The sequence below is a fragment of the Caretta caretta genome, chromosome 14 (assembly GCF_965140235.1).
Source record: "Caretta caretta isolate rCarCar2 chromosome 14, rCarCar1.hap1, whole genome shotgun sequence".
In the NCBI taxonomy this organism is placed as follows: Eukaryota; Metazoa; Chordata; order Testudines; family Cheloniidae; genus Caretta; species Caretta caretta.
The window spans coordinates 46,223,670-46,341,106 of record NC_134219.1 but is presented as its reverse complement, the minus strand read 5'-3'; the positions used below and the strand labels follow the sequence as shown (position 1 = coordinate 46,341,106).

General features: G+C 47.8%; 4 protein-coding genes and 5 long non-coding RNA genes across 11 annotated transcripts; 4 read left to right on the top strand and 5 right to left on the bottom strand.

The window, feature by feature from the left end:
- Positions 1-1,402: 1,402 nt before the first annotated feature.
- Positions 1,403-6,247, bottom strand: LOC142069144 (uncharacterized). Its single transcript, XR_012664983.1, has 3 exons — positions 6,025-6,247; positions 1,830-1,911; positions 1,403-1,712 (listed from the first exon to the last, which is right to left on the bottom strand). It is a non-coding gene; the product is annotated as an uncharacterized LOC142069144 (long non-coding RNA).
- Positions 6,248-14,113: 7,866 nt separating this feature from the next.
- Positions 14,114-19,670, top strand: LOC142069143 (uncharacterized). Its single transcript, XR_012664982.1, has 2 exons — positions 14,114-14,528; positions 16,609-19,670. It is a non-coding gene; the product is annotated as an uncharacterized LOC142069143 (long non-coding RNA).
- Positions 19,671-22,721: 3,051 nt separating this feature from the next.
- On the top strand, positions 22,722-33,107 carry LOC125621494 (killer cell lectin-like receptor subfamily B member 1B allele B). The gene is made up of 6 exons (XM_075119109.1): positions 22,722-23,031; positions 24,603-24,701; positions 25,075-25,188; positions 28,178-28,332; positions 28,664-28,773; positions 29,593-33,107. Exons 1-6 carry the CDS (start codon positions 22,722-22,724, stop codon positions 29,711-29,713), a joined length of 909 nt encoding a protein of 302 aa, XP_074975210.1. The 3' UTR covers positions 29,714-33,107.
- Positions 33,108-33,466: 359 nt separating this feature from the next.
- LOC142069142 (C-type lectin domain family 2 member E-like) lies at positions 33,467-54,622 on the bottom strand. The gene is made up of 7 exons (XM_075119552.1): positions 54,484-54,622; positions 43,448-43,858; positions 42,773-42,845; positions 40,263-40,397; positions 37,902-38,089; positions 35,766-35,869; positions 33,467-34,813 (listed from the first exon to the last, which is right to left on the bottom strand). Exons 2-7 carry the CDS (start codon positions 43,571-43,573, stop codon positions 34,654-34,656), a joined length of 786 nt encoding a protein of 261 aa, XP_074975653.1. The 5' UTR covers positions 43,574-43,858; positions 54,484-54,622; the 3' UTR covers positions 33,467-34,653.
- A 4,101-nt stretch (positions 54,623-58,723) lies between these two features.
- LOC142069140 (uncharacterized) lies at positions 58,724-63,937 on the bottom strand. Of its 2 annotated transcripts, XR_012664980.1 has the most exons (5): positions 61,737-63,937; positions 60,989-61,077; positions 60,407-60,515; positions 59,304-59,393; positions 58,724-58,928 (listed from the first exon to the last, which is right to left on the bottom strand). It is a non-coding gene; the product is annotated as an uncharacterized LOC142069140 (long non-coding RNA). The 2 variants fall into 2 exon arrangements; XR_012664979.1 differs by having other exon boundaries at positions 60,989-63,937.
- Positions 63,938-64,159: 222 nt separating this feature from the next.
- Positions 64,160-77,770, top strand: LOC142069139 (C-type lectin domain family 2 member B-like). Of its 2 annotated transcripts, none has more exons than XM_075119551.1 (6): positions 64,160-64,720; positions 69,366-69,482; positions 70,823-70,924; positions 73,671-73,861; positions 76,115-76,218; positions 76,433-77,770. In XM_075119551.1, the coding sequence occupies exons 2-6, from the start codon at positions 69,386-69,388 to the stop codon at positions 76,539-76,541; spliced, it is 603 nt and encodes a 200-aa protein (XP_074975652.1). In that variant the 5' UTR covers positions 64,160-64,720; positions 69,366-69,385; the 3' UTR covers positions 76,542-77,770. The 2 variants fall into 2 exon arrangements, with proteins under 2 accessions (XP_074975652.1, XP_074975651.1); XM_075119550.1 differs by having other exon boundaries at positions 64,163-64,720; positions 69,304-69,482.
- On the bottom strand, positions 64,369-66,753 carry LOC142069141 (uncharacterized). Its single transcript, XR_012664981.1, has 2 exons — positions 66,536-66,753; positions 64,369-64,832 (listed from the first exon to the last, which is right to left on the bottom strand). It is a non-coding gene; the product is annotated as an uncharacterized LOC142069141 (long non-coding RNA).
- Positions 77,771-81,856: 4,086 nt separating the features above from the next.
- On the top strand, positions 81,857-88,254 carry LOC142069138 (uncharacterized). Its single transcript, XR_012664978.1, has 2 exons — positions 81,857-84,396; positions 87,701-88,254. It is a non-coding gene; the product is annotated as an uncharacterized LOC142069138 (long non-coding RNA).
- A 6,195-nt stretch (positions 88,255-94,449) lies between these two features.
- Positions 94,450-110,338, bottom strand: LOC142068944 (killer cell lectin-like receptor subfamily B member 1B allele B). The gene is made up of 8 exons (XM_075119059.1): positions 110,149-110,338; positions 109,214-109,384; positions 106,878-107,314; positions 100,754-100,852; positions 100,264-100,377; positions 95,975-96,129; positions 95,534-95,643; positions 94,450-94,685 (listed from the first exon to the last, which is right to left on the bottom strand). Exons 3-8 carry the CDS (start codon positions 106,960-106,962, stop codon positions 94,565-94,567), a joined length of 684 nt encoding a protein of 227 aa, XP_074975160.1. The 5' UTR covers positions 106,963-107,314; positions 109,214-109,384; positions 110,149-110,338; the 3' UTR covers positions 94,450-94,564.
- Positions 110,339-117,437: the final 7,099 nt, after the last annotated feature.

The following is a 117,437-nucleotide window of genomic DNA, read 5'->3' as shown; positions in this document are numbered from 1 at the left end:
ACTGGACAGCACTCAGATACCATGGGGAAGGTGTGGTATAAACCTGAACAACCACATATGAAATCAGAGCTTCATGCTACAAATAGCTTTAGGTAACAAAAATCACCACCACCACCTTCCAAAGCAGCATAAACCTGTGCGTCAAAAACTCCAAACAGCCACAAGTTACCAAAGAATGGGTTCTGTAAGAGGCTCTTACCTGGCCTGGCATCCAGTCGGTCTGTTCCTCAGTTTACCTCTGGCCATGCCTCAGTTTCCCCTCAGCAGTTGGGTAGAAACTTCAATGTAGCTCTCCACAGTCACCATGCCAACAAGTGTCCTCCCTCCTCCAGAGTAAGTGAGGATCCAAACAAAATAACACAAGCCCTTCCTCGCCCACAGTCCTCTTTCCAGCATCTCCCCTTACCTGCAGCGTTCACAGAAGTCCACAATTCCCACTCCAGCATCTCCACACCACCTTCTTCCCAAGATGCAAGGGAGCGAAGGGGGCAAGGAGATGGTGCGGGACTGGTGTCTTTACTTGGGTGGGGGCAGGGGAACTGGGCCCACTGCATTCTTCTCCTCCTGCCAAATGCAGAGTCCTTTACTGGAATGGTCTTGATGGTTTTGGGGTTAGCACTCCATTGAGATGCATGGAGCAGCTCCTCCCAATTCAGAGAATGGTCTCAGGCTCTCTGCAGACTCACGCAGATGTTTCTGTGTTGCTTACAGTCAAGTCACAGTTCCGGTCTTTTCTTCCTAAGGACACAAAACTTTTCAAACAAACAACAACAACAAAACAGTCTGAGGTAATCACATGACTCCAGGTAGGAGCCAGGGCCCTGGTCAGGGTCAATAATGTTTATGCCTTAATCTGGCTCTGATCAATCCCACTCACAAATAGACTCACTCCTGGTCTCAGTACTTGGACAGATTCATAGTTATAACCATGACAGGTCTACAACTTTTTCCATACCAGGGCCCCCAATCCTCGAGACCTGCCATCTAGCTGGGACCCCAGTCTCAATTGGGGAGGTACAAATGCAGCTGTTTGACACCCATTCACAACCCTCCTCGCCTGAAAACACTTGAACCGTAAAACCAGCTGTAGCTTCACATCATGCTCTCAGCTACTCATGAAGAGAGGAGCCCACAGCCAAAGAACCTCTTTACAACTGGAGGGCCCCACTCCATCTACTAGGCAGGCACACTGCTTGGATCAAACTAAAACAGTCCTCCAGATTTTGGATTAGGCACCTAAATACCTTTTGAGGATCTAGGCCTTGCTCCCTCCCGGCTCTGGGAAATCAACAAACTTAGGAGCATCTGAGAACAGGGGAGCTATAAAGTAAACTGGTTTGCAACCTTCACCAGAGCAGCCAGGCCTGAATCCCCTGCGGTCATTCAGAAGGGAAGCCACTCACCTGATTCATGCCTGTTTCTGAGATTCCTGACCCCTTCATAGCTATTAGAAATCCCAGCCAATGATGGGCAGCCTAATCCTCCCCAGTAGTCAAATAAACTGATTGTCATTTACTGGGAGAAATGATGAGCTGGTTTCTGAGCCGAACCTGAGGGGAGAGATCAGAAAGATCCTCTAAGAATCAGTTGTATTCTACAGAGAACCAAGAGTGGGATTAGAGTTTCTTTGAGCAATTGGAGAGTGATTGGATAATACTTATCTGATCAGTCAGTGCTCAGTGAGAGTCTGTCCATAGGCCCCAGGAACGTTCCTGCAAAGGAAGTAACAGAAAGTTGTTAAGCAAAGCTCAGACTTCAAGGCCAAAAGGGACCATCATGATCCTCTAGTCTGACCTTCTGCACATCGCAGGCCACAAAACCTTACCCACCCACTCCTGTGATAGACGCATCTTCTGAGGATCACGTCAAATAATCCATTGGAAGGAGTTCTGCAGTGTTTTTGGATGCAACCTGGAACAAAAAGGTTGTTTTAAGGTGTTGAGCATGAAGTAATTTTATCCCCCAAATTACTAATAATTTGGAGAAGCACGGACTGGTAGGCTGAACCTTACCATTGCTGTTATTAATGCTAACTCAGGAGAGTTAGCACCGCTCCTTACACACTATTTTAGTCATAATGTATCCTTGCTGGAGCTAAGTATGATCCAGAGTAGGCCTTGGCAGAATACAAACACAATAAGTGTCAGCTAACCAAGTAAGCATGTTCCTGACCTGAGCGGGTGATGCAGAGACAAGCTGTCATAAATATAAAGGGTAAACACCTTTAAATCCCTCCTGGCCAGAGGAAAAACCCTTTCACCTGTAAAGGGTTAAGAAGCTAAGATAACCTCGCTGGCACCTGACCAAAATGACCAATGAGGAGAAAAGATACTTTCAAAGCTAGAGAGGGGTGAGGGGGACAAAGGGTTCTCTCTGTCTGAGTGATGCTTTTGTTGGGACCAGGGCAGGAATGTAGGTCAGAACTCCTGTAAAGGGTTAATAAGCAATCTAGTTAGATATGCGTTAGATTCTGTTTTGTTTAAATGGCTGATAAAATAAGCTGTGCTGAATGGAATGTATATTCCTGTTTGTGTTTTTTTGTAACTTAAGGTTTTGCCTAGAGGGATTCTCTGTGTTTTGAATCTGATTACCCTGCAAGGTATTTACCATCCTGATTTTGCAGAGGTGATTCTTTTACTTTTTCTTTAATTAAATTTCTCTTTTAAGAACCTGATTGCTTTTTCATTGTTCTTAAGATCCAAGGGTTTGGGTCTGTGTTCACCTATGCAAATTGGTGAGGATTTTTATCAAGCCTTCCCCAGAAAAGGGGGTGTAGGGGGTGTTGGGGGGATTTTGGGGGGAAAGACGTTTCCTTCCTCAGCGGAGGTCATGAGGTGATTACATGGGGGGGCGGGGGAGGTTCTGAGCTGTCAGCCTGAACTCCAAGCCCCGCTTTGCATCCAGCATTTATAATGGTGTTAAATATATAAAAAAGTGTTTTTAATTTATGAGGGGGGGGTCGCACTCAGAGGCTTGCTATGTGAAAGGGGTCACCAGTACAAAGTTTTGAGAACCGCTGGTATACGTTTTAAACAACCAATTTAATACTGTGCACAGCAGTGATGAGTGTGAAGCTTGGTTGAGGGGGTGAAGTCAGAGGGGAAGGGGGTGGGATATTTCCCAGGGGATGCCTTACTGCTAAGTGATGAACCAGCACTCGGCTGAGCCCTCAAGGGTTAACACATTGTTAATGTAGCCTCACACTCTACAAGGTTGCACAAATGGAGGGAGGAGGCACAGCATGGCAGAGAGAGACAGAGACACACACCGTGTGTGTGAATGTGTGTGTGAGAGAGAGAGACGTGCATTGCCCCTTAAAGTACGTTGACCCCACTCTAAGTACATTGCCTTTTTAAGTAGATCAGCAAGTTGAGACTGCAGCTGCTACCTGCAAGCTCCCTCCGTCCTGAGGCCTGTTGTGTCTTCCCTCCCTCCCCCACTCTGTGGAGATGGGGGGCAGGAGCCAGGGGAGGGGGACACCCTGACATTTGCACCCCTCTTCCCTCCCCCCTGCACAGCAAGCAGGAGGCTCCTGGGAGCAGCTCCAAGGCAGAGGGCAGGAGCAGCCCAGGGCAGTGGGGGGAGGGACAGCTGAACTATCCAGCAATTGACAGCCTGCTGGAAGGCTGCCCCACAGGGAACGTAGGGGAGCCAATGGGGGGCTGCCGGCCCACCCTGGTTCCAAGCCCCCACCAGCTTGCTCCAACGGGCTGCTCTTCCTGCAAGCAGCGGACAAAGCAGGCGGCTGCCGTACAATGTTATAAGGGAGTATTACACAACTTGAAACGAGCATGTTCCCTAACTGATCAGCAACAAAATAACATGAACCGTTAAGTGAGGAGTTACTGAAACAGAAAATGTGGAACTGGAAGCAGTGCTTAATAACTTCTTTGTTTCAGTTTTCACCAAGAAGGTTGGTGGTGATTGGATGTCTAACATAGTGAATGCCAGTGAAAATGAGGTAGGATTAGAGGCAAAAATAGGAAAAGAACAAGTTAAAAATGACTAGACAAATTAGATGTCTTCAAGTCACCAGGGTCTGATGAAATGCGTCCTAGAATACTCCAGGAGGTGACTGAGGACATATCTGAGCCATTAGCAATTATCTTTGAAAAGTCATGGAAGATGGGAGAGATTCCAGAAGACTGGAAAAGGGCAATTATAGTGCCCATCTATAAAAAAGGGAAATAAGGACAACCCAGGGAATTACAGAGCAGTCAGCTTAACTTGGGTACCCGGAAAGATAATAGAGAAAATAATTAAGCAATCAGTTTGCAAACATCTACAAGAAAATAAGATGATAAGTAACACTCAGCATGGATTTGTCAAGAACAAATCTGTGTCAATCCAACCTGATAGCTTTCTTTGACAGGGTAACAAGCCTCGTGGATGGGGGGAAGTGGTCGACATGGTATTCTGAATTTTGTAAAGTTTTTGATACTGTGTCGCACTGACCTTCTCATAAACAAACTAGGGAAATGCAACCTAGATGGAGCTACAATAAGGTGGGTGCAAAGCTAACTGGAAAACTGTTCCCAGAGAGTAGTTATCAGTGGTTCACAGTATGTGGGAAGGGCATAATGAGTGGGGTCCTGCAGGGATCAGTTTTGGATACGTTTCTGTTCAGTATCTTCATCAATGCTTTAGATAATGGCATAGAGAGTACACTTATAATTTTTGCGACTGATACCACGCTGGGAGGGGTTGTAAGTGCTTTGGAGGATGGGATGAAAATTCAAAATGATCTGGACAAACTGGAGAAATGTTCTGAAGTAAATAGGATGAAATTCAATAAGGACAAGTGCAAAGTACTCCACTTAGGAAGGAACAATCAGTTGCATGTATACAAAATTGGAAATGACTTTCTAGGAAGGAGTACTGCGGAAAGGGATCTGGGGGTAATAATGGATCAGAAGCTAAATATGAGTCTACAGCGTAACACTGCTGAAAAAAAAAAGGGAACATAATTCTGGGATGTATTAGCAGGAGTGCTGTAAGCAAGTCAAGAGAAGTAATTCTTCCGCTCTATTCCACGCTGATTAGGCCTCACCTGGAGTATTGTGTTCAGTTCTGGGTGCCACATTTCAGGAAAGATGTGGACAAATTGGAGAAAGTCCAGAGAAGAGCAACAAAAATGATTAAAGATCTAGAAAACATGACCTATGAGGGAAGACTGAAACATGATAACCCTTTTCAAGTACATAAAAGGTTGTTACAAGGAGGAGGGAGAAGAATTGTTCTCCTTAACCTCTGAGGATAGGACAAGAACCAATGAGCTTAAATTGCAGCAAGGGAGGTTTAGGTTGGACATTAGGAAAAACTTCCTAACTGTCAGGGTGGTTAAGCACTGGAATAAATTGCCTAGGGAGGTTGTGGAATCTCCATCAGTGGAGATTTTTAAGAGCGGGCTGGACAAACACGTGTCAGGAATGGTCTAGATAATACTTTGTCCTACTATGAGTGCAGGGGACAACAAAGGAGTGCAGGGGAAAAAGTGCTACCCGCAGGCATTTGCTACATCAGACAGCAGTTTCTTACAATCCATTACATATCAGTAACTGCTCCAGGTAGCACATTCCTATGGGGAGCAGTTTCCAACACTACACTGGCCAGCGAGTGTCTGATTTCTGGGGCTAGTGAGGAGAGGGGAGAGACCCAGCCCCATAGACCGGCCTGGGGAAGGGAGATACTGAGGGGAGGGGATGGGGGAAGATGGGTGGGGTGGGGACTTAGAGACCCATCTTGGGGTGCAGGGGAAATGGGGTGGGGAGGAGGGAGCTGGGGGAGAGAAGGGACGCGGGGTGAGGGGGTGACACGCTGCGAGGGGAGGGCTGCATCACCCCCAGTACCCGCTGTGGTGGTGGGTGGGGTTCCAGGGTAACTTCCGGCTGTGTTTGCTTCTAGCGAGTAGTAGGATAGAACTGGGGGGCTGCGTGCACGCGCTGGGGGCGGGGGACGAGGGCACAGCCCATGGGCTGTCTGTGGGTTGCCAGCTGGGGGAGCTGATCAGTTCAGGGTGCTCACCTGTCCCAAAATGGCGTCTCCCTTCAGCCGGTTGCAGCTCGGGGCCAGCCTGGCTCTCCTGTGGCCTGGGCGGGGGACAGCTCTGTACGGACTCAGAGAACTAACAGAGCCCTTGGGTGAGCTAGGGCTTGCCGACATTGAAATGCTGCAGGGCCACAGGAGAACCATTTCGTTGCCCTTTCGCGGACAATCAGTATCTCCTCTGCTCATCGGGCTGCTGCAGACACTCCCTGCCCCCTGCTGCAATGCGGAGCATGTAATGCTGACACAACGGGGTTTCACAACATTGCAGCAGAACGGTGACGCCTGATGCAATACGGACACTTGTTGCGTTACACTCGCAACTTTAGCTTTTCTTGATGGCTGTCTGGAGAGGCAATAATGCACAAGGCTCCAATACGGCTGGTGGGCTGTGCGGGCCGGCTATAGGCCCTGGGAGTGGAGCTAGGGCTGCCGATGCCTTGCAGAGCTCCAGCTGTCCTTCAGGCAAGTCCCTGCTCCCAGTGTAACTGTTGGCTCGGTATTGCCCATGAGCTCGTCCTACGGACTAACCAATGGAGTTAGCAGGAAAGGCATGAGAAGGAGAGTACGGGCCGCAGAGTGGGGTGGCAGCAGCCGCAGAATTCTGAACTTTACAGTCTCCATTTGGGGACTTCAGTGTAAAAGGGGGAAATGTTCCATACTGTCCTTCACCAGATCTCCACAGAATCCATACTTAGCACATACAGCGTTCTTCAGTGCAGGCCCCACAATCCCCAGCAAGGGCCTAGCAACACGCCTCAGAACTAGGCCCCTGGGCGATTGCTTCCACCCCCCTAGCAGTGGGACTCCTCTGTTTTCAAGTCTCAAAGAAGCCTCTGACCCTCTGGGCAGCTTCTCTCAATGGATATCAAAAGGCATTAAAGCTGTCATAGATGTTAAGGCCACTAGGCACCCTTGTGTTAGTCTTGTTTGACCTCGTGCATAACGCAGACCTGAGAATTTCACCCAGTGACGTAAGCATCCAGTCTTGATTTAAAGTGATGGAAAATCTACTGCATCCCTTTGTCGTCTGTTGTGTGTGTGTTTGTGTTTGTTGTGGTGTGCTTGCTGCTGGACTGAAATATACAGAAAGTTGCCAAGTCTCACGAGATAAATATGTGACTCTGCCTTTCAAAAACAAGCCCAAGCCGCCTGAAAACAAGCAGCTCAGTAAGAGGTGACTTGAGCTCCCCACCCCCTCGGCCAGCCACCCTGAGCTCCTGGTTCCACTTCCCCTTTCCCGCTGCCTCTTCTCATCTCTGCTCTGTCCCTCCCTCCAGTTTCCCAACCACGATCGCGCCTCTCCAGCCCCTCCCCCCAGGCTCCCAACCAAGGGCTCGCACCTCTCTCTGCTCCCCCCTACCCCCCACACCACTCTAGGAGCGCTAAGTAAACACATGGCCTGCAGGTAAAGCACTATGCTTTTAATTTAAAAGGAGGGCGGGGTGTGAGGGGGGGAGAAGTAAACTGGCCCCTTCTAGTTGGATTTAGAAACCGGCCAAAGGAACTAAGCACAGTTTCCCACAGATTAGGTTCCTTTGAAACTAATGGTTATGAAAGGACTAAACCGCCGGTAGTACAGCAGAAAGGGAACTCTGAGCCTTCCTCTGCAACCTCCCCTCTCAGATGTTAAAACATGCATGTTAAAGATAGGCATGGAGGAGAGAGTGGGTACATGGCAGCTTTGTGCTTTGAGAGGGGGATTATCCAAAGTGCATGGAGTAAGTGTCGGTTCTCCCACTCCCGGGCTCTTGGTTCCCTGAATCTCTTCCCTCTTTGGCCTGTAGTGCCCTGTCAGTCGGGCTGACCTGGAGCATTGGCCTCTCCCCATTGGTCCTGGGGACTCTCAGTCTCCTCCAGATCCTTTCTTTTGGTTAGAGGGATTGTGCAACCAGGAGCTCTCCAGAGGGAAATTCAAAAAAAAGCAGCAGCCACTCCTTTGGAAGCTCAAAACAAGCAACAATCAATGAGCCACTTCAAGCAGGAAGCCCAGAACAAGAAGCAACAAGCCCCTTAAAGAGCCGGAAAAGCCCCAAAACAAGCAACTCAAAGAAATTACAAGCCAAGTCCACTTAAAAACAAGTGGAAATTGGTGACTGCGGGAGTAAGTGCTCTTTAAAGAACATTAATGGCTTTGTTAAGTCAACACATAGACCAAACCCTGGAATCATTAAAGTGTTTCACAAAGTATGGACTAAGTTTTTGGCTGGGGCCAAAGCATGCCTCAATAATTTCGCCTTAAAAAGAATTCAATGTAAACACAGCTCGTACCAATCTTGGGAGATCCTTGAGGTGTATCCAGGAGCTCTAATTTCGCCCTTCCACACCAGTCTCACATTGGGGGTGTGACGCATGTCTAGAAAGGGTTAAACATCCTGCAAAATAAATAACCCACCGAAGACATGTGGGAGATCATGTCTGTGTTTTTGTGTATTTACATATGTATGAGTAGAGTGGACAATGTAATCAACAGTCCCTGTCTATACTGTATTCTGATATGACCTTGAGCGGATCTCTGCAGACTACATGGCTCTGGGAAAAAGGATAAAGGAGTTTGAGGTACAAGTGGTATTCTCGTCCATCCTCCCCATGGAAGGAAAAGGCTTGGGTAGAGACCATGGAAGTCAACGAATGGCTACGCAGGTGGTGTCGGAGAGAAGGCTTTGGATTCTTTGACCATGGGATGGTGTTCCAAGAAGGAGGAGTGCTAGGCAGAGATGGGCTCCATCTAACAAAGAGAGGGAAGAGCATCTTTGCAAGCAGGCTGGCTAACCTAGTGAGGAGGGCTTTAAACTAGGTTCACCGGGGGAAGGAGACCAAAGCCCTGAGGTAAGTGGGAAAGTGGGATACCGAGAGGAAGCACGAGCAGGAGCGCGCAAGAGGGGAGGGCTCCTGCCTCATACTGAGAAAGAGGGACGATCAGCGACTTATCTCAAGTGCCTATACACAAATGCAAGAAGCCTGGGAAACAAGCAGGGAGAACTGGAAGTCCTGGCACAGTCAAGGAATTATGATGTGATTGGAATAACAGAGACTTGGTGGGATAACTCACATGACTGGAGTACTGTCATGGATGGATATAAACTGTTCAGGAAGGACAGGCAGGGCAGAAAAGGTCGGGGAGTTGCATTGTATGTAAGGGAGCAGTATGACTGCTCAGAGCTCAAGTATGAAACTGCAGAAAAACCTGAGAGTCTCTGGATTAAATTTAGAAGTGTGAGCAACAAGGGTGATATCGTAGTGGGAGTCTGCTATAGACCACCAGACCAGGGGGATGAGATGGACGAGGCTTTCTTCTGGCAACTCACGGAAGTTACTAAATCGCAGGCCCTGGTTCTCATGGGAGACTTCAATCACCCTGATATCTGCTGGGAGAGCAATACAGCGGTGCACAGACAATCCAGGAGGTTTTTGGAAAGTGTAGGGGACAATTTCCTGGTGCAAGTGCTGGAGGAACCAACTAGGGGCAGACCTCTTCTTGACCTGCTGCTCACAAACCGGGAAGAATTAGTAGGGGAAGCAAAAGTGGATGGGAACCTGGGAGGCAGTGACCACGAGATGGTCAAGTTCAGGATCCTGACACAGGGAAGAAAGGAGAGCAGCAGAATACAGACCCTGGACTTCAGAAAAGCAGACTTTGACTCCCTCCGGGAACTGATGGGCAGGATCATGTAGTGATGTAGGCATCCAGTCTTGATTTAAAGTGATGGAAAATCTGCTGCATCCCTTTGTTGTGTGTGTGTGTGTGTTTGTTGTGGTGTGCTTGCTGCTGGACTGAAATATACAGAAAGTTGCCAAGTCTCATGAGATAAATGTGCGACCCTGCCTTTCAAAAACAAGCCCAAGCCGCACCAAAACAAGCAGCTCAGTAAGGCCTGGTGGTCTATTACTGAGGGGGGAGCCCCAACTCCCCATTTCACGCACATCATGTCTTCCCCCCTTGCTGGTGCAAGGGGAAGCACACGAGGTAGCCAGCCAACCAGAAAGGGACTGCACTGCAACAATACACCAGGGGCGTGGCCATACACTTTATTAGCATACTGCTCCTGGATTGGACAAAAAGAACAAGGAGGCCAGTGGCCCCTCACAGTGTGGCCACCAACTCTTCTGGTGGCTGCTCTCACGCTTTTTCCTAAAATACTTAATTAGCTTTAAGAAAAACATAAATATGCACACATTAACAAACATAAATGTATCACTTCTTACAACAGACTTACTCAGCCCCGGCAAGCCTGGAGACAAATTAAGCCCAGGATGGGGGGAGGTCAGGGTAGGCAGTAGGGGCCAGGGGCGATAGAGATGGGGGGGGCAGGACAGATAGTTGGCGGGCTGGAGTCTGAAGCCCCATAGCCAGAGCCCAAAGCCCTATGGCCAGGGGACAGGGATGGAGCCTGAAGCCAGGCAGCCGGAGCCTGCTGCCCCCCCTGCATCACTCTAGGGGTGAAGCTCAAAGCCTGAGCCCCACCACCCCTGGGAAGGTGGGGAACTCACCAGCTGCCTGCTCCTCCAGCATTGTGCCCCCGCTGTCTCCAAAGGGGGGCAGGGCCCAACCCCTGTTTGCAGCCCCAGCAGCCAACACCAAGGTGGTGCATCCAGGAGCAACAGGGAGGGGGAGGGGCTTCTGCTTTGGCCCCCATCCCCCCTATCACAGCCCAGGAGGCTGTGGCCACAAGAAAAGCCCCTGGTATTTGAGAAACGCTGCCTTAGCTTACCCCTCCCATGTGTGCAGGGAACAGACAGGATGGGCCAGTGCAGTGTGTAGCAACCTCCCAATGCAGGAAAGGACCCAGGGGATCAAACCTCAAACCAGTGTCTAGCCCCATCCTGGGCAGAACTAACCTACCACTGAGAGGGCTGCGTCTCTGTTACATTGCACTGAGCTGCACTGTGCCTTGGTTTAACCAGCCCCCTTATAGAAAATCTCTTTACTAAGAGCCAATGGTAGTGTGAGCAGGGCAGAGGAGAACTTCCAGTTCTATCTAGCTGGAAATCTCAGGACACTGCAGGAAGTTGGGGTGTAGCATGTCAGCGAAATGCCCTTTCTTTCTCCCACATTTTTTATTTTGACCTCTGAACCTCTTGACCTGCAGAAGAGCTCTGTTGTATCTCCAAAGCTTGTCCCTTCCACCAACAGAGGTTGGTCCAATACAAGATATTACCTCACTGACCGCATCTCTGTTTTCAAATTCTTTCTTTGGATTTGACACTGAGGGCTTGTCTACAGTGGTAATTTGCAACACTACAACTTTCTCGCTCAGGGGTGTGAAAAAACATTTAAGCATTGCCAGTGTAGACTAGCCCTGACTCAGTGTGACATTCTGTACCTTGTGGGACCACTCTACACCCCCATGTTCATCTTTATAAAGTGATTGTGTGGTATGCAATGCAAAGTTTGTTGGGTGTCTTTGGAAGGCTCATAATGCACTGAGCACTGTTGTTATAGTGATGTTATAGTAATTGTTGTTACCGCAGCGTTATAGTAATGTTATAGGTTATAATTTCATGTATGTAGTTATGAGGCTGAAAATGTTTCTTCATGGCTTAAAATAAGCCCAGGAAAAAACTCTCCAAGAGCAGAGAGGCAGTTCACACCTCATCAGGGCATGTATGGGACAAACCCAGCCCAGCCTCACAGGAACAAAGGACGCTGGCCTAGGCAGCAACAAAAGGATCTGTTGGACTCTCCAGTGAGTCACCCCCCCTTCTGTTGGTCAGTTTGGGACTGTGATGAGGTAATGCTCACCTGACTCTGAAGGGGGCGGGCAAAGCCAAGAGGGAAGAAAGAACATGATAAAAGGGAGGGACATTTGCCATGCTCTCTCTGTTCCACCTACATCTACAGACACCACCACCAAGTGACTGAAGCGCTGATCAAAGTGGAGAACCTGGCTGAAAAGCAACCAGCCAGCCTGTGGTGAGAAGCATCTAAGTTTGTAAGGGCACTGAAAGTGTTAAGATCAGCTTAAAATGCGTTTTGCTTTTATTTCATTTGACCAAATCTGACTTGTTATGCTTTGACTTATAATCACTTAAAATCTATCTTTATACCTAATAAATCTGTTTATTTATTCTACCTGAAGCAGTGCATTTGATTTGAAGCGTGTCAGAGACTCCCCTGGAAATAACAAGCCTGGTGCATATCAATTTCTTTGTTAAACTGACAAACTCATATAAGCTTGCAGCATCCAGTGGGCATAACTGGACACTGCAAGACGGTTCCTAGGGTTGTGTCTTGGACCGGAGATTTTGGCTAGTGTAATTTGGTTGCACAATCCAAGGAGCAGCTTACATGCCAGAGGCTATGTGTGAACAGCCCAGGAGTGGGGGTTCTCACAGCAGATCAGGGTAAGGCTGGCTCCCAGAGTCAAGGACTGGAGTGATCTAGCAGATCACTGGTCCAGATAACACCAGGGGAACGTCACACTCAGATCATGGAGATTTTTAGCTGACGTCCCAGTCAGGAGTTTTCTCCCTCACTCCCATAAAATGTTGGATTCTGAGGATGGAGGGAGAAAATAGCTCCTTATTCTTATTTTATTTTATTTTATTTTATTTTGCATCCCTACTAGGGTGTTTCCCTGATTTAACTAAGCTGATTTTGAAATTGATTTAGTTAAACCGGTCCCAAGTCCGTCTGGGGACCAGAACTGAAAGTGTCTGATTGTCCTCCCAGTCACACTGGTGTTACAGCAGTGTAAACTACTGACATCAGTAGGACTACACCCTATGGAAGTGTGAGTCAGAGCAGGTTGTTAACAAAACTAGCAGTTGCTAGAGCTTTTCTAACTGATTAGATTTCAAATTGACGGTGTCCTTTAAAATACCAGTCTCTCCCCAAAATTTGCACATATTCTGCCATCAGTGATAAAAGTGAAGCAACCAATGGGCAATATAGTGGAGTCTCTCTCCTGCCATTGGTGGGAAGTTTTAGCCACTCCAGGAACGATGCTGTAGCCATTCTTTTTAGGTGACAAATCTGAGGAACTGTCCCAGACTGAGGTGTCAATAGTGGAGGTTTTGGAATTTGCCCAAGAGTTCTGAAGGAACTCAAACGTGAAATTGCAGAACTACTGGTATATAACCTATTGTTTAAATCAGCTTCTGTACCAGATGACTGGAGGATAACTAATGTGATGCCAACTTTAAAAAAGGGCTCCAGAGGCCATCCTGGCAATTACAGGCTGGTAAGCCTGACTTCAGTACCAGGCAAATTGGTTGAAACGACAGTAAAGAACAGAATTATCAGACACATAGATTAACATGATTTGTCAGGGAAGAGTCAACATGTTTTTTGTAAAGGGAAATCATGCCTCACCAATCCACTAGAATTCTTTGAGGGGGTCAACAAGCATGTGGACAAGGATGATCCAGTGGATATAGTGTACTTAGATTTTCAGAAAGCCTTTGACAAGGTCTCTCACCAAAGGATCTTAAGCAAAGTAAGCTGTCATGGGATAAGAGGGAAGGTCCTCTCATGGACCAATACCTGCTTAAAAGATAGGAAACTAAGGGTAGGAATAAATGGTCAGTTTTAGGGATGGAGAGAGGTAAATAGTGGTGTCCTCCAGTGGTCTGTACTGTGACCAGTGCTGTTCAACATATACAAAAAATGATCTGGAAAAAGGGTTAAAGAGTGAGGCAGCAAAATTTGCAGAGGATACAAAACTACTCAAGATAGTTATGTCCAAAGCTAACTGTGAAGGAATTACAAAGGAATCTCACAAAACTGGGTGACTGCTGGGCAACAAAATGGCAGCTGAAATTAAATGTTGATAAATGCAAAGTAATTAGCACATTGGAAAATATAATCCCAACTATACATATAAAATGGTGGCATCTAAATTAGCTGTTATCACTAGAGAGAGATCTTGGAGTCATTGTGGATAGTTCTCTGAAAACATCCACTCAATGTGCAGCGGCAGTCAAAAAAGCAAACAGAATGTTGGGATTCATTAGGAAAGGGATAGATAATAAGACAGAAAATATCATATTGCCTCTATAGAAATTCATGGTACTGAAGGGTTAATGTCTAGCTATTCCACCTGGAAGCAGGCAGGGCACACCCTGACTGTTTCCTAGAAGCAATGCACACATTGCTCTATCCAAGGACAAGGGCTAGATATGAACCCTGAGAACTTGATTGTTTGGACAGCAACTGTGGGAGGTTTCTTTAGCCTGGGCTCAAGGCCTGAGAACCAGGATTGTAGTAGATAGAGGATGGTAACTAAGCATATGAATCAACGTCATACATTCCTTTGTGTAGCAGTGTGTAATGCTTAGGGGGAGAAATATAATAAAAGGAGAAGGTGGAAGGCGGGGGGGCAGAACAGCCCATCTCCGCTGACCAGCCTGTTTGCTTGCATAAAGCTGTGTTCTGTCTCATCACTGAACCGCAACAACTGGCGCCCAAACGTGGGGCCCTCAGCACTCACCTCGCCCGGCAAGGGTTTCAGACGCGTCACTCATCCACTTCGTGGATCCTGGTGAGTATTTTTCATTGTGGTAAGTATGGGAAGCTCCCTCTCTGCTTTGCAAGTGCAACACCGTAATGAGCTGCAGTATTTGCTGCGTAAGGCTCAGCATGACTGCCCGGCTCGAGAACTCACTCTCCTGCTACAGGAGGTGCGTGCCAAGTGCCCGTGGTATCCTGAAGCTGGAAGCCTTAAGCTAGCGGACTGGGAGCGATTGGGCCAGACATTGCACAAAGAGCCTCGGGCACCCGTGCAGGCTTTACATGCCTGGCACCTCTGCCGCGACGTGGTACAGCGTGTCGCCTCGGACAGACCCTCCCTCGCGAGGCTGGTGCTCTCGCCGCCCCCGTCCGCCCCTGCAGCCATCCCCACTCCTGGCGATGCGACACAGCGTGTCGCCTCGGAAAGGCCCTCTCCAGCCCCAACAGAGGAGCTGCCGATCCTGCCACCCCCGTCCGCTCCTGCAGCCATCCCTCCCCCTGCTTCGCCCCCAGTGCCTCTATTACCACCGCCTCCCTGGCCTTCCCCACCGGAGCCGGTGTGTGATCACCCTCCCCCCATGGGGCCCCCCGGAGAGTCATCTGCATCTGCTCAGAAGCTTTCGCTGGTGCAACAAATGGTTCACGCAGCGAAAGCTCGATCAGATCTTACAGCAGAGGAGCTGGCTGATCTGGTCTCCGTTTGCCCGGTGACCTGGCAGAATGATGACCAGGGCAACCCCGTGGGCACCTGGACCACTCTGCCATACTCGGTGGTTAGAGAGGTAAAGAAAGCAATTCGTGAATTTGGCCTGACTAGCACCTTTGTGCGTGGTCTCATTGAAGGGATGGGTACTGGGTACTCCCTAATCCCTGAGGATTGGAAAACGCTGCTGCGCATGATGTTGTCACCCAGTCAGTATGTTATTTGGCTTAGTGAGTATCGGCAGATGGCAGAACGCCAAGCCCAGGTATATAGAGAGCAAGGTATCATTTATGAGCATTTGGCAGGGGAGGGCCAGTTTGCTACTATTGGGATGCAGTCTCAACTCCCTCAGGCCGTCTTCCCCATTATCTCCACCTGTGCCCAGCATGCTTTCAAGAAGGTCCCGGATTCAGGCAAGCCTACCAAAAGCTTTGTCAGTATCCGTCAGGGTGCCTTAGAGTCCTTTTTGGATTTTACCAACAGATTGCAGGAGGCTATCCTCCGACAGGTGGATAACACTGAGGCAGCTCACGAGCTCCTGTTAAAATTGGCAGTTGAAAATGCAAATGAGGATTGCCGCCGTGCTCTCCAGGCAGCACAAGTCTCTGGTATTTTAGAGCTCTCAGACATGCTGCGGGCGTGCCAGAACATTGGCACACAAGCCCACAAGGCTGGAGTTCTGGCTGCCGCCCTCAGAAAAACTGGGAAGGAGGGGAAGTGCTGTTACCGCTGTGGAAAGGAGGGTCATTTTCAGCGGGAGTGCCGCTCATCTAAGGCACCAGCCCGACCCTCAAAGAAGTGCCCCAAGTGTGGGAAAGGTTATCACTGGGCTAATCAGTGTCGTGGCGGGTCGGGAAACCGCGCGACGGGTCCCCCCCGAACCCAGGGCCAAACAGGGGTGTTTCCTACTCAGGCAATCGCTCCTCTGCCTTGGAATCCGTAGACTCTATGAGGGCAGCAACTGCTGGAAGTGCAGGGCTTGATTTGATCATGCAGGAGGACACTGACTTTCAACTGCCAGGGGAGGTCTGTGCCATACCTACACAGGTGACGGGACCTCTCCCTGCCGGCTTTGTGGGTCTTGTTCTCCCTCGCTCACATGCTGGGAAACAGGGCTTTTTTGTCATTCCAGGGGTCATTGATGCTGATTACACTGGCATTATTAAGGTTCAGGTGTGGACTCATCTTCCACAGTCGCTCCCGCGTGGACGGTCAATTGCACAATTGATTTTAGTCCCCTATCAGGTGCCAGCTGCCGAGGATCGAACTCGGGGTGGAGGAGGCTTTGGATCGACGTTGTCTCACTCGCCGTCTCACAGCGCGTCTTCTCCACTTGTTGCTCTGACAATGTCAGTCTGCCCCTCGAAACCTCAGTTAACACTTCTCTTAAATGATGTTCCTTTTACAGGGCTGGTGGACACTGGAGCTGACGTTACAGTGATTCGTGATCTGGAGTGGCCGCTTAGTTGGCCTACGGTTCCTTCTAAAGAGTTGTGGGGGATTGGGGGTAGCAAACCCGGGCGCCAAAGTTTGTCTTGGGTCACGGTCTCTAAACCAGGAGGCCGTGCCCTTGCTACAATCCGCCCTTTTGTGCTCCCTGTCCACCTCAATATTTGGGGCCGTGATTTACTTACAAAGTTAGACACCACCCTCGATATTAACATCTGATGGCCCAAAACCCTCCCTCACCCACCGTGCCCTCCGCCTTACCCTTGGTATGGCAATCCTTAGAGCCCGTATGGATTGACCAGTGGCCCCTCCCTCTAGAAAAGTTAAAAGCACTTCATTCACTTGTGCAGCAGCATTTGCAAGCACAGCGATTGGAGAGCTCCACCAGTCCCTGGAACACCCCGGTGTTCGTTATTAAGAAAAAATCAGGTGCTTGGCGGCTGTTACATGATTTAAGGGAAATAAATAAACGCATCCAACCTATGGGCCCCTTGCAATTTGGCTTGCCAAATCCAAATTTAATTCCTCAAACCGATCAACTTTGTGTGTTAGATTTAAAAGATTGTTTTTTTACCATCTCCCTTTGCCCTCAGAATTAGCTGCTGTTATTTTGGCCTTTCAACTTTTTGCTGATTGTCCCTTTAATTTAATTGTGGATACCCATTATGTTTATCAGGTAATTGATCATTTACCCCTTGCCCTCATTACCCCTCAGGTTGATGCAGACCTCCTTCACCTGTTTTTGTCTTTACAGCACCTTCTTGCCACTCGTCATTTCCCTTACTTTGTTGCTCATATTCGCAGTCATACCCCTCTGCCTGGGCCACTCACTGAGGGCAATGCACGCGCCGATCGCGCATTGCGTGGTCAGGTAAATTCCCTTTTTTCTGACCCCATTGAAAGCCATGCCTTTTTTCATCAGTCTGCCTCTGTTTTGGCCCGGCAGTTTCACATTCCTGCTGATCATGCACGTTCCATTGTTCGTTCCTGCCCCCACTGTGCTGCTGCTGCTCCTACTTTTTCTTATGCCGTTAACCCCCGAGGTACCGCAGCAAATCAGCTGTGGCAAATGGATGTTACTCATGTACCACAATTCCGCCCCTATTCATTTTTACATGTTTCCGTTGATACTTATTCAGGCTTCCTTTGGGCAACCCCACAACGTGGGGAAGCCACTAACAAAGTTATTTACCATTTGCTGGCCTGCTTTTCTGTTATGGGTCGCCCTTGCCAAATTAAAACAGATAATGCCCCAGCCTACTGCTCTGCAGCCCTCTCCACCTTTTGTGCCCGCTGGGACGTCCGTCTTAAACACGGAATCCCTTATAATTCCACGGGCCAAGCCATTGTTGAACGTGCCAATCGCACACTCAAAACCTTGCTAGATAAACAATTAAAACAAGGGGAGCTGCGTCTCCGAACCTTAGGAGACATTCAACAACAGATGTATATCCTCTTGTTTACTTTAAATAATTTAATACTGAATGCAGATCAGCAGACCCCTGCGGATCGGCATTTTCACAAATCTGAGGTACTGGAAAGACCGCGTGTCTTTTACCGTCAGCTGCCCGATCCACAGTGGCTGGGCCCAGCACCTCTAATCACTTGGGGTCGGGGATATGCTGCTGTGTCTCTCCCTGCAGGACCGTTGTGGGTTCCAGCCCGGTGCGTGCGACCAGCACTTAAACAACATGGCATGGCACCAGGGGCTGTCGAATCCCATACCAGAGTTTCAGCTGACCTTGGAGGAGACCGCGTTGCCCCCCGAGTCGACAACGGCGGGACGGAAACGGAGGAGGCGTAACGTCCCAAGCCAGCCCGTGACATGGGGAGCAGTAAAAGCATTGGTCGCCACGGCTCAACGAAAACTGGCAGCAGATCAGCAGCCAGAAACTCCTAAGACTTTGTTTGTGGCGATTCTCGCCCAAATCACTGCTAATTCTGTGATGATTGTGCCTTTTGTGCCTGCTATTTCCTGTAGGGGTTGGCTCGGAAGCGCCTCCCCCGTTACAAGCCCGAAGGAGAATAAGATACTGCTCTTTGCTTATGCTAATCTTTTCTCCCAGTACGTTAGCATGGCTAATTGGGGCCCGGCCAACTATACTCTGCCTCGCACGGCTATATCCCTTCACACACCGCACCCGGCCGGGGCTCACAATGTCACCTGTGCGCGTGTAGTTAACTGCACTAGTACAAAGGTGCCATTGGGCTGTCAAAAAATTTCTCAATCCCTTTTAAATTGTTCCCATGCTGTTAATGTTTCATATAATTATGGCCATATCATCCTACCATCAGGATGGGTTTTTACTTGTGGTTCATGCACCTTTAATTATATTCCTGCAAATTTAAGTGATGGCACCCTTTGCTGTCTTAGTAGAATGATACTTATATTGCCTTTTGCTGGTTACAATTGTAGTAAAAGAAGTGTACCCCTTTTAGATGATTATATTGCAGATGTTAAGCTTTTGGTTATTTTGTGTTTGTAATCATTGGGCTTATTTTTGTTGTTGCTGTGTACAATGTATTCCTTCCTTGTTAAGACTTTGTAAAATTTTGCCCTGGAAAGCTCCCCAGGTTATGTCCTTGTCTGTCTGGGAGTTAAATAGCATGACAAAACAAATTGGCGGCTACCATGAGATGGCCAACTTCAATAAACAAAAAAGGGGAGATGAAGGGTTAATGTCTGGCTATTCCACCTGGAAGCAGGCGGGGCACACCCTGACTGTTTCCTAGGAGCAATGCACACATTGCTCTATCCAAGGACAAGGGCTAGATATGAACCCTGAGAACTTGATTGTTTGGACAGCAACTGTGGGAGGTTTCTTTAGCCTGGGCTCAAGGCCTGAGAACCAGGATTGTAGTAGATAGAGGATGGTAACTAAGCATATGAATCAACGTCATACATTCCTTTGTGTAGCAGTGTGTAATGCTTAGGGGGAGAAATATAATAAAAGGAGAAGGTGGAAGGCAGGGGGGGCAGAACAGCCCATCTCCGCTGACCAGCCTGCTTGCTTGCAAAAAGCTGTGTTCTGTCTCATCACTGAACCGCAACAATGGACTTTTATGAATAATGGGCTACAGTTTTTAAAGTTACTTGAAGTTAAGTTCTTTGACATTGAAAGCACTGAAGTCTTCTGTCATGATTACAGACTTGGTGGAGCCTAGAAACTGTTACTCTTTTTATTTTAAATGATGTTTCTAAGTCTCTAGCCCTTTTCCTCTTTGAAGACAGCCTTGAAAATGTAAACCGATTTCATGGTGGCTTTTCTAATTTTGTTACAGTAGGAAAATATCAGAGCCATTTTAAAAGCACCAAACATTAGAATGTCAAGAAGTGGACAGTTCAGGGAGTGAGTGTGTTCCCTCTGCCACGGTCTACTGACGATTTTCTAAATCCTTCTCTCACAGCCTTTTTGCACCATCCAACCAATCATCACTTTCTTCCCCAAAATTTGAAAACTATGTGCAAATGTCAACATAGCAAGTGACTAGGAGACTAGTTTCCCATTCAAGGGATTTACTGCTCAAGGGAACTCCATCAGCCACTGCCTGCTCCAATTCTGCTGCCTCCTCCATCAGCACTGGCATTGGCTGAGCCGGCACCGGCCTAGCCTACTGTCCCTCCACACTGGTGTCTAAGACGATGACATATGGGACAGTGATGCTTCCAGGACATGGAAGAATCCCCATTTGGGGACACTACTATGCCATTGTCCTGCATGAGAACATAATCTTTCTGTAGTGTCACCTCCTGATGACTAGACAGTTTCAAGAGCATCTCGGGAAGAGGGCCAATACACTGGAGCTCAAGGCAGGTACCTCTGCAGTGGAGCTGTTCGGTATTCTGCAGGTCCAGGTGAAAGACAAGGTTATTCCCACCAGTCGGGCTGACAAATCCTACAAAGGACATTTGGTTGACTGTTGTGCCTTTTCCCCTGGTCTCTAAGAGAACAGATGGGGTGTATCCTGTCCCATCAGAAAGGTGTCAGTTCCTTCAGCAACACCTTACCCCCAACTCTGTGATGGTGTCAGTGGCCTAGGACAGACCCAGTGCCTAGCCTTCTGCTCTCACAAACAGGGAAAGGAAAAGATTTGTCCCCTTTTTCTACAGGATATTTCCCTCATGCTCTCTAGGACTGTGAGTCTTGAGTTACCAAGGAGTAATGGCCAGGTAGAGCTGTGCTCTCTGGGATACCCTGAACCCCCTCTTGGAGTCTCTTCCAAAGGAACAGAAGCAGGCAGCTAGGGCATTGCTAATGGAGGGGCTGTACAATGGGTAAACATCCTCTTAACACAGCCTTGGATATTGTGATAGGCCTGTGTAGATATTCCTGTCTCCACCCCGAGGCCTGATTACAGCAGCCCAGTGGAGGATAGAAGATCTGCCTTTTAAAGGCAAGGTCCTCTTCAGTGAGAAGATCTGAAGAAGATCAGATCTACCAGGGCCACAGCTAGAAGCATATGCCCTACCCAGCTTGGGAATGATCTGAACCTTGACAGGTTTTCAAAGGGTGGGCTCAGCAACTTCTCAGGCCTGCTCCTCACTTTATGTCACATAAAGAGGTTCCAACCTCTCTCCACCGTGGCCACGGGGAGAGACCTCAAAAGCACAAGAACAAACACTTCCAGCGTTCTTCATCACAGTCCTCCTCCTCTGCCTACAAGCTGCCAGTTTAATGGGACACTCGGGAGCCACATAAGTTTCTGGCACCTTCCCCTCTGACATTCTCTGTCCCCTCCCTTCAGTCTTTGTCTATTCTTCTACAGCAACCGATGCACAGTAACTTCTGATTGCTGGGCTTTGGAGACTGTCACAAGGCAGGGCTTCTGCCCCGCTTGCCAAGGATTCACTGCCACACCCACAGTTGTCTTTAAGTAGGTTTATTGTCAAACTTAAACAAACAATCAGTTCCTCAGATCACCCTTTAGATGTTAGACTCTTGCTGCCTCCTCTCCCGGTGGACTCTGGCAGTCCTGCTTCCTGCGGCTTCCTAAATTTCTCTCAGTCAGCTTCCTTCTCACAGCTGGTCCTCACTCACTGGAACTTTCCCTAACCCTTTATTCCCCAGGTGCAGTTCCCTGCCCTCTTGGCTGGCCCAGCTGGGAGCACCTGCTATGGCACAGGACACTGGACCTGCTTCAAGTGACAGGAGCCAGCCACCCTGTGACAGAGACCATTCCATCCAGTTCTGCACCAGGTCCCGTCCCCACTCTCCTGCCTCCTTCCTTCCTCAGGGGGACACCCCTCTCACAAGAAAGTCTTCCTGGAAGAAGGGGACTCACTCCTCTTGAGAGTAGCTATAGAAGTTCCTCTGTGTAACCAAGGGAAGGTACTCTACGCCCACTACTTCCTCATCCCCAAGAAGGAAGGTCTATAACCTATTCTGGGCCTCGAAGACCTGAACAAATATGTCAGGCTTTGGATCCTTCCCTCACTCTTCAGGAGGCTCGTACTTCCCTCTCGACGTGAAAGATGGATACTTCCACCTGGCTATCAGGAAGAACCATTGCAAATACCTGAGATTCTGCATGGGAGTCAGGTACTTCCAATTCACAGTTCTTCCCATCACCTTGTCAACAGCCCCAGGGGTATTTACCAAGTGTCTGCTGATGGGGCTGGCACACAGCAGACCTTGAGGGATACGTTTACTTGCATGGATGGATGGATGGAAAAAGCCAAGTCAGAGGAAGCCGCTTGCAGCCTGTTTTTGCTATGCCGTCATATGGTGAAATATCTCCCCTTTACCAACAATATGGAGCAAACTCTCTGCTGACATTGATTTCCCTGGAGTCACTGTCACAGTTCTACAGGATTGGCGCTGCGCTCCAGCTTTTGAACAGTCTCTTGGAGGAACCCCATCAATGTGCCAGATCCCCAGTGGGTCTCACGCATCCTTCAGGGTAGGCCAAATGGCCTCACCTCCTCCTAGACTGAGCTCCTGGGCTCCAGCACTCCTGTTCCACACTGTGAGCTCTGCTCAGTGAGCCCAACTGAGCTAGACTCCTGGCAGAGACTCACACAGCCTACAGCCATTACTGGACCCCAGCCAGTATTTACAGTGACACCCAGAGATGCAAGTAGGCCGGTGCGCCCTGGTGCGGCACACTGGTAAGAGAGTGGCCAGCTGGGGATGGGGCTCCACCCCTCCCAGTGGCCCCTGGCCCCAGCGCCGATGGCTGGGGGACGAGGCCCCTGTCCTGGTGGGCCCGAGCCAGCACCCACAGCCCCTGGGCGGCGTGGCCACAGCGCCCCCAGGCTCCAGCCCCAGTGCTCAGGTGGCCAGGCAGCGCGGTCACCATGCCCTGGGGATCCGCCAGCCAAGCAGCGCCGTGGTCCCTGTCGCCCCGGCCAGCCCCAGGAATCAGGCAGCTGGGCAGCTCGGTGGCTGCACTCCCAGCCCTGAGCTCCCCCCAGCTCCCCAGTCCTCTGCCCTGAGCCCCCCACACCCTCCAACCCCCTGCCCTGAGCTCCCCCACACCAACACACACTCCAACCCCCTGCACTGACTCCTGCACCCCCACCCCCTGCCCTGAGTCCCCCCCCCACATCCCAACCCCCTGCACTGACTCCTGCACCCCCTGCCCTGAGCTCCCACATCCCCCAACCCCCTGCCCTGAGCCCCCCCTCACACACCTCCAAACCCCTGCCCTGAGCCCCCCGCACTCCATCCCACACCTACATTTCTTACAGGTACTGTCGTATTGCAACCCCCCAACCCTCTGCCCTGAGCCCCCCAAGGGGGGGTTGCAATACAACGGTACCTGTAAGAAATTTAAGAATGGTAGCCATGTTAGTCTGTATCAGCAAAAAGAACGAGGAGTCCTTGTGGCACTTTAGAGACTAACAAATTTTATTTTATTTTAACAAAGCTTATGACCAAATAAATGTGTTAGTCTCTAAGGTGCCACAAGGACTCCTCGTTCTTTTTGTGAGAAATTTAAGTTACTTTCGCCCCAGTGACACCTCAAAAAGTGTCTTCAGCACAGAGTAGGATTTATTAGTCACCTGGAACACAGCACGGGAAGTCCTTAGGTTAGCAGAGAGACATAAAGGTTAAAACACAGGCCATTCTTGTCTGGCCACAATTCACCAAGCAAGCATTAATGAACTCCATTTTCAGACGTTTTCTCTCTCTTTGACTTCCTTCCTTAGTCAGTTCCCAGGTGAGAGAGACCCCAAGCTTTTTCCAGACCCCACACTTATTACCCTCACCTCTCCCAGTCCTTTGTCCTGAAGCTGGGGTCTCTGCTCTGCTTCTCTGCTGAGAGGTGGGCAAATCCTCCCCACTCTGGATCATGGGTTGCTAGGCGTCAGTGCCCTGGTGGCTGGGCTTTTCACTGTCTTCTCAGAATTTCCACTGATATGGGTCAGCCTTGGCCAGTCCTGTTAATGACCCATTCGGTCAGCTCAGACAGCTAGGTGATACACACACATCTCTCTCAGGCTAGGCCTACTCTACACAGCTTTTAGCGACACAGCTGTGTTGCTACAGCTGTGCCGCTAAAAGGCACGCAGCGTAGCCACTGTTTGTCAGCTCTCCTGCCGACAAAAAACTTCCACCTCAAACGAGCGTTAGCTTTGTCGGCAGGACAAAGCACTGTTCACACCTGGTGCTTTGGGTTTTTTCAATACCTCCTGAAAGACAAGTTTTGTCATTCAGTTGCTAGTGTAGACACAGCCTTAGTCTATCCTGAAAGCAAATTTAATCTTTTTCTCTTTGGTATTTTCTTCAGCTTCCCGCTACTTCCATCGAGTTAGACAATTAATGTTGCCCTTGTGAGGGTGATGTGGCCTCAGAGTTTTAAACTCCGTGCATGATCATTTCCCTCCTCATATTCCATGAGCCTGAACTTTATCCTTATCTGCATATGAAGTAAGTTGCGCAGCCTCCAAAGGAGAGCAAGTTTCCATGTTTTCTTTTAAATCTTTACCCAAGGTTTTGGTTCTTGCAGATAGCGCTCTGTGCCCGCGCTGGCATAGGATTGCTCTCTGCCTCGGATGGGCCGGGAACATCATCCTGGCGGTAGCTGTGATTGTGTTTGGTGTTTGGGGTGAGTAGCTCAGTGCCACAGATTCTTTGGCTCAATGAATTCTCCTCTTCCTCCGCAATTCCATTTAGATTCTATATTTTGGCCTCCAAAACATTTCTGAATAAATTACCAGGCATTTCATCATTGCCATAGACATCAAGCGTGTTATATAAAGAAAGTAGAGTTGAGAGCTTGATACATGAAACATACATTATTTGGCTGTAACAGATGTGTAAGATGTTCATTCCACATTTTTGCACCTTACGGTGGATAATGAGTGAGATTCCATCTCACACTACTTCTCTGTCCCCATCCTAACTTGATAGATATCCCATAGTATTTGGTGACTTGATACTTTTTAACCTTCTCTCTTTTGTTGCATGTCCTTGTGAAGGACAGACCAGAGGACAGAGAACAACAAATGGAACTGAATGTAATTCCAGCCTGAAGGATTCCCAGTCCTGCTCGAAACAAAGTTTGTATCCAAAGCCAGACAACAACTTAACAGGTAACTGTATATGCTATTCTTTGTGCTCTTTGCAACCTTGTGCCCACCTGGAAGAACTCTCACTCCAAACTCGCTGATTGAAAATTCAGCTACTGTGTTACAATAACTTATACATAGCTGAGACGTGCCATACCTTCATCTTCCCATCTTTATTTTTCTGGTCATTTGTTCTGTTTGATGGTTGCAAGATAAATACTACAACTGGCTGAAACATTTTCTGATTTTTAATCAGAAAAGAGGGTTTTGTCAAAAAAAAATGTTCATGGCAAAATTTATTTTTAAATTTTCTGAAATTTTTCCAAAGGGGAAATTTTCAGAGAAAAACTAAAAATTTTGTTTCAAAACCTTTTCCCCTCTTTCCTGTATATTTTATCTTACCCCATATTTTCTCCAGTGAGAAAAAAAGGTAGAAAATAAAAAAGGGGAAAACCCTCTGAAAATTTCTGTCTGGGAAAGTCTCACTTTTCAAGCAGCTCTAATAAATAGGTTTCAGAGTAGCAGCCATGCTAGTCTGTATTCACAAAAAGAAAAGGAGGACTTGTGGCACCTTAGAGACTAACCAATTTATTTGAGCATAAGCTTTCGTGAGCTGTAGCTCACTTCATCGGATGCATAAAGTGCATCCGTTTTCAGCTGTTTGTGCAAAGTAGTAGGAGTGACATCTAGTGGTCATTCAAACTACTTTCAATGTGTATGAAACAGACACATTTTATAGTGTAATAACAATTCTATTATATAAAAAAAACTACATTAAAAGAATGTTTTGGCTGCAAAGTCAAGAATTCAGAAGTTAGGGAATGACAGATTTATAGTTGTCTATAAAACCTTAACTCTGCCCTTTTGTATTAGACTCTTGCTGAACATCACATAGGAAATCTGTGGCAGAGTCCGGTCCAGTGCTTTCAACACGAGAGCATCTTTCCTCTTCTTAAAGCCATCTGACTCATCCACTGTCCATCCTATGCACTGAATGAGGCAGGGTCTCATGGAAAAAACAGAATGTGATCATGTCATTAAAGACCATATCAATGTTTTACAGAGGGGCCGATTAAAGGTTGTCTGGGCAATCTTATTTCTTACACTTCCTAGCTTTCAGCTGTTCACCTTTGCAGCCCAAATAACATTATTTTAACATATATGCAAATGTAACTTAATACTTCCCACTAGGAGAGCCTGTTTTCAGTTGCTTTTATTTTTGCTGAAGATTAAATGTTCACGCTGAACCTTTCCATGCCAGGGGTCTGCCTCAGCCTGATTTTTATTTTTATTTTTTACATTTCAGCCAAAACTGTCCAGCTGTTCATGAGGACCAGGCTAGTGAAAATATATTGTTTTCCTCATGTTAAAAAAATTCTGGAGACTTTGTCTTTCAGAAGCTTTAGTGCTGTCCCCATGCTTTGGAATAGGGACTTGACGTTTGGCAAGGGGGTGGCTTACGAATCAGGGATCTGTCTGGCTTTAGCTGCACCTGTGAATATCTGCCCAAATTTGGCCAAGTTTTAAACCTTTGAAAATTCATGATTCTATCAGCAGTGAGCGTGCTCCAGCCCAGAGCTACAGAGGGCTGACTAGTAGGACTTTCCATGCAATTGCAGCCCTGAGCTGCTGCGGGCAAAGTTTTGGGTCCTGACAGGGGCACTGAGCATGGGGATCCTGTCTCTCCTGTGATTTCTGAGCCCCACTGAGCCCTAGCAGCATGGAGGAGGAAGTTGCCTAAATTGCATGCAGAAGGGACAAGAGCCAGAAGGCGGGGGAGAGAGTACATTGGGGCTGGTGGTGGGGGAGAGTTATTTAAACCAATCCTTTCACAAGTGATCACTAACTGTGTTCCTCATTCATTGGGTGCCTGAACTGAGACCCTGGGATCTGATTTGTAGAAGTGTTGAGCAACTGTAACTGAAATCAATGGAAGCTGGGCACTGAACTTATGAAGTACTATAGAACGCTAAGAACTTTGAAAAGTCAAGGCATTTAGATGCCTAAATCCTGCCTAAATACCTTGTGAGGAGCTGAGTTTAGGTGTCTCAAGTTGGATACCCGGTGTTAGTGGATACTTTTGACCTCAAACTCTCTGTGCCAAAGTTCCCCATCTGTAAAATGGAAATATTGCAATCCCCTGATCTCACAGGGGTGCTGTGAAAATTCATTACTGTTTTGTGAAGCACTCAGCTACTATAGAAAGGAGTGCCAGAGGAAAGCCCATGAGGAAATTAATAGTTCTGTCTTCAGAGCCGGCTTTGAATAGTGTGCAGTATTACTGGGGCTACACATTGAATGAGAAGAAAATAAAATATTGAACAGCTGCTCGGTAAGTCAGCAGCACCGTCTGTCATGTGCCCAGAATGAAGCAGGGGTCTGGTGGAGAAAACTGGTAGGTGATCATGTAATTACGGACTGGATCATAATGCATATGCACCAGGGGGTCCAATAAAGATTGCACAGGCAACCTCAATTCTGACACTTCCTAACTTTTGAGTGCTTGACTTTGCAACTGTAATACTGTTCTTGTAAGGTGGTTTTGTGTGTGTGTGTGTGTTTGATCTGAACAGAGCCCTCATTTCTTTGGGAGTACTTGGGGAAGCCAGAACTTCCTCTGAGAATCCCTTGCCTCCCTCCTTCTACTTCTAAAGTGCTTCAGAAGTGGCTCAGCAGGGAAGGAGACAGTTTTGTTGTGTCTTTCATTTCAGAGGTTCGGTGCTACTTGGGGGGAAATGCATTGTGTGATACTGAGCCCGTAAAATGTGAATTGTGTGCCCAATCTTATGAATTCATATTCACATTACAGCTCTGCCAGAGCACCTCTCTCCTGACCCGCACCTCCATCTGCTATTTGAATAATGGGCCTTTCCTCAAACAAACAATGAATAAAGAGAAATGTCTTGGCTGAGAATGTTTATAGTTTGAAAGCCCCTTGTGAACATAGGGAAGCTCAGCACTGTTCAGAACCTTCCGGCCCATTTAATGTTGCCTTTTCCATGTCTGTTTCTAGAGGGCTGTGAGTGCAAACTGTGCCCCGCTGACTGGCTGCAGCACAAGAACAAGTGCTATTGGGTCTCTAAAGAAAGTAAAACATGGAATGAGAGTCGTGTGGACTGCTCAGCGAAGAGCTCTCAAATGCTCGTGATCCAAGACAAGGAGGAGATGGTACAGTAAATAAAAATGGCTTAACCCGCCCCTTGAGAGATGAGTGTCACTAGTTATAATGTAATACAATGAGCTTGCAGCAAAACAACAATGCCCCAGCTGTATGACTTTTGGCTTAAGAAAAATCTTTTACAGAGCACGTTAAAATATCACTGTTATGTGGAGGGGAAGGAGGGTGTGAGACCAGGAAAGGGAAACATCAGAAATTGGGTTTATATCTATTGCACAGTTGTGTAGCAGGTTCTCTTCCTTCATTTGCTGAGAGAGCAAAGAAGCCAGAGAATTCTAGCAGGTTATATTCACCCAGACTCCTCCGTCCTGTCACTTACAGGCGTATATACTGAGTATTCCACAATTGAACCTGGTTTGGCTTGGACTCAGTGTTACATCCCCAGAGAGGAAATGGACCTGGTTGGACGGCTCCACGTTCGATGAAACACTGTGAGTGTTCATGGTTCCTACTTTGGCTTTGAAACTGAGTGTGTCTTGCATGGTGCACAAGTGGGAACACAAGTTTAGTGCCCTCTAGTGCTAGCAGGAGCAGAGGCTGTCTGTGAGCACAAGTAAAGTTAAGCACCAGACAGAGTCCTCCCCATGGAGGGATGGTCAGTCTCAAGCCCCCTATGTGCTTGCAAAGCCACAAGATAAAGGGGGGTCAGGGTCTGTTTGGAGAATGGGCATGTCTGGGAAGACTCTTGCTGAAGAGGCACTTGCTGAAGAGTTCACGCCTATGTTAGCTCTCAGCTGTGCTGTTCTACCTGAGTAAGGTGGCCCTTGTCCAGCAATGCGCTCGTTAATGCAGGGTCAGGGTCCCGTCTCCTGCTGAGCAGTACAGTTCACCTCCACCAGGGTTGCAATGGGGGTGGGGGAAGAGGTGATACTTTCCCAAGCCCCGCCCACCAACTAAGCTCCACCCACTTCAGACACCACTCAGTGCACATGGCACAGTGGTACAAAATAGGACCACACAGGTGCTGCTGGGCTCCTCGGCTTAGCTCCCCAGCAGTGGGGTTTGAATACACCCACGGGCAGTATTGGTCAATCATCGCAGTGGATTTTGCGATGTTTTCCAGCACTGAAATGAGCCTGCCCAGCTCCTTTCCCACTCTGTGAGGCATATTACTAACTAGGGCTCTGTAGAAAAGTATGGATGAAGGAAGTTAGTATGGAGACAGACCACCCCTCCGAATGAGGGATAGCTGCTAAAGATCTTGCTCAGTAAAGCTAAACACCCAGTGACTCCTGCTCTTTGTTCCCCAGGTTCCAGCTAAGAGGAGCTGCTGAAAGGGAGAGCTGTGTGATGATCAAAGGGAACCGTGCTCTTTCGGAAACCTGCACGGCTGTAGCTAAATGGATTTGTGAGAAAGTTGCCCTGAAATAAGCAGTCACACCAATAAGCTGCACTTACCTAACTAAAATAGCAAGTACCCTTGTTTCTTTCCTAAGAGAAAAACAGATTTGCTAATTAAAGAATTCTAAAGTCTCAGACAAACCCATTTTCCAAGGTATCATAGAATCATAGAAGATACGGGGTTGGAAGAGACCTCAGGAGGTCATCTAGTCCAACCCCCTGCTCAAAGCAGGACCAATCCTCAACTAAATCATCCCAGCCAGGGCTTTGTCAAGCCAGGCCTTAAAAACCTCTAAGGATGGAGATTCTATCACCTCTCTAGGTAACCCATTCCAGTGCTTCACCACCCTCCTAGTGAAATAGTGTTTCCTAATATCCAACCTAGACCTCCCCCACTGCAACTTGAGACCATTGCTCCTTGTTATGTCAGATCCATTCACTGTGCTTCTTGTTCTGTCAGATCCATTCACTTGTTTCTCAGGAACTGGGTCTGATTCTTGAGGAGCTGGCTGCCTCCTGCGCATCGTGTGTGAACAGGCACTCTTGGCTCTCAGGAACAGTTTGAAGATTAAAAGTTGTAAAGCCCCAATGTCACTTTTGGAGACCTACGTGTCATTTGGTCACCTCTCAAAGGCAGAGTTTTGAACATTCTTCTACCTGGCCCCACTTTCAGCCATAGCCTCTAATTCTGTGGGAGATTTAGGTGAAGAAGCACCGGTTTGTATTCCCACATCTGGTAGTTGCTTACCATTTATGCACTCAAATCTGAGCACACAATAGTTCTTGTCACAGATCCACAGGGTCTGATCTATGCCCAGCCTGTAACCAGGCCCTTGGACGTGTCCCCTTTAGTGGGCTGGTCCTGGCCCATGGCCTCCAAGACTCCAAAACTGGGCCTTCGGCACCAACGATCCCTGTCTCTCTCTGTGGCTCCCTGCAGTGAATTTAGACTCCTACAGGAGGCTTGTGTACAGTGTACCCCTGTAGCACACACTGGGCAGCCTTTTCAATACAAGGTAACAATGTATTAGTCACCTGCCTACAGAATCTGAAAGCCCTTAGGGCAGCAATGAGAGGCAAAGGTTAAGACCTGGTCCCCAGTGGCCAAGCCAGTGCAATCAGCCAGCCAAGCTGATATGGGATCCATCTTTTCTCCATCTTCTTATGAGTCCCAAGTGCAAACTTCTGTCTCTTCAGAGTCCAGCCCTTCTCCGAGTCATCACTCTTTGCTCTCCGCTTCTCTTCCAAGAGGTGGCAGGGGACATCGCCTTTGTTTGAACATCATGGCCACTGGGGTTCCCATTGCCTTTCCAGATTCTCCATTGATCTGGGTTGGTTTCTACCAGTCCTTTAATGACCCCTTCATACCTCCCCGGACAGCTGTGTGACACAAACACCTCCTGTCTCTTAATCTTCCTCCAAGAGCAGGTTTAACCCTTTGCACCCCCTGGGTAGTAATGTATACAGAAACTGAGGCACACATATCAAAAATATTACAGAAAATGCCCACTTTGTCTGGCATTCCCTCCCCCCTCACCCCAAATATCCTTGAATGTACATTTATGATTGTGCTATGAGACCTCCCCTTGGAAAAATCTGATCCTAAAATCTTTGCAGACACTGCTCTGGGAATCCACAGGATTCAGCGACTGCACTTGCTAGCCACTAAGAGTCACTCTCTGTCCATAAACTGCTCAGTCAGCCCCAGTTTTTCAGCTTTTCTGGTGGTGGGGGCAGGGCAGGGCTATGTCACTGACTCACAGGGTCTGTGCTATGCCTGAATCGTCCATCAGTCTCCTGCTAGTAACTACTTCAGTGTCCTGGACCCCAAGGATCCCCACTGTTCTGCAACAGCCGGCCTGTAGCCTCAACGACCCTGAGACAGGGGCCAGAGCAACCCATTTGGCAAGCTGAACTGAGGTAGGGTCTGTTCAGACTTTCCTCTTCAGGGTGCAGTGCTCTCAGTAATTATCTGCAGCAACCCCAGGCAGCCTTTTCAACATAAGGTACCAATTCATCAGTCACCTGCCATACAGAAGCTGAAAGGCTGTAGGCTAGCATCAAAGAGGTAGTCATAGGCCAGAGAGCCAATGGGGAAGGTTCCCATGGGTTCACCATGCCCTGCTTCCCTGGGTTCCATCTTTGTTCTCTCCTTGTCCTGCTCTGACTCCAGCAGCAACCTCACCCCTTTGCTCTCCAGCCACAGCCAGGGTCAGCTGCCTCAGCTTCCCCTTCGGTAGGTGTCATGCCCAGGCATTGAGGTTTACTTGTTCTGTAGGGTCTCCCATTCAGCCATGTGGACTGGAAGCTAGACAGCCTTAGTGGGCTACCTGTCCCAAACACCACCCGCTTTCTCTGGCCCAGGGGAAGCATTTTAACCCCTTGCATGTATTGTTCATAAAAATAAATTCCCACTTTCATCACAGGGGGCGATGGGGGAGGAAGAAGGGTAGGGAGAGACCTTAGTGGCATGGAGAGTCAAGGAAGGCTCAGGGAGAGGGGTAGAGAAAGGAGGGAATCTTGACTGGAAGTGGGACTGGCTTTACCTGGGCCCTGGTGCCTGACTCAATTCCCTCGCTGTGGTTAAGGGACCCCACAGCCCTCCTCCTCAGGGCTGTGCTGCAATTCAAGCAGGCTTCCCCAGGCTCCATGCTAGTTCCTATTCCAGGAATCCTCTTTCGACTCATGACTCCCTTGCAAGTCTCCCCTCACCCTCTTCCAGTCAGTTACCCTAACAGCTGGGTGTTATCATGTTAAGGAGGTAGCTAAGCTAGTCTTCTGCTTCTCTGAAACCTCTTCCCTTAAAGAGCCATGTCTTCTGCTTCTCTGAAACCTCTTCCCTTAGAGAGCCATGTCTTCTGCTTCTCTGAAACCTCTTCCCTTAAAGAGCCATCTCATGGAGCAGGGTTTGCTAGACTCATTCCACCTCAGCCCCTCTTGGTTTGGCACCCTTAACACTGGATTACCACCCCCACATCCCCTCTCAGGCCTTAAGAACTGTGCGACAGACTCTTGCCTCTATCATACCCATGGTGGATTGATTTAAATCACTTTGATTTTAAATTAACTATTGTAATCATGATTCAAATCAGCAATCAGGGACCCTTGATTTAAATAATCAATTTTAATTGTTTTGCATTTGTACTTTTTTATTTTGCTAAAGAAAGGTTAATTCGTTGGTTGATAACCATTAGTTCAAATGAGCATGTCTTTAAATATAGCCTGTACACTAAATTGGGTGCTTCTTTTTGCTAACCAGGGGGCTACACCATACCTATACACATTTATCTGAGCAATTACAGAGCTTACTGTACATTTATTCAGATTAATTTTTACATTTTTTTTTTATAACTAGATGAATCTTTTACTTGTGATTTATGTCAAGCTCTATTTGGATGGAAATTCGATTTAAAGTGCACAAAACCCAGCATTTTAATGTTGTATTTAATAAAACTAACTTACATGTGTTGGATGCATTTTTAAAAAGTTTATCAAAACATTGTTTGCATTTAAAGCCGATTTATTAAACAAAGGCAGTAGTAGCTGCAGTTAGTGAATTAAACTGATTATTTCTGTCACCATGTACTTCAGGATTTAGAACTAGTAGATCTTGTCCACATTTGGCCAGCTAGGAGGGCAGGGCAGCACTTGGAGCTACAGAAGATCAGGGAGAATCAGCAACGAGGTCCTTGAAGGAAGCTATAGGACAGTGATACTCAGACCCTCGGGGGTTCAGGAGCCAAAGTAGGGATCAGCATTACCCAAAAGAGCCAGTCCTGTGAATTCATTTTCATTTACTATTTTATTTATATATATACACACACAATTCTCACAGCAAAATGACTGACCAAGTATTATTTTATCAACTACAATTGGTTAATAACATAGTAAAATCATCTGGATTGGTTAATAACTTAGCTTAGTTAATATTTAAATCACTGTGTTTTAATATCAAGAGCTTCAGGAGACACATTAAAGAGCAATACTACTGTAGGATGTAGATTCAGGAAAGGCTGAAGACAGGGGAGTGGCAGCAAGGTTTACCCGCTGATGTCGCCATGCCGGAGCCAGAGAGAGCTGAGGGTCAGGGGAACAGTGGTAGGGCCTATCTGCTGGCCTGCTAGAGATGAAAGGTAACAGAACAGGGGAAGTGCTGGATATATCTCAGGTGAGGATGAACTCCTGGAGGAGAGGCTGCTGGGAAGAGTGGGTTTGCACTCCAGCTGGGGTGGCTGACATGGCAGAAGGCCAGGAGAGGACCAAAGAAGAGCCTTGGTGTGGTGAAAGACATTGATGGCACAGATGTCATGGGATTTTAAGGACTATATGAACCAGGGGTGATAAATGGATTATGTTTTGGAACCTTGTTGTTGAGGAGTATTTGCACAAGGTTTTCATAATAAACTGATCCCAGGGATGGGATGGGTCTGATCAGGGTGGATACGCTATGACTTTAAAAATCAAAATTGGATTTTTTTTCAGATTTTTTTTATTTAAATTAGAACAAGCATATTTTTTTACACAAAAACCTGTGTTGAAGCCTAAACATGTCTCTTACAATAATTTAAGTTACTTATAAACTTAATTCTAAACAGGACACGTTTGCTGCCAAGTTTTAATGAAGGTCAAACCACTGAACTGCTGGAAATCATGAGCTAAGCACCTGCAAGTTTGCTGAAGTGCTAAACCAGCTTTTGAAGGACAGTCGCCTCTTCTGCGGGTGTAGAGAAAATATTTTCTTCTTTTCAGTTTATTCAACAAGTTCAGTTCAGTGAATGGTTCATTCAAAGTTAAGAAACCCACTGGGGAGTTGGAAAACTAGCTTTTCTGCTTTTTTTCCCCCCTCTTCCAATGAGTGAATAAAAACTAGGGAAGCCCTGGGGAGAGTCTGTAAGGAATAAAGACCCAGCCTCCTTCATCTTCAGGTAGTGGAAGGTGTCTCCCCAATAGAGCTTTTCCAAGCCGAATTCCTAAGAGTCTGAAAGTTTTAACCTCACAGCATATTTCTTCCACGTCGTATAGAGATCGGGTTTGCTGCAGATCCAGCGTCTCCATGTGCTGCACCGTGAGCTGCCGAACCAGTCCTCATCCATCAGAAAAGCACAGTCGCCCCCTCCTCTTATCGGAAACCTGCAACAGAGACACCAGGAGTGGGAGTCAGGGAGGGATGGGGCATTGCCCATCAGTCACAGACAGGGCTGCACCTACAGGCATCGGCCCCATTTCAGACTCCTCCCTGGCAGATGTAGGCAACAGGTAGTGGCTATTGCAGGGCAGGGAGAGGAGGAAGGGGGTGGGGCTGAAAGAAGAGAACTGGGGCTTCCAGAGAAGTCTTTATGCTGGTAGATATTTGCCCACTACTCAGCTTTGCCTGACTCTCTCACCTAGTTCCAACTTTCTCTTCAGTCCCATTCAGCCCAGAGGGGAGAGATTCCACAGGCCTCTCACATGGCAGCGAGCAGCAGCAGCTCTCTGCGGAGAAGAGTTTGATACGATCCTCCCCAGGCAGTTGTGGGACTGTCAGAGAGGCCGCGAGCCTGTTTCAAACCCCATGGGCTGTCAGGACAGACTGTTAGTACTGAAATGAGATTTCTCCCTACAACCTTCCCAAAGAGAGAAGCTCAAATTACCCCAACAGTGAAGGACCCTGTTCATCTCCACACACCACTCCTCAGAGCGGGATTAGGGAGTCTAACTTCCACCCGGACAGCCCAATGGGGAAGGGGGAGCTCTGGTTAGTGTCTCCGCCAGCAACCTCCCTTGTGCCCAGAACTGTGGTGCATTGTAAACTATGTGGGGCAGGGACCATCTTTCTGTTCCGTGATTGTACAGTGCCTAGCACAACAGGGCCCCGGTCTAGGGGTGCTACGTTACTACAAATTACAAACAATGACAACACTGCAGGGGGGACTCAAACGCTGCTGGAATATTGGTTTTAGTCCATGAAAACCAAATACTAATAAGAACCCAGACACATTCCCACACCCCCAAACAACCTTGGTTAAATATATTCATCTTTTGGCAGCATGCCAGGCACCCGTGACCTAACACAGAGAATGTTACTGGAGGGAAAGGGACTCACCGCTGGTCGAATTCCGTGCCGTTGGGCCATCTCCAGGGCTGGCCTGGCTCCCTCTGGAGGCCAATCCAACGGTCGAGGAAACGCTTATAGAGTAGCAGGAAATCCTGAAAAATAAAACAAGCCAGATGATGTTTAGACCCCTGGCTGTGGTGCTCGCCTGCCCCTGTGGCTCTGTGTGGCCCCCAGTCAGAAGTTCTGGTTGGGCCACCTGTAGTTTGCCAGCTGAGAGCCCAGCCCCGATGACACAGCCCAGCCCGTGCCACAGGGAGGTTGAGAACAAGTCACAGTTTAATGAGCCAGCTGTGGGTCACAAAGACAGGACTGTGCAACAGCAACAGTCCTCCCCTCCCCCGGCCCCACTCTATGTTTGGAAGGGGTCAGAGCTGGCAAGGGAAGGGCCATCAGGAGGACAGCTGGCAGCTCCCTCCTCTGACAGCAGCTTCAGCCGGTGAACCGATCACTGGCTGAGAATCCCAGTTTGTTGGACGTCCCATCAGACTGGGACCTGCTCAGCTGGGAGCCTGGGGACACATGTAGGAGCTGGGGGTGTGTGTGTGCTCAGAGGCCATATTTACCCCCATCTATCTCCATCCCCACATCCATGTTTACATGGACAGACCTGCCCCTGCCCTTCTACAGTCTGGGCAACTTTGGCTTTGCTGGCACCTCTGCCCTCCTTGCAAGGCTCCTTCCCAGCAGCTTTGCACTTAACGCCCCCCCCCCCCCCCCCCCCGCCCACCCCAACGGGACAGGCAGGAACTGCTCTGAAGAAGGGAAGAGCTCACTCCCTGCACAGCCCAAGAGGGCTTCCCCTGGCACCCGTGGGGTCATTGGTGGTAGTGAGCGGGAGAGGCAGGTTCTTCTTTGAGTGCTTGCTCATGTCAATTCCAAGTAGGTGTGTGTGCACAGTTGTCAGAAGGTTTTTCCCCTAGGGGTACCCGTCGGGTCCGCTGTGGAGCCCCATGGAATTGTGCCCTCATGGCGGTGTGTATAGGTCCCTGCCAACTTCTTCAGCTCCTTCTTACCACCAGTGACAGTCATTGGAGCAGCTCTTCTCTTGCTATGGCAAGCAATCCCCTAGCGGCCTTTTTTTGTTGTACCTGTAAATAGCTGAAAACTTAGCTTTTTACATGGAAAGGACGAAGCCATTTTGAAAGTCGACACAGCTCTTCCTTGCAACTGCTGAGCAGATGAGGAGGCTCCCTGGTGCGGTCCCAAAGGATCTCGACCTGGATCACGGCCGGCGGCAGGGCGTGCTACCACCCAGCAAAGACACCTGCCCCAGCACTAACAGCTCACGGGCTTCCTCGGCAGCGTTCCCGGCGAAGGTCCCCATTCAGGACATCTGCAGGGCAGTGACGACGTGGTCGTCGATCCACACCTGCACTTCGCACTACGCCATTACTCAGCAGGCTAGAGACAACGCAGCATTCGGCAGGGCAGAGCTGCTGTCTGCGACTCGGTGAACTCCGACCCCTCCTCTTAGGAGATGCTTGGGAGTCGCCGACTTGGAGTCGACATGAGCAAGCACTCGAAGAAGAAAAAACTGTCACCTACCTTTCGTAACTGTTGTTCTTCGAGATGTTGCTCACGTTCATTCCAAGACCCACCCACCTACCCCTCTGTCGGAGTATCCGGCAAGAAGGAACTGAGGAGGCGGTGGGTCGGAAGGGACCTTTATACACTGCCATGAAGGCGCAACTCCAGGGGGCTCGACCCGACGGGTACCGCGAGGGGAAAAACCTTCCGACGATTGTGCACACAGCACGCACGCTACTTGGAATTGACATGAGCAACACATCTGGAAGATCAACAGTTACAAAGGGTAGGGAACTGTTTTTTCTCAACAGGCAGCCCGCTGGCCAGGAGCTGACCAGGCCAGCCCAGCACTACAGAGGGGGATCCTCCCATCTGGGGCTCTGGGAAAGAGGAGGGGGCCTGGGTGTGAGCAATCCCGTGATCCCTGACTGCAAACCCAGCTCTAGCCAGGGCTGGGATTCCGCTGCCAGAAATACTCTCAGGTTTCCTAGTGTGAGAGGCAACGGGTCAATTTCTGGACCTCTGGGGCTGAGCCCAGCCCGATTCCAGCCCTGCCAAGCCCAGTCTGTTGGGATAAAGCATCTGCTGCTCTCTCACCTTTTCCTGCTCACTGTCGATCCCAGCCAGGGAGGCGTTGAGTGCAGAGCAATGGCTCCGGCTGTAGGTCCAGTTCCCTTCAGTCTCGGAGAAATAATAGCATTTCCCTCGGTACCCGATCCAGCCGTCCGGGCAGCAGGGCACCGCAGGGGGGCCTGGAGCAGCCAGAGGTGGTTTGGATTTTTCCACTGAAAGTGAGATAAGTAACACAGGGTCAGAGACTGTGTTCCCCTCAGCCTGATTCTGTATCTGAGTGAATGAGGGAAGAGAATCCCTTCAGATCCAAGCTTAAATCCCTGGTAGCCGTACCAAGGGAGGAACGAGACTATCTGGAACAAGAAATGGACGACCGCCTCCCCCCACATCTTCTTTAGTGGTTCAGTTTCTGGGTGTCACAATCATTGAAAGTGCAGCTGGCAAGCAACCCAGAGCAGAGTGCAGTAACACCGGAGTCACCATGAAGGCATGGAGCAGGCAGGGAGGGGTAGGGTGACCATATTTCCCTATACTCAATACAGAACACCTGGTAAAATGACTCGTATTCAAGCGAGTTCAATGGCAATCCATCAGAACTATGCAGTACAATCATTTAAATTAACGTCAAGTTGACTGAGCCCCTGTTAAAAAGAAATACTGTGTAGTTGGATTATTTTTCTTTACCTTCTTATCTTTAAGACTTTAGGGTTCACATGGGGGAGGGGTGACACACAGGCTGGAAATCGCCCCCCCACCCCACACACACTCTAGAGCTTAGCTGATGGGGGAGCGGCTTCCCCATGCCAGCGCTGTGCAGGGCTTTGGCACATGTAGGGCTTGGCCCCTCCTGGCCAGCACCCTGGGCCAGAGGGTCCTGGGCTTTCCCGGGCTGCCGGCCCAGCCAGAGGCAGTGGGGGAAGGAAGGAGCCTGCCGGCCAGGCTGTTGGTGAACTGAGCGCTCCAACCAGGGGCTGGTTTTCTGCACAGCGCTGGGAGAGGGATGGGCCTTGCCAGGGGAGGGGGGTATGGGGGAGCAGCAGGGCTAGGGGAGGGTGAAGGGGCAAAGCAGGAAGAGGGGGAGCATGTAAAGGGCCGATGGGTGGGCAGCAGAGGTGACATGTAACTCAACTGGATACCGCACTCATCAGCCACCGCAGCTCGCAGCCAGCGCTAGCTGGCTGGAAACTGGACGGCGGGGGGGGGGGGGGGGGGGGGGGGGGGGGGGGGGAGAAGAGAGAGAGAGAAGCAAGGCCCTGCTGGCCAAGAGCCAGCATGCAGCAGGGGCTGTGCTGATGGACCAGCAAGGTTGGACCAGCTGTGCTGATGGACCAGCCTCGTGCTGTGCATCTTCACCCCACCACCTCTCCCATCATTGGCCACTCCCCCGCACCCCCCCACTCACCACTGGTGGGCGGGCGGCTGGCAAGTAGGGATCTGGCCAGCAGAAAGACCTGCCAGTACTGATGGGAAGGAGACAGAAAATATGGGACATTTTGCCCATTTTTAAGAAAAAGTCAGGACACCTGCAGGAGGGCTTAAATACGGGACTGTCCCTTTAAACACGGGACGTCTGGTCACCCTAGGTAGGGGGAACGTTACCTGTGGGTCGGCACAGACCAATATTGACACCTGAGTTCAACACAATTACATGGGATGCTGGGTCTGCTAACTGCTAATTTAGTCCTAAGTGGCGCAGAGGATCCGGTCCTAGAGGTGAATATAGCTGAACTGCTCGGCAATAGCACCCGGAACTGTATAAACAGCAGCCCTCAAATGGCACCGACTGGGCCAGTAAGTGTCTCTGGGGGACCTTCACGGCCGATTTCCTTCATTTGTGGGTTGAACCTCTCAGCCTCCAGGGCAGTTTTGATACTGAATGATAAGGCCTGAGTCAGCGACCCAGGAGCACCCACCGGCCCTGAAGAGGGGGATGCAGAAAGGCCAGCCCGATAACGGCAGAGCGGCATGCTGCGCACGGGATGTGCAGCTTAGCGACGGTGAGATGGCAGGTATAAAAGTCAACCATAAGGTCTGTCAATCATGTGCCCTTTTAGCGCTGCTGATCTTCCTGTTCCACGTGCACTTTATCCTGGACATGCAATGTACGTACGGGGAAGTGGGAAGCTCTGAGGTGTAGGAAGATTTAGCACCTTGAAAACGCCCCCACTTGATATCTCTGGGCATCGGTTTCCCCATCCAAAAAACAGAGATAGCAAGCTCTCTGTGCCTCACAGAAGTCCAGATACTAAGGTGATGGGGGCTGCAAAAGCCTTTAGACAAACTCCTTTCTCACCTGACTGCCGAAGCCAAAGGGGACAGGGAGGAGAGATTATGTGGCTGCAACAGCTCCAGGGGGAGCAGAGACTGTCTGGGACACGCACTTACCTCTTAAAAGTTCTGCTACAGTGGCGATAGCGATGATGCTGATCAACATAAAAACTATAACTGCAGCTAGGATGACAGCTGGGACTAGGACTTGATGGGAAGCCCATTTCCTGAGTGTGTGGTTAGAGCCAGGGCCTGAAAGAGACAGAGCCATGAGTGCTTCTGGGGAACAGACTCATTAACAGTACCAGGGTCTGAACTTCTGGGGAGCAAATCTCTGTTGTGATTCCCAGGGTGCTGCCCTTCCCCCTCTGGGTACAGACATTAACTACAGCCCCCAGTCAGAGGGCTCAACACAATGATAAACTCGCCCCGTCCCAAATGACCCCACACTTGCCCGACCAGCATGTGGTTAAATGGCTCCTACCAGAACGAGAGGATGGCCTAATACTTATTTAATCTCTCCCATTGCTCTTCCCACAGACTCTCACAGAGCTGCTACCCAGACTGGCTCTTGGCTTACAGTTGCCCAGAGAGGTAAGGGAGGGGAACATGTCTCACACTCACCTTTACTCTGCCCCATGCTCAGACTTTGCCCTCTACCTGAAGGAATCAGCCTTTCCCCACCACACCCAGCTACTGAACCTGCCAACTCCAGCTGCACCCACCCCCACCCCACAGCCTGAGACTGGACACTCAACTCCTTCCCCACCCCTTAAGGGAAGCTCATGCAAAGTCTAGCTCGTGTCAGTGGTGGATGATTGAAATGTGACCATTGATATCACTGATATTGCCACTGTTAGATAATTGCAGCAAACCTTGTACAACATATGTCATGTCAGGTGTCAATGGAAAAGTTATGACTTGCTGAGTATGATTAGCCTGTGCATTAACATATACCATCTTTGTATCTAAAGTTATGAATACTGACTTATGTACAAATATTTCAAATGGGTTTGCTCCTGGAGAAACACCTACAAGGTAGTTTATTTACATCCAGTCTGGTCAACACATTGTGAATAAGCTATTCAAGTTGGTGGCCCATTAAAGAAAACTTAACTTTTCCATTGCGTCATAGAAGCAGCTTGTCTCCCACCGGTGAGCCTTCCTGGGGACATTTTAGACAGAAGTTGGGCAATGGCTGCTCCTGTGAGTCAGCAGAGCATGCATGAGCATGTGACTTGCTCATGTGACCCTGGACTCCATCTTGTGCCTGTACTTTTCCACAAACTGTGCTGGGGGCTTTGTTTTGGGACAGTGAAATTCCATCCACATGGGAGAAGATATAAAAGACCTTGGAAATATCTCCATTTTGTCTTCATTTCCTGCTTCATTTCTCTGGTCTGGATTTCTAACAAGGAAGCTCTAAACATGGACTGATGACACCCAACCTGTTTAGGTAATTTCCAGAGAGACTTTTGCAAACTTGCAGTTCCTTTCATCACTGCTACAAACCTGATCCAAGAACTTTGAAATAAGCGTATGCATTCGATTTCGTTAACCACTTTATCTCTCTCCTTCTTTTCTCTTATAAATAAAACCTTTAGATATTAGATACTAAAGGATTGGCAACAGCGTGATTATTGGGTAAGATCTGAGCTATATATTGACTTGGGTATGTGAATGACCTTCTGAGATCAGAAGAACCCTTTGTTTGATGAAATTGGTTTTAAATAACCACGCATCATTATGTTTGGTGTTTTGGGTGGTAATATACGAACTGGAATGACTAAGAAACTGCTTTTCTGACTTCTTGTTAGCCAGCGTGGTGAGACATTGATATATCTAATGGTAGACTAACCACCAGTCTGGGGTGTGTCTGCCCTATTTCTCAGCAGTTTGTCCTGAATTTGGTATTCTCGGTTGTGACCCACTGAAGCACGGTGACACCCCTCCCTTAAGGGAAGCTCATGCAAAGTCTATGCACTGTCAATGCTGTCTGAAGGCACCCTCAGCACAGACTTCAGCCACTGAGTCTGAGAAACAAGGGATTCGGTTTTTCTGTTTGCCGCTACAATATAACCAGGTTCACACAATTCACCAAAAATGCTACCGGGAACCCCTGGGATGAGCAGTGCTGGGGCAGACCCACTGGATTTTCTAAGGCTCCTTCTCCAGCTTTCTCGAGTTCAGAGGTCCCCAAAGAATGGGGCAGGCCCCAGAGAGTGCAGAGGAAATTCAGGGTGGCACAGTGGGGGCTCAGGCCACCCAGCCCTGCTTTGCTGCTGCCCCTGCCCCCAGCCTCGGCCTCTCACCCGGCCCCACCCCCAGCTGCAGCCCTGGCTATGGCTCTGCTCCCGGCCCCGGTCCCAACCCCACCCCAAGCCTCAACCCCTGGCTGCAGCTCCACTCCCGACCGCTCCCCCAGCTCTGCCCCCAGCTGCGGGCCCCAACCGTGTGCTGAGCGTCTGAAGCAACCCCCAGACTCCCCACACTAAGGACTGATTTCTCTGGGCCCTGCTCCAGGGTTTAAACAACAGGGCGCCCCATCTCCTCTGGGACTCTCAGGAATTCCCAATTCTCCTTTTCTTCAAGAGGCGAGTTTCCTTTGAAATCTTTGTTTAACTTACATTCCCAGTTTGTCCTGATGGTAGTAACCATGAAACACCTGGACAGAGACCTCGGGACAAGGAATCCAGGCAGCTGTCATGGGAGAGGAGACCTCTGAGTGCTAGGCATGCTGGGAGGTTCAGCTTCCTCCTACACAGCCACCTTTGCAGATCCCCTTCCCCGGAGCAGTCAGGGCCACCTTTCTGCAAGCACGCCCGCAGCACCGGCAGAGAAAGGTGAATGCACTGGCATGGCATACGCCCACAACATGAGTTATCTGCTGTCCCCAGACACCTGCTTGTTACTCACATAGATGCGGGGCCCTGGGTACATGCACACAGCTGAGTCTGCCTATTGCTCTCCTGTTTCAAAGCCTGGCCTTTGGATAAAGAGAGAGAAATAGAAGGGAAGGGGGAAAATGAATGGACACCTGGGCCAGCATTTCAGACAGGTGAACATCTCTCCCGCTTCAAAATTGTCTCTGAATCCACTACCAGGCCTCTTGGGTCCACCCAGGAACACAAAACACCAGCAGCCGGGGCGAGCTGGGTCCCTGGGCCATAGGAGCCCCTTGGGGTGATCAGCTTTCTGCTGCTCATGCACACGGGAGGTCGGACAATTGCAGCTGCCACTGAAAATGCAGCCATCTCATTCTCCCTGCCCATCCAAGCCCCTTGCAGGGAGGCTCCAATTACCTCTCTCCACACCTCCACTGCAGTTAACGTCTCTCCTCTCTCTTGGAGTCCCTGTGGTGCATGCTGGACTCCGAGCAGCTCAGTCTCACTGGCTGCAGCTCTCTGCGATTCAGGATCCATATACATTCAGTCACGCACCAGTTCAGTTTAAAGGCACGATGCTCAGCCAGTGAAAGCATGTGTGTGTTCCCATTTTAACCAGACTGATTACTATTTAGCTCCAAGTCCTCTAGGAAGAGGTTTAAGCTAAACTGAAACAAGAGTGTCCACACACATGCTTGCACCAGTTCAACTGAAATGGTTCAAGTGTGGGTACACGTGGCAAAAGCAAAGTCAGTTCCGAACAGCAGCAGATTCTCAGCTCTGCCTCCACCTTCTTTGGTAGTTTTTCTGGACGAGTGGGAATCCATGCTGTAAAAGATTCATAGACTCTGAGACCAGAAGGGACCATTATGATCTGTACAACACAGTCCATAGAACATCCACAAATAATTTGTAGGGCGGATCTTTTAGAAAAACATCCACTCTTGTTTTTAAAATTGTCATTGGGTGCTATGATAATCAAATCCCATCCCCTCAGCCCAAAGTGCTAGAGAGATTAGTCAGACCTGTAGCTACACCCACCACTGATATACAGCCACCTCTGGGTGGGGCTGAGGGGAAGGCAGGAACCCCTTCTGCAGGTGTGTGAGAGTGGGAAATGGCAGAAGGTGAGAGCCCCTGACACTCCCAGAGGCCAGGTAATGAGGGACAGTGTAAAAGCCAGAATATGTTGGAATAGCCCCGGGACGGCATTTTAATATATAATTATTGTAAAAAAAGAGTAGATACTATTACAGACAGTTAGGAACAATATTTTGGTAATAAGAACAGACTAATAACACACTTATTAAAGTGCTCGGGCCCAGAACCTTGTTTTACCACCACAAAGGACCCGGAAGAGTCAGTTCTGAAGTGGCTTGGGCACAAAATGTACAAATATAGCACATTACTTCCAGGACAATATTTTAGCAATGAAAACTAATTAGTACCACACTGTCATTAACCTGTTCTGGCCCAAACCCTTTCTATGATTCTATGATAACAACAAGAACATGGAACAGATGGTTTCAAAGTGATCCAGGGGAACCAAGTTACACAGCCAGTGCATGACCTCAAGGACAATATTTTAACAGTGAGAATCGAGCAGTAGCAGACTGTCATTAACTCTTTCCAGCGCCAAACCATTTTTTAACAGTAAGAAGTGCCAGGAACAGTTGTTTCTGAAGTGGTCCAGGGGTTGAAATTTAGAAATATAGCACATTATCTCAAGGACAATATTTTAGCAATGAAAACCAATTAGTAGCACGTGGTCATTAACCCATTTCAGCCCCGAAACATTTTTTTAACATAGATAAGGACCAGAAGCAGTCAGTTCTGCAGTGGCCCAGGGGTTGATATATATATATATATATATATAATACATTACCTTGAGGAAAATATTTTAGGAATGACAACTGATTAGTAGCACACTGTCATTAAGCCGTTCCAGACCAGAACCAATTTTTTAAAACCAATTAGGACCTGCAACACTCGATTCCAAAGTGTTACACTGGACCAAAAGGACACACATAATACAGCCAACTGAGAATAATGCTATAGTACACAAATCCTTTTCCAAAACCATCTTTAAATGCCCATTCCAGGCAATAAATACCTTTATGAGTAGATACAGCTGAAAAAAAAAAAACGAACCAACCTTTCATTACTCATTTAATTCATGTATTATTGATCCAAAATATCCAGAACAGCATATTCACAAAGTGAAGGGAGAACAAAAAATAATGTGTAGGCCAATATAAACAGAGCCATGTTAAAGCAATGTACTAGACATCAAAACCCAGTCAAAATCAACTTTTAATACTGTACCACCTTCTGTGCAATAAAACGTTAGATATTAACTATTATTATTTGTGGGAGTCTAAACCTATTTCTGCTTTTGTGGTTGTAATTCTTGTTTTCATTGGTAGTAGCAGGAGTAGTCGTTTATACAGCATTTCCATACAGCGTGGATCTGGAATACTTCACTGGTAGAACCATTTCAAATATTTGGTTGTTTTGTTTTTCAATGTAACAATCTAAATTGTAGGCCTAATCAAAGGCGCTGACTTTTCCCAGGACTGGAGTCCTCCGTCATAGTTGAGTTTCTAGTTCTGACGACTGTCAGCAGGTCAGACCGACAGCCCTATGGACTATGGTCCTTGACAGCCACAGAGTGGCTAGGTGGTTCCTCAGTGATCCTCCATGCTTCTGTGCACGTTATAGTGGAATAGGGGAAGTCTATGGGATAAAGGTGTTCAGGAGAGCTGGCAGTTTCTCAAGGAGTCAATATTAAAGGCACATCTGCAAACTACCCTAGGAAGAGGAGTGAGAGGCCAATATGGCTCTTTAATGACCTGAAAATTAACAAGGAATCCTACAAAAAGTGGAAACGTGGGGGGATTGCTAAGGAGAAGTACAAAAGAATAGCACAAGCATGTAGGGACAAAACCCGAAAGGCTAAGGCTAGATCTACAGTACCATTTATTGCGGTATAACCTATGTCCCATCAGCATAGAGCAGCTTCAGCTGACACACTGTAGAGTCATAGAATATCAGGGTTGGAAGGGACCTCAGGAGGTCATCTAGTCCAACCCCCCAACTGTAAGTCCAACTGTAGCGCTTCTAGTGCAGACAAACTCATAGGCACAAAATTACTTACACCTGGCAAGGGACATAATGGGCAATAAATACATTAGGAGCAAGAGAAAGTCCTCACACTCATCAACAGGAATTTCAGAGCAGAGAACACGTGGTTTTGGGCAGAATAATGCATAACTTTAAACTGCCTCCATAACTAACAGGCGTATTAAATTGTCCCATTGTTTGAGATTCTAGCCTGCAAAAGGGGGCAGATGTGAAGCGGAGCCAGGCAGAACCTTCAGAATAGCTGCCAGAATAAACCAGTATATCAAACCTAGAGCAGTCGCTGGAAGGTTTTCAGCATACATTTTATTTCAAATTGAATTTCATAATTGTTGGATTAGGACCAGGACTGCAACTCCATGCAGCATGCAAAATGCCTTCACTATCCAAACATTATAAAACATTCACTGGACACAGAATATTCTTTAAATGGGGAAAGAGAGAGATGGAGAAGATTTGGAAACACAGCTAGCTGTCTCCTTAAGCAAAAAGGAGACTTAAATAAACACGGGAACTACAATCAATGTGAACAACACGAAACATTTATTACTAGAAAAAAAGCGTCCTTCAGCAAAGACACGTCATTCAGGCAGAAGCTCTGTCTGCAGCTCATCCTTTTGTGTAGATAATAGAGGGGTTTTCCAAACACTGAATGGTCAGTGCCAGAGCAGTACATTGAGCAGTGGTCCCCAAACTTTTCACATCATGCCCCCCGTTACCCCTGTCCACACACACACACCCTGAAGTTGGGGCTGGGAGCAGGGTCATGGCTTGGTTGGGGGGGACATGGGTAAGGGGGTGGTGAAGCTGGGGCCGCAGCTAGGAGCGCGTCTGGGGCCAGGAGAGGGGCCATGGCCGGGGGCCAAGGCTTCGGGTGGCGCTGGGAGCGGGGCTGGGATGGGGCTGGGATCGGAGTTGCAGCTGGGGGCTGAGGCTGGGGGCAGGGCTGGGGGCAGAGCAGGACTCCGTGGCACTCCCTCCCCGCCCTCCGTGGGTGCTGGCCCCAGCTCTGCCATGCCCCCCGGGGGAGGCACACCCTGCAGTTTGGCGACCATTGACTTAGAGAAACAGAAGCACCTTTCCTCATGCTCCAGAGTAATGTGGATGGAAATGAAGATGTTACGAGGGTTAATACATGCACACAAAAATATGCACGCTATCTGTCTCCATACTTGCATGACTCCATGTCATTAGTAATTGGATACGGGGGGGGGGGGGGGGGAGTTTTCCCCTTCTTAATTTTGAAACTCCCCAGGAAATATGTTTCTCAGTATTTCTGACTTCACTATTAAAATGTCCTGCAGGCTGAAACCTGGCATAGACACACATAGCCCAGGAGTAAATTTTATTTTACATTAAGATGTTTAAAAGCTATATTATTAAAGTGGTTGGAGACATTAATTTGGATGCTTTAGGTGATTCCTCTGTTGACTAAAACAATGAAAAAGTTCACCACTCTTTGGGACCATGACATTTTGCAGGATCTTAACTCTCTGGGTGAGTTATGCCCTCTTGGTATGAAAATAATATCCAGCTGTTTGTGTCAGTAACGTGAATCCAGCACAAAGCAGCTCCTTTTCATAGAATCGTTTGCCAAGGATTGGGAGTGGGGGAACCATACCAATCAGAATCCGGCTTGTTCTGGCAATTTAGGTGAGATTCAGTTGGAGGATTATTTAATAACTCCATAGCCCACTTCTGAGTGTACGTACGCTGAACTAAATATTCTCCAAAATTCATCTTTGAACTCAATATAGTTTGTACATGTTTTTTGCTGGTAACAATGTCACTAAAGCCCAGACGTAATTTGGCAGGCTCCACTGTGCATAAAGTCTTGGATTCTTAACAGCCATTTAGCACAAATAGCCGTTTCACTGCTGTTAATGTACAGTTAGGCCCCTTTGTTTTCAGTTTAAACCGATTTTTATCAAAAAAATCTCAGCTTTTACAAAAAGTATTATTTTTTTCCGATTTTCCCTACTTTTGTATAATTCAAATATATATAAAAAATAACTTATTTTATTAGGAAAATACAATCCATGCATGAGATATGTGTATTACAATAGTACATTAGTCTGTGTGTATATGCAAAGCTGCCCACTGAAGTAAGCCTACGTATTAGTCTACAAGATACACACAATAGAAAAACAGGCACGCATGCAAGCTCTGAAGTTTGTGCGCATCTGAACATATGAATCTCACGCCTACCACGTACACGTTTCAAGCTGTTGGCAGATAACAGTTTAAAGATCTGACACACTAAAATGGGAAGAAAATGAAAATCTGCATCCGAATACAGTTCAGAACACAAGGAAGTATTCAAAAGTTTTTAAAAAACAAAAACAGGAGAAAAGGATGAAGTTGAGTGTAAGCACCAATTATTAAATGTAAATATTTATGGGCTAATAGTTCTAAGTCTACATCAGTAAACTGTTTGTTCAAATGAAAAATTTTACATGCGGATTAGAGATAAATTGTTTTAAACTCAGAGGTGGTAATGTTCTGAGTTCTCTTTTAGTTCTGCAGCAAACTACATTGAATTCCATTCATCAAAGCATTAATTTGCTGAATATTTTTCCCCTGTCCTTCCGTCCACCAAAATAAACCCCAATATTTATCCAAAAAAATTATTAATAGATTTTTCCACTAATTTTCAGTCCTATTTTTGTTGTAGTAGTAATAGACACCGATACATTCCTGGGACAAAATGAAATAAAATAAAAAATGAAAAAGAAGGGCCCTATGTATAGTTAAGAATATTATGCCCTGAACGAGGATCACAGGCCTGTTTCAGCAGCCTTTTCTCAGGCAAAAGGCCTGATGATTTCAATCCCTGGGTCAGATTCTGCTTGCAGCTGCAGCAGGTGTAAGCATTGTGGATGGAGTTACTCTGGATTTCCGTCAGTGTACCTGGCAGCACGAAGACTGAACTCAGGATGTGGTTAGCCTGAGGCCCGGAAGAAGAGCCCAGTCATCAGAGGGGGCCAGATTCTGATTTTAGTCACATTGATGTAAACCTGGAGTAGGTGTATGGACACCAGTGAATGAGATCAAAATCAGGTTGAAAAATCTATAATGGCGCTAGCTCGGATGTATCAGGTCTGCAGGAGAATGAGATGACATACGACTGCTTATGCATTTGTTGTTGCTATTGTTGTCAGTACATGTAGCTGAATGTGGATGTGTTTGTGTGTGGAAGTAACTACCCCTTACTGTATGCACATAGCTCCAAAAATGAGCACACACACAGATGCAACTACACAGCTTCAGTTAAGGATGTTTCTGTTTCCACTAATAACGGTTGCAGCTGGGTTTCAATCGTTATCATTTAAAACCAAATCATAGAATATCAGGGTTGGAAGGTGTCACGGAGTGTGGGGGAGTCCAGGCCCTGCACCCCTCTTCCTGGGATTCACTGAGACTCTCAGCCAGCCAGTAAAACAGAAGGTTTATTGGACACCAGGAACACAGTCTAAAACAGAGCTTGTGGGTTCAACCAGGACACCTCAGTCAAGTCCTTCTGGGGGAGCAGGGAGCTTAGACCCCAGCCCTGGGGTTCCCTGCGTTCCTCTACCCAGCACCAAACTGAAACTAACCCACCCCCCCTACCCCTCAGCAGGCTCTCTCCTGCAGCCTCTGTCCACATTCCCGGGCAGAGGTGTTATCTCCCCCTCCCGGCTCAGATTACAGGCTCTCAGGTCTCCCATCCCCAGGGCACATTCCCAGGTCATCACTCCCCCCTCCCTGCTGCATCACAGAAGGGACCTCAGGAGGTCATCTAGTCCAACCCCCTGCTCAAAGCAGGACCAACCCCAACTAAATCATCCCAGCCAGGGCTCTGTCAAGCCTGACCTTAAAAACTTCTAAGGAAGGAGATTCCACCACCTCCCTAGGTAATGCATTCCAGTGTTTCACCACCCTCCTAGTGAAATAATTTTTCCTAATATCCAACCTAAACCTCCCCCACTGCAACATGTTGCAATCGTGTTGACATTTCACATGTTTTGTCCATCAGCACAACAAGCATTTAAATCAGCTGGGATTGTTGCAAAGCTTCCCTTATCCCTGTGCTACCATTTAGATTTGTTGTGTTAACTACTTTTCTAGCGGATAAAACATGTTCATTTTGAAAAAAATATTGTTTTGCAAATAGTCCGCCAAGTGGACTGTATTCAAGACTTATGATTCAGAAAGTCCTCTAATACCAAAGGTATTTGATCATATTTGAAAAATAGCTGCCGAGTATACAGGGTAGCTGTTTTTCATATTCTCTGTATTTTGTAGCACTGGTCAGAGATAAGCAACAAAGCATTAAGGGGTGAAGTTCAGCCAGGTGAGTGTGTGTTTGGGGTGGGGGGAAATTCAAAACCCTCTGCACCATTTACATGCACCCCATAGTGGGGCTGGGGCTGCTCAGGGAAATGAGGCAGTATAAAAGGCTGCAGTGGGAGTACGGGTTCATGATTTACACAATCCATTTTGGTCACCCGTGCCACTTCAGACCCGTGTGTTGAGAGTCCTTTTTGGCATTAAAACATGGTAGTTGGCCAGAACAGGTTAATACGAGTATGCTACCACTTGCTTCTCATTGCTAAACTATTGTCCTGAAGGTAACATGCTGTAGGTGTAAATATCATCCCCGGGATCTCTTCGGTTCTGGATCCGGTGTTTTAAAAAAAAAAGGTTCTGGGCCAGAATGGGTTAATGACAGTGTGCTAGTAATGGGTTCTGGTTGCTAAAATGTTGTCCTCAAGGTAACGTGTCATATGTATAAATTTCGTTCCCTGGGCCACTGTGTTTCTGGTTTTATGCCGTCCCAGGAAATGCTGGTATTGGAGATGGAGACATAGACACACTATAGCTAGCCACTGCTCAACGCTGGCAAGATGCTCCCCCCCAAGAAGCAGGAAACTGCCATCCCAACCCCACTGGTGCTGAGCCCCAGGCACTGCCCTGACAGTGACTGAGAGGCAGACCCCATAAGGGGGCGGGAAAGGCTCTGCCCTCCCAGTGACCGGGGAGGTGGGCAGTGACAGAAGGAAGCCCTGCAGGAGGCAACAAGCTTTGGGGGTGGCTGCCCTCACAGTGCCTGGGGGCAGCAGAGTGGGGGCTCGCATGTGCCACCTGACTGCAGTTCCCCATCCCTCTCTGCGTCTTCTGCAGCTCCTGGGAGAGGAGTTAGGGGATCCTGTCTGGGCCCAGGCTCCCCCCAGCCTAAGCAGCAGCAGTGTGTCTTACTGGGGGTGCATGATCAGCAGCCTCCTGGGCTAGCAGCAGCAGCGAGAGACCTGAAACCGCCCTGAGCATAAATTTGATTTGTCTAATTCCTTCCGACAGCTGCCCAACACTTCAGAGATCCCGCCCCATCTCTGGTCTCTTCCTCCCCAAATTCCTCTGTCATTTTATCACCCAGTTGGCATCCAGCTCGCGGGGTTTGTGCCCAGCTGCTGCTTCCCCCCCACAACTGGCTCCTTCCTTTCAACCCCCTCACATCCAACCCCACCAGCTTCCCCTCTACACCCAGCCCCGTCCTTTGATCTATCCACCTGCCTTAGGGTTTTATCTGGCTGACGGACACCAATATCTAGGAGTACTTGTGGCACCGTAGAGACTAACCAATTTATTTGAGCATGAGCTTTCGTGAGCCACAGCTCACTTCATCAGATGTTTACCGTGGAAACTGCAGCAGACTTTATATACACACAGAAATCATGAAACAATACCTCCTCCCACCCCACTGTCCTGCTGGTAACAGCTTATCTAAAGTGATCAACAGGTGGGCCATTTCCAGCACAAATCCAGGTTTTCTCACTCTCCACCCCCCCACACAAATTCACTCTCCTGCTGGTGCTAGCCCATCCAAAGTGACAACTCTTTACATAATCAAGTCGGGCTATTTCCTGCATAGATCAAGGTTTTCTCACATCCCCCCCACCCCCATACACACACAAACTCACTCTCCTGCTGGTAATAGCTCATCTAAACTGACCACTCTCCAGGTTTAAATCCAAGTTAAACCAGAACATCTGGGGGGGGGTAGGAAAAAACAAGAGGAAACAGGCTACCTTGCATAATGACTGACCGCTATTCCTACCTGCATGCCTCCAGCTTTCACCCTGACCACACCACACGATCCATCGTCTACAGCCAAGCTCTGCGATACAACCGCATTTGCTCCAACCCCTCAGACAGAGACAAACACCTACAAGATCTCTGTCAAGCTTTCTTACAACTACAATACCCACCTGCAGAAGTAAAGAAACAGATTGATAGAGCCAGAAGAGTTCCCAGAAGTTACCTACTACAGGACAGGCCTAACAAAGAAAATAACAGAACGCCACTAGCCGTCACCTTCAGCCCCCAACTAAAACCCCTCCAACGCATTATTAAGGATCTACAACCTATCCTAAAGGATGACCCAACACTCTCACAAGTCTTGGGAGACAGGCCAGTCCTTGCCTACAGACAGCCCCGCAACCTGAAGCAAATACTCACCAACAACCACATACCACACAACAGAACCACTAACCCAGGAACTTATCCTTGCAACAAAGCCCGTTGCCAATTGTGCCCACATATCTATTCAGGGGACACCATCACAGGGCCTAATCACATCAGCCACACTATCAGAGGCTCGTTCACCTGCACATCCACCAATGTGATATATGCCATCATGTGCCAGCAATGCCCCTCTGCCATGTACATTGGTCAAACTGGACAGTCTCTACGTAAAAGAATAAATGGACACAAATCAGATGTCAAGAATTATAACATTCATAAACCAGTCGGAGAACACTTCAATCTCTCTGGTCACGCAATCACAGACATGAAGGTCGCTATCTTAAAACAAAAAAACTTCAAATCCAGACTCCAGCGAGAAACTGCTGAATTGGAATTCATTTGCAAATTGGATACTATTAATTTAGGCTTAAATAGAGACTGGGAGTGGCTAAGTCATTATGCAAGGTAGCCTGTTTCCTCTTGTTTTTTCCTACCCCCCCCCCCAGATGTTCTGGTTTAACTTGGATTTAAACCTGGAGAGTGGTCAGTTTAGATGAGCTATTACCAGCAGGAGAGTGAGTTTGTGTGTGTATGGGGGTGGGGGGGATGTGAGAAAACCTTGATCTATGCAGGAAATAGCCCGACTTGATTATGTAAAGAGTTGTCACTTTGGATGGGCTAGCACCAGCAGGAGAGTGAATTTGTGTGGGGGGGTGGAGGGTGAGAAAACCTGGATTTGTGCTGGAAATGGCCCACCTGTTGATCACTTTAGATAAGCTGTTACCAGCAGGACAGTGGGGTGGGAGGAGGTATTGTTTCATGATTTCTGTGTGTATATAAAGTCTGCTGCAGTTTCCACGGTAAACATCTGATGAAGTGAGCTGTGGCTCACGAAAGCTCATGCTCAAATAAATTGGTTAGTCTCTACGGTGCCACAAGTACTCCTTTTCTTTTTGCGAATACAGACTAACACGGCTGTTCCTCTGAAACCTACCAATATCTAGGCGCTTCCTACATAAAATCAATTGCAATAGCTAAGTCACCAGTAGACTCTCTGGCTCTTCTCCCTTTATGGGGTCAGATCTCTGCTTGGGGGGGTCGGGTCGTCCCCCCCCCCAGCATGCTCGGGCCCCCCTGCTGCTGCCAGCTGGAGTACTTAATGGCCCCCGCAATCAGGCGCCCAGCCAGGGTCCAGCCCCGCATCCCTGAGCGCCTTCTGCATTGGGGCCAGCCCTGCGGGTACTTTCCAGTTCCTCACTCCCAGCCCTCTTGATTGATCACTTCTGCCGGCCGGAGGGGCTGTTTACACCAGCTTCCCCGGCAATCACTTGATGCCTGAGTGTGCTCTGACTGGCTGCAGCCAGGGCAGGAGTCATGATTAGCTCTTGCGTTTCTCCTCCCCGCCCCCCCCCACCAAAGTCAACAAAGTGACGTGTCCTTTCCCTTTTCTGCACCCCAGGCCCCCCAGCCATGCCCCCCCCCACGCAACCCAAACTCAGCACAGGAGGGGGGCTCTGCCCTGGCAGGGACTGTGGGGCAGGGAGGGGGAGAGATCCAGCAGAGGGGCAGGAAGGGGGGGCCTCTGCCTTGGCAGGAACTGGGGGAGACCCACCGAGGGGGCAGAGACTGGGGGACAGTGGGAAGGGGTGGCCCCCACAGGGCGGGGGGTCTCTGCCCTGGCAGTGCGGGGGGGGGGGCGCGCAGAGAGAAGGGAGAGCCCGGGGAGGGGGGGACATCCCTGCAGGGGGTTGGTGGGGAAGAATTGGGGGCACCCTGCCCCAGTGCCACCATAAGCAGCAGTGGAAACTTACCAGCCTCGGTGGGTCCCTGTGGCCAGAGCCAAGTCCCAGGAAGCTGCAGAAACAAACAAGATCTGCGCTGAGGAGCTCTGACCGCAGCTGCTGAAAACCACTGTAGCAAACCGGTAGAGTAGCAAGTCAACCTCCTTCCAGCGTCGCCCTCTCGGCACGAATATCCCCGTCCCCTTCCTGCTCCCCGTGGCCCTGGGCTGAAATCCCCAGGCCCAGACCAGCAAGGGAGATCACAGGGTTTGCTGGGGCTGCAGCATCGTTGTCAGCGCCAGCCAGCCAGATTACATCTCACGAGGCCTTCGTCTCCGCCCTTCCCCGCAGCTCAAAGGAGAGAAACTGAAACAAGAAACGAAAAACTCAACCCTCAGCCCCAAAACACTGACAACAAGTTTGTGGAAGAGTTTCGAGGCAATGGGGCCTGATAACCTGAGCCTTGATCTCAGCTGGGGCAGGGACTGTCTCTCCCTATGTGTCTGTACAGCGCCCGGCACAACGGGGCCCTGATCTCAGCTGGGGCAGGGACTGTCTCTCCCTGTGTGTCTGGGCAGCGCCAGGCACAGTGGGGGCCTGATCTCAGCTGGGGCAGGGACTGTCTCTCCCTGTGTGTCTGGACAGCGCCTGGCACAACGGAGCCCTGATCTCAGCCGGGGCAGGGACTGTCTCTCTGTGTGTCTGGGCAGCGCCAGGCACAGTGGGGGCCTGATCTCAGCTGGGGCAGGGACTGTCTCTCCCTGTGTGTCTGGACAGCGCCTGGCACAACGGGGCCCTGATCTCAGCCAGGGCAGGGACTGTCTCTCCCTGTGTGTCTGGGCAGCGCGGGGCAGAACAGGCCCCTCATCTTGACTGTAGGGAAGGGTGTGGCTCTGTGTGCTGTCGGCCATAATAGGAAAGAGGAAGGGATCTTGGTTGGTGGCAGCAGGGAGGGAGGTCTATGTGCTATTGTAATATGAATAAGAAATAATTTATGGGTAACTCCCCCAGTGCGGCTCCCTCAGGGCAATGAAAGCATTACATTTCAGAGGGTGCTTTTGGGGCATATTTCCCGTTTAACCCTTGCCATGCTGCTGCATTGGGAGAGACAACTGGGTCTTGTAGATAAAATTCTGTCAGTCGCCAGCATTGCCACCTCCCAACCTCTTGTGCCAGCCACCATTGGGCCGTTTCTTGTCACTGAGCAAATCTCAGCACTTTTGTTCACCTCCCCTTTCTTACTCTAGAGTTCATTTCTAATGTGGTTTGGTTGGTTGGTTTTATATGCATCCGTCACAGTCTCTTTAGCACATTAATAAGCCTGATATTTCCCCGGCCTTTTTATTTAAACTGCTCCTTAGGGAGCATCCCTTCTGGGAGAGTCATGCACCCACCTGGGGGGATGGGGGAGAAGATCCTCCACACACACACACACAGCCCTCCTAGGAGCAAGCATGAGGAGGATGTCATGGGAAGGGTCTGGGGGGCTCGAACCAGCCCTCCCGTCGGGGCTTGAACCAGCGCCACTCCCCGCCCGCGGCAAACCAGCCCCCACCGTGGAGCAGCCAGCGGCACCCTCCGCCCTCTCCCAACGCTCAGCCCGGGTGGCCCTGGCCCGCTGCAGCCACATCTCACCCCGCACCGCAGCCTACAGGGCCCCAAGGCCTCCGCCGACCCACACCCGGCTCCCAGGATGGTGTCCCCAGACGGTTCACGCAAACCCCGCCTCCCGCCAAGCCGCCCACACCCTCACGCCCTCTCACACACCAACCTCCTACCCCAGCCCAGAGCCCGCTCCTGCACCCCAAACCCCTCATCACCAGCCCCACCCCAGAGCCCACACCCCCAGTCGGAGCCCTCACCCCCCCCCCATGTCCATCACTAAGTCCACTAAGTCCGGCAGGAGCCAGGGCAGCTGTTACGCTTATAAAAAGCACACAGGACCTTTTTCAGGGGTAAGGCAATACGCCGTGTTTATTGAGAATACAATAGTAAGGCAGCTAGCATATGCTGACATAAACACACACACTTAGACACACCCCCATTGTCCCCCCGCCAGTCGATGTTATAGTTACCAGTTACCAGTCCAGGGTCCGGAGCAATCTAATGGCCAGCTAGATTGATCATGGGTAGGGAAGAGCCAGGTTCTGTCGGTCGCATTGTGGGATGCTGGCGGAAGCCAGTTCTGTGGACAAAACAATCAGCAGCATTTGTGGATGTTTGTGGACAATAAAGGGAGGGGAAAAGACAAAAGTCTCTCGCAGCCCTGACTCCTGCACCCCCCCACATACCCCCAGCCCCCACACACCCCCTGCCCTGCCCTGATTCCTGCACCCCTGCCCTGAGCACCAAACGGGAGCTCCTGCACCCCCACCCCATCCCCACCTGCACCCCTCACACCAAACAGAAGCTGCCCCAGGTAAGCACTCCACACCCCAATCGCCTGCCCCAGCCCTGAGCCCCCTCCTGCACCCTAACTCCTGGCCTGACCCTGCACCCCAACCTGCTCCTGTACCCTAACTTCCTCCCAGACCCTGCACCCCCAGCGCTGAGCGCCCTCCCACACCTTAACTCCTGGCCAGACCCCGCACCCCAACCCCCAGCCTGCTTCTGTACCCTAACTCCCTCCCAGACCCTGCACCCTCAGCCCTGAGCCCCCTCCCACACCCTAACTCCTGGCCAGACCCCGCACCCCAACCCCCAGCCTGCTTCTGTACCCTAACTCCCTCCCAGACCCTGCACCCTCAGCCCTGAGCCCCCTCCCACACCCTAACTCCTGGCCAGACCCTGCACCCCAACCCCCAGCCTGTTCCTGAACCCTAACTTCCTCCCAGACCCTGCACCCCCAGCCCTGAGCCCCCTCCCACACCCTAACTCCTGGCCAGACCCTGCACCCCAACCCCCAGCCTGTTCCTGTACCCTAACTTCCTCCCAGACCCTGCACCCCCAGCCCTGAGCCCCCCCCCCCCACACCCTAACTCCTGGCCAGACCCTGCACCCCAACCCCCAGCCTGTTCCTGTACCCTAACTTCCTCCCAGACCCTGCACCCCCAGCCCTGAGCCCCCTCCCACACCCTAACTCCTGGTCAGACCCTGCACCCCAATGTTCTTTTACATTTTTTTTTATAAAGTACCCTTATCCAAAGCGCTTTACACTAGTTGGCTAATGGTACAAAGAATATTTGGGAAGATCACTACGTGGGCCGTCGAGACCCTCGGCAATTTTCAAGTGGTCTGTGAAAAATAAGTTAGGCTACAAGAACAATCAAGGTCCCTCACTTTTTTTTCATTTACTTCCTATTACTTATAGGAGGAGGATGAAGAAAAGAATGAAAAAGAGGGTCCGGGGGGGGAGATCAGAGCGAGTGTTCTTTTCCTTGGCTGGGTCCCAAGGAGGGGCCCCAAGAATGAAGCTGAGCACAGGGCCCCGTTAACGCTAAATCCTCCTCTGCACAGCCCGCCGCGGGGGTGAGGGGAAAGCCCTGTTTACATAGCCCCACAGCACGGCTGTGAGAGCTCAGGCGTAGCGGCTCTGTGCTGAGACACAGGGCCACCCTTACCCATACGCAAAGTACGCAGCTGCAAGGGAGGGCAAATTGCCCCAAATTTCCTGGTGCCCTACATTGATGTGCACTGCTCCAGCGGCCAGCCCAATCCCCCGGCCGGCTGAGCCGGTGTGAGGACACAAATCTCAACCCTCCCCTTTTGCAACTAGGTGCAGTTTCTGCCATGCAAAGTGACCATCTTGGCTACTTCTCAGGACTTGCTACTGCCTGGCCAGGGTTGCGAATCAGGAGGGATGGGGTTTTGGTCAAAAACACTCACGATTTGCTTCCTGCTTGCTAATGTGCCAAATTGATTTTACCGCCTGGTCCAGGGGTTGTGAATCAGGAGGGATGGGGTTTTTGTTCGAAAACAGTCTCAATTCCCTCCCTCCTAGCTAATGTGCGCAGTTGATACGTGAAAAGGGAGGTGAGGTTTGGGGGTACCGAGCATGCCCATGAGCACAAGGTGATACCACAGTGCCCCTTTGATTTTATTCACTGGCTTCCTCCTTGCTTATTTCCAATGACTTGGCTGACCATGTACCTGTCACTGGTCCAGGGATGGTTGCAAATCAGGAGGGATGGGGTTTTGTGGTCAAAAACACTCACGATTTGCTTCCCCTTTGCTGCTTTTAGAATTTGCATTATACACATGGACACAAATACCGAGAATATCTTTTTTCAAATGAAAAACATTTATTATTATAATCTGGTATATAAATAAAAAAATTTCTTTTGGTTGCATTATGTTTTGAACAAGAGACATTTAAACATAATGGGTTTTGGGGGTTTTTTTCTTTTTGGTAAAGAAGGGAACTATGCACAATTTTTGCAGTTGTACCCTTTCTTCTCATCAGTCAAGTAGTCTTGATTGGTTCCTTCTGTAATGCAGGGCATGTGTGTCCACCTCTTGCAAGAATCACACTGGGCCTTTGATAAGTAACAATTGAGAAAATGAAATCACAGAAATTATAATGTTACACATACTTTGCAAAAAGAAAAGGAGTACTTGTGGCACCTTTCAAGTGAGCTGTGGCTCACGAAAGCTCATGCTCAAATAAATTGGTTAGTCTCTAAGGTGCCACAAGTACTCCTTTTCTTTTTGCGAATACAGACTAACACGGCTGTTCCTCTGAAACCTGACATACTTTGCATTCACCCATGCTATTCCTTCCACATGTCAGCAGTACCTAACAGATGCCTATCAGCATGATGAAAATGTTTACTGATGTGAAATTTTTACAAGAATCATGATCCTTAGGCAGTTTATGGCATTTATTTCTCATACAGTTCTATGTTTCTTACCATCGTGCAAGCCTCACTTTCCTTTTCACAGTTGACAAGGTTGCAGTATATGCAGTAGTCCTCCACGCTTTCTTGGAAATAAATATAGCCCTATGAAATGATGAATACGTTACGACCAACACTGAAAATGCAAATCTTGATGTATTAATTAATGTCAATATTTTAATCCGTCACTGATTTGAACGTATCTTTTTCTTTTTTGTGAGTCATATTTTCTCAAATTTTTACTTTACTGCACCTGTATATAAGAATACCAATTTCATTCAACTGGTCGATCAATAGCAACCATTCACCCCATTCAGATTTTTGAGTACTTGAAGATATTATTGATTCATAGTCACCATTACAGAACCAGACCTGTGAGATATCCCACTTCAGGGATATTAAGATAACTGTCTGCTACGTGACATAATTCCACTCTTCCTGTTATCTTCACATGTACCTAATGAGTCCACAGTACATGGTAGAAAGTAATTACTTGACTCTTTCATTAGAAGAATTGCTATATGTTTTCTAAATGCCGTATTAGCCTCTTGAGTTGTTTCTACCGTACTGATGTCTTTGTGCTGCAAATAAGTTTCTAACAACACTGATATTTAGAATAAACATCATAATTACCAGAGGTGAAAGTGTACCAGTCCAGCATACCGGTAAGAACCGGCCACAGGTACCGGCCCGTACACGGCTGACGTTACACTTCCTCTCTGGCAGTGCGTTATGCTTTAACATCGCTGTCCCCTTTATCACATTCCCCCCGCGTCAGCGGTCCTGCCATAGGGTCCGGCAACGCTGTTGCATGCTACTGGCAGGGCCACCGACAGTGGGGGAGCAAAAGGGGCCCTGTGTTCTGGCAATTTACAAGAGCCTGGTGCTCCTGGCCACTGCAGCAGCAGCAGCTGTCAGGAAGGGCTGGCTGGTGGAATCTGGCCCCCAGCACCGCACCTTCCGCCGGAGACCGCATCCCTTCTGGGGGCCACAAGCCCACCCCACACACCTTGGCAAGGATGCCAGTGCAGTGCCCACTGGTAATCTCTGGCATTTACTGTCACCCTGGATAATTACACGTACATAACAAATGATAATGGCAATTTGGTGTTCAATACCTTGAAGATGAGTGGTCCGCAGTTGTGGCCATCACTTTGTCTGGGATGCTGAACAATTTTACTATTCCAATCAGATGAGGATTTTCTAGTTAATCGTTTGATGAAGTTTCTGAAATTTTTAGAGAGTACATTAGCGGACTGCATAAATGAGCTTTTCTTTCCTTTTTTTTTTTTTCCCTCCACTTTCTGGACATAGATACAAATCAATTCTAGCTCTTTTTAATGAATGATTGAAATGACTTATTGCTCACATATATACTCACACTTGCTTTCATAGGATTGTCTCACTCTTACACAATGTATCACCCGATTTGCCGTGCCCCGTGTTGATAATAACACATTCTCAGTCATGCAACATGCTACCGTTTCATGTCCGCATCCTGTGAAGTCGTTCGCCCCAGTCAAATCACACAAGTTCACTCAAAGTCCGTTACTAAGCATATTTAGTACAAGTCCATGCTGTTTCAATTTTTAGTTGTAGCTAACAGGAAGATATTACTCTCACTATTGTTACATTCCCTTTAAAAAAATTTCAGTGGAACAGTTCAGGTCTACTGTAAAAGTAAGTATCTAATAAATCACCTTCAATTCCTCAGGCATGTTCTTTCATATCTCATCTCGTCACACAAGGGGTCAATTATTAACAATTCCGTTTTTTTCACCAAGGCTATCTGTAAGTGTCAATATATTCACAAACTATACTGGAAATGCGATTATTTCAAAAATTTTATACTGATTTATCAAAGATCATTATGCAATTAACATATTCTCGTTTGTAATGTCTCAGTAACACACAAGAGAAAAGCATATTGTGAAATCATTGATCAATTCAATACAGAATGCATTCTTCCAAGTTACATTATCAACGAAACTTGAACAGAAGCATTTTATTTTTAACATTCACACTCCACTTTCCTTTGCATGCACTGAACTCACTGAAAACCCGCAACACAGGAAATTATATCATTACAAATTACAAATCTCTTATTTAATACCACATTTATTGCCCATAATCCAGAATTACAATACAAAACATCTTACCGCAAGAACCCAATGACCTAGTGTGTGGTAAGGAAGCAACAATATATCATTTTGAAGTAATTCACTCTGTATTTATTTAAAAAAAAATAGAAAAGCAATTATAGTTTCCAGTGAAGCACACCATGAAATGTACATTATACTGTATTTCCCAATTTCGTTAGCTGTATTACTAGTAGAGTACTCCTCCACATCAAACATCGCAGTGTATTTGCTGTTTCACCCTGTGTTTAACTCACTGAATGAAACTGTGCTTTGCTCATGCTACGTATGAAAGTGTGTTAGCATTTACCTTCCCTTTCATTTGTGGAGCTCTGCCTGAGAGAATGACAGTGGAAACTACTGATGAGATGGCTTGTACCTGTTGACAGTCAACAAAGTTATTAATGCATTAATAATTCTGGCACATCAAGAACAGAATGAATTTAACATAGACAGACATGCAAGGGATCCTTAGTGTTACCAATCAGGTATGTAAGAGAGTCCTGTAGAAACAAAAAGATTTGTAATCAATGTGGTCTGTCTTACTTAATGTAAAAACCGACTAAGCTGTTCGCATATTTGTGTTTAATTAACGGACCCACTGAACTGTACAGCAAAACTGTACAGCCACTAACTGTGGCCCACAGGTAGTCTAGTATTGTATGTCCGATATGCACCTCCAAATACATTTCAGTAAATGTTTGGCAGCAGTAAATACACTGAAATGTTGCAATTTCAGGTTTATGTTGATATTTCAAGGGTATTCGGACTTAAATATGTTGTGCGACATATTCACGTGATTGTTTACTTATTGACTCCATGTACACTTTCGTGTACCATCCCAGTAAGTAGCTGACCTTTCCATCTGCTTTCTCGACCACACAGCTCAAATATGCATCAATAACCTACAACACGTGATGAAAGAAAAGGCACAATTTCAATAATATTTGCTGAATCAATGCCGTCAACAAATACATGATTAGTGGTACTTAAATGTACCTCATCACTTATCCAGCTTCTCAGTTTCAGGCAATGAAATGAAGAGCCATGCAATTTTATGTTTCTCACTTTGGCCTCCAGTCTCTCTGTGTGTTTGCCAGTCATTACAAATTTGACTAGGAAAATTGCTATTCCCAGAAGGCTGTGGTGGGTGCCGGTTAAGGAGCGTCGCCACCGAAATGCTGCCGATAAATGGCAACGCTTCTCGGCGGCATTTTGGCGGGCGGTTCTCTGGCGGCCGCTCTCGGCGGCAGCATTTCGGTGGCACGGTGTCCTGCGGGCGCACTAAAATGTCCCGGTGGGCACCATGGCGCCCGCGGGCACCGCATTGGGGACCCCTGTCCTAGGCTAATCGATGCTTGGCATTGCAATGCTGAACATCGAACACCAACGTCCCTTTGTGGATCTTGGGCTAAGTGACTCACCTGGGGCCAGGCAGGGAGTCTGGCACAGCTTGGAATTGCATCCAGATCTTCTGAGTCCCAGTCGTTCAGGCCAGAGAGCACAAGACAGTCGCTCTTTTCCCGATTCCAGTCCCCTCTGTTGCTCTTTTTTACACTCAGGGACTCTCTCTTCATACATAGCCCCTGACCCCCCCATTTCTGGCACCCCAGCTGGGCATATTCTTCCCTTGCTCTCAACTTTACCACTCCCTTCACTGCACACTTTGTACATCACCTAGCACGGTGGAGGTTGTGACCTGGTTGGCCTCTGGCACTACTGCAATGTGTGTATTATAAGAAACTCAAACAAAAAATATAATGGGATTGGAGGGCCATGTTGTCTGAAGCAGCTTTTGTCGGCCACTCTCAGACCAACCCATCTATCCCACTAGTCTGATCTGATCGGGCAGTTCTTGGTTCTGTTCCTGCTTGTTCTCCACAGAGATGAGAAGGGACGATCTCTCACCCAGTGTTTCGTTTTTTTCCTAGTGGAAAAATCTAAGCCATCTCCTCCATGCCCGCCTGCTGCCTCCTGGTGCCTGGATGGCTGGTTCAGGAGCCAAGGGAAATGTTACTATTTTTCTAAAGCCGAAGGGAACTGGACCTACAGCGAGAACAACTGCTCTTCACACGCTGCCTCCCTGGCCGGGATTGATAATCTGCAGGAGCTGGTGAGAAGCACAGATGCTTTGTGCCAAGCCCAGCGATCATCGGCACCACAGACTGGGTTGGAGTCAGGCTGGGCTCAGCCCCTGTAGTCCAAAGTGGATCCCGGATGCATCTCTGGCTGGGCGGCCAGAGTCAGTGCGGTTCTGGCAGCTGAATCCTGGCTGGACTTAGGGCTCCAGCCTCCCTGACGCTGCATCTGCTCAGCGCCCCGGTGACTCAGTCAGATCCAGGCCAGTGGGCTGCCCTGGGATTTGGAGGGCATGAGAACCTGCCTCCCCAGCTCAGCCCAGCCCAGCCCCAGGGTTTCCTCAAGAGTGGGGCAGGGAGAATCCAGCAGAAGGTAAAGCCGGCTCTATGCCCCCTCCCCTCAACTTCCCTGCCCTAGTGGCAGGAATCTGACTGCCCCACCCCTGCAGCTCCCTCTCCCTCCTGGCCTTGCTGTGCTCTGAGAAGAGCTCAATTCCCGCTTCATCCAGTAGATGCCAGAGCTCCAAAAAAGAAGACTGGGGCGGGTGAAGGGTTAATACGTACTGGTTCCTTCACCCAATAACAAAGGCCGAAGTCTCTAGAAATCCCCTGTTGCTCTGTGGGGTGTTGGAGCAGCACAGAGTCAGGGTTTAACACAGCTGTTTGCTTATATTGCATTTGTAAGAGTTCCCTGCTGCCCTAAAATGGCAAACTAGACCGCTGGATCAGCCTCTGGAAGGACACAGGCCAATATCCCCCTCCCCCTGTTACGCCTCCTGCCCCGCCAGAACCCACAGATCTCACCCAGACATGGAGATCTCAGGGTCTGGGATTTCTTACACCATTTTCAAAGGCCAGTCAGACTCCATTTCATTATTTGTTTTATTTCTGCCCCTCCCCACACTCTCAGGGGAAGTACTGAAACAAGAAACAAAAAAAATCAACTCCACACAGCAACACACACCCTGACAACCCGTCTGGAGGCAAGTGAGTCAGATCCTCAGCTCACCACAACAAGTCACATCTGTTGCCGTAACATTCTGATCTGTTCATGCAGTTTCTGACTCCCAGCTGATCTTGGGAATATCACTCTCAATTGGCAGGAGTTTACGACTGTTACCCTGTGGGTGACCTCACTCTTTTCTGGGGCCTTTTGCTCGTTGATCCTTTCTCAGGGTCACACTCCTCTCTCTGCTGAGCAGCTTTCATCTCTCAGGTAAGACGTGACTCTTGTATTGTGCAGAGGGATTGAGTTAGTCCCATAGTCAGAGGATATTGCAGAGATGGGTAGCAAGATAAAACCTTAAGATAGATAGTATGGTGGGGCACTGTGAGAAAGAAAGAAATGGGCGTGTGACTCTACATTACATATATATATATATCTCCATTCTGTATCAGGGAAGTATGTTAGGCCTTAGTTCTGAAATGTAACATGTCGGATTTCCCACATAGAGCAGGGGAGAGAGCACTGAAGGGGTGGGTGTGTGTAAAATTTAGATTGTAAGATTTTGGAGACTTTAATTTTTCTATAAAGTCCCATGCCCCTCTAGCTAAGCAACCAGACTAATTGATACAATCTCTCTTCAAGGCAAGGTTGCCTAGCTTCAGTGGTTCTCAGCCAGAGGTATGTGTACCCTGGGGGTACACAGAGGTCTTCCAGGGGGTGCATCAACTCATCTAGAGATATTTGCCTAGTTTTACAGCAGGCTACATAAAAAGTACCAGCAAAGACAGGACAAACTAAAATTTCTTACAGACAATGACTTGCTTATACTGCTCTATATTACACTGAAATGTAAGTACAATATTGATATTCCAATAGATTTATTTTATAATTATTTGGTAAAAATGAGAGAGGCAGCCATTTTCAAGTACTAATGTCCCTGACACTTTTGTATTTTTAAGTCTGATTTTGTAAGCAAGTCATTTTTTAAGTGAGGTGAAACTTGGGGGTATACAAGACATTGGATATTAGGAAACACTATTTAACTCGGAGGGTGGTGAAGCACTGGAATGGGTTACCTAGAAAGGTGGTGGAATCTCCATCCTTAGAGGTTTTTTAGGCACGGCTTGACAAAGCCCTGACTGGGATGATTTAGTTGGGGTTGGTCCTGCTTTGAGCAGGGGGTTGGACTAGATGCCCTCCTGAGGTCTCTTCCAACCCTATGATTCTGTGATTCTAAGACAAATCTGACTCCTGAAAAGGGGTACAGTCATCTGGAAAGGTTGAGAGCCACTGGCCTACATCATGTTGTTGTTATTGGGAGAGGGTGGTGAAAGAAAATAAAAGTAAGAGAGAAACGTGACAGGTTATCCTGATGTCCCTGTCAAGTGGACACATGATATTGCATCAACTTGGAGGAAGGGAAGAGAATGCTGCCAAGAGGTGAGAAGTGTCCAGAAGGAATCTGTACCCTCAAGCCAGCCAAGTAGTAAACTGCGTGTATGTGTGTGTGTTCATTCCATATTTTTTACCTTCTATGACTGCTCCTCTCGTCCCCTCAATTTTTCATTTCCCCTCCCCATGATAAACCTTTCTTTCCCCTCCCTCCCTCTGAGTCTCCCCCTTCTCCTCCTCTGACCCTTTCTATGCCTTTCTGAGCCTTTCTATCCCCAATGTACTTTTCTCAGCCTGGCCCCAATTTCATCATGTGCTTCTCCATCACCCTGACTCCCGTCACCCACCAGAGGCAGGGAGGAGGAGTAAGAACGCACCTTGTGGCTCAGCGTGGCTGAGAGCAGGGATTGAAATGTGCCATCCTTGGAGGACAGGCGGCTGTGGGGAGTGGTTCAGGGGTGAGGAAAGGGCACATTCGCTCTGCTTTTAGCAGAGAGGAAACTGATGCTTCCTCCATACTTTAACTCCTGGTTGACCATTCTCTGCTTCCTCCCTGTGTCTCCTCCCACTCCGCCCTCCATCATCCTCTTCCATTCACTCCTTCCCAAGTCCCTCAGCAAAGCCCCATGAGATATCCTGGGGCTAGGAGCACCTGCCAGGCTCTCAGCCTTTGTCTACAGAGTCCCATCTCACCTGTTTCACTCTCTCCCTTCACTCCCAGCGTGTTCTCTCCACTTTCACTTGCACCGGGTAGAGACTGAGTCAACAGTGGTGCAGTGAGGAATTTGGGCACCGTGCCAGCTCTTTCTTCCTTCCCATGAGCTCTTAGTTCCGTCCCACCATGACTTCCAGTCTGATTGAGTTGCTCTGGGCTGCCTGCCAAGTCAGCTTCCTGGTAGGGCGAGGAGCACGTTCAGTTCTGCCATGGAAAACAGCCAGCCTCTGAAATCTACTGGTCAGAACCCCCAACACCAAGGCAATTGCCTTTAACTCACCCATGGAAATGGAGCTTGGGCTGTAGCATCCCTGACATCACAACTACCTCCCGCCTACATGGCTCTGGAGCTGACGCTCCCCATTGTATTAGAATGTGGGAGGCACCTGCGCTGCTAGATCTGGCTGATATTTTTCATCCTAAGCTTTTTGCAGGTTTGGCAACCCCAAAAGGTTTTATGAATTTGTGTCGATGTTGACAAATTGTTTTGGGTAATAACAATAATCATAAATTATTATTATTATTATTAATATTAAGAGCGATATAATTAATGGGGAACATGTATATTTCTTTTATTCTCCTCTCACCCCCCCCAAAAACATTGAACCGCTTTTGCTCAAAATCTGGAAAAATGTCCCCTGAGCCAGACCTGACATGGAAAATTTGAGACGGACAGGTGAAAGTCTCAGAAAGTGATCGAACAGGGGATTGTGATGGAAACACTTAGGCAGCCTTAATGACTGCTATGGCCAGTGCTGTGCGGGTGCGAACCGATGGGAGATCCTGACTATGGGAGAAAGCTCAGGGCCAGCATTGCTTATAGCTGTCTCTTATGATGTGAAGTGAGCTGTAGTTCATGAAAGCTCATGCTCAAATAAATTGGTTAGTCTCTAAGGTGCCACAAGTACTCCTGTTCTTCTTATGACGTGGGTATACAGTACTTAGGTTGTTGGGGCCCTGATCTCAGTCGAGGCCTCTAGGTGGTACTATAAGACACTTGATAACAGAAACTAGCTCCACCACCTTTGAATAACACACAGTTCATTAAAAGAACAGGAGGACTTGTGGCACCTTAGAGACGAACCAATTTATTTGAGCATAAGCTTTCGTGAGCTACAGCTCACTTCATCGGATGCATAAAAGTGGAAAATGCAGTGAGGATGTTTTTATACACACAGACCATGAAAAAATGGGTGTTTATCACTTCAAAAGGTTTTCTGCCCCCACCCCAATCTCCTGCTGGTAATAGCTTATCTAAAGTGATCACTCTCCTTACAATGTGTATGATAATCAAGGTGGGCCATTTCCAGCACAAATCCAGGGTTTAACAAGAACGTCTGAGGAACAGTGGGGGTGGGGAGGGTAGGAAAAAACAAGGGGAAACAGGTTACCTTGCATAATGACTTAGCCATTCCCAGTCTCTATTCAAGCCTAAGTTAATTGTATCTAATTTGCAAATGAATTCCAATTCAGCAGTCTCTCGTTGGACTCTGGTTTTGAAGTTTTTCTGTTGTAATATCGCAACTTTCATGTCTGTAATCGCGTGACAAGAGAGATTGAAGTGTTCTCCAACTGGTTTATGAATGTTATAATTCTTGACATCTGATTTGTTTCCAATTATTCTTTTACGTAGAGACTGTCCAGTTTGACCAATGTTCATGGTAGAGGGTCATTGCTGGCACATGATGGCATATATCACATTGGTAGACGTGCAGGTGAACGAGCCTCTGATAGTGTGGCTGATGTTATTAGGCCCTGTGATGGTGTCCCCCGAATAGATATGTGGGCACAGTTGGCAACGGGCTTTGTTGCAAGGACAGGTTCCTGGGTTACTGGTTCTGTTGTGTGGTGTGTGGTTGCTGGTGAGTATTTGCTTCAGGTTGGGGGGCTGTCTGTAGGCAAGGACTGGCCTGTCTCCCAAGATTTGTGAGAGTGATGGGTCGTCCTTCAGGATAGGTTGTAGATCCTTGATAATGCGTTGGAGAGGTTTTAGTTGGGGGCTGAAGGTGACGGCTAGTGGCGTTCTGTTATTTTCTTTGTTAGGCCTGTCCTGTAGTAGGTGACTTCTGGGTACTCTTCTGGCTCTATCAATCTGTTTCTTCACTTCAGCAGGTGGGTACTGTAGTTGTAAGAATGCTTGATAGAGATCTTGTAGGTGTTTGTCTCTGTCAGAGGGGTTGGAGCAAATGCGGTTGTATCGTAGAGCTTGGCTGTAGACAATGGACCGCGTGGTGTGGTCAGGGTGAAAGCTGGAGGCATGTAGGTAGGAATAGCGGTCAGTAGGTTTCCGGTATAGGGTGGTGTTTATGTGACCATCGCTTATTAGCACTGTAGTGTCCAGGAAGTGGATCTCTTGTGTGGACTGGTCCAAGATGAGGTTGATGGTGGAATTCCTCAAGGGCTTCTTTTCCATGGGTCCAGATGATGAAGATGTCATCAATATAGCGCAAGTAGAGTAGGGGTATGAGGGGACGAGAGCTGAGGAAGCGCTGTTCTAAGTCAGCCATAAAAATGTTGGCATACTGTGGGGCCATGAGGGTACCCATAGCAGTGCCGCTGATCTGAAGGTATACATTGTCTCCAAATGTGAAATAGTTATCGGTAAGGACAAAGTCACAAAGTTCAGCCACCAGGTTTGCTGTGACATTATCGGGGATAGTGTTCCTGACGGCTTGTTGTCCATCTTTGTGTGGAATGTTGGTGTAGAGGGCTTCTACATCCATAGTGGCCAGGATGGTATTTTCAGGAAGATCACCGATGGATTGTAGTTTCCTTAGGAAGTCAGTGGTGTCTCGATACTGATTGCAGCCAGAAGGCACGGGAAAGCAATGTGCCCCACTTGCTACATGGATCAAACAGAGAATGGAGAAGACACAGCCAAAGCTCTTACTAACCCTGCAGGCTCACAGACAAAAACCAGACCAGGTAAGCGAAGCTTCGCAAGTGGAAGAATGATAAAGAATTATGGAAAGTATTGCTGTGTTTACAGTGCGCCTTTAATCAAAAGGTTTTCTCGTCCAGTGCTCAAGGCCTGAAAAAAGAAATGCTGGGGTCACATTCTGGCACTTTTTGGGGGAGCCAGAATGATGTTCACAACATTCCAGTACTTCTGATAATTGGACTTTGAACCGACGTACCAGAACACTGATCTCCTCCCAACAAAAGTCCCAGAACAGTGTGCCGGAGTGTTCTGGCAGGACTCAGACCGTGTTCTTGTCTGATCCTATTTAGTAAGCGTGGGAGGACAAGAAATAGCTGCACAGATGCTCAGTAGTGTTTCCTTCACACTTCTTAGAAAACAATGCACATCTCCAAACTAATTGTTCTATAATATAACATTATAGCCCAGTCCCTATGTACTCTGTGGCGACCTGGGTTTAAATTCTGCTTCACTATTCCTGGTTTCTGTTGCATCCGGTGGAAATTCTCCGGTGGTGTCAGATAAATTAAAAATGTGAGCTGTTGTGGAATTAAATATGAAAAAGATAACGCAATGAGTGCAGCATCCTCTGTGCTATTTAATATGAAAAGCCCTGGTCAATTTTTTTTTAAATAAAAAGTTGCTTTTTAAAAAATAAAACTTTTATTGATGCTTTTAGCAAACATTTTAATTTAATGGTTTTCATCTTGGGGAGTCTCCTTTTTTTCAATTGAAATTTTTGAAAAAAAAATTGCAAAATTAAAAAAAATGGAAAGGGGATTTCAACCGCAGCAAAATGAAAACAATTTCACAGTTTTTCTGCAATTGTTCATTTTTCAACCAGCTCTTATTATATTAAATTCAGCTTATTTCACTCACTTCCTATATTTTCCACATGTGTCACGTTGTTATCTCTAGGTTTCAGAGTTAATACTTCATAGTGATGAATCGGGTATTGTCCTATCTCAGAGCTGTTGGTTCAGGCTCTCTGCAGACTCAGGCAGATACTGCTGCATTGGTTGCACTCATGTCCCCTTTTCAAGCTGTTATTTGAAGCCACAAGGACTAGAAATATGTATTTTTAAACTAAAGGTCAGATTCTGGAGCACAGTTATTCAGCAAGGTATGAATCCTGCAGCCATAGAATTGTAGAATAAACAGGGCTCTGGCTATAATGCACAATATTACATTTCCCAGGATTTACTGGCAAATACAGTTCATAACAGTGTTTGCAAAACAATACTTGGCCACTGGGGACTTGGCTGCAGGACATTGTTGATAAATATGTTTCCTCTATCTCTCCTAAAGCAGCCTCAGGAACAATAATGTATTTTTTCTTTTTCAGATAAATCTAACTTCTGGCTTTGCCGTATCCTCTGGAAATATTATAGGCTAGTCACGGTCCTGTTTATACTTTTTCTCATTATTGCTATTATTGTTTTGGCAGGTGAGTTGACAGCAATTCCTAATTGAGTTTTTGGTGTTTGTTTACCCTTCACAGTCAGAATCATGGAAGATGCACAATCCAGCCTCCCCAACCTTAGTAGTGCTGAACCAGCAATGCGATAGGAAAGCAAAGAGCCTGAAGTCTGACATTTCTGCTTTGCTTCATCCCTCTTGCTGAATTGTGAACTGGTTGTTTCACCCCCGTTTCTTACAACCTTCTAGTTGAGAATCTCTAGGGCCTCTGTGCCTTGGAGAAGGGACTTGAGATTTGACAGGGGCGTTGGCTTTGGGTATGTCTACATGGCGCAGATAACCCAGATGATGGACACCCAAGTCTGAGCACCCAGGCTAGCCTCGCCCAGGTGCAAGCATTCCCACAGCAAAGCCCTACCCGAGTTACTGTGTCCTCACTAGTTATGTGCTTCCCATGTCTCTCTAGGACTTCTGATGGTGTATCCCATGATTCTTTGTGGCAAGATGCTTTGGGATTCCTTCCCAGTCACTTGTGGGAGAACTTGTCTGTCCTTCAGGGGGCGCTGTGGGGAAAGACATTGGACGACTATGAGCACTTGAATGATTTTCATAAATTCATTCACTTGAGCAATTTAGCCTGCATCTTCCGTACTAAGTTGGTGGGTTCCGGCCTGAGTTAAACCAGAGTCTGGATTCTAATCCATCCCCCAGCCACTGTGGACTTAAATCACCTCCAAACACGTTATTGTTTTTTCCTTTGTGGATGGGGGGCTAAAACCTGGGGAAGAGCCTGAGTTAAGTTCGGTGACCCTTTGTGTCAAGGTCCTGCCCTGGCAGTTCCCATGAAAAACCACCCAAATTTAGACAAGTCATAAGCCTTTTAAAAATTTCCATTCATAGATGCTCAGTAGAGATTTGTTAGAGGCTTGGACTTTGAGTAGCCTCCTGGACTAACTTTTGCGTGTTTGACTTTACAAACTTAACACTTTTTTTCATGTAGTGTTTTGTCTATATTAGACTGTAGGTTCCTCTGGGAAATAACTGAATCTTAATTCCGACCTGTAACATTCCACGCACACCGCTGTCACTAACTAATCATAAATGGGGCACAATGACAGAGATTTTCCTAGAACATGTAAAATTGATAGAGATTTAAGGGCATTTTTCATTCCTGAAAGGTCACGTTTGCAGATAGGAAAGCCAGACCCCTGGGTGCAAAAATGCATGCCCCTGTCTGCACGTGCATGTATCATAACTGCACATATAAATAGGTTCTCAGCACCTGAGATCATCATTTTGATGCCTACCTAGTGTTTAGCCGGGAAAATATCTCATGTGATTTCAGACCAACCCATAGCAGCCTCTGCTAGCCAAATGGCACCCCCCCCCGCCTCAGTTTCCCTCACCAAGATGGGCATCCTTAGTTTTCCAGACATATCTGCCTGAGTCTGCAGAGAGCCTGGACCAACAGCTCTAAGAGAGGGCAACTACCTGCTGGAAATGAGGCTGGTCCCTCCGGCTAAGTCACAAACAAATGTAACACCCTTCCAGGGTAACAAAAGTCCAACTAAAAGTCCCACCCTCCAGGGTGAGTTCCCAGTTCCTTCTGGGTTAACTTTCTGTGTCTCTGGGATGGAGAATTCCCCCACCCCCACCCCCGCAGGCTGGAGTAACAGTCTCCTGCAGACCCTGGCTCAGACCCTTCCATAGAATCTTACCCACTCTCTGTGGTTCCACTCCAGATTGATTTCTTTCAGCCCCCTTAGTCCCACCCCCTCAGGCTGGGAAGCCCTAAATTATTTATGGCACAGATCAGGCAGTTCCTGTCTCTCCTTAAAAGCCTAGTCCCCCATGACAATGTTATTCCACAGTATTTGCATACCCATTTCATAAAACCCCACAGTCAGCCTGACGCTCTTGTGTCTGGTTTCCAGCTTGCATGTGCATTGCACGTTAAGCCACTCACCTCCATTGCTTGCTAATGTGCTATGATGGAATTTATACTGGGGATTTGGGGCCTTGCGTTCCTCCCATTAAGATCAACGGCAAAGCTCCCGTAGTCTTTCATGATGCAGCGTCAAAGCTTTGTGGGACTGTTCAGCCTAGAAAAGAGACAATTAAGGGGGGATATGATAGAGATCTATAAAATCATGACCGTGTGAAGAAAGAATAAGGAAGAGTTACTTACCCTTTCTCATAACACACGAACTAAGGGTCACCCAATAAAATTAATAGGCAGCAGGTTTAAAACAAACAAAAGGAAATATTTCTTCACACAACACACAGTCAACCTGTGGAACTCATTGCCAGAGGATGTTGTGAAGACCAAAAGTATAACTGGGTTCAAAAAAGAACTAGATAAGTTCATGGAGGATTATTAGCCAGGATGGGCAGGGATGCATCCTTATGCTCTGGGTGGCCCTAAATCTCCGACTTCTGAAAGCTGGGGGTTGGATGACAGGGGATGGATCACTTGATAATTGCACTGTTCTGTTCATTCCCGCTGAAACATCCGACAGGATATTGGGCTAGATGGTCTGACCCAGCATGGTCATTCTTATATCCTTGTCCATGAGGATAAAATTCACCCAAGTATAGACCCAGCACACAAACTTTGTGCCACTTGCATCCTATTTGGAGAATTTAAGTGGGTGTGGGGTATAATCCATGTCCACAGGTTCTCAGTCCAGGGTGGAATATCACTCTTTGCCTCTGAATTCTGTACAGAGAGGGGATGGGAAAGATCCTCACTGTTGTGTTAATTTCCTTTTCAGTGGTTAGAAGTAGGCCCTGCCCAAATCATGCCGCTACCACATGTCCAGTCAATTGGATCGGGTTTCAAGGGAGAACATACCAATGGAAATGCTACTATTTCTCAAAAATCGATGGGGATTGGAATTCCAGCCAGAACAACTGCTCTTCGCTCAGTGCCTCCCTGGCTACAGTTGACACCCTGGAGGAAAAGGTGAGAAACTCTGTGATCCCGATAGTCTGGGTTTGGCAATCGCTAGGTAATGATTGAGGAGGTGCTGCTCATAACTCTATAGTTAAACCTGAGGAATATTTTATGCTAGGGCTCAGCAACTCTAGAACAAGGAGATGCCTCAGTACCAGGTCTCATGATGAGAAGCCAAATTAAGGCCCTGATCCGACAGTGAGCTCCAGGCAGATAGATTCCTGTACTCACAGAGGCAGGGGGCTGCTCAAGATGAGTCTATTCTAGTCCAATCTAGATAGGTTCTTATGCCACACTCATCTCTGTAGTATATGAGCAGAATCATGGGCTTAATAATATTCTGGGAGTCAAATTCCTACACCGTCTCAATATTCCTAAGCAAAACACTTTAAAGTTTCTGAAGGAATTCATCTAATAATTAGACAAGCTACATAACTGCAGTACATCACCATTTAAAAAAAAAATAACTAGCACAGAAACAACTGGAAAGTGAAATAAAACTATTTTAAAACTGGCAATATTTGCCCCCTGTTGGCTGGCATTGACGCGCCCAAGAAAGGGTTATGGTCGAACCTCAAAGAGTTATAAACACCTCAGGACTGAAGGTTGTTTGTAACTTTGAAATGTTCATAACTCTGAACAAAACGTTACGGTGGTTCTTTCAAAAGTTTGCAACTGAACATCAGCTTAATACAGTTTTGGAACTTTACTATGCAAAAGAAAAATGCTGCTTTTTACCATCTGCTTTTAAATATAACAAGCTCAGAAACAGTTTCCTTACCTTGTCAAATCTTTTTTTTTTTAACTTTCCCTTTATATTTTTAGTAGTTTATGTTTAACACAGCACTGTTCTGTATTTGCTTTGTATTTTTGGTCTCTGCTGCTGCCTGACTGTGTACTTCTGGTTCCAAATGAGGTGTGTGGTTGACCAGTAAGTTCATAACTCTGGTGTTTGTAACTCTGAGATTCTACTGTATATAGATTATGCTGACTCTCTGAGGCAGGTGGATCATCAACTCATCCCACAAATAAGTGAAGTGAGAGTGGTTTTCTTAAGAGAGGATCTAGGTTGAGGGCTGAGTATCCAGAAGGAGGAATTCTAGGAGCAGTCACTCCTGGGCGGGGAGGAAGATTAGAGCTGATCTTACCTTGTTGTTGATTTCTGTACTGGTCAAGCAAAACTAAGCTTTGTTCTACTCTTGGTGGACTTGGAGAACAACTGATCGCTGTCCTCTTGATGACAACCTTTTACATATTTGAAAACTGCTGTCATGTCCCCACCTCAGCTTTCTCTTCTCAAGACATTCCCAATTCTTTGAACCTTTCCTCATACGTCATGTTTTCTAACCCTCTGATTATTTCTACTGCTCTTCGCTAGACTCTCCCCAATTTGTCCACATCTTTCCTAAAGCGCGGTGCCCAGAACTGGACACAGTAGCCCAGCTGGGGCCTCACCAGTGCTGAGTAGAGCAGGACAGTGACCTCCTGTTTCTTACACACAACACTCCTGTTCATACACCCCAGAATGATATTAGACTTTTTTGCCCATAGCATCACACTGTTGACTCTTTTAAATTTCAGAGTAGTAGCCGTGTTAGTCTCCAAGGTGCCAGAAGTACTCCTCGTTCATTTAAATTTGTTATCCCTCTTTAATCCCTTGTGGGATCCGGCCTAAATGTCTATTTTTCAATGAATACATCTGGGGATAATTGGCATGTTAAAATTGTTCACAAGGTCATAAGTTCCAAGTATAAAAAAAACTGTTGGATTTTTTTTTTCATTATTTGATATGTGCTATTGTAGGGGTTCTCAACCTTTTCCTTTCTGAGGCTCCCCCAACATGCTCTAAAAACTCCACACGGTCCAGCTGTGTCACAACAGCTGTTTTTCTGCATATAAAAGCCAGGGCTGGTGTTAGGAGGCATTGCAAGGCTAAGTTGCTCAGGCTCCAGCGGCGGATGGTGGGGCTCAGGGTCCCGGGCTGCAGTCCCATGTGGTGGGGCTTTGGCTTTCTGCCCTGGGCCCTAGCGAATCTAATGCCGGCCATGCATGGAGGGCCCCATGAAACCTGCTTTCAGCCCCTCAGGGGGCCGTGGGCCCCTGGTTGAGCACCACTGTGTTATTGCATAGTCTGGTGGTCTCGTAAACTAGTTACATGTGTGGAATGTGATGCAGACACTTGTGTCTTTATTGTATCTCCTCTCTTAGCTTCTCAGTAATATGTACGGCACAATTTTCATTTTCACTTTTATTTGTTATAAGGATTTTATGCTGCGCTATAAGGGACGCTTAGAAACCTGGATTGGCCTTACCAGGGAAGAAGACAAGCCCTGGAAATGGGTAAATGGCACTCCGTTCAACGACCTGTAAGTCCCTTTCTTTGCATCCCCTTTCTATCATTTTGGTCTAAGGCGACTAACGTGCAGGGAGATAGTCTCAGCTGGTGTGCACTGGGGTAGCTCCATTGACTTCTTCAACTTAGACGGAGCTATACGACTTACGCGGGCCAGGAATCTGTCCCACTGACTCCAGCGGTGTTGTTTGATTTGTTTTTTAAATCCCATGGCCTTTGTGTTGCAGGTTTCCCATAAGGGGAGGAGGTGAATGCGCATATCTGAACGACGAACAAGGTATCAGCAGCTCAAGATGCAGCACCGGGAGGCGCTGGGTCTGCAGCAGGCCAACCTGATGCACAAAACCAAGGCAAAAGGCAGTGAAAGGCCTTCTGAATGAGGGAGATTGATGAAAACCACTGTTGATAGGTCTTACTCTCACATTATTTGTCACTTTGCTTTCTAAATTGGAGATGTCAACCACTGTCGACCCACTTGAGTTTCGATGGAAAATTGGGTTCGGAAATTTTTGATATTTTGTTAAAAAACAAACCCCTGAAAATCAAAATGTTTTGATTTGAGAATGCCACCATGGTGTATCATGGGAGTTGTAGTTTTGTTTCCTCATGCCCCCAATCTCTTCTGTGGACCAAGCTCCCAACCTGGACTACATCTCCTATGATGCACCATGGACAGGGGCTCCCATGATACAGCACATCCCCTCTCCAAGAGGGGAGATGTGATGCATTATGGGAGATGTAGTTCTCATAGATTTATAGGTTCTGAGGCCAAAAGGGACCACTGTGAACATCTTGTCTGACCTCCCGGGTAACACAGCCAGAGAACTGCCCCAAAATCATTCCTAGAGTAGATCTTTTAGAAATACATCCAATTTTGATTTAAAAATTGTCAGTCATGGAGAACCTATCACAACCCTTGGAAATTATTCCAGTGGTTCATTAACGTCACCATTACAAATTACACCTTATTTCCAGTCTGAATTTGTCTAGCTTCAACTTCCAGCCATTGGATCATATTCTACCTCTCTCTGCTAGATTGAAGACCAATTATTAAATATTTGTTCCCTATGTAAATACTTATAGCCTGTAATCAAGTCACCCCTTCATCTTTTCTTTGTTTAGCTAAATCAGCATTTCTAAATCAAAATATTTCAGTTTGGATATAAAATTTGAAGTTTTCTACACAAAACGTCTGCCCTATATTCTGACCAGCTCAGGTCTCAAATAATGTTCCAGAGTGTCCAAATTAGGTCCTTCAAGTAACGTAAAAGTTAATTTTCTGGATATTAATATATTTTTACATATGACCAACTACAAAAACCATCAAAGAAAACACTATGTTCTTCCCTTCCTCTGGAAACAATACCTCTCCTACCCGGGTTCTCAACCTGAATGTTGCAAACTGGCTGTTACAAAAGGGCTGTAACCACACCACCTTTCCGATAGTGTTAAATGAGAAGTCACTCCTGATGTGGAAAAGGTTGAGAACCCTTGATCAAGCAATTGCACAAACAATTCCCCAACAGGCATTCTTATCTTAGTCAATAAAGAAAATGGGAGAGACACTTTGTGTATTGGATCTTATTCACTAAGATGTGAGCGGTAGCTGTGATTAGGTGACAAATATAGCCATAAGCCACCGAAGGATATGCACTGGTAGGCTCCTGGACTGTCCTTTCATGGGCCTTGTTCTCCATTATTGTTATCATGAGTCATTGTGTATTATGGCTGTGCATAAAGGCCTCAGCTGAGATCCAGGCCCCATTGTGCCGGGCGCCGCCCAGACACACAGGGAGAGACAGTCCTGCCCCAGCTGAGATCAGAGCCCCGTTTTGCCAGGGGCTGCCGAGACACACAGCGAGAGACAGTCCTGCCCCAGCTGAGATCAGGGCCCCGTTGTGCTGGGCTCTACACAGACACACAGGGAGACACAGTCCCTGCTCCAACTGAGATCAGAGCCTTGTTGTGACTGTGAGTCACTGGTACATGAGCATGCAAGATGAAAGTCTTCATAGAAAGAGGACACAGCAAACTCAGGTAACTGTGATGGTTAGGAGTGGAGAGGAAGGATATTGGTTAAATCCCTCTCCCAGGGGCAGGTGAACCTTTCTAAGGTTCCTTTTGGCTGCAGAACAGCTGCACGAAAGATGGTTAATGGCCCAGATGCTTTTCAAGCCCGCGTGATCCTAGGTGAATGGGGAGAGACAGGTGCCTCCAAATGGGAAACCACAACAGCCAGCTGGATAAGGGTCTCCTTGCCTGAGCTAGCCAATGGGAGATGCCAGTGAGAGGGGGCATGTTGTCACTGGTGCTGAGCCCACACTCAGAAGGGGCCCTGGTACTTGGACCGTGGCCCTCGCCCCCTGTCTCCGCCTGTGCTCCTCCCCGAGGCTCCACCCCCGCGTGACCTCTTCCCCCAAGGCCCCGCCCACTGCCCACTCCTCTCTGTCCCATTTCCCCCATGTGAGTCATGGGCGGGGGTTGGGGGAAAGAGGCCCAGTGGGGGGCAGGGCCTTGGGGGCGCAGTGTGGGTGGGACAGGGGCGGGGCCACGGTCCTAAGGTTGTGTCTTAAGCCCCATCTCTCTCATAGAGTTAGGGGCTTAAATCCAGGCTACAGGGAAGCCTCTCTTTCCACTTGCCAGGAACCCCTCTCCTGGAGCCAGGCGGCTTCTGCGCCGAAACCATTTCTTGTGAGAAGGTTGGGCCCCCTGCTTCACGACATACATGAAACAAGCTGCCCTAGGAAAACATCCAGACTCTGAACACAGATTTCTCCTCCAAATGGGAAACTGACCGGCCAGGCCCTGGAAACCTGCTCCTGCTTGGCAAAAGGGCAGTGCTGTCCATATGCTCCTTGCTACTTTCTTCGTGATAGGTGTGACGTTTTGCACACTGCTCCTTTACCGCTGCGGCAGGAAGCCAGGCTGAGACGGGAGCTAGGGAAGCGTCTAGGAAGAAGCTGACCAACGGCACTGGGAGAGTGAGAGACAGAGAAGCTTTAGACATCCCCAGGGTCCCCAACTTTCCAGTGAGTGCAAATTTTGCCCCCTTTTACTGTTGCCTCTTTTCGACCTGAAAAATTGAGGCAAATTTTTAGTGCGGTGGGCTAGACAGAAAATTGGGGGAGGCCCCGCCCCTCTACGTGACCCCATCCCCTGCAACTCCTCAGTTAAGTGATGGCCCCTCCTCCTCCCCCTGATGTCCTGCCCCCTGGCCAGGTAGGAGGCTAGAAGCTGGAGCCAAGCAGCGCTGGGTGACTTCTGCACTGGCTGGTGCAGAGGTGGCGAGTTATATGGGCCCGTGGTGCCAAGGCTCTAGCAATATTCAGAGCCCAGGGGCCCAATCAATGTTCAGGGCCGGGTCTCTCCCCCGGCCCCACCTGCCGCCCCACTGCACCTCCCCCGAGTGTCCCCCGGCCTCCCCTTGCTGCCCCGGCTCCCCAAGAGTCCTTGTCTCTCCCCTGCAGCTCCCCGCTGCCTCCCTCCCCACAACTGCCAGAACAGGCTGACCCTGAGCCTGCCCTTCCCCCTCAGACACTTTCATTTTCCAACGGGACCCTCCACAAGCACAGGGGGCCCCTCTGCCCACAGTCACCGCTCCTGCCCCACGCTGGACAAGGGGCAGCCCCACCCCCAGTGAAGCTACAGTGAGGGGCAGCAGCAGGGGAGGAGGTGCACATGTGATGGCAGCCCCCCCCCCCCGCATGGCACCCACCACAGGGGAGGCGAGGGGGCTTCCTGTACCTGAGAGGGACCCTAGGAGCACATGCAATGGCAGTCGTGCGAGGTGAGTGTGGTGCAGGGGGGAAGTGGGGGGGCCCTCCCCCAGAGCTTACTGCTGCCTGCGGGGAGAGGGCTGGGGGGAATCCTCCTCTCCGGCAATTGCCCCGGGGCAGCCTGTCTGCACCCCAAACCACTCATCCCCAGCCCTGTCCCACCCCAGAGCCCTCACCCCCTGCACCCCAACCCTCTGCCCTAGCCCTGAGCCCCCCCCCAAACCCCAAACCCCTCATCCACAGCCCTCACCCCTGCACCCCAGCCCTCTGCCAGAGCCCCCCCCCCAAAAAACCCCTCATCACCAGCCCCACCCCAGAGCCCTCACATTTTTACATTATTTTAAAAAATATACAGTAACTCCTCACTTAACCTTGTAGTTCTGTTCCTGAAAAATGCTACTTTAAGTGAAACGATGTAAAGCAAACCCAATTTCCCCATAAGAATTAATGTAAATGGGGGGGGGGTTTAGGTTCCAGGGAATTTTTTTTATTTTTTGCCAGACAAAAGACTATTTTATATATACACACACAGTATAAGTTTTAAACAAACAATTTAATACTGTACACAGCAATGATGATTGGGAAGCTTGGTTGAGGTGGTGAAGTCAGAGGGTGGGATATTTCCCAGGGAATGCCTTACTGCTAAATGATGAACCAGCACTCGGCTGAGCCCCCAAGGGTTAACACGTTATTGTTAATGCAGCCTCACTCTATAAGGCAGCAGGAATGGAGGGGGGAGTGGGGAAGACAGCATGGCAGAGAGAGAGACAGAGACACACACCCTGTGTGTGAGAGAGAGGGGCTTTGAGACAGCAGCTGCTGCCAGCAAGCTCCCTCCATTCTGAGCCCTGCCGTGTCCCCTCTGCTCTGTGGAGATGGGGGTGCAGGAACGGGGGAGGGGGACACCCTGACAACAACACCCCTCTTCCCCCTCCCCACCTGCACATCGGGTGACCAGACAGCAAGTGTGCAAAATCAGGACAGGGGGTGGGATGTGATAGGAGCCTATATATGAAAAAGACCCAAAAATCAGGACTGTCCCTGTAAAATAGGGACATCTGATCACCCGACCTGCAGAGCGAGCAGGAGGCTGGGCGAGCAGCTCCAAGGCAGAGGGCAGGAGCATCACAGGGCCGTGGGGGGAGGGACAGCTGAACTGCCCGGTAATTGACAGCCTGCTGCACTTATACAAAGCCAGTCATTCATAGATCCCAAGGTGCTTTGGGTGAGCCCCTCTCCCCATCTCTCCCCCCCGGGTCACCCCTCTTCCCCCCTGATGGCCCCTCTCCCCCTCAGGCCACCCTTTCCCCTTCCCCGCCCAGATGGCCCCTCTCCCCCTTGCTCCTTCCCTCCTTCCTTCCCCGTGGTCGCCCATCCCCACAGAGCCACCCCGCCTCTCAGGGCTGCCCCTCTCCTCCTCTCCCCTCATGGCTCCCCCTGTCCCCCGCCCTCCCCTCTGGGGCCACCCCCTTCCCTCTGCCTCCCTCCCTGGGGCCACCCCTTCCGTGAGGCTGCCTCTCTCCTTCTCCCCAGCACCACTCCTCTCCCACTCCCTCCTTCCCCTCAGGGCTGTCCCTTCTCCCCCCAACCCCAGAGCCACTCCTCTCCTCCCTCCCTCCCCAGAGCTGCCCCTCTCCCCCTCCCTCGTTCCCGCCACCCCTGGGGGCCACCCCTCTCCCCCTCTCTGCACCCTAGGGGCCGCCCTTCTCCCTCTCTCCCCCGCAGGCCACCCCTTTCTCCCTCCCTCCCTCCCCCTCCCCAGGGCCACTCCGGGACTATCATAATGGTCCCTTCTGACCCTAAAGTCTATGATTCTATGAATATCCACCAGCTTTTTGGGGTTTGGCTGCCCCATTCTTTGCAGTTCACCCTAATTGAGTGACCATAGCTGGCTCCCCACTGGGACCCGGTCACAGAGACAAAAAGGCATCCTTTAAAAAGTGGAAGTTAAATCCTAGCGAGGAAAATAGAAAGGAGCATAAACTCTGGCAAACAAAGTGTACAAATGTTAGGAAAGCCAAAAAAGAATTTGAAGAACAGCTAACCAAAGACTCAAAGTAATAGCAAAACAATTAAGTACATCAGAAGCAGGAAGCCAGCTAAACAACCAATGGGGCCTCTGGGTGATCTAGATGCTAAAGGAGCACTCAAGGACAATAAGGCCATTGTGGAGAAACCAAATGAATTCTTTGCCTCAGCTGTAGGAGGGGGCCTGGTGATTAAAGCAGGAGGACCTATTATGATCTGTGTGAAGGAGGGAGCCTCCTTTGTAGGTGGCTGGTGGGGTGGAGGATCTGTAACCCTATGGCTGCTTTGTGCACTAAAGTGACCCCGAGTAAGGAGCTGCTGCTGGAACAGAGGGAAGTCACTCTCTGCTCTCTCAGGGAGAGCTCACATTGCATCTGACTTTGTTTCCTGTTCCTCTTCATCTCAACTAAATTGCCTAGCTGGTGGTGCAGGCTCTGCTGTTTCTGTAACATGATGGGTTTGAGGGGGGAAAGTCTTGAGTAATTTTTGGCATTCAGCTAGTCCTGAACTGAATGTATTTGTAACAACAAGGCCCCATCTGGAGTTGGGCCAAAACATTTCCAAGCTGACTGTGTGCAGAACAAACTAAAAAGCCCAGCTAAAAATAGACCAGCATTTCCTAACATCCTCTAGCAAACCTCTGAAGACTCCTATAGCAAAGGGACCAGCAGCAGCAACAAGCCCTGTTCCAGAGAAGATAAAATGTAACCCTGTCCCATGGCATGAACCAGCCAGAGAGGTGACTCTGGGCCACTGAGAGTCTGGTTTATCCCTCAGCCACCATGAGCCTCAGCCTAGCTCCACAGGGGAGAAGAGAAGGTTACTCACCTTGCAGTAACTGAGGTTCGTCGAGATGTGTCCCCTTGTGGGTGCTTCACTTCAGCTGATGGTGCATCCAGGCGCCATTGATTGGAGATCTCGGTAGCACTGCCTGGTCGGGACGCACACGCTCAGCTGCTGTCTTGCAGCATCGTTAGGGTCTGCCTAAGCGCGTGTGTCCTGCACCCCCCTCAGTTCCTTCTCTACCGTAGAGTTGTCTGATTCCTACTCCGAAATAGAGGGGAGGAGGGTGGGTAGTGGAGCACGCCAGGGACACACATCTCGAAGAACCTCAGTTACTGCAAGGTGAGTAACCTTCTCTTCTTCTTCGAGTGCTGTCCCCGTGGGTGCTCCACGCCAGGGGAATGTGAAGCGGTACCCACTATGGTTGGTAGGACTTTGGAGTTGCGGCAGTGATAAGGGTAGACAGTACTGTGTGGCCTACTATGGTGTCTGCCGTGGTATCCTGTGTGATAGCGTAATGTTTGGCAAATGTGTGGTCAGATGTCCACGTGGCCGCCTTGCATGTGTCGGTAATAGGTACGTTGTGGAGGAACGCAACGGCTGTTGACATCGCTCGAGTAGAGTGAGTTCTGATGCCCTCGGGTGGTCGAGCGTTCTGGGTCTGGTAGCAGGATCTGATGCCGTCAGAGATCCACTTGGAGAGTTGTTGCTTAGAGATAGCAGCACCCTTTGATCTCTCAGTAGTGGACACAAATAGTCTCGGGGATTTACGGAATGCCTTAGTCCTGTCCAGATAAAATGCAATTGCCTATCTGACGTCGAGAGTATGTAATGCTGCTTCCTGTGAAGTCTTGTGAGGTTTGAGGTAAAATGCAGGTAAGTGTATTGGCTGGCTAAGGTGGACGCCACCTTGGGAAGGAATTTGGGGTGGGCTCACATTGTAACCTTGTCTTTAAAGAAAACCGTGTAGGGAGGGTAGGCCATGAAGCCGCTTATTTCACCGACCCCTCTCGCTGACCTTATGGCAACCAAGAAAGCTACTTTCATAGACACGTGCAGCATGGATGAGGTAGCTAGGGGCTCGAAGGGAGGTTTCATAAGACCTCGAAGAACTAGGTTGAGATTCCTGGAAGGCGCTGGTGAGTGAATCTCAGGGTAAAGATTTTGAAGGCCCGTGAGGAAATGTTTTAGGGTGGGGTGGACAAAAAGTGAATATCCGTCCAGCGGATCATGGAAGGTGGTGAGAGCCACGAGGTGTACTATGATAGAGCTGAGCGAGAGCCTGTCCTTTTTAAGTTTTAAAAGGTAAGCTAAGATGTCAGAGAGGGTCATGGTCTGGGGTGTCAAGCATCTGTGGAAGCACCAGATGGAGAAGCGTTTCCACTTTTGCAGCTAAGTCTTACAAGTGGAGCCTCATCTACTGTGCAGGAGGACGTATTAGACCTGCTCCAAACAGGATAATTCATGGGTTTGAAACCATGAAGGAACCATGCCATCAGATGGAGTTTCTGGAGCTGAGGGTGGAGAAGCCGACCGTTGTCCTGGGAGAGCAGATGTGTCCAGTTGGGGAGAGTCCTTGGAGGGCGGATGGACATGCGCAGCAGGTAAGGATACCATGTCTGTCTGGGTCAGGCTGGGGCAATAAGTATGTGTATCAGTGGGATTGGCAGAAAAGCATACATGAGGGATTTGTTCCAGGGAATGCAATTCCCATTCGTGTTCTTCGGAGAAGTGTCTGCTGAGTGTGTTGGCGGTAGTGTTGTGACACTCAGGCAGGTAGGAAGCGGTGATTTCTATGTGATGTTGTATGCACCAATTCCATAACTGGATGGTTTCTGTGCATAGGAAATGAGATCTTGCTTCCCCCTGCTTGTTGATGTAGAACATACATGCTATATTGTCTGTCAGGACCCGGATGAACTTGTTCTTTATGATGGGGAGAAAGTGAAGGCAGCCATACCTGATGGCTCTGGCTCTAGAAGATTTATGTGCAGATGTGTCTCTGATAGGGACCAGCGGCCCTGTACCATGTGTTCCCCTAGGTGCGCTCCCCACCCTATCAGGGAAGCATCCGTGGTAAGCACGATTACTGAGGTGTATAATCCCGTGTCTGCAGAGGTGGGCCACGACTACTGCTAGGGTCTTGGAGAATACCCTCAGTGCTGTGGAGAGACTGAATGGAAGTACTCTGTATTGAAAGTGGTCATGTCCGAGTGTGAATTGCAGGAAGCGTCTGTGTACTGGGTGACTGGATATGCGGAAATAGGCATCTTGTAGGTCGAGAGCTGTGAACCAGTCCCCTTGTTCCAGCTTGGGTATTATTGTGCCCAATGTGACCATTTTGAATTTCTGTACACGTACAAATTTGTTCAGTTGGCATAGGTCTAATATAGGTCTCCATCCCCCGCCTTTCTTTTGGGTCAGAAAGTAGAGGGAGTAGAACACTTTTCCCCGACATTGCATTGCTACAGATTCCACTGCACCTAGGTGTAGAAGATGAGCCACTTCTATGCGAAGTAGGTGCTCGTGAGAGGGGTCCCTGAAGAGGGACGGGGAAGGGGGAAGGGTGGGCGGGCAAGATATAAAAGGGATGGAGTAACCTGACTGAACTATTTCCAGGACCCAGTGGTCCTGGGTGATCTGTTGCCAGGCATGGTGGAAAACCTGGAGGTGGTGGCCAAATGGGCAAATAGGCAGTGGAGTCAAGGGGTGGTCAAGCAGACCCTTGACCAACACTTCAAAATTGTTGTTTGTTTCCCGATGGGTGGGAGTTAGCTGGTTGTACCTGGCTCTGCCTGAACCAAGCAGGTCTGTTGCAGTTCCTCCCTGTATCATATGGTCTGGATTGGGGCTGGTGATATTGTTGTGCGCGGGCCCTTGATAAGGTTGATACCGTTGTCTCCTGGGGAGGGACGAGTATATGCCCAGTGTGTGTAGGGTGTCCCTAGAGTCTTTCATAATGTGAAGGACTTTGTCGGTTTTCCTGGAAAAGAGTTTATCTTTATCAAAGGGAAGATCCTCCACTTTGGTCTGCAGGTCTTCGGGGATACCGGATGCAGACAGTCGGGAAGACCTGCGCATCACCACCGCACTTGCGTAGTGCGCACTGCTGTGTCTGCCATGTCCAGGCATACTTGTAACGCCATCCCAGACACCAGCTGTCCTTCGACAAGGACTGACTTAAAGTCCACTCTCCTGTCCTCCGGGATATGGGAGGCAAAATCAAAGAGCTTGTTGTAGTTGTCTTAGTCATAGCTTGCGAGGAGGGTGGAATAATTTGCTATTCCAAATTGCAGAGTGGAGGAGGTATAAATCTTCAACTTTCTTGCATGTTGGTGGGATGGAGGCAGGGGTCTGCCAGAGCTTATCAGCTGGTTCTATGAGGGCTTTGTTTATGGGAAGCACAATCTTTGAGGACGCAGAGGGTTGGAGGATTTTGAGGAGTCTATGTTGTGTCTCCTAGACTTCCTCTAGACAAATGTCCTGGCTGAGTGCCACTCTCTTGAAAAGTTTCTGGAATTGCTTAACATCATTCACATTTTATGGAGGTGGAGGCATGAGGGGTTCATCTGCGGCTGATGGTGAGGCAGGAGCCAGTAAATCCGGGAAGGGTTCATGGCCCACCTCTGCAAAAGGCGGTTCAGGAGCTCTAGATGTTGATGGAGCTGGCGAAAGAGGTGCAGAACGAGCTTGCGGTCTGGTGGAAGGGGTGCAAGGAGGAGTGGTGGCAGGAGCCAGCCACAGGTACCACTGAGGCCAGGGCACAGGGTAGGAAAAATGTTGCCCCACCCACGAAGGGGCAAAGTAGGGAAACTGAGGCTGGTTCTTGTTATGTACCATGCCTTAAGCTTGATAAGGTTCCGGTGGTGGTGGGGAGAATCAGGCGGGGAGAACTCTGCCTGCTGCTGCATGTCGTTCTCACTGTCAGTGAAAGTAGCCAGGTCGGGTGGCGAGAGCTGTTGTTCAAACAGTGAGTCCTCCATGTCGAGGAGTGGAGAGTCGGGCTCAGGGGCCACTGAAATATCATGTTGGTGCAGGAATTGTTGCTGCTCCGTGGGCTGCGGGGCTGTGGAGCGTGGAGAGTGAGTGGCAACCCAGAGCAATTTGTGTTTAGCTTTAGCAGGAGCCGCAAGAGGCTTGTAGGAGCCCTGCAGGGCTTCTGCGTCTGTTCCGAGGGTGATGGGCAGGCTCGGTGATGACATTCTTGACGACATCAGGGTGGGATGCGCTGCTGGTACCGGGTCCATTGTCGGTGCTGGGGGGGCCGGTGCCGAGGAAAGCTTCCTGCTGTGGAAAGTCAGGTCCCTGCATTTGCGCCCCGCGTGAGCCGCTGCTGAGGTACTGGGGCAGTCAGAAGTGCCTGCTCTTGGCACTGTCAGCACCAAGGGTAAAGACCTTGCAGGAGATCTTTTAACCGTCTGAATGTCCCTGCGAAGAGACATTGGGGCTTCGTGCCTCTTCGCGTGAGAGGGTGAAGCCGCAATCCTGGTCGGTTCCGACTTGGCAGGGGAGTGTGAGGGAGAGGGTTTACTGCCTTTCTCCATGGTGGTTGCAGAGCTTTCTCCATCAGGAGCATTTTTAGGTGCAAGTCTCTGTCACGCCGAGCTCTTGTTTTCAGGTTGGTGCAGTGGAGACATGTGGCAGGAAGGTGTGTCTCGCCGAGGCATTTCACACAAAGAGAATGCCCGTTAGACCGCGGCATAGACTCCTTACAGGAGTCACATTTTTTAAAGTTTGGGGACCCCGGCATAATGGAATTATGATTGCCTTGGGGGGGAAAGTCTCAATGGGAGACTAACGTTAGAAAAAAAAATTTTTTTTTAACTAACGAACTATTCTAAAGGAAAGGGAGAAAACTGGGATATGTCTAGCTAACTATTTCTATTTCTATCTACTTATTTCCTTCAGAGACCAGGGAAGAGGTTAGCAGTGCCCCGAGTCCTGTCTTCAACCGAGGACGGTTGAGAAGGAACTGAGGTGGGTGTGGGACGCGTGTGCTCAGGCAGACCCTAACGCCACCGCGAGACAGCAGCTGAGCACATGCGTCCCGACCAGGCACTGCTACCGAAGATCTCTGATCAGCTGTGCCGGGATGCACCGTCACCTGGAGTGCCGCACCCACGGGGACAGCACTCAAAAGAAGAAGGCACCACTCCAGGGGTCTCCACAGCCGACCTGATGGATACCGCTAGGAGAAAAGCTTTCTGGTGATTGTGCACGCGGCACACGCACACACCTATTGGAATGCACATGAGCAATCACTCGAAGAAGACAAGATCTACTAGTTCTAAATCCTGAAGGACATAGTGACCAGAAATAATCACTTCAATTCAATAACTGCGGCTACTACTGCCTTTGTTTAATAAATCAGCTTTAAATGCAAACCTATGTTTTGATAAGAAAAAAAGTTTATGTATCCAACACATTTAAGGTAGTTTTATTCAATAAAACATTAAAATTCTGAGGTTTGTGCACTTTTAGTTGAATTTCCGTCCAAATAGTGCTTGACATAAATCACAAGTAAAAGATTCATCTAGTAATAAAACACATGTACAAATTAATCTGAATAAATGTACAGTAAGCTCTATAATTGCTCAAATAAATGTGTATAGGTATGGTGTATCCTCCTGGTTAGTAAAAAGAAAAGGAGTACTTGTGGCACCTTAGAGACTAACCAATTTATTTGAGCATGAGCTTTCATGAGCTACAGCTCACTTCATCAGATGCATACTGTGGAAACTGCAGAAGACATTATATACACTAACCTCCTGGTTAGTGTATATAATATATATATACTAACCTCCTGGTTAGTGTAAAGGCTGTTTTTAAAGACATGCTCATCTGAACTAATGGTTATCAACCAAGAAGAATCAATCTTTCTTTAGGAAAATAAGAAGTACAAATGCAAAACAATTTAAGTTGATTATTTAAATCAAGTGTTCTTGTTTGCTGATCTGAATCATGATTAAAATTGTTAATTTAAAATCAAAGTGATTTAAATCAATCCACCATGGGCATGATAGAGACAAGAGTCTGTCTCACAGTTCTTAAGGACATGAGCGGGAAAATGGGGATGGCAACCCCAGTGCTGGGGACAGGGTAGGGGGCGAGCCACAGGGGGCACTTGGAGCTGAGGTGGAATCATGTACAGTTCCCTTGAAGGGGTGGTGGAGCCTGGGATTAGCAAACCCTGCTCCATGACATGGCTCTGTTAAGGAAAGAGGTACCCAAAGAAGCAGCAGACCAGCTGAAGAAGGTGGCTACCTTCTTAACACGATAAAACGCAGCTGTTAGGGTAACTGCCAGGAAGAGGGTGAGGGCAGAGAGACTGGGGAGCAAAACTGAAGGGGAGCCTTGAGTCCAGAGACTCTGGAATAGGAACCAGCATGGAGACTGGGAGGCTAGGGAAGCCTGCTTGAATTGCAGCACACCCCTAAGGAGGGTTGTGGGGTCCCTTGACCATGGGGAGGGAGTTGAGTCAGGCATCAGGGCAGGAGGAGACCAGTGGGAAAGGCTCGCTGGCGAGACCAGGGGCTGCAGTGGGACTGGCAGAGCTCTCTGGCTGGGGAGAGAGGGGGGAGATAGGAATCTAAAGCCTTGGCACAAGAGTGAATTGAGACTAAAGCTTCCTGCTGCCCAGGTAAAGCCATTCCCAGCTCCAGTCAAGACTCCTTTCTCTACCCCTCCTTGCCCCCTCCATGCCACTAAGGTCCCTCCCTGCCCTTTTTTCTCCCCCAGCCAACTCCAGAGCCCCCTGTGATGAAAGTGGGAATTTACTTTTATGAACAATACATGCAGGGGGTTAAAATGCTCCCCCTGGCCAGAGAAAGCGGGTGGTGTTTGGGACATGCTGCCACTAGGACTTTCTAGTTTCCAGTCTACAGGGTTGAATGGGAGACCCTATGGACCAGTGGAAACCTCAATGCCTAGGCATGACACCTACCAAAGGGGAATCTGAGGCAGCTGAGCTTGCTGTGGCTGGAGAGCAAAGGGGTGAGGTTGCTGCTGGAGTCAGAGCAGGATAAGGAGAGAACAAAGATGGAAGCCAGGGAAGCAGGGCATGGTGAACCCATGGGACCCTGCCCCCTTGGATCTCTGGCCTACGACTACCTCTTTGATGCTAGCCTACAGCCTTTCAGCTTCTGTATGGCAGGTGACTGATGAATTGGTACCTTATGTTGAAAAGGCTGCCTGGGGTCACTGCAGGTACTCACTGAGGGCATTGCACCCTGGAGAGGAAAGTCTGAACAGGACCCTACCTCAGTTCAGCTTGCCAAATGGGTTGCTTGGGCTCCAAGGCCCCGGTCTCAGGGTCGTTGAGGCTACAGGCCAGCTGTTGCAGAACAGTGGGGATCCTTGGGGTCCAGGACATTAAAGTAGTTACTAGCAGGAGACTGATGGAAGGTTCAGGCATAGCACAGACCCTGTGGGTCAGTGACACTGCCCTGCCTCCACCACCAGAAAAGCTGAAAAACTGGCCAGTCAGGCTGGAGGAGCAGTTTATGGCCAGAGGGTGACTATCAATGGCTAGCAAGTGCCGGCTCTGAATCCTGTGAATTCCCAGAGCAGTGTCTGCAAAGATTAGGATCAGATTTTCCAATGGGAGGTCTCACTATGGACTGTAGATTAGCACACAAAGAATTGTACCTACAAGGGTGTTTTGGGGGGCAAATGCCATGACAAAGTGGGCATTTTCTGCAATATTTTGACACCTATGTGTGCCTCAGTTTCCCTGTGTGCTTTGCATTGCTATCCGGGGGGTGCAAAAGGGTAACATCTGCTCTTGAGGGCAGATTAAGAGACAGGAGGTGTTTGCATCACACAGCTGTCTGGGATGGTATGAAGGGGTCATTAAAGGACTGGTAGAAACTGACCCAAATCAATGGAGAATCTGGAAAGGCAATGAGAACCCCACTGGCCATGATGTTCAGACCTAGCAAACACCAACCAAACCAAAGGTGATTTCCCCTGTCACATCTTGGAAGAGAACCAGGACAAAGGCCCCAGCTAGAGAACAAAGGGGAAAGGTGATGGCTGGGAGAAGGGCTGGCCTCTGGAGAGACAGAGAATCTCGCACTTGGGACTGATAAGGAGACGGAGACAAAAATGGATCCCATACCAGCTTGGCTGGCTGATTGCACTGGCTTGGCAACTGGGGACCAGGCCTTAACCTTTGCCTCTCTATGCTGCCCTAAGGACTTACAGATTCTGTAGCCAGGCGGCTAATAAACTGTTACCTTCTTTTGAAAAGGCTGCCTGATGTTGCTGCAAATACTCACTGGGAGCAGTGTGTGCTGCAGGGTACAGTGTACACAAGCCTCCCAGGGGAGCAGAGGCAGATTTACAGTAAAACACAGGGTGCTTTGGCATGGGCCCCCCCAATGACAGGGGGCCTCAGGGCCAGGCAGCTGCGGGGGCAGAAGCTTGGTCCTGCCAACTCGTGGGGTTCCTGCTGCAGGCTCCGCCCCCACCGGCAGTCAACCTCCTCCCTCCCCCAGCATGCTGCATTCCCGCCCCTCCCCCCACCACCAAACAGCTGTTTTCCAGTGCTCAAGTCACTGGGAGGGAGGGGGAGGAGCAGGGCTGCAGCATGCTCAGGGTAGGAGGTGGGGAAGAGTCGGGGGTGGGGCCTTGGGGAAGGGGGTGGAATCAGTGCAGGGTGGAGCAAAGGCAAGGCCCCCGCACTCCCCCTACACAACCCACCCCCCCGCACCAGGAGCTGCTCAGGGCAGGGGGCTGGGAGCACCCCCATAACCCCAGCCCACACCCCCTGCCCTGACTCCTGCACCCCCTCACACATCCCCTGCCCCCCACACATACCCAGCCCCCACCACACCCCATGCCCTGACTCCTGCACCCCCCCACATTCCCACCTGCACCCCTCACACCAAATGGGAGCTGCCCCAGGTAAGCACTCCACACCCCACCTCCTGCCCCAGCCACGAGCTCCCTCCCGCACCCCAAGTCCTGGCCAGATCCCGCATCCCACTGTTTTTTTACATTTTTTTTTTATAAAGTGCTTTTATCCAAAGTGCTTTACAATAGTTAGCTAACGGTACAAACAATATTTGCAGAGATCATTAAGTGGTCCGCCGAGACCCTCCGTGATTTTCAAAAAGAAAAGGAGTACTTGTGGCACCTTAGAGACTAACCAATTTATTTGAGCATGAGCTTTCGTGAGCTACAGCTCACTTCATCAGATGTTTACCGTGGAAACTGCAGCAGACTTTATATACACACAGAAATCATGAAACAATACCTCCTCCCACCCCACTGTCCTGCTGGTAATAGCTTATCTAAAGTGATCAACAGGTGGGCCATTTCCAGCACAAATCCAGGTTTTCTCACCCTCCACCCCCCCCACACAAATTCACTCTCCTGCTGGTGCTAGCCCATCCAAAGTGACAACTCTTTACATAATCAAGTCGGGCTATTTCCTGCATAGATCAAGGTTTTCTCACATCCCCCCCACCCCCATACACACACAAACTCACTCTTCTGCTGGTAATAGCTCATCTAAACTGACCATTCTCCAGGTTTAAATCCAAGTTAAACCAGAACATCGGGGGGGGGGTAGGAAAAAACAAGAGGAAACAGGCTACCTTGCATAACGACTTAGCCACTCCCAGTCTCTATTTAAGCCTAAATTAATAGTATCCAATTTGCAAATGAATTCCAATTCAGCAGTTTCTCGCTGGAGTCTGGATTTGAAGTTTTTTTGTTTTAAGATAGCAACCTTCATGTCTGTGATTGCGTGACCAGAGAGATTGAAGTGTTCTCCGACTGGTTTATGAATGTTATAATTCTTGACATCTGATTTGTGTCCATTTATTCTTTTACGTAGAGACTGTCCAGTTTGACCAATGTACATGGCAGAGGGGCATTGCTGGCACATGATGGCATATATCACATTGGTGGATGTGCAGGTGAACGAGCCTCTGATAGTGTGGCTGATGTTATTAGGCCCTGTGATGGTGTCCCCTGAATAGATATGTGGGCACAATTGGCAACGGGCTTTGTTGCAAGGATAAGTTCCTGGGTTAGTGGTTCTGTTGTGTGGTATGTGGTTGTTGGTGAGTATTTGCTTCAGGTTGCGGGGCTGTCTGTAGGCAAGGACTGGCCTGTCTCCCAAGACTTGTGAGAGTGTTGGGTCATCCTTTAGGATGGGTTGTAGATCCTTAATAATGCGTTGGAGGGGTTTTAGTTGGGGGCTGAAGGTGACGGCTAGTGGCGTTCTGTTATTTTCTTTGTTAGGCCTGTCCTGTAGTAGGTAACTTCTGGGAACTCTTCTGGCTCTATCAATCTGTTTCTTTACTTCTGCAGGTGGGTATTGTAGTTGTAAGAAAGCTTGACAGAGATCTTGTAGGTGTTTGTCTCTGTCTGAGGGGTTGGAGCAAATGCGGTTGTATCGCAGAGCTTGGCTGTAGACGATGGATCGTGTGGTGTGGTCAGGGTGAAAGCTGGAGGCATGCAGGTAGGAATAGCGGTCAGTAGGTTTCCGGTATAGGGTGGTGTTTATGTGGCCATTGTTTATTAGCACTGTAGTGTCCAGGAAGTGGATCTCTTGTGTGGACTGGACCAGGCTGAGGTTGGTGGTGGGATGGAAATTGTTGAAATCATGGTGGAATTCCTCAAGGGCTTCTTTTCCATGGGTCCAGATGATGAAGATGTCATCAATATAGCGCAAGTAGAGTAGGGGCTTTAGGGGACGAGAGCTGAGGAAGCGTTGTTCTAAATCAGCCATAAAAATGTTGGCATACTGTGGGGCCATGCGGGTACCCATAGCAGTGCCGCTGATCTGAAGGTATACATTGTCCCCAAATGTGAAATAGTTATGGGTAAGGACAAAGTCACAAAGTTCAGCCACCAGGTTAGCCGTGACATTATCGGGGATAGTGTTCTTGACGGCTTGTAGTCCATCTTTGTGTGGAATGTTGGTGTAGAGGGCTTCTACATCCATAGTGGCCAGGATGGTGTTATCAGGAAGATCACCGATGGATTGAAGTTTCCTCAGGAAGTCAGTGGTGTCTCGAAGGTAAGTTAGGCTACAAAAACAATCAAGATACCTTACTCTATTTTCATTTACTTCCTATTACTTATAGGAGGATGAAGAAAAAAGAATGAAAAATGGAGGTGGGGGGAGATAAGAATGTTCTTTTTCTTGGCTGGGTCCCAAGGGGGGGGCCCAAAAATGAAGCTGAGCACATGGCCCCACTAACTTTAAATCCGCCACAGCGAAACAGTCTGGATTTGCTGCAGGGAGCCACAGAGAGAGAGAGAGAGAGCTGGTTGCTGAGGACCCAGTTTCAGAGTCTTGGAGGCTACTGTGTGCTCAGATTTGGGTGCATAAATGGTAAGCAACTACCAGATGTGGGAATACAAACTGGTGCTTCTTCACCTAAATCTCCCACAGAATTAGAGGCTATGACTGAAAGTGGGGCAGGGTGGAAGGATGTTCAAAACAGTTCCTTTCTGAGATGTGACCAAATGGCACATAGGTCTCCACCGGTAACATTGGTGCCTTACAACTTTTAATTTTCAAACGGTTCCTAAGAGCCTAGTGTGTCTGCTCACACACGATGCCCAGGAGGCAGCCAGCTCCTCATGAAATCAGACCCAGCTCCTGAGGAACAAATGAAAGGATCTTCCTTGGAAAATGGGTTTGTTGGAGGCTTTAGAATTCTTTAATTAGCAAATGTGTTTTTCTTTTAGAAAATAAACAAGGACACTTGCTATTTCAGTTATGCAAGTGCAGCTCATTAGTGTGACTGCTTATTTCAGGGCAACTTTCTCACAAATCCATTTAGCTAAAGCCAGGCAGGTTTCCGAAAGAGCACGGTTCCCTTTGATCATCACACAGCTCTCCCTTTCAGCAGCTCCTGTTAGCTGGAACCTGGGGAACAAAGAGCAGGAGTCACTGGGTATTTAGCTTTACTGAGCAAGATCTTTAGCAGCTATCCCTCATTCGGAGGGGTGGTCTGTCTCCATACTAGCTTCCTTCATTCGTACTTTTCTACAGAGCCCTACTTAGTAATAGGCCTCACAGAGTGGGAAAGGAGCTGGGCAGGCTCACTTCAGTGCTGGAAAACATCGCAAAATCCACTGCGATGATTGATCAATACTGCCCGTGGGTGTATTCAAACCCCACTGCTGGGGAGCCAAGCCGAGGAGCCCAGCAGCACCTGTGTGGTCCTATTTTGTACAACTGTGCCATGTGCACTGAGTGGTGTCTGAAGTGGGTGGAGCTTAGTTGGTGGGCGGGGCTTGGGAAAGTACCACCCCTTCCCCCACCCCCATGGCAGCCCTGGTGGCGGTAAACTGTACTGCTCAGCAGGAGAGGGGACCCTGACCCTGCATTAATGAGCGCATTGCTGGACAAGGGCCACCTTACTCAGGCAGAACAGCACAGCTGAGTGTGAACATAGGTGTGAACTCTTCAGCAAGTGCCTCTTTAGCAAGACAAGTATTGAGCTTAAGCTAGTGTCTTCCCTGACATGCCCATTCTCCAAACAGACCCTGACCCCCCTTTATCCTGTGGCTTTGGAAGCACACAGGGTGCTTGAGACTGACCATCTCTCCATGGAGGACTCTGCCTGGTGCTTAACTTTACTTGTGCTCACAGACAGACTTGTGCTCCTCTGCTCCTGCTAGCACTAGAGAGCACTAATCTTGTGTTCCCACTTGTGCACCATGCAAGACACACTCAGTTTCAAAGCCAAAGTAGGAACCATGAACACTCACAGTGTTTCATCGAACGTGGAGCCGTCCAACCAGGTCCATTTCCTCTCTGGGGATGTAACACTGAGTCCAAGCCAAACCAGGTTCAATTGTGAAATACTCAGTATATATGCCTGTAAGTGACAGGACGGAGGAGTCTGGGTGAATATAACCTGCTAGAATTCTCTGGCTTCTTTGCTCTCTCGGCAAATGAAGGAAGGGAACCTGCTACATAGCTCTGCAATAGATATAAACCCAATTGCTGATGTTTCCCTTTCCCAGTCTCACACCCTCCTTCCCCTCCACATAACAGTGATATTTTAATGTGCTCTGTAAAAGATTTTTCTTAAGCCAAATGTCATACAGCTGGGGCATTGTTGTTTTGCTGCAAGCTCATTGTATTACATTATAACTAGTGACATTCGTCTCTCAAGGGGCGGGTTAAGCCATTTTTATTTACTGTACCATCTCCTCCTTGTCTTGGATCATGAGCATTTGAGAGCTCTTCGCTGAGCAGTCCACACGACTCTCATTCCATGTTTTACTTTCTTTAGAGACCCAATAGCACTTGTTCTTGTGCTGCAGCCAGCCAGCGGGGCACAGTTTGCATTCACAGCCCTCTAGAAACAGACATGGAAAAGGCAACATTAAATGGGCCGGAAGGTTCTGAACAGTGCTGAGCTTCCCTATGTTCACCAGGGGCTTTCAAACTATAAACATTCTCAGCCAAGACATTTCTCTTTATTCATTGTTTGTTTGAGGAAAGGCCCATTATTCAAATGGCAGATGGAGGTGCGGGTCAGGAGAGAGGTGCTCTGGCAGAGCTGTAATGTGAATATGAATTCATAAGATTGGGCACACAATTCACATTTTATGGGCTCAGTTTCACACAACGCATTTCCCCCCAAGGAGCACCGCACCTCTGAAATGAAAGACACAGCAAAACTGTCGCCTTCTCTGCTGAATCACTTCTGGAGCATTTTAAAAGTAGGAGGAGGGAGGCAAGGGATTCTCATAGGAAGTTCTGGCTTCCCAGAATGCTCCCAGACAATTGAGGGCTGCGTGCTGATCTCACACACACACACACACACACAAAACCACCTTACAAGAACAGTATTACAGTTGCAAAGTCAAGCACTCAAAAGTTAGGAAGTGTCAGAACTGAGGTTGCCTGTGCAATCTTTATTGGACCCACTTGTGCATATGCATTATGATCCAGTCCATAATTACATAGTCACATGCCAGTTTTCTACACTAGATCCCATGCGTCATTCTGGGCACATGACGGACGGTGCTGCTGACTTACCGAGCAGCTATTCAATATTTTATTTTCTTCTCATTCAATGTGTAGCCCCAGTAGTACTGCGCACTATTCAAAGCTGGCTCTGAAGACAGAACTATTAATTTGCTCCTGGGCTTTCCTCTGGCACCCTGCTCTATAGTATCTGAGTGCTTCACAAAACAGTAATGAATTTTCACAGCACCCCTGTGAGATCAGGGGATTGCAATATTTCCATATTACAGATGGGGAACTTAGGCACGGAGAGTTTAAGGTCAAAAGTATCCACTAATACCGGGTGCCCAACTTGAGACACCTAGGCTCAGACTCTCAAAAGGTACTTAGGATACCTGAAAAATCAGGGCATTTAAAGTACTTAGCATTCTATAGTACTTCATATGTTCAGGGCACAGCTCCCATCGATTTCAGTTACAGCTGTGACCGCTCAGCACCCCAGCAGGGCCGCTGTAAGGATGTTTCGCGCCCTTGGCGAAACTTCCACCTTGCGCCCGCCCCAGCCCTGTGGCAGCTTCCCGCCCGGGACCTGAGGCGCCCCCCTGAGGTAGCTCCGTGCCCCCCCCAACCCTGTGGCACCCCCCACATGGCGGCTCCCCACCGCCCCCTCCCTCCCCTCGGCCGGGGGAGCCGTGCGGCAGCTCCCCGCCCCAGCTCACCTCTGCTCCACCTCCTCCCCGAGCACGCCGCCGCTTCTCCCGCTTCCCAGGCTTGGGGTGCCAAACAGCTGTTTGACGCCACAAGCCTGGGAGGAAGAGAAGCAGAGCGGGGCGGTGCTCAGGGGAGGAGGAGGAGCAGAGGTGAGCTGGGGCGGGGAGTGGTTCCCCTGCACGCCGCCCCTCCCCCATTACTTGCTGCAGACGGCCCTCCCTGCGCCAGCTCACCTCTGCTCCACTGCCTCCCCAGAGCGCACTTTTGGCCACCCCCAACCACTTGGCGCCGTAGGGAGTCCACCTAGTTCGCCTAGTGGTTGCACCGGCCCTGCACCCCAGGCTCTCAGTTGAGGCACCCAGTGAATGGAGGAACACAGTGAGTGACCACCTGTGAGAGGATTGGTTTAAGTAACTCTCCCCCACCACCAGCCCCAATGTACTCTCTCCCCCGCCTTCTGGCTCTTGTTCCTTCTGCATTCAACTCAGGCAACTTCCTCCTCCATGCTGCCAGGGCTCAGGAGGACACAGCAAGCATGTGAGAGACAGGCTCCCCGCTCTCAGTGCCACTGTCAGGACCCAAACCTGCATGGAACGTCCTACTCAGCCCCCTGTAGCTCTGGGCTGGAGCATGCTCATTGTTGATAGAATCATGAATTTTCAAAGGCTTATAACTTGGCCAAATTTGGGCAGATATTCACAGGCGCAGCTAAAGGAAGACAGATCCCTGATTCGTAAGCCACCCCCTTGCCAAATTTCAAGTCCCTATTCCACAGCATGGGACAGAACTAGAGCTTCTGAAAGACAAAGTCTCCAGAATTTGTTTAACATGAGGAAAACAATGTATTTTCACTAGGCTGATTCTCAGAAACAGCTGGACAATTGTGTCTGAAACTAAAATAAAAAAATAAAAATCAGGCTGAGGCAGACCTCTGGCATGGAAAGGTTCAGCCCGAACATTTAATCTTCAGCAAAAATAAAAGCAACTGAAAACAGGCTCTCCTAGTGGGAGGTATTGTGCTGTCTTAACAGGCGGTGCTACCAGCCTCACCGATAATCTGCACATCCTGAATGCCCGTACTCAGTGCCTCAAAAACCAGCATAGGGAAAGCCAGCGCTACCTAGTGGTGGAGTAGGGAGGCTGCACACCTGGGTTCTAAGCCCCGCTCTGATACTGCCCCATTCTGGGTGTGTCTACACTTGTGATCATTAAAATCCCAGCATCCTCTTTTGACTAACAGAGGATTCACCAGCTTGAGTAACTACATTTTTTCCTCCCTAAAAATCTCTCTGGCAATTTCAATTGGATGGGGAAGATATTTCCGAATTGTGGTCTATGGGGTGCTTGTAGGTACTCCATGAAAGCTGACAGGTCACATCTGCCTGGATCCTCCTCAATTCCAGCTGCTATTTCTCACTATAAGACATTTACAATTATATTTAATGCTTTCCCAGTACTACTTGTTTATGTGAGCAACTGCTGCAATTGCCATTGGGATGTAATAGGATTGCAAAAGGGAGGGAGAAGGGTCTGTGGGTTTACAAATGGGAGGGCAGGCGTCCAGTAGGTGCTCTATACAAAAACAGTTGAAACACTCTGGGATTTGGAATTGTTCTTCACTTCCTCTCCTGAGGTACTGTATAGTGTTGTGTGCGGCTAAACAGCTAGCAAGTTTCACCCCACATGTTGTGATGCTGCAGTAGTAAGTGAAAGGATTTCCGTGTTACACAGTCACATAAGAAAATTTGTTTCTCTCTTTTCCTTTTGAAGAAGTTCTTAAGTTACATTTACGGATATGTTAAAAGAATGTTGTTTAGGCTGCGAAGGCAAGCAGCTGAAAGCTAGGAAGTGTAAGAAATAAGATTGCCCAGACAACCTTTAATCGGCCCCTCTTTAAAACATTGATACGGTCTTTAATGACATGATCACATTCTGTTTTTTCCATGAGACCCTGCCTCATTCAGTGCATAGGATGGACAGTGGATGAGTCAGATGGCTTTAAGAAGAGGAAAGATGCTCTCGTGTTGAAAGCACTGGACCAGACTCTGCCACATACTGTCTATGCGATGTTCAGCAAGAGCCTATCTAATACAAGAGGGCAAAGTGAAGGTTTTACGCACAACTATACATCTGTCATTTCCTAACTTCTGAGTGCTTGACTTTGCAGCCAAAACATTCTTTTAATGTAGTTTTTTTATGTAATAGAAATTTTATTACACTACAAAATGTGCCTGTTTCGTACACAATGGAAGTACTCTGAATGACCAGTAGATGTCACTCCTACTACTTTGCACAAACAGCTGAAAACGTATTTATTAGAGCTGCTTGAAATGTGGGACTATCCACAAAACATTTTCAGAGGGTTTTCCCCTTTTTTACCTTATTTGCTTTCTCTCCTTTTTTTCCCTCACTGGAGAAAAGATGTGAAAAGATAAAATGTATAGGGAAGTGGGGAAAAGGTCATGATTTTGAAACTAAATATTTAGTTTTTCTCTGAAAATTTCCCCTTTGGAAAAATTTCAAAAAATTGAAAAATAAATTTTGTCATGAAAAATAAATGTTCAAAAAACCCTCTTTTCTGATTAAGAATCAGAAATGTTTCAGCCAGTTGTAGCATTTATCTTGCAGCCATCAAACAGAACAAATGACAAGAAAAATAAAGACGGGAAGATGAAGGTCTGGTACATCTCAGCCATGTATAAATTATTCTGACATAGTTGCTGAAATTTCAATCAGCGAGTTTGGAGTGAGAGTTCTTCCAGGTAGGCACAACGTTGCAAAGAGCGCAAAGAATAGCAGATACAGTTACCTGTTGAGTTGTTGTCTGGCTTTGGATACACACTTTGATTCGAGCAAGCCTGGGAATCCTTCAGACTGGAATTACATTCAATTCCATTTGTTGTTCTCGGTCTTCCAGTCTGACCTTCACAAGGATGTGTAACAAAAGAGAGAAGGTAAAAAGTATCAACTCACGAAATACCGTGGGATATCTATCAAGTTAGGATGGGGACAGAGAAGCAGCGTGAGATGGAATCTCACTCATTATCCATTGTAAGGTTCATTCCACATTTTTGCACATCTCACAGTGGAGCTGTTACAGACAAATAATGCATGTTTCATTTATCAAGCTCTCAACTCTACTTTGTTTAATGTAACACTTTTGATGTCTATGGCAGTGATGAAATGCCTGGTAATTTATTCAGAAATGTTTTGGAGGCAAAAAAATAGAATCTAAATGGAACTGCAGGGGAAGAGGAGAATTCACTGAGCCAGTGAATCTATGGTGCTGAGATACTCACCCGAAACACCAAGCGCGATCACAGCTGCCACCAGGATGATGTTCCCAGCCCATCCAAGCCATAGAGCCAGCCGATGCCAGCGTGGGCACTGAGGGATATCTGCAAGAGTCAAAACCTAGTGTAAAGATTTATAATGAAATATGGAAACTTCTTCTCCTTTGGAGGCTGCTCAACTGGAGATAAGGATTAAGTTCAGGCTCATGTAATATGAGGAGGAAAATGATCATGCTCAGAGTTTAAAACTCTGAGACCACATCACCCTCACAAGGGCAACATTAATTGTCTAACTCGATGGAAGTAGAGGAAAGCTGAAGAAATACCAAAGATAACTAATGTTTACTAAAAAGAAAAGGAATACTTGTGGCACCTTAGAAACTAACAAATTTATTTTATTTAATTTATTTATTTATTTGAGCATAAGCTTTCGTGAGCTACAGCTCACTTAATCGGATGCATGCTCACAAAAGCTTATGCTCAAATAAATTTGTTAGTCTCTAAGGTGCCACAAGTCCTCCTTTTCTTTTTGCGAATACAGACTAACACGGCTGCTACTCTGAAACCTAATGTTTACTAGTTAACAAGTTCACATCATCCTGTATCACAGAGGGCCAGATTCTCTGCTGGCATCACTGTGATGAAGTGGAAATTTTCTGTAATATTTTTATGAATCCTATGCGTACCTTACTTTCCCCCACACTTTGCATTGCTATGCAATGAGGGGCGGGGGAGGGAAAAGGATTAAGTTTGCTCTCAGGGCAGACTAAGGGCTAGTCTACACCGGCAACGCTAAAGCGTTGCCACGGCAGCGATTTAATGTGGCTTGTGTGGTCACGGCAGAGCGCTGGGAGAGAGCTCTCCCAGTGCTCTAAAAAACCCGCCTCCAATGGTGAAACTTGCTGCTCGGGGGGGGGTGTTTTTTCACACCCCCAAGCGAGAAAATTGCCGTGCTGTAAATTGCCAGTGTAGACAAGCCCTGAGAGAGGGTGTGTGAGTGTGTGTGTGTGTCACTTAGCTGTCTGAGTTGACTGAATGGGTCATTAACAGGACTGTCCAAGGCTGACCCATATCAGTGGAAATTCTGAGAAGACAGTGAAAAGCCCAGTCACCAGGGCACTGACACCTAGCAACCAATGATCCAGAGGGAGGAGGATTTGCCCACCTCTCAGCAGAGAAGCAGAGCAGAGACCCCAGCCCCAGAAAAAAGGACCAGGAGGTGTGAGGAGAAGTGTGGGCTCTGGAAGAAGCTTATGGCTCTCTCTGACCTGGGAACTGACTAAGAAAGGAAGTCAAAGAGAGAAAAAGAGCGTGAAAATGGAGTTCATTATAGCTTGTTAGGTGAATTGTGACCAGAACAGAATGGTCTGTGTTTTACCTTTATGTGTCTGCTAACCTAAGGACTTCCCATCTTGTGTTCCAGGTGACTAATAAATCCTACTCTGTTTTGAAGACGTTTTTTGAGGCGTCACTTCAAATACTGGCTGGGGTGCAGTAGTGGCTGTAGGCTGTATGAGTCTCTGCCAGGAGTCTAGCTCAGTTGGACTCACTGAGCAGAGCTCACAGTGTGGAACAGGAGTGTTGGAGCCCAGTAGCTCAGTCTAGGAGGAGGTGAGGCTGTGTGGTCTACCCTGAAGGAAGCATGAGACCCCTTGGGGGTCTGGCACACTGAGGGGGATCCTCCAAGAGACGGTTCAAAAGCTGGGGAACAGCTCCGATCCCGTGGAACCGTGACAGTGACTCCAGTGAAGTTAATGGCATTCCGTGGAGTTTTGTCAGCGGTTAGGTCAATAGTGTTCGTAAAGGGGAGATATTTCACCATATAACTGCATGGCAAAAACAGGCTACAAGTGGCAGCAATGGCTGCCTCTGACTTGGCTTTTTTTATCCATCCATCCATGTAGACATGTATCCCTCAATGTCTGCTGTGCGCCAGTCCCATCAGCAGACACTTGGTAACTACCCATGGCGCTGTTGACAAGGTGATGGGAAGAACTGTGAATTGAAAGTTCCTGACTCCCATGCAGAATCTCAGGTATTTGCAATGGTTCTTCCCAATAGCCAGGTGGAAGTATCCATCTTTCATGTTGAGAGATAAATACAAGTCTCCTTAAGAGTGAGGGAAGGATTTGAAGCCTGACATATTTATTCATGTCTTTGGGGCCCAGAATAGGTTATAGACCTTCCTTCTTGGGGATGAGGAAGTATGGGCGTAGAGTCCCTTCCCTTGGTTACACAGAGGAATTTCTATAGCTACTTTCAAGAGGAGTGAGTCCCCTTCTTCCAGGAAGACTTTCTTGTGAGGGGGAGTCCCTGAGGAGGGGACCTGGTGCAGAACTGGATGGAATATCTATCTTGAATGGTCTCTGTCACAGGGTGGCTGGCTCCTGTCACTTGAAGCAGGTCCAGTGTCCTGTGCCATAGCAGGTGCTCCCAGTTGGGCCAGTCAAGAGGGGAGGCATTGCACCTGGGGCTACAGGGGAAGTTCCACTGAGCGAGGACCAGCTGTGAGAAGGAAGCTGACAGAGAAATCTAGGAAGCTGCAGGAAGCAGGACTGCCAGAGTCCATTGGGAAGGGAGGCAGGAAGAGTCTAACATCTAAAGGGTGAGCTGAGGAACTGTTTGTTTAAGTTTGGACAATAAACCTACTTAAAGGAGACTGTGGGTGTGGCAGTGAATCCTTGACAAACGGGGAAGAAGCCCTGCCTTGTGACAGTCTCCAAAGCCCAGCAGTCAGAAGTTATTTATTGTGCACCAGTCGCTGTAGAAGAAGAATAGACAAGGACTGAAGGGAGGGGACAGACAATGTCAGAGGGGAAGGTGCTAGAAACTTGTTTGGCCCGAATGTCCCATTAAACCAGCTGCTTGTAGGCAGAGGAGGAGGACTGTGATGAAGAACGCTGGAAGTTTTCGTTCTTGTGCTTTCGAGGTCTCCTCCCACAGCCACTGTGGAGAGAGGCTGGAACCTTCTTAGTGAGCAATACGCCTAATACAGATTGTTGCTGAGCCCTCCCTTTGAAACCTGTCAAGGTTCAGATAATTCTCAGGCTGGGTAGGACCTACGTTTCTAATAAGCACGGCCCTACTGGGTCAGACCAAAGGTCCATCTAACTCAGTATGCTGTCTTCTGACAGTGGCCAATGCCAGGTGCCCCAGAGGGAATGAACAGAGCAGGTGATCATCAAATGATCCATCCCCTGTCACCCATTCCCAGCTTCTGGCAAAGAGTAGATCTGATCTTCTCCAGATCTTCTCACTGGCCCTTAAAAGGCAAATCTTCTATCCTCCACTGGGCTGCTATAATGAGGCCTGGGCAGTGGGGTCAGGAATATCTACATAGGACTATCCCAGTGGCCACAGCCCTTGTATTGGTCTCCTAGTAACTTGCTATGTTGACATTTGCACATAGTTTTCAAATTTTAGGGAAGAAAGTGTTGGTTGGTTGGATGGTGCAAAAAGGCTGTGAGAGAAGATTTAGAAAATCGTCAGTAGACCGTGGCAGAGGGAACACGCTCACTCCCTGAACTGTCCACTTCTTGACATTCTAATATTTGGTGCTTTTAAAATGGCTCTGATATTTTCCTACCGTAAAAAAATTAGAAAAGTCACCATGAAGTACAACTCTAGAAATTGCTTTACATTTTCAAAGCTGTCCTCGAAGAGGAAAAGGGCAAGAGACTTAAAAACATAATTTAAAATAAAAAGAGTAATAGTCTCTACTAGACTCCACTGAGTTTGAAATCATGACAGGAGACTTCAGCACTTTCAATATCAAAGAACTTAACTTCGAGTAACTTTAAAAACTGTAGCCCATTATTCATAAAAGTCCATCTTATGTGAGAGTTCTCACTGACAATAAATAAAACTTATGTCCTTCATAGAACAAGATGTTCTGGAGACATACGTGGACAAAAAATGGTGCATTTTTAAAAAAGTAAAAAGCTGCTTTTCTGTTTAATTAAAATAATTAAATGATTTGTTAAATTGATTTCAGTTTTTCAAAGAAAACAATTCTTGTCTGGCCCCAGATTAACAAATTTCAAGATAAAACAGGGGGGACGTCAGAGATGGTGTTAAAAAATTAGGCTTCTACTAGAAACTCTTTGACCACTGTAACTACTGTGGCTCCACTGTTTAAGCTCCAGCTTCCAAGGGAAGCAAGGGACATGTGTAGAGACCCACCTCCTGGCCACACCAGCCCATTCCATTTTCCAGCCCCAGGGGGCACCGCATAGGGCTGGAGCTCCCCCAACTCCCTAGAGAGCTGGGTCAGGTTTTCCCTAACATCATCCTGGACCCAGCCCATGACCCCAGGGGCCTGGGTGCATCACAAGGGACAGAAGTTCCAACTCCTTGAGGCTTGAAGGGAGAGAGAGTTGGCATGGACTGGGCTCCACCAAGAGCCACCCCACAAACCAACACCTGAACCCAGTGGTCTATTTCCTCCCTCTGCGATAAGTGTTTTGCTGCAGCCAGCTAATTAAATTAGTCTTGTTCAAGAAGTAGCAGTTTGTGCTGCAATGCTGAAGCTTCAGGGTTCAAACTTTTCTCAAAATAATGTTATTTAGATTGCAAAGTCAAGCACTCAGCAGTTAGGAAATGCCAGATTTACAGTTACCCCAGCAAACTTCTCTCTGCTCCCTCGTGCATATGCATTATGACAACATATTTCCATGTAATAAAGACTACTTTTTTCCCAAAGGATCCCTGCCTCATTCAATACCCAAGATGGTTGCACAGTGGGGTAGAATTAAGGTTGTACAAGCAACTGTATGTCTGGCATTTCCTAACTTTTGAATGCTTCACTGTGCAAAATAATGGTTTTTAACTTTTTATATGTAATCCTGCATATACTGTACTGTACACAGACTGAGTGATACAACATCTGGACTGTTAGTATTTAATTTGCTTGTCACCTGAAATATCAGCTTTATATATTTTAATTCTAAGATTAGCAGCAGAATAGTCATCTAAAATGTCCTCTCATTAGTAGCCCAACTATTTATAGAAAATATGCTCTGAAAATAGTTAATATATTTACTATTTTACCACAGTTCTGCGAAATATTAGAATTTTTTATTTTCATATACCAATCTTTTCAGCAGAGTCTTGTAAAAAGTTATACTATGATTTATATATTTACATTTTACATCCTTTTAAGTTTAGTTTACAGTTCCTTGTATATTCATTGTTCCTGGAACACTGAAAGCTATTATGTTTCCTCCTCTCCTTCCTACTGTGTTGGTCTCCCCGAGTTAAGAGTTGTCCAAACTTTAATTGCTCTCAAGTGTAATGACTTGACTCCTCACAAATCTTCCCTATCCAGGTCCATTCAGAATCCAGTACAACCCCCTGCTGCATCCCCCACAGTTTTCATCCTTTATTGACCAAATTGCCCTTCATGTCTTTCTCTTCTCCTCCCCTATTTCCTAACCTGGGTTGCTAGACTTCAGTCTCCCTACTTGCCTCTTCATGAATCTTAGCAGATCTTTTTCTCCACACTTCCCTCACCATGTGGAATCACCTCCATGACCTTCTGCACTGACTTCTCAGCAATTTTCCAAAACCAGTCCCTTCTCCCTGATCTGTGTGACATAACATTCTCTCCAAGAAGAAATGAAAGACAATTATACGAGTCTCCCAGACTCCTTGTGTTCAGTCTTCCCAAGACTTGATCAGTGCATTGCTCTTTACCTCCGACTTACCCCACTATACTATGTACTGCATCTTCAATACAGCATGAGTATCCACCCCCAAGTGTTTATGAAGTAAGTAGAAAAATGCCATAAAATAACCCTGTATTGTTCTTCACATGTAATTTACATCTATAGACTGGCAGTAGCTCTGAAGATTTCTGTGACACTTTGTATTAACATGAAAGTAAAATGCACAATATTGCATTAAAGAGATTCAGTTCCTAGTTCTGACAGATGGTAAATTACCTCATATTTGCTGAGTCCTAACATACAAATGGAACATAGAGACTCACACCTGCCCTTTGTTTCTAGAAAAACTTTCTTTAAATATCTGTGCTACCCGTAAAAACAAAAAAATACATTCAAAAAATTGGAATCCAAACCAAAAAAAGGAGCGCATACCAGTACAAAACTAAGAAGCTAAATATACTTACTGGGGTGCTGAGATGGATGCAGTGACTTTGAAGTGGAAAAAGCTTCAGGAATGTTTAAATCAGCATATACTATTTCTCCAGCCATGGCAAATGCAGAGGAAGATGAGAGGCTACAAGAAGGCGGACTGTCTAAGAGTTGCCCCGCATTTATGCATGAACCAAGATGACAGACGTATCCAGTCAGAGGAAGTGTCTATCAGAACGTTTTGACTTCCTTCTTTCCCAGCAATCTAAGAGTGAAATCCAGGCACTAGAGATAAAGTGTCTAAAATACAATTGCACGAGCTAATCTGAGACTTTCTCTCAATACATTGGAGCTGGTGCTGGGATTTCACATAAACTGTTGATTTTTCCTATATTAAAAGAAAGCTGCTCCCTGGTGCGTTTGGTTCAGAAGCTCTGGGCATTTTAAGAGAAGAAATTCTTATCGCATTAAACTGGAAAACAGATTGAAAAATAAGAACTTTTTAATTACAATTCATATTTCCCATTGGAGAGAGATGTCTTTAATTTATGTCTCATCACTAGGGACAGTCATACCCCTCTCTCTAGCTATTCTATTCAGGTGCTACACTGTTACCCCTTTTAACCTGACTGTCTGCTCAAAGTTGGGACCTCTGTGGGTCGTTCCAGTTAGGAAGAGAAATTGCTGATGGAGTCTGTTACCTTTGATGCAATCTGATTTACAAAGAATGTACAAAGTCATGTTTCCCCAAACTCAGGAGGAACCAAACAGGAGCCAGTGTCCTTGTTCACAGGTCCAAAACTCATTTCAGCTTTCCAACCCAAATCCTTTCTCTAGGCTACTCCCCTGGCCAAACCATGCTTCTAGTGGCTTGTTCAGCCTGTGTATCTGTCCCCCTCTCACCCTCCACCCCCGGTTTCTCTCTCTCTGCTCTGTCTGATGCTTCTCTTCACACAGACACACACATACATTTCTAGTCAAACAATACACAGTGGAGTCTTCTCCCACACAGTGCTAATTTCTGGGTGGGCTCACTTCCACCTTTGTCTTAAGTGGGGACTTGTGATTATAGAATCATAGAAGATTAGAGTTGGAAGAGATCTCCGGAGGTCATCTAGTCTAACCCCCTGCTCAAAGCAGGACCAACCACAACTAAATCATCCCAGCCAGGGCTTTTCTTAACTTATCTTAAATTGGGGGTTCTCAAACTGGGGGTCAGGACCCCTCAGGGGGTCACAAGGTTACTACATGGGGGTCACGAGCTGTCAACCTCCACCCCAAACCCTGCTTGGCCTCCAGCATTTATAATGATGTTAAAGATGTAAAAAAGTGTTTTTAATTTATAAGGGGATGGTCACATTCAGAGGTCTGGTGTGGGAAAGGGGTCACCAGTACAAAAGTTTGAGAACCACCGTGATTTAAATGAAGGCCAGTGGTTAAACCTGCAAGAATAGCATTAGTCCCATTCCTTTGAGATATTCAGACTCTCGTAATAGCACTTCCTTGGCAAGCTGCGCCCGGTCCAGGGAAAAGCTGCTCTGTTGCATTAGGACTACAAGGCACTGAGTGACATCAACTCCTACTGAAGTAACGGAAGGAAAGGGCGCTCAGCACTTCACAGGATAGAGCCCTGTGTCTGATGCCGGGGCTGTAGGAGTCAGCCAAGGTTCTTCAGAATTTGTGCCCACAGTAAAATAGTCAGGTTCCCTTGTCACACAGTGACCTGACAAGTAAGAAGTACAGTTGGAGGGAACTGGTCTTATGCAGTAATGCCAGCACCCCTAGGTCTCACGTAGCACTTGCTAGTAACATTAGTTTATTAACTACTTGGTTGATAAATCTGCAGCTCCAGAGTCGTCTCCACCTCACTTCTCTGTCCATCCCTTATACCCTCCTGTTACTGCAGCAAATCCACCCCTCTGTACAGCAATCTTAGAGACTATGGCACCGCAGTAAAGGAGGCAAAACAACCCTTCTGATCCTCCAACATCCATGCAGCAGAATCATGGTCAATGGAGCTATTTTGCATGGTGAACTGGCTAAGCAATCCAGGCTGCATAGCCCAGACATCAGACCCAGGCATCCACTGCTGTGAAGAGCTGTCAGCATGCTTCACTGGTAAGATCAACCGAATATGTACCAATGGAGCTGACTGGGAAAGAAAATTCCATTGCTGACCAGATTGTATTATTCACCCCACCATCTCTGAGTTTGCCCCCATCATACACACTGAACCTCAAGAAATCCTGAAAAATGTTAGAGATACAACCTGTGAAACAGATCCATGCCCCTCCTCGCTAGTACAAGTAAGAACAGCTATGCCCACTATTCATGGAAATAATCAACACCTCCTTTAGAGAAGCTCACCTACCAAATTCCTTGAGAAATGCAACAGAGACAATTTGGGGAATCTGTTTTTGTACAACTCATGAATTCTGGTTAATTTTATGAAATTCCTCTATCACTGAGTGCCTCAGTGTGTCTGGCAGGGCCCTTGAGATGTACAACACCCTCTTCCTTTCCTTTTATGGTCTGAAAGAACCTGTAGAACAAATAAAATAAATCATTAACCTTAATACCTGGTCTCTGGCCAAACAGTGGGTATGTTAAGGAAGGTGCCTGATCTGGGAGAACCAATTTGACCCAGATGGTCTGAAGGGAGCGGGTTTTGGAGAATAGAAAGTCCACAAACAGGAAAACAAAGAAACCAGGTGGTGATTTTCTCCAAAGACTCAGAGGGACTCTGAGACAGAGGAAGTTTGAGCAGGAGAGAGGAATAGAGAGGGATGCTTTTGGAGCAGAGAGGACCTTCTTTGACTCTGGGACCAGCCAAGGTCAAAGGAAGCAGGCAGGAGGAGAGAGCAGACTGCACATTGCAGAGGAGAAGTCATGAGGAGAGAGGTACAGAGGAGGGGACTTGGAATTCTGAAAGGATACTGCCCCAAATCCTGACAAACACTCCAGCATGGAGAGGAAAGTGAAACAGGAATGGTGTACAGTAACTCCCCACTTAAAGTCATCCAGCTTAACATTGTTACGTCACTGATCAATTAGAGAACATGCTCCTTTAAAGTTGTGCAATGCTCCCTTTTAACTTTGTTTGGCAGCTGCCTGCTTTGTCCCCTGCTTGCAGGAAGAGCAGCCCATTGGAGCGAGCTGGTGGGGGCTTGGAACCAGGGTGGGCCAGCAGCCCCCCATCAGCTCCCCACTCCACTAAGTTCCCTGTGTGGCAGCTGGCCAGCAGGCTATCAACTGCGGGGCAGTTCAACTGTCCCTCTCCCCCACACACCGTGTGCTGCTTCTAACCTCTGCCTTGGAGCTGCTCCTGGGAACCTCCTGCTTGCTGTGCGGGGGTGGGGGAGGGAGGGAAGAGGGGTGCTAATGGCAGGGTGTCCCCCTCCCCCCGCTCCTGCCCCCCATCTTCACAGAGCAGGGGGTGGGGGGAACAGGACATGACAGGGCTCAGGACGGAGGCTGCTTGCTGGCAGCAGCTTCAACTTCCTGATCTGCTTTAAAAAGCAAGGTACTTAGAGTGGGGTCAGCGTACTTAAAGGCGCAATGGGCGTCTCTCTCACGTACACATTATGTGTGTGTGTCTCTCTCTCTCTCACACACACACACAGTCTCTGTCTCTCTTTGCCATACTGTCTCCCCTCCCTCCATTCATGCTGCCTTGTAGAGTGTGAGGCTGCATTAACAACAATGCGTTAACCCTTGAGGGCTCAGCCGAGTGCTGGTTCATCATTTAGCAGTAAGGCATTCCCTGGGAAATATCCCACCCCCTTCCCCTCTGACTTCACCACCTCAACCAAGCTTCATAATCATCACTGCTGTGCACAGTATTAAATTGTTTGTTGAAAACATATACTGTGTATGTGTGTGTGTGTGTGTATATATATATACATATAAAAATATAAAATATAGTCTTTTGTCTGGTGAAAAAAATTTCCCTGGAACCTAGCCCCCCCCCCTTTACATTAATTCTTATGGGGAAATTTGATTCAGGGGGTTGGACTAGATGATCTCCTGAGGTCCCTTCCAACCCTGATATTCTATGATTGGTTTAAAGTAGCATTTTTCAGGAACATAACTACAACATTAAGCGAGAAGTTACTGTATAGATGTTTCAGTGTATTGACAAGAGCTGTACATCTCTGGAGCTATCTAAAATGAACAGTGATTGGTTTGGGAGCCTTTTGCAAAGTCTCTGTGTTACATGCTTCAACTATCACACTTCCCTGGAGAGGTAAACTGTAACCCCAAATACCCATAACGTCAAACCTCTGGAGAAGAGTGCTTGAGATACTGGGATGGCTGTGTGGGGGTCAGTACTGATCCTGGGGGCCTAGGGTAACTGGAACACAAGGTCCCATTTCCATGAAGGGGCCACAGACATAGCACCTGCATCCAGGGAGCATGCCAGAGAAGCCAATGAAAGAGAGAGCGCTGGGGCCTGCTCAGAGTCAGGAAACTTACAACACAAGGGTCTAGCATGATGGGACCCAAACTCAGAAGCCTGGTGAGTGTCCAACAGAGGGAGCTTTACCAGGGCTAATTATTTAATTAAATATTCATGGTAAATAGGCCCAATGGACTGTGATGGGCTATTAGATGGGGTGAGATCCGAGTTACCCAGGAAAGAATTTTCTGTAGTATCTGGCTGATTAATCTTGCCCATATGCTCAGGGTTTAGCTGATCGCCATATTTGGGGTTGGGAAGGAATTTTCCTCCAGGGCAGATTGGAAGAGGCCCTGGAGGTTTTTCGCCTTTCTCTGTAGCATGGGGCACAGGTCACTTGCTGGAGGATTCTCTGCTCCTTGAAGTCTTTAAACTACGATTTGAGAACTTCAATAGCACAGATATAGGTGTGAGGTTTTTTGCAGGAGTGGGTGGGTGAAATTCTGTGGCCTGCGTTGTGCAGGAGGTCAGACTAGATGATCATAATGGTCCCTTCTGACCTAAATATCTATGAATCTATTAACAAAGAATTAAAGGAAGGTAGTATAATCAACACTAATCAATAAAGGGTTTATGGAAAATAGATCCTGTCAAACTAAATTGATAACTTTTTTTATAATGACATTAGAAGTTTAGTTGATAAAGGGAATAGTATTGACATAACATACTGAGCTTCTGTAAGCCGTTTGACTCAGTACCAAGTGACCTTTTGATTTAAAAAGCTAGAGAGCTATAAAATTAACAAGGCAAACATTAGATGGATTAAAAGCTGGTTAATGGATATTTCTCAACGTGTAGTTATAAATGGGGAATCATCATCCATCAGGTCTGTTTCCAGTGGGGTCCTGTAGGGTTCGGTTCTTGGACCCACACTATTTAACATTAATAAAAATGACCTGGAAGAAAACATTAAATCATCACTGATAAAGTTGGCAGATGACACAAAAACTGGGGGAGTGGTAAATAATGAAGCGAACAGGTCGTTGATACAGAACTATCTGGACCACTGGGTAAGCTGGGCACAAACAAACAATATACATTTTAATATGGCTAAACATAAATGTATATATCTAGGAACAAAGTCTGCAGGGCATGATTAGAGAATGGGGGGGGGCTTTCCCCTGGGAAGCAGGGACTCAAAGAGACTTGGGGGTCATGGTGGATAGTCAGCTGAACATGAGCTCCCAGGGCAACACTGGCCAAAAGGGCTAATGCGATCCTGGGGTGCATAAAGAGGGGAATCTAGAGTAGGTGTAGAGAGGTTATTTTATCCCTGTATTTGACACTGTTGTGACTGCTGCTGGAATGCTTTGTCCAGTTCCAGTGTCCACAATTTAAGAAGGACGTTCATAAATTGGAAAGAGTTCAGAGAAGAGCCATGAAAATTATTAGAAAATATGCCTTGAGGTGATAGACACAAGGAGCTCAATTTATTTAGCTAAACAAAGAGAAGGTTCAGGGTTGACTTGATTACAGTCTAGAAGTACCTACAAGAAGAACAAATATTTAATATCTTCAGTCCAGCAGAGAAAGGTCTGACATGATCCAATGGCTAGAAGTTGAAGCTAGACAAATTCAGACAGGAAACAAGACGTAAATTTTAACAGTAAGAGTAATTAACCATTAAAACAACTTACCAAGCATCATGGTGGATTTTCCATCACTGACAACTTTTAAGTCAAGATAGGCTGTTTTTTCTAAGAGATCTGCTCTAGGAATTATTTTGGGGCAGGTCTCTGGCCTGTGTTCTACAGGAGGTCAGACTAGATGATCACAGGGCCCTTCTGGCCATGGAATCCATGAAGGGTTATGACAGCAATAGCTTGCTCAATCCTCAAGAAACCAGCACTTGACCCTGAAGACCTGGGCATATTTAGTCTTGTGAAAAGAACCCTGGTGGGTGGGAACCTGATAACAGTCTTCAAATATGTTAAGGACTGTTATAAAGAGGACAGTGATCAATTGTTCTCCATAGCCACTGAAGGTGGGACAAGAAGCAGTGGGCTTAATCTGAAGCAAGGGAGATTCGGGTTAGACATCAGGAAAACCTTTCTAACTCTCCGGGTAGTTAAGCTCTGGAACAGGCTTCCAAGGGAGGTTGTGGAATCCCCATCACTGGAGGTTTTTAAGAACAGGTTGGCCAATCACCTGTCAGGGATGGTCCAGGTTTACTTGGTCCTGCCTCAGCACTTTATGATTTTTGAGGTCCCTGTCAGAATTGCATTTCCATAATTTTATTTGCTAGGTGGATCTGCAAAAAGGTTAGATTGAAAGAAAAATATATAATTCACACATAAGGAAGTGCTAGAGTCAGAATATCAATTGGTGTAAATTGTTGCAGATTCATTGAAGTCAATGTCACTGTGCCCATTTGTACCAGCTGAGGATTTGACCCCATAGTCCTCATATCAAATTTTATCGACATCTCATGTTGTAATTAGGCATAAAAATCAATGGCCAAATCTTTAAAAGACTCAGCATGTCAGGTGAGGAAAAAAAGCAGCACTGTCTGGCATTAGAATAGGGGGCTGAGTTGTATTTCCAGCCCTGGCTCGGACGAACTGGGTTGTTTCAAAGTGGGTATTCTTTGGATGCTGCTATGGGGAGAGCTGTGCAAACAACTGTTTTTTCAGTTCACAGACTGTCCCGAAAATTTGAAAAGTAAAACAGCAAAACAAAAAAAATTGTTCCAGATGGAAACCAAACATTTAATTTTGTTTTCAATCTTTAAAAAAAAATTTTTTTTAAATACATTTCAAAAGGAAAAGCCATTTAGATTCAAAATGTTTAGTTTTAAAAAAAAAAATCTTTAAAGATATCCATTTCCATTGTTTCCATTTTGCGGGGAACTTTTTTAGGTTTCTCTTTGATCAAAACAATTTAGTAAATTAGACATGAATTCACAAAAATGTTTCACTCGCCTTGAATCTGCGTTTTTAATTGAAAATTAGTTTTCACCCAGCTCTAGACTTAGGGTTGTTTAAAAAAGTGGATTGGGGAATATGAAGATGGGACCACCGCTCTCGTCTCTTTTTGAAATGTTTAAAATACTATATAAACATAAAGGGCTTGTCTACACTACTGCTTAAATCGATGTCAGTTACGTCGCTCGGTGTGAAAAAGCCACCCCCCTCCCCGAGCGACAACAAGTTACATCAACTTAAAGCGATGTCTACACCAGGCTATGTGGCAGGAAACACTCTCCCACCAGCAACGCGCACACCTCTCACTGTGGTGGAGTCATTAGGCTGAAGGGAGAGCCCTCTCCCGTCAGCATAGCGTGTCTTCACCAGACGCGCTGCAGCAGGGCAGCTGTACCAGTCCAGCTGCGCCGATGGAGCGCAACAGCGTCACCAGCCCTGACACTTTTAAAAAACATTCTGTTAGCTGCTCTGCTCCCTCCCTCCTGCACTTTTACACTTCGACCTTTACACATGTTTACACCGAGAAGAGGGCAGGAGAACAAGGGACAGGTAAGAAAGGAGAGGAGACAGCATAGAAGGTGCATAGGGGGCTTAAAATGGAAGCAGGAAGGGGGATGAGGAATAGAAATGAAACAGTTTTTCAAACTTCACTCACAAAGAGGCTTTTTTAAAGCACATTCTGATTCTGCTAGTGGGATTGTTGTCCATCAGTAACAGAAAGGGAAGTGGCAAGTATCATTCTTTTATAAGACAGAAGTCATGTTATTCCTGAGTGTTGCCTGCCAGGCACAAGGAGAGTGGGACTGAAGTGCCCTGAGCTTGCTATCCTTACACAATGGACACAAATCAGATGTCAAGAATTATAACATTCATAAACCAGTCGGAGAACACTTCAATCTCTCTGGTCATTCGATCTCTGACCTAAAAGTCGCAATATTACAACAAAAAGACTTCAAAAACAGACTCCAAAGAGAGACTGCTGAATTGGAATTAATTTGCAAACTGGATACAATTAACTTAGGCTTGAATAGAGACTGGAAGTGGATGAGTCATTACACAAAGTAAAACTATTTCCCCATGTTTATTCCCCCCTCCCCTTCCTCAGACGTTCTTGTTAACTGCTGGAAATGGCCCACCTTGATTATCACTACAAAAGGTTTTCTCCCCCCACCCCCGCTCTCCTGCTGGTAATAGCTCATCTTAAGTGATCACTCTCCTAACACGGCTGTTACTCTGAAACCTCTCCTTACAGTGTGTATGATAACACCCATTTTTTCATGTTCTGTGTGTATATAAATCTCCTCACTGGATTTTCCACTGAATGCATCCAGTGAAGTGAGCTGTAGCTCACAGAAGCTTATGCTCAAATAAATTGGTTAGTCTCTAAGGTGCCACAAGTCCTCCTTTTCGTTTTGCAAATACAGACTAACACGGCTGCTACTCTGAAACCTACCCTTACACTGAGGTACTCTACTGCATTGCACCAATATAATGTGTTGTGTCCATAGGCCGATATGTGAAGAACAAAATACTTTATTTAAAAAACAGCCTCAAACTCTGACCTCAGGCCTGTGTTCTAGGCTGGTGTTTGTGTCAGCTGCACTGGAGAAATCTATACCACAGAAGCCTCAGCAATGACCAAAGCCTGCCTGAACATTGACTCACTTTGTGCTCTTTTCCTGTGTGATCACTAAACATAACGATTCTGCTGGCGTCACCACATGCTCTTTATTTCAGATGCATTTTGTAACGAGACCTCTTATTCTGCATCCTCCGGAAAAGTGAAACTTTATGGAGGATGAAAAAAACGTTGTTAGAAGCAGAGTAATTGAAATACCTCAAAAAAGGTGTAAAGGAGTCTGAATGAGATGCTTCAGAGTAACAGCCGTGTTAGTCTGTATTCGCAAAAAGAAAAGGAGTACTTGTGGCACCTTAGAGACTAACCAATTTATTTGAGCATGAGCTTTCGTGAGCTGCAGCTCACTTCATCGGATGCATGCCGTGGAAACTGCAGCAGACTTTATTTATACACAGAGAATATGAAAAAATACCTCCTCCCACCCCACTGTCCTGCTGGTAATAGCTTATCTAAAGTGATCATCAGGTGGGCCATTTCCAGCACAAATCCAGGTTTTCTCACCCTCCACCCCCCCACACAAATTCACTCTCCTGCTGGTGATAGCCCATCCAAAGTGACAACTCTTTACACAATGTGCATGATAATTAAGTTGGGCCATTTCCTGCACAAATCCAGGTTCTCTCACCCCCTCACCCCCCTCCCAAAAACCACACACACAAACTCACTATCCTGCTGGTAATAGCTCATCCAAAGTGACCATTCTCCCTACAATGTGCATAATTAAGGTGGGCCATTTCCAGCACAAATCCAGGTTTTCTCACATCCCCCCCACCCCCATACACACACAAACTCACTCTCCTGCTGGTAATAGCTCATCCAAACTGACCACTCTCCAAGTTTAAATCCAAGTTAAACCAGAACATCTGGGGGGGGAGGGGGGAGGAAAAAACAAGAGGAAATAGGCTACCTTGCATAATGACTTAGCCACTCCCAGTCTCTATTTAAGCCTAAATTAATAGTATCCAATTTGCAAATGAATTCCAATTCAGCAGTTTCTCGCTGGAGTCTGGATTTGAAGTTTTTTTGTTTTAAGATAGCGACCTTCATGTCTGTGATTGCGTGACCAGAGAGATTGAAGTGTTCTCCGACTGGTTTATGAATGTTATAATTCTTGACATCTGATTTGTGTCCATTTATTCTTTTACGTAGAGACTGTCCAGTTTGACCAATGTGCATGGCAGAGGGGCATTGCTGGCACATGATGGCATATATCACATTGGTGGATGTGCAGGTATACGAGCCTCTGATAGTGTGGCTGATGTTATTAGGCCCTGTGATGGTGTCCCCTGAATAGATATGTGGGCACAATTGGCAACGGGCTTTGTTGCAAGGATAAGTTCCTGGGTTAGTGGTTTTGTTGTGTGGTTGTTGGTGAGTATTTGCTTCAGGTTGCGGGGCTGTCTGTAGGCAAGGACTGGCCTGTCTCCCAAGATTTGTGAGAGTGTTGGGTCATCCTTTAGGATAGGTTGTAGATCCTTAATAATGCGTTGGAGGGGTTTTAGTTGGGGGCTGAAGGTGACGGCTAGTGGCGTTCTGTTATTTTCTTTGTTAGGCCTGTCCTGTAGTAGGTAAC

Coding starts and splice junctions, on each gene's coding strand:
- LOC125621494 (XM_075119109.1), top strand. CDS start 22,722: ATGCAAGTAGGCCGGTGCGCCCTGGTGCGGCACACTGGTAAGAGAGTG. Junction 23,032..24,602: donor TCAGGCAGCTGGGCAGCTCG/GTGGCTGCACTC, acceptor TGGTTCTTGCAG/ATAGCGCTCTGTGCCCGCGC. Junction 28,333..28,663: donor TCCAAGACAAGGAGGAGATG/GTACAGTAAATA, acceptor TGTCACTTACAG/GCGTATATACTGAGTATTCC.
- LOC142069142 (XM_075119552.1), bottom strand. CDS start 43,573: ATGTATATGGATCCTGAATCGCAGAGAGCTGCAGCCAGTGAGACTGAG. Junction 42,846..43,447: donor CAGTGGAGGTGTGGAGAGAG/GTAATTGGAGCC, acceptor CTCCCATGACAG/CTGCCTGGATTCCTTGTCCC. Junction 40,398..42,772: donor CATCAGGACAAACTGGGAAT/GTAAGTTAAACA, acceptor TGTCTCTTTCAG/GCCCTGGCTCTAACCACACA.
- LOC142069139 (XM_075119551.1), top strand. CDS start 69,386: ATGTGCCCCACTTGCTACATGGATCAAACAGAGAATGGAGAAGACACA. Junction 69,483..70,822: donor ACAGACAAAAACCAGACCAG/GTAAGCGAAGCT, acceptor TTTCTTTTTCAG/ATAAATCTAACTTCTGGCTT. Junction 73,862..76,114: donor TTGACACCCTGGAGGAAAAG/GTGAGAAACTCT, acceptor ATTTGTTATAAG/GATTTTATGCTGCGCTATAA.
- LOC142068944 (XM_075119059.1), bottom strand. CDS start 106,962: ATGGCTGGAGAAATAGTATATGCTGATTTAAACATTCCTGAAGCTTTT. Junction 100,378..100,753: donor GATCGCGCTTGGTGTTTCGG/GTGAGTATCTCA, acceptor ATCCTTGTGAAG/GTCAGACTGGAAGACCGAGA. Junction 96,130..100,263: donor GCCAGACAACAACTCAACAG/GTAACTGTATCT, acceptor GTCTGTTTCTAG/AGGGCTGTGAATGCAAACTG.